Source organism: Magnolia sinica, chromosome 6, assembly GCF_029962835.1.
Source record: "Magnolia sinica isolate HGM2019 chromosome 6, MsV1, whole genome shotgun sequence".
NCBI classification, from domain to species: domain Eukaryota; kingdom Viridiplantae; phylum Streptophyta; class Magnoliopsida; order Magnoliales; family Magnoliaceae; genus Magnolia; species Magnolia sinica.
In genome coordinates this window covers 95,762,699-95,906,877 of record NC_080578.1, presented here as the reverse complement: position 1 = coordinate 95,906,877, position 144,179 = coordinate 95,762,699, and the positions used below count along the sequence as shown (strand labels likewise).

At 40.1% G+C, this 144,179-nt stretch overlaps 5 protein-coding genes across 13 annotated transcripts; 4 read left to right on the top strand and 1 right to left on the bottom strand.

Annotated features, from left to right (window-relative positions):
* The first annotated feature begins 1,636 nt into the window (after positions 1–1,636).
* Positions 1,637–11,603, top strand: LOC131249157 (myosin-binding protein 7-like). Of its 3 annotated transcripts, XM_058249752.1 has the most exons (3): positions 1,642–3,383; positions 11,105–11,151; positions 11,241–11,603. In XM_058249752.1, the coding sequence occupies exons 1-3, from the start codon at positions 2,013–2,015 to the stop codon at positions 11,344–11,346; spliced, it is 1,524 nt and encodes a 507-aa protein (XP_058105735.1). In that variant the 5' UTR covers positions 1,642–2,012; the 3' UTR covers positions 11,347–11,603. The 3 variants fall into 3 exon arrangements, with proteins under 3 accessions (XP_058105734.1, XP_058105733.1, XP_058105735.1); XM_058249751.1 differs by lacking the exons at positions 11,105–11,151; positions 11,241–11,603 and adding an exon at positions 8,788–10,123 and having other exon boundaries at positions 1,637–3,383; XM_058249750.1 differs by lacking the exons at positions 11,105–11,151; positions 11,241–11,603 and adding an exon at positions 8,782–10,123 and having other exon boundaries at positions 1,637–3,383.
* A 15,463-nt stretch (positions 11,604–27,066) lies between these two features.
* LOC131249156 (uncharacterized) lies at positions 27,067–48,980 on the top strand. 2 transcript variants are annotated; one of them, XM_058249749.1, is made up of 2 exons: positions 27,067–27,425; positions 47,928–48,980. In XM_058249749.1, the coding sequence occupies exons 1-2, from the start codon at positions 27,096–27,098 to the stop codon at positions 48,396–48,398; spliced, it is 801 nt and encodes a 266-aa protein (XP_058105732.1). In that variant the 5' UTR covers positions 27,067–27,095; the 3' UTR covers positions 48,399–48,980. The 2 variants fall into 2 exon arrangements, with proteins under 2 accessions (XP_058105732.1, XP_058105731.1); XM_058249748.1 differs by lacking the exon at positions 27,067–27,425 and adding an exon at positions 40,787–41,158.
* Positions 48,981–62,233: 13,253 nt separating this feature from the next.
* On the top strand, positions 62,234–86,472 carry LOC131249155 (steroid 5-alpha-reductase DET2-like). 3 transcript variants are annotated; one of them, XM_058249745.1, is made up of 2 exons: positions 62,234–62,630; positions 85,401–86,472. In XM_058249745.1, the coding sequence occupies exons 1-2, from the start codon at positions 62,292–62,294 to the stop codon at positions 85,869–85,871; spliced, it is 810 nt and encodes a 269-aa protein (XP_058105728.1). In that variant the 5' UTR covers positions 62,234–62,291; the 3' UTR covers positions 85,872–86,472. The 3 variants fall into 3 exon arrangements, with proteins under 3 accessions (XP_058105728.1, XP_058105730.1, XP_058105729.1); XM_058249747.1 differs by lacking the exon at positions 62,234–62,630 and adding an exon at positions 77,370–77,497; XM_058249746.1 differs by lacking the exon at positions 62,234–62,630 and adding an exon at positions 77,393–77,722.
* A 5,064-nt stretch (positions 86,473–91,536) lies between these two features.
* LOC131249154 (protein FAR1-RELATED SEQUENCE 5-like) lies at positions 91,537–108,126 on the top strand. 4 transcript variants are annotated; one of them, XM_058249743.1, is made up of 5 exons: positions 91,537–91,670; positions 101,603–103,972; positions 104,064–104,143; positions 104,224–104,279; positions 107,805–108,126. In XM_058249743.1, the coding sequence occupies exons 2-4, from the start codon at positions 101,642–101,644 to the stop codon at positions 104,240–104,242; spliced, it is 2,430 nt and encodes an 809-aa protein (XP_058105726.1). In that variant the 5' UTR covers positions 91,537–91,670; positions 101,603–101,641; the 3' UTR covers positions 104,243–104,279; positions 107,805–108,126. The 4 variants fall into 4 exon arrangements, with proteins under 4 accessions (XP_058105726.1, XP_058105727.1, XP_058105724.1 ...); XM_058249744.1 differs by having other exon boundaries at positions 107,800–108,126; XM_058249741.1 differs by having other exon boundaries at positions 107,780–108,126.
* A 1,626-nt stretch (positions 108,127–109,752) lies between these two features.
* On the bottom strand, positions 109,753–138,098 carry LOC131249153 (uncharacterized). The gene is made up of 15 exons (XM_058249740.1): positions 137,997–138,098; positions 136,383–136,518; positions 129,730–129,800; positions 129,501–129,645; positions 129,014–129,105; positions 128,738–128,906; positions 128,450–128,652; positions 127,786–128,000; positions 127,589–127,684; positions 117,326–117,447; positions 116,844–116,945; positions 116,661–116,770; positions 116,411–116,498; positions 115,390–115,565; positions 109,753–110,215 (listed from the first exon to the last, which is right to left on the bottom strand). Exons 2-15 carry the CDS (start codon positions 136,497–136,499, stop codon positions 109,999–110,001), a joined length of 1,923 nt encoding a protein of 640 aa, XP_058105723.1. The 5' UTR covers positions 136,500–136,518; positions 137,997–138,098; the 3' UTR covers positions 109,753–109,998.
* Between the last annotated feature and the right edge of the window lie 6,081 nt (positions 138,099–144,179).

The following is a 144,179-nucleotide window of genomic DNA, read 5'->3' as shown; positions in this document are numbered from 1 at the left end:
TATAGAAAAATAGATGAACCACATGGATGAAACACATAAATCATAGTGGGGTCCACAGAGCACCGACCATTGGATGGTGGCAAAGGGAGTAGCCAAACCGTTTCCGTCCCATCGGACGCCGAAGTTCCTGCGCCCGGATCTTAGGTGAGGCCAAAGTGATGTTTGAGAGAAATCCGCCCCCTCTTTCCGTTTTGGAAGCTGATTTTAGGACTCGTAAGTGAGCAAAAATTGTGAGGATTAAACGTACATAGTTAAAATACTAGTGGGGTGAAAGAAGTTTTGCATCGGCATGATATTTGTGTTTTCAGTTAATCCCAACTACCAAGCAGGAATGACGTATGAACAGTATGAATGGCATGTAAACATCACTACATATCTCAAGAAGGTTTCAACAGTATCAATTTACCCACCCGCCTTTTCTTTCCAGCCCACTTCAAAAAACGGGTGGACGGGTGGATTTCTAACAAACATCACGTCGGCCCCACTTAAGTTCCCGGCGCGGGAGCTTCCTGCGAAAGCTTTTCGCAGGAAATCCGCGTTCCATCAGATGAGAAAGCCGAATAATCCACGTCCCATTCAAATGGTACCCGCTCGAGTTAAAGTCGTAACTCGGCAGTCATGTGATCTTCGGCCCATTATACTCGGGTTTGCATTTCGAACAAGGTGGAGCCACGATTCACTGATCCAGACCATTGATTTTCTGACCCCTAACGTTGATGTCTTATAATTGAAAATCTCCTAAAGACCACTTACCTCTGTGGCACAAACAGACGGTTCAAAGGAGAAACACAACAACGGTTCTCATTCAACTGCAAAAGCCCCAAGATTGGTTGTTAGTAACTTCCTGGGTAGCCAAAGCTCTGTGGGGCCCACCGAGATATCCGCGTGACATCCACTCCATCCGTGTTTAGATCGTGTGATATGAAAATGAGGCAGATCCAAAACTGTGAAACGTGGACCATTGAAAACTTTCCGTGGCCCACTGTGGTCTTCATATGTCATCCAACCCGTTCATAAGGTAATTTCATATAAATCTAATCTAATCCTGATCCAAAATTTATGTGGGCCCAACAGAGTTTCAATGGAGATCGTTCAATCCCACTATTTCCTTTGGTGTGGTGCAATTGAGTTTTCTATTTGCTTTATTTTTTTTCTCAAATACTAGAATGATCTTTTGAAACTGATGGATGGATTCGATTTCACGCAGATATCGTGGTGGACCCCACAGAGCTTTGGCTGAGTCAGTGTCACAGGCGTTACACGCAACTCCCGTCCGTCAGAATGAAGCGTGAGCCCCACCCACTAGTGAGAGGAAAGCCGAGGACGCTGTTGAAACACTCGAGCACTACTCACCCGCTGAGCAATTGTTGGAAGTCGCCCTTTATTGTAGCCCGCGGAATATTGAAGAGAATAAAAAAACCGCTAGATGACCCCTACGTGAGAATTTCCACAAAAGATCCAAGCCGTTCAGTATATGAACGAGTAAAATTCATAAAATGATGATGGTTAGGATGATCTTTTCAATAGAATTGGACTGTCCCAAACATGGCAAAGCTGGCGGACACCATCTCGCTTCAGTGGTCACGAGGACTACCAAACCCAGAAAAACCAAAATTTCGGAGAGAGAAAAATCTAGGGTTTGAATCGTCGCTTACTTTTCCCATCTGCTGTCCTCAAACGCCATTCCTGCGAATTCCTCCTCAAAAGCGCGCGCGCGCGAGCGAGAGAGTGGGAACGATCAGGTCTGTCCGTTTGCAGGTCCGCAAATCCCACAATTCCCAAACCGGAAAATTTCAAATCCCTTTCCATTTCGCCAATTTTCCCGCCATTCCGCGCTTAGAAAAACAAAAGAAGAAGAACAGAAAATTCTAGGGTATTGTTTTTTTCCGATCTGTTGTGAGGATTCCTTGAGAATAGAAATCCGATTCCCATCGTTTTCGTCGGAATTCGATCTTTTCGGAGGAGAGATTTCGTCGTTTTAGGGTTCTCTCTTTGATGCTTTCGGCCCTTTCATGGATTCGCAAACATCGTCGCCGTCGCCTCCTTCGGAGGATTCTGTGAGATGCTGTAATTGTAGCTGCTGTAGCCGATCATCGTGGCATCGATCTTTGAAGAGGAAGTTGGATCAGATTGTGAGCGGCCCGGGCATCCCGGCTGTTGGCCAGGATGTGTCCGTGGCCAGGGTCGAGATCGAGAATGAGTGCGCTGTCTTGCGCGAGTCCCTTGGCAGGCAGCAGCAGGTGATACAGGAGCTGTACACGGAGCTGGAGGAGGAGCGGAATGCCTCGTCGTCGGCTGCCAATGAGGCGATGTCGATGATTCTGCGGTTGCAGAGGGAGAAGGCCGAGGTCCAGATGGACGCTCGCCAGTTCAAGCGATTTGTGGAGGAGAAGATGGCTCACGACCAGCAGGAGCTGGTCTCCCTCGAGGACGTCCTATACAGGCGGGATCAGATGATCCAATCGCTCACCTGCCAGGTCCAGGCTTACAAGCACCGCTTGATGAGTTTTGGCTACAATGAGGCCGAGGCTGAGGGCGCTGGCGATGGCGACTATGTTGGGGATCTCAATGAGGGTGAGAACGCCGAAATCCAATTCGAATTCCCCTTTTTTGATTACCCTCCCCTGAAGTGCAACCTAAATGAGGTGTCCGCCACGCCGGCAGGCTCTGGAGACGATGTCACGTTTGATCTTGATAAGTACGCGTTTGGGGAGACCCCACGGGAGCACCTGCAGAATCTTGAATATCGGATCCAGCAGTTGGAGCGCACCCCAAGCAACAAGCGGATGAACGGTGGGGATTACCCGAATACGCAGAGCTTTGTAGAGAAGGTGGCTGTTGGGCAATCTCCAAGTGGACCACGGCACACCCGGAGATGCTCCACCGATAGCACCGATACATTTTCTGGGGTGATTGAGGGAACAAGCGGTCAAGATACATCAGACACTCCCAGGACATTTGTGGTCGAAAGCGTCAAGAAGACGGATGATTTTTTGAATGCGGAGGAAGACCCGAGAAAGGCTGTGGATAATGTGTTGGAAGTTGGAGACGACGTGAGTGACAGGATATACACTGTTGATTCGGTGCAAACCAAAGTGACAGTGGGGGCATGCGAACATTATGCAACCACTCCACGAGAGTCTTACACAGGGGTCAGTGCAGGGGAGACTGATATCAAGAAGCTGTACACAAGGCTTCAGGCACTTGAGGCGGACAGGGAATCGATGAGACAGGCAATCATTTCAATGCGAACTGAAAAGGCACAGCTGGTGTTGCTGAAGGAAATAGCACAGCAGCTATGTAAAGAGATGCCTCTGGAGAAAAGGGTACCCGTGAAGAAGCCATCACTAATTAGACGCTTTTCGCTCATGTCCATGCTGAATGTAAGTCATCTTTGGCTGTCTTTGTTGATGATCAAGTCCTTTTTCTCTTAGGGGTCATTTGGATGCATGTAAAGTGCTGCAGTAGGAGTCTGTTTACAGGTAATCAGATTACAGCGGCTGGTTGGATGGGTATATCTGCCTGTAATCAGATTGCAGGCTGTAATCCGATTACAACTTTTAGCTGTTATCTGAAACATGAGAAAAAAGTCATGTTTCAGATTACAGGTAAAGGGATTTCAGGCAACAACTATAATTTTTGGAAATTTTCAAAGCAGGGAGAGTTGCGGATCATCTTCCAACAGTTACAAGGACTCAAAACGAAAGAAGAAGAAGAAGACAAACCTCTCCCTCTCTATCTCTGTTACTGTTGCTAGGTTTGAAACTTCTCATGCCTTGGGAATTGGGATGTTGTCAAACCTTAGTACTATGTTTGAATTAGCGGGCCCACTTATGTGGCCTACCAATTGATTTGTTTACTATAAAAATTGGCCACAGGGTTTATTGATTTGGGCTTAACCTAATGATATATCTTACATAAAAACTTTATATATCCTTTAATTAATTTTAAAGGATTTACCACTCTAAGCTCTGTTGTGAGTGAATACTTGTAATTAGATTACAAGTGTAAAGTGTTTACATGCAGTTCCGTTTGGCTTTAAGATGTAGTTTGATTATAAGGAAACAATTGTCTATTCTTGGATAACTTGAAATATGTTTATAGCCTATGTTTAGGCATTTGCTCACAACAGAGCTTGAAGTGGTAAATTCTTTAAGAATAATTAAAGGACATATAAAGTTTTTATGTAAGATGGATCATTGGGATAAGCCCAACTCAATAAAGCATGTTGCCGATTTTTATGGTAAACAAATCATTTGGTGGGCCACAGAAGTGGGTCCACTAATTCAAACACAACACTAAGATTTGACAACATCCCAACGTATGAGAAGTTTCAACCCTAGCAACAGTAACACAGAGAGGGAGATGTTTGTTTTCTTTTTCTTCATCTTCTTCTTTCGTTTTCGGTCCTTGTAACCATTGAAAGATTGATGCAGGACACATGATTTAATGCTAGCATGCAACATGGAGATTTTGAAAGAGTTCATAAATTAATTCAATTAACAAAAGATGCTAACCCACCAAGTAATTAAGAGTAAACGATAGGAAAAAAATCTGATTTAATCTAAATCATATGATCGTATGCTAAGAAATCACATAAATCAATTAAAACTAGGCCCGATGGGAGGATAGAACTTCCAATTTAGCATAAGCATGTTCCACACACAAGGGACAAATTTGTAGGTTTTATTATTAGGGTTAGGAAGGGGAAAATCTGAAATTTGGAAAATTAAGGTTCATGGAAATTGAGGATTTTTGAATTAGGTAAAAAAAGGAAAATTGAGATCTTGGGTTTAGGGTAGGGTTATGGATGGGGAATCAAGGAATTTTGATGGGGGAGGCGATGAGAAATCAAAGGATTGAGCGGTTGTTCATACGGTCAACTTAGGGGATCCCATGTGTGGGCTGTTGGATATGGTTTTTGGATCCTCAATTGTTAATTTTGGTTGGGGTTAAAGTTGGATGATGAAAAGTTTTTAAAAAAAAAGATGATTTGGATGGTCTTAGATAGGAAGGGAAGAATAGAAATGGAGTTTTTGGGAAAATGCCTCTTTTGGATAGAAACGAAGAGAGAAGGAAGATGATAGATGTAAGCCTCACATCTTCGTTGAATGAGGAATGGAAACACACCACACCCAAGCTCTAAATCACATGGAGTATTCTTCAAATCACATGAAGAAGAGAAAACATTGTTTTTCTTTTTCTTTTTCAAAATAATGGCATTAGGGCTTCACACACAAATCTCTCTCTTTTATAGTCTCAGAAAAGATATTTTACAAAAAGACACTCTCAGATAAGATTCTCAACATAAAGATGCTTAATAAATTAAAAGTTATTCCTAACTCCTTAATGTCAACACAAAGATAAGTTATGCAAAAAATAATAGAGCATGTAAATAATTTAAACAACTAAATTATTTTGTGGTCCATGAGAGTCTACGATCAAGATGTCTGATGATGATGATCCAATGGTCCGATCATCGTGTCCACCTAATCCAATGGTCCGATGTGTCCATCAAACTCTCTTCCTGGTGTGAGGTCTTCGAAGATGCACAAACATACACGTGAGGTCTTCAACATGACTAGGAATGTGAATTGGGCCAAGTGGGCCCCATGTAATGACCGTCTAGCCATAAGGAGACTGACTCAGCCCTCCTTTGGTATGGTGCTTGGATGTCCTCATAAAAAATGATCCGCACCTCTCCCTGCTTTAAAAATTTTCAAAAATTATTGTTGTTGCCTGAAATCCCTTTGCCTGCAATCTAAAACATGACTTTTTCTCATGTTTCAAATTACAGCTAAAAGCTAGAATCGGATTACAACATGCAATCTAATTACAGGCAGCCATACCCATCCAAACGGTCCATGTAATCTGATTACCTGTAAATAGATTCTTACTTAAGCACTTCACAGGCATCCAAACGACCCCTTATACCTGCTACTGCATTGCTTATCCTGCTTTGTTTCTTTGGTTCATCCATGCATTTTCCTTGCTGGGTAGTCATGGTTTCTTTTCTTGATAACCTTTGTCAAGGTCTTAATTCTTTGCCATTTCTATTTACGTTAGCTTAATCAGTCGTTGAAAGTACAGTTTTCTGATGCAGTATAGAAATCATAAGATGATGAAAACCCAGTCTGAAGCAATTAAGTGATGAGAAACCTAGTTCAAAACACTTCAAACACCCGACTTATCCTTAATCAGGTCTCTGAAGTTGGCCCAAAAATTTATGTTGGATGTGAAAATGTCTTTGGTGGAGGATTATTCCAAGAGAAATTGGACATTGAAGTTTCATAACAATCTGATTATTTACTGAGCCGTCTTAAAAGAAAAAAAAAATGTGGTTGCCACTTCACATTTCCCTCTGTTGGATGAAACTTGGATCCAATGAGTTCTATGACGCAGTTTGTGCAACCAGATGCATAAATTTGGATTTGGATGTTTACATGCATCAGATCTGAACCCACATCTTCATTAAGTAACTGTTGATTGCTTAGAACTTGAATCTCACAAATTCTAGGCCCACAAGTGGCATCACACCACCACAAGATCTTCTCACCCTTGTACAAACTAGTCCCAGGTTTAAATCTTTTAGAACTTTTTTCTTTATTTTATTCATAAAGCTGCTAATACAACCTTGAATTCATTCATCCTCAACCCCTGCCCCAGTTGGTTCTTTATCATCATATATTGGCAGGTCCTTCCATAGCAGTCTTTCAGTCACTAGTTGGTCCATCTTCCACCAAATCGATTCATCAAATCATGAAGTAATATCTCGTTGGATAATAAACAGGGTGCGGGTGTTGGTGCAGCAATATTACCTGATTTAAACCAAACAGTGTATCATCTTTCAAGTACTCTTTTTTTTTATAGGGCTCTTTGAAAGTCTCGTAGTTATTATTGTACATAGTTTGAAAGTTATGTGATTAGTAATTCTGCCTGGTAGCAATTGCACCATGTGGTCTCAACCCAGATAGAAGAAGTGGGTTGATGTTAGGTAGGCAGCTGTTTGTCAAAGTTTGGCAGAACTAGAATGAAGCCGGCCCCAAATGGCTGGGACAAGGCTTTGGTGATGATTTGAAGTGTCATAAATATTATCTTGGCATCATTGGCATCACCAATTTGAGTTTTTCTTGATTGTAAGAAGACTTGGAACCTTCACTTCTGCCAGCTCCTTGTTGTAAATCAGCAAAAGTTCTTTTACAATTCCTTCATTGTCAATCAGCAAAACTATCTCCTTGGAAAGCCAGACACCTATCCCTAGGAGGAAGACTTACTCTCATCAAGGCTGCCCTGTCTAATCTGCCCACGTTTGCTCTCTCTATTCAAATTCCCTAAGGTGATTTTGCATAAGATTGACTCCCAAAGAAGAAATTTTCCATGGCAAGGTGCAGCCTCAAGCCACAATTATCCCCTATTAGATTGGAGGGAAGTGTGTAAGCCTTACTTGGAAGGTGGGGTTGGCATTAAAAATCTAGAACTGATGAAGGGTGCACTTTTAAGCAAATGGATTTGGAGATTAGGTGTTGAGTTCAATAGTTTGTGGATGACGGTTATCGAGTGGAAATATGGAGTTGATGCCTTAGGCTGGCGAACTAAAAGCTCCTCTAATTACAGAGCATCTCATATCTGGAAGAAAGTTGCTCGTTTGGAGAATATGGTGTGGGAGGGGATTTGTTTCTCTTTGGACAAAGGGGATAGAATTCGATTTTTGGGATGACATGTGGTTTGGCAATCAGCGTTTGAGAATAGATTTCCCTAATCTTGCCGCCCTATGCCCCTTCAAGAAACTTGTGGTTGCTGAATACTTCAGTTTTGCTGGTGCCTCTGGTGCTTGGGCACCACCGCACCGCCTTGTAGGCGGGATCATAATGAAACTGAGGAAGGGGAACAAGAGATGAATCCTCTAAATGGATTCCAGTCCCCCAAAAAAGGACACTAAGAATGTTAATGGGCCTGACCTAGGCTAGTTCAAGGTCACCTCGAGCTCGATCATTGTGCCAAGCCCGAGCTTGATTCTGAGCTCCTGTGTGTGCATGTGTGAGGATAGTCCATTTGTTTGTACCACTATTCATGTTTTCAAATATTGGTATTGTATCAGCTGATACAAGTGTATCGGCCTGGTCCGATATGCATTATGGGGCTGAAATGGCCCACCGTAAAAAAATGAGTTGTATTAGCCTGTATTGGTCTATATTGATTGATATGGGGCATATAGACATTGATACATGGCTGATATGGGCCAATACTCCCATAAAGGCCCAAATTTGAAATTTTATTTTCCATAATTTCTCTCATTATCCTCAATCCTTGTCTTTTTTTTCATTTCAACCGTGGAGTGTGGAGGAATCTTAGAAAGGCATTTTGGACTAGAGGGGATCAAAACAAGAGATTTGAGTGAGATTCCACGAATTGAAGCGAAATTAGCCATTATGGGAAAAATCAGGAGGGTGAACCATCTACTTTTTTCCTGTTTTTATCTTCTTTTTCTTTTTAACTCAAATGTAATGGGCACTAATTTGCCAAATCATGATTGATTTGTGTTGAATTAGGCCCATTTGTTGACTTTCAACGGGTCAAACCGCCAAACAACTTTTTTGTAAAAGAATGGTCTGATATACCATTATGTACATGTCCAAAATACAAAAAAAAAATAAAAATGATAAATGCTGCCCCCCCCCCCAAACATTTTTGTTTCCTTTTTCGATATTTTTCCTTATTTAAATCCTGGAATATCTTGTTTTCTTCCCTTTTTTTGATATTTCTCTTAATTCTTTGGCTTAGGTACAGCCCAAGGCTGATATCAATGCGTGGCTTAAAACGTGTGTTCATGCCTTCATGGGGAGTCCAATGTGTTTCAGACGAATTGTACAATCCCCCAACTCAAAAGGCTTTGTGGGGGGTGGGGGGTGGGATACAACCCAACTCACACCCTGTTCTTTTGGTACTGCAATGTCTGTGAGTGATATCAGCATGGATCACCCACCACATACAAGTTTCAGACTATATTTGAAACCTTCGCTAGTACCTTTTATTAATTATCAACCTTTATGTTACATTCTACCATTTATTGACCCTTCCATAAGCAGTCGGGGAAAGATTGTGTGCACCCAGCATTCGCTGAAACTTTGTGTGCTCATATCTCCCTCCATCTATAAATGGTGGATGGGAATCTTAACACGCATTTCCAAGTGGACATTTGACAATGTGAATTGTGTAATTCTGCTAGATTCCTGCTAACCATCTGTAAATGGTGAGAGAAAATGGGTGCCTGACTCTTGGCAAACAATGTGTGCATTGAAGTCATGCCCCAAACAATTTATTCATTCCATACAAAACCACTATTCAAAACCATTCCTTCCACAATAAGCAGTAGCTAAAACCATTCCCAACAGAGAAAACCACTACCTCGAACTTTCGTTGCATGGTTGCACCAGATTCCCCTCCAAAACTATCATACTATAGCCAAAACAACTGCCCAGAACCACCCTCCAACAAAACAACCACTTAGTATGGCTCCCTACACAAAAACTACCTACAAAACCACCTTCCTACAACCCAAACTGCTTCCTCAAAAACTAGCCTCACACCGTCATCCTTACGAAAAGATGTAGAATGTGTCTTCAAGCCCCAATGGTTCATTACTGCATACAAAGAAGCTAACATCCTGTGAAAAAACAATGCTTCTTCTGTGTCATCATCCCATCCTCCCCTTCTCTTTCCTGAGGTTCATGCATGTCTTTGGTTCTGGACTTCTTTTCTTTGGTCATTGGACAAATGAAATGAAGGTTCATGGCAGCATTTCAATGCCTATGGAAGTTAGGAAGTTGTGTGTATGTGTGGATAAGTTGTTGGATGAATGAAAGGCCCCTGGCAGGCAACTTCATGTCACCAAAGGCCCGTTTGGAAGGTGCATCCAAACACACAACGATCAACTGCTGATTGGATCAAAACGCCGTTTAAGCCTCAAATGCCCATTTGGATGGTGTGTCCAAATGGTCCCCAAGACTTGTTTCTTGTTGGGTTCATCAAAAGCATTTAAAGTTGTTTGTGAATAATCAACTGCCATTTAAATCATAACTTAGCTGCCTTTGAGATATCTGATTTTCTACACCATACAAGCTTTTATATATATATATATATATAAGGTTTATATTTAAATTTGGATGGTGGTGATGATGATGATTTAGTGTTTGAATAAGTAAATCTTTATTTCTTAAAGGAAATTCTTTTGGATGGATACTATGTAATGGTTATGTGATTAGATTTTTAAATGCAAACAGAGAAATTTAGAGTCACGCCCCTGGGTGTGGGATCATATTTTTGCATGGGTTCATTTTTGGACTGCATTGAATGTTAGGATTGCCGGATTGTGATTTTTTTTTGCATTGGATGGTTAGGATGGTTGGATTATCATCTTTGCATCAGATGGCTAGAATTGATGGATGATGATTGTTGCATGTAGCCCATGAAGTATGTGATGGACCTAATAATCTAACAGACAATCAAGAGAATATGTGTGTGTGTGTTCTCAAACCTTTTAAATGGTGCATGGGCTGACCTTCACCGATATGAACTATTCATACGACTAGGAGCAGGCTATGGTGCAGGAATCATGCCAATCAGATGATCATAACCCTTCGAATGGGGCCAATTTGTTACAGCCTTTCATTGTGTATGAGTCATGAATCACTTGGTTAGAATCATCAAATCAAAGTTTTACTTTAGAATTATAAGAATACAAAGTGGGATCTATCTAATAGATGTTTTAAGATTATTTTAGACTTATTTTGTTTCTCTGGTCAATCTTGACCATCCATTTTCATGCTATTGTCAGAAGCTTAGGATCACCCGATTGCCATGATTTTTGCATGGTGGCTCGCTCCTAGTTGTATGAATAAATGACTGGTTTTGATCGACAATAGGTCACCCAATTTGCCATTTAAAAGGTTTGGGGACCTTGCTAACGTCCCATGAAGGCGTGGATGTTTACCAAAACACACACACTTGTTACATTTGTGGATTGCTTCACTTACAAATTTACACACACAGTTATTACATTTGTGGATTGCTTCACTTACAAATTTATTCTGGTTGCTTTTCCCAGTGGGTCATGTCAGTTGTTTTGTGGAGAAGAAAAGCACATCGAAGCAAGTAAGCATTAATGCAATTGGTTTCCGTTCATGACGATTATCGGTTTTTTAATTGTATGCATGTCTTAACAACATTAATTCTTACATCAGGTATATGTTCGGGTCATCAGCCAACAATCTGGGGTTACTATTTCTTTTAGACAAGTCCCCTTGCATGAGACAGTGGCGATGTATCACCAGAGTCCCTGTCGCCTGAGCATTAATCTATCTCCGATGCTTCATGCTCATCTATGCAAGTTGTAAAGTTGACATTCGGTCGTGATTTTGCATACAATGCATTCTTTCTTTCTTGTATTTCAATGTCATGCTGGGATTGGTTATTGGCATTCTATTATTGATTTTTTAAATTTTTTTCTTTTTCTTGAGGTTGATCTGTAAATCATCATGGACAAAGTTGCGGATTTGCTTGTTTGATTTGTAGAAATGTAAATTGAGGTATGCGCTTGTGATGCCCTCCGTCTCTCTCCTGTGATGTCCCCTTTGTAATTGAAGTTTTTCTTTAATCTCGTCTGGAAATTTGTCTGCGAATTGATTAACCCTGTGGATTTGGGTGATTTTTTCTTGGGTTATTTTATAACCCAAAAAAAAAAATTTATTTTTTCTTTTTCTTTTCTTTTTCTTGAGGTTGATCAGTAAAGCACAGACAAAGGTGCAGGTTTGCTTGTTTGATTTGTAGAAATGTAAATGTAAATTGAGGAATGGTGAGAATTGAGTTACGTTTTTTTTTTTCCCCTTTCATTTTTCATTATTCTTGAGAATTAATGGCCATAGATTAGATGGATGGGATTGTCTATTAAGAGTGTTATCTGAGACATACAATCCGTGCGTTTGGGCTGACCTTATTTGCACATCACCCAACCACACGTCGTGCGGGGAGATGGTTCCATCCCCCCGCTCCACATGAAGTCAACTTCAATAGGATACTTGGATAAACCAACCAATCAACCAATCTGCACTGTCCAGTAGCTCTAATATTCATTTCATAGAATTGTAGGTAAGATGGCCGTCTTTTCCTTATGGCCCTTCATTCTCAAGCACTAGATTGGATGGTTAGTTAGGATGACCTATTGGAAGGGACCTTTTAAATATGCAAGGTGTCGTTTGGCACCCCCAAAATGTTGGATTATAATTCTTAGATTTTGGGCTGTTGGGAATTGAAATTCAGGATTTGTAAAATTGCGATTGTTTGGCACCCCCCTTTTTTTTTTGTTAGCTTGTTAGTACACCCCACTGTCAGTTCACGCATCACTGTTAGCCACCCCCACTAGGGAATTGATTCCAAGACATCAGTGTTGAAATGAGGTATCTTTCACTCAGTCTAGCACTTGAGCTATATTTCAGTTTGGCACCCCTGATTATCTTATATTTCAATTCCAAGGTGTTCAAATCTAAGGGCTCTTTTGGGAGTGTGGATTTGGAACCCCCTGGATTTGAAATCCTCCTATTGTGTTTGGCACCCTGGATTGGGAATCAACTTTAATCCGAAAGTAGCTATGCATGGTATATTTACAGGGGCTTGAATTTAATGACTAAATCAACATTAATATCACTATTTAGTGAATGTATGTAATGTTTAACACAATGGTTGAAATAGGGCTGCTGAAATATATGCTTTGCCTGAAAATGATGAAATTCCAAGTCTCAGGTGGGCCACAAGCACAAAATCATGTCCGAAGGACTTACCAAAGATTTTTAACCGTTGCTTTACATGGACAATGTTTGGATGGTGTTGATCATGATATTAAAGTAATTATAGTGATGTAATTGATAATCTAATTGTTTCGGGACATCATTAGTGGACCATGTGCCCAATAGAATAATAGTGTGGTGACATACATATTACACATGCAACTCTTGGAAGGATTTTAGATGTAATCCAAGCTCTCACGGTGAATTTCAACCTTCCTCTTAGGGGATTTGAAACCCACGTTTACTTTATGGTGCCAAACAACCATGGGATTTGAAATCCCCCCAAATCCATGGTGTTAAACAACCCCTAAGATTTTGTCTTTTCAACTTCAAGGGAAACCCTTACCTTGCACAATCTACGCTCTGGGAGTCATCTTTAACCGTCTTAACTACTATTTCTCTTAGGGTAGGATGTTTTCACTTGTATTTATGACATGATGATGTGATGCTCCAAAAATCAAGTCCATATGGTCATTATGTGGACTACATCCAAGAGAAAATTTAACAATTATATACACACACACATATGATTTTGTTTTGATTACGAAGTTATTGGGGCCACTTTTGTAGGCTACTAAAAGCTAAGAAATGCCTTATTTTTGGACCAAGGCTGTTTTTCAATGGGATCTCTACTCATGGCAGTGCATTTTGTAGGCCATTACTGGGACAGTTAGATGGCTCTCAATCAATGCGATATTCTCACGGCATCCCATGAAATGCATATTGCATCCAATATACGGTCCAGATTGGTTGATTAAGCTATCAAGTAACCCCACATTAACATTACCATAATGATTAAGTAGCCAAAATCTAGCTGATACATTATTTATAGCTATGTCACATGTGTTCAGGTTATCTGGGAACCCCATCATGATTGGGTGCATATGACAGGTTGGATGATCGATCGGGGCCATCCATCTATTGGGCCCTGATTAGAGACCCATATGTTTCCAAATCAAACCTATGAGATAACCTCATTCATTACCTTTTCTTTTCCAGAATTCACATAGTTAAAAGGGTATTTACAAATACCCACAAAAAAATTTTAATTTTGCAAACAATCACTTCAGTAATTCGTCGTTATTGCAAATACCCCCAGTTAGTTATAAAAATTCTCGTTCAAAATGGTTAGATATTGACAGAAATGCTAATATTTATAAATGACAAAACCCCTTTTGCTTTTGACTGCTGCTCATATAAAATGTGTGGTCCAATAGATTTTGATGGTATAGATGGGCCCCACAAAAAATTTAACCAAATTTGATTGAAAATAGACAAAAGGAAAAGGAAAGAAACCAAGGCCCATCAAGAATGTGGGGACCAACAGATGGACGGTGCCAATCGTGTGAATGGGCTGCACAAAAATTTCCTCAAATCTGATTGGAGAGAGATAAAAAGGCAATCATGGTCCCTCCAGATGGTCTGGATCTTGTGGATGGGCATAAAAGATGGACCATGCATGTTGATTGTGCTGATGGGCCCCACAAAAAAAATTCCCCAATGGAGAGAGAGAGAGAGAGATGGGACGCCCACGCCCACGCACACACCAAATCGTCATCTACCACCTTTCATGTGCTTGTCACATCTAACCCGTCCAAGGGGTTGGGCCCACCATGAGGATCACCTCATGCAAAAATCGCATCTATTTATTGAGTAGCCATCCAGGAGCTTGATATTGTGCACACCATGTATGGCAGAAAATCAAGCTACTGAGTCTTCCTAACCCAAGAACAAGGTTTATGTCCTTTTTCCCCCTCTTCAAATCAAGTGGATATTGTTCATGACCCACTCCCAAAACTGGGTGCTGGTCATTTTTTTACCTCAAACCAAGCTATTGTGATTGCTCATCAACCACTCCAACTTAGCTTACATATCTGTTTGTCTCGTATCCCATCGGCTATTTGTGCACATTCAATTAGCATGGTCTAGATCACTCAGCTCCTGACTGTATGAGTGAGATTTGATACCTGATATCGATGTATTAATGGAGATGTGTCTATTTCTCTTGATATGAGTTGGGTTTGCTTGGACGTTGATCTAATCTTCGGATCTTTAAAATCTTTTCAAATGCTACAACTACTCCGAACATCTTTAGGGAGATCTTTAATTTTAGAAGGATCGAGAATAGCATTAGTCGGATTGTGACAGATTTATTTTCTTAATAGGTTTCTTATAAATATGTTGGGTACATTGCTTCGTTAATAATCACGATAAACATGACCGCATGGCATGTCTTGGTTCATCTTCCTAAAAGTAGGGGTATAAGAGTTTGCCGCTTTTTCTTTTTCTTTTTTTAAAACTAGCCTTTTAGTACACTTCACTGGCAGTTCACACCTCACTGTTAGCCACCTCCACTAGGGAATCCATACTAAGACTTCAGTGTTGAAACGAGGTATCTTTCACCCAGTCTACCTCTTGAGCTAATTTATAACCGAATGTGAACCTAACTTAATGTGAAACGCTGAGAGAAGTTCAAACTACTGCACTCTCTAATGAGAGTAGATTTCACACCAATTGTAGTTGAGATGCCTTTGATTTCTCCACCTAACCGTTTGAAAATGGGCGTAAACAAGTACGTTTTTCATGATGGCGACAAACCCTTGGACGGATTTGATGTCACCCACACATGGAAGGCTTTAAATTTTGAAAACCTGTTGGACGCACCAAAAATCGGCAAAAGTTGAAATTCCTAGTTCTTCAATTTGAAAATCTCAATGGCAACCGATTGAACTATAATCACCATACACCCGTTTGATAACTTCCAATCATTCAACTGCGTACAACATCCACATCCGTCCAATACGTTATCCCTACTATAAGTATCATCTCTTGCAAAAATCAACCATGTTTACATACTAAGTGGGCCACATATGTATTGGATATTTATCACTGACTAGAAATTGTTTCTCTACAGTGTGGATCATCTGAACCGTAGATAGGCTGATGTTTTTTACAATTTGATCCTCATGATAGGGTCAACCTATTGAAAGTGTTGGATCTTACATTCACTTAAAATATTGTAAGTTATTTTCTGGATGGACCATAACTCGTGGTCCAACTGATTGGATTAGTCCTTCTAAAATTATAAAATGGCGCAAAATGAAATATGAAATCCACTCCGAAGAAAGCAGTTGGAACCGATCCTATGCAGGGAGCGGATTGGATACTGAACGCTTCAGTAACCAAAACGCTACCGTGGTGAAATTCAATTGGTTGAATGCCATGAGCGTGTTCCCTCATAAATGCTCTTTCTTTGGAGTTCCGTTAGGCGTTTCTCTCCGTTTACCATGCACGCACTCGACCAAATAAAGAGTAAACATTATGCTCTACTCTTTCTTTTCTTCCCTCCCCCAATGAAGTGACATCACTACTTTCCATGGGCGCTACCATGATGTATGTATTGTACCCATCCATTCCGTAATATCATTTTAGGCATAATGCAAAGACCGAAAAAGATCCAAATTTTAAGTGTACCCCATCATAGAAAACAATAAAAATTGAATGCCTACCATTAAAACTTTCTCAGGCCACAAAAGCTTTCGATCAAGCTAATATTTATGTTTTACCTTATTTCATATCTTTTTTAACTTATAAAAAGGTTGGATCTCAAATAAACATCATGGTCGGCAGCCTAAGAAGGTTTCAATGGTAGCAGTCAGCTCCTACTATTTTCTATGGTGGGGTCCACTTGAACTTTGGATCTGCCTAATTTTTTTGCTCACTCCGTAAAATGAGCTCTCCAAATGGATGGATAGTGTGAATACGACACATACATGATGGTGGGCCCAAAGAACACGGTGACGTGACATCGGTAGCAAGACTAGTTACCGCCTGGTTCAGTGGCCAGCTGGCGTCCCAACTCTATTTAATTTAAAGAATTAAAAGTCCCATCCCCTGCAAATTACGAAAATGCGGTCACATGAGTATTAAAAGTAGTAACATGTGTAAGTGGCACTCACTGTAATGCTTTTGATAAATCAACCCCGGCCATCAGTTTTTCTAGATTATGTTACAACATAGACCTAGCAATGATATTGATCCAAACTTCTAGTGGGCCACACGATAGGAAAAGGTGAGGATTAAGCTTCCGCCATTGAAATATTCAAGTGGCCACAAAAGTTTTGGATTATGTTAATGTTTTTATAATTTCAGTTCATCCCAGTAAGAATGACCTCATGAACCATAGGGATGACATATATAAATAATTCTAGACTCAGGAAACCACAGGAATTCCCTCGCTTATTGTTTCCAAGCCGTACGACCCACATGCGTTTTAGATCTGCCTCATTTTTTAGGCTATATTTATCTGATGTTATGAAAAAAAACTGATGAACAGAGTAGATTTCTCACAAATATCATTGGGTGCCCCACATAGCTTGCCGTCCAAGGAAGTTCATGCAGACGGCTTTGGCCGCAATTGGAAAAGGACTTGAAACGGAAGCGGGTTGGCTTCGAACCAGACGGATGTTACGCCGCTTCTGAACCAGACGGATGTTACATCACCAAGTTCTTTGAGCCCACCAATATGTATGTGTTGTATCCACACCATCCATCCATTTGGAGAGATCATTTCAGGGAGTAAGCAAAAGAATTAAGTAGATTTAAAGTTTAAGTGGACCCCACCACAGAAAACAGTGGGAGGGGACGGCCACCGTCAAAACCTTCCTGGAGCTGACCATGATGTTTATTTGAGATCCAACCTTTTTATAAGTTAAAAAAGACATGGAATAAGGTAAAGCATAAATATTAACTTGATCGAAAGCTTTTGTGGCCCAGGGAGGTTTTAATGATGGGTGTTCAATTCCCATTGCTCTCGACAGTGGGGTGCACTTGAAATTTCGATCTCACTCTTAGGATTATGCCCTAAAATGATATCACGAAATGGATGGACGGTGTCAATACAATACATACATTATGATGGCTCCCATGAAAAGTGGTGACGTCACTTCAACCGGGGAGTAAAGAAAAAATAAAAATGACTTGAAAATAAAGTTTATGGTCGAGTGCATGCACCGGCAAACAGAGATAGACGTCTAACTGAACTCGAAGGAAAAGAGCATTAATGGTAAGGGAATAAGCTATTAGTATTCAACCAATTGTATCACTTCCGTAGCGCTCTGGCTACTGAAGTGTTAAGTATCCAATCCACTCCCTCCGATGCAATGTCCGCGGCTTTTCAAAATGCATGTTTGAAAGTAGAGTATTGCCCTCGCGCGAGTGGGACGGTGAAGGGTCTTACGACACACGTGCCAAAATTGAATACGTGTACTAGATCTAAACGATTTATCATCTTAGGAACTTGGTATACATTCCTAATCCAAAGTTCAGGATGGTTAAGCGATCAGGAACGTGGGCCAACCTAAACGTGCCCTTCTGATTTCTCGAATCCACAGTGAAAAATAAAAAGTAGAAATAATTTTAGAAAATCAAAATAAATTTGTTGAATATTAATGGATGAAATAAATGAGACTACAACCCTTTAAATAAAGATACCAAGATTTTAGGAATTAAACTATAACTAAAACTCGCTAAAATTCACAACTTACTATAAATAGTAAATCTTCTATTGATAGTAAGTGTCCTATGTGTTATTATCCTAATTTTTTAAAATACTTTTCATGTTGGGCGCAACCCCTAAAGCCCAATGAATGAAGAGTTGTAATCAAACTAAAACTTACTATTTATAGTAAAAACGGAATTAAATATGAAATTCTATCGTCAATATGATGGAATCTCGCAAATTTGGTGTGGGCAACCCGGCTATGGCTAAAGTAGCTTGTCCTACCCCAAAATCAAATCTGGTACATCCTGTAACTCATTCCAGTATGCAAGATATGTCTGTTTTAAGGTTCTAACGATCTTAATGACTTTTGGCTCGATTGGGCCTTCTCTGATCCATCTTGGACATGAAAGTGTCTGCGACCCGCTTTACATCAATAATAATAATGATAAATCAGTGGACTACACGGGCAAAATTTGTGGACTACACCACGGGCAATGGATGAAATAGTCTAAATCATGTGGGGTCGACCATAATTTTATATATGACATCCAATGCATTCATTTGATGCCCCTCGCCAAGACGAAGGGACCCCTTAAAATCGGGACACAAACCACTTGAGGGGCAAATAATGTAGGTATGATTTTACACCTATCTTTGTGGCGTGGTCCACCGAGTCTTGGACTATGCTGATTTATAAGGGCCGCGGCTACGGTGAAATCCCAGATCCACTGAGGTGGGTGTGGATCCCTGATTGTGGGGCCCACCGTGATGTATGTGTCTTACATCCATTTGGATAGTTCATTTTAGGGTATGGTCTCAAAAATGAAGCAGAGCCTAATCTTAGATGAACCACACTATAAGAAACAGTGGTAATTAACGATTAAAATTTTTTCGTGGGCCACGGAGATTTTGGATCAAGCTGATATTTGTGTTGTCTCTTATCATGTCTTTGTGACCTTATAAACAAGATGGATGGAAAATAAACATTCAAATAGCCCCCAAATTTTTTTTTTTTAATGGTAGGTATTCAATCACCTATGCTTCCTATGATGTGGTCAAGCTAAGATTTGGATCGGCTTCATTTTTTGAAACTATGCCTTAAAATAAGCTGTAGAAGCATATGAAAAACATAGATGTAAGGCACATACATCACGATAGGCTCCACAGTTAGGGGCCCACCCACTTTAGTGGAGATCCAACGGAGTTGCGCATGTTGTACCTTATTTTCTAGGTTCTTAGGATACTCAATTGGAAAGGACATGTGTTATTTACGAGAAATATATAGAATATTAAAGATATTCGAGAATGCATGTCACGCCCCGAAATTCGGTGCCCGAATTGGCCAGGCCCGAACTCGAATTCCAAGATTGTGAGTTATACTTAAACAAAATATACAACGTAACCCACATTATAATCATGTATTTTCAAGGCAATCAGAGCAACTAAAAGAATAAAAAATTATTATCATTAAATAATGTCCACTAATCAATCCTTGAAAATTTACTTACGTTAATATTTAAAAATAAATAATAACAAAATGTATTGAATTTTAATTAATATTCAAATAAACAAAAGGAAAGGTCTTCGATCTTGCTCAATTGGTTCTTCATATATAAACCCTACAAAAATCTATACGGGTGTGAGCACGATGGCTCGTAGGGTCACATCATTTCCAAAATTTAAACTTCTACATCAGCATGTAACAATGAATATATAATGAAAGGTTGATTCATGGTGCGCAGTATCGCAAGCCGGTAGGGGCCTCGCACAAGGGCCACAACTCACGTTAGTCTCATACCTAACGTGTGAAGTGATTTCAAGATGATAGACTACAAATCCCGAATAGTCTCATACCTATTGGGGATTGTGGCCCACAAATGTGTATATCAATTCTGTATTTACGCATTCACAACCCAAATATAAGAGAACATTAACATTTCAATATATAATAACCACTAAAATTCTGCTAATGAAGTCAAATAAAATAAAATAACTTTTGATTCATTTTTGGACCATCCATTTTAGGGATTAATCCAAGGCAGAGCACCGTGACCATTTTGGACCTCCCAGGGCAGGGCACCATGCGTCTAACATTTTAGGGAGTCCGAGCAAAACACCCACGTATACATTCACTTAATTTTAAATAAAGGAAAATATGACTTTCATCATGGGACACGGGCCATGGATCAAATATTTAGATATGACACATCCTGAAACACGAGGCAGAGATCGAATGTCTACAATTGCTAAAATTTAAAATGCAGTATAAAATTAATATCCTTTTTGGGAATACCGCGGGCAGAGCACCCATAACAAAAAATAACATGCTAATCCTTTTAGGGTAGAGCACCCATAACAAAACAACATAATAATCCTTTCAGGGAAGAGCACTCATAATTTAAATATATTTAAAAGAAGTTAACAATAATCGAATAAATTTATTTCACATATCAAAAATCAAATAAATGCATTCTACATCACGTAAAACTAAAATCAAATAACTCAAATCAGCAATACGAAATAAATAATCAATGAAATCAAAATGTATACCAATGTAGTCTTTTCAATCGGGAAGATCACCTACTTGTTGTGAATAAAAAATGTAATAGGAGGATGATAATCTGATGTAGATCAGACTCTACAGCTATGCTTAGAGCAGTCAACACCTAATCGCAACACAATTAGATATGACTCTACGATGGTTTTTTGGCATGATTGATAAAGTTTCTGATGGACGGAAAATGCGGTTCAAATCAATCCTGAAAATCTGGTCAAATGGTGGAATTAGCGGGTCGTCGGGTCGACTCACTGAGTCAACTCAGTACTCAACTTCTTCCTTCTTCTTCTTTTATGTTTTCCTCTCTTTTTCAGATCTTTCTCCTCTAATTCTTCCTTCCAGCGGTAAATCAGCAAAGGGGTGTGGATAGGCAACTCGAAGCAATGAGTCACTAACTCGCTAATGATTCTCTCTCCCTTTCTCGAATTAATTTCTTCTCTCACTTCCTTTCTTTCTTTTTAGATCTCTCGCACTGGCGTCAATGAGATTTTTTCAAAGTTTATATTCTGGAATCCATCTTGTAAAAAGAGTTTGCAGTTGGCATCTTGCAGCGAATTGAGGAGAAAAAGGAGGAGAGAGAGATTAGTGGAAATGTGGTTTAGATTTCTCAGTTGACGTGCACCAGCACATCATTTTTCTTTCTTTTTTTTGTCTTTTGTTTTTTAGGGTGGGCCCATAAGAATGGTGTGACAAATCCACACCATCCATTGCTTTGGTCCACCTATGTTAGGGCATGGGCAAAGAAATGAGACTGATCCAAAGTTCAAACGGGCCACACTGAAGAAAACAATGGAACTTGGAATACCCACCTTTAAAAAAATTGGGTCGTTAAAATGCATGAAGTGCTTTTTATGGAATCACAGTTGACAGGATAACAAGATATGGAGAAATGAATTCAAAAGTAAACCAAGCAGACAAGAGTCACTTAGTAGGTTGACTGAGCAGCCGAGTAAAATGCGATCGAGTCAGCGAAGAGGCCTACAGCGGTTACTAAGACATGTGGTAAGGAAGTCTCCAAAAGATCATGTAGTGTTGAAACAGTTGCAGCAGCTATCAGAACGTAGAAAGCATAAAGAAGGTTAATTAGTAATCTTGAAATGGTTATAACAACATTAAGAACATGAGAAGTATCTAGATGGTCAGGTTAAGGCTATAAATAACAAATGAAGTCAATAGAAAAAAGTGTCTCATACCAACCAAACCAAACCAAACCAAACTAAATTCATCTTTCAATTATCTTTTTGGTTATCTATCATTTACATTCCTTATTATAACATTTTTTTTGTCAGTCAATTACATTCCGTAGTGTAATCCTTTACTTTTACCTGTTATTTACATTCTTTAATGTAATATGCAGTGTTGATGCTATAATCCAATTGGTCCTACTAAATTGTTGATGCTGTAATCCAGTTGGTCCTACTCTTCCTCCGGTTAGCCCGTCGCGCACCTGCAGAGTAAAGAGACACTACGAACACTGGTTGTAACCGGGGACCCTCCGATGTCTAAGTTAGGGTAGGCACACATTGAGCATTGTTGGGTTAGGGTAGTTGCGCATACCTTTCTCTTCAGTAGAGCTTCTATTTATAAACCATTTGGATCACTTATGTGTTGTAGGGAATCTGCTAAATAAACTTGTATCGTAGAATGGATCTATCCTTGGATGTATCGCGCCTCCCTTAGCATGATTTCGGCTGAGATCTTAGTGGGAAATCTTATTCGCACACGGTGGGGATCCTCCCTGGATACTTTCCACAAAAGCTGTTGGTAAGGTCGGTCTTCGAGGCCGACCTTCGACACCATTGACAGACGTAATATTGAAGGTATGGGTGCGGGCCTTTGGCATATCCACAAGCAAAACGAAAAAGCCCACTCCCTCTCAACCACTGGCATTTCGCTCACTTTCGAAAAAATCATGTTCCTCCGGAGTATAGTGACTATGGGTTGATTGTTTTTCCAACTACCAAGGTGGTAAATAATTCATGTAATTTTATAAAATAGTACTTCATTAATATGTTATTTACATTATGGGTTGACTTAATTAATCAAGTTATAGTCAAAGAGGTACCTTTTGATAAATTTCTCTAACTTCCGTCACATTAAATTGTGATTTTTTTTTTTCTAAAGTGATAAAAATACCTACCACCAATTAATGAGGTTATTTCAAAAGAAGTAAATAAGTAAAAACAATTGTTATAGGGAAAATAGGCCGACCGATGAGAAAATGTCAAGTCGGAACCTTGCGCACTTCGCCAAGTCAGACATGACTGTAGGAGCAGCCTCCCACTCTGAAACTGAGCAAGAAGTGAGGTTGACCTCGGCATCCTAACAGTATCTAGGTCGAAGTCGGCCTCAGAGGCTAACGGTCGAAGTCGTCCTTCGAGGTTGGGAGACGAAGCTGATCTCCAGGGTCAATGGTTAATGCGAGGCCTCAGCTCGACGGCCGAGGTTAGTGCTCGTGGTTGCCACTCCGATCCTTTTGTGGGGAGTCTTCCTACAATCTCTCTATTCTATTTCAAGTGTTAGGTCAATCCAATTTTACCCATAACATGTAGCGTTAATCAAGTACCTGTTAACTTTAGTTATAATTTGAGTTTACGCTCATATGCTGGATTTAGTTCAAGCATCAATCAGAACTCTTTTATCTGTATCAAAAATTACTTTCGTATAAAAGGCAAATGTGTAATCCATTATCAGAGGATGAACCCTACCCTCTGACTATCGTCTGAGTGAATAAATAGGTGACCAATCTTATTCGATCTCGGTCACATACTATTATCTACCTATCTTGGTACTTGGGGTCATAGTTACTCGGTTTGAATTGAGCTACACATTCAATTTTAGCACGCTACATTTATCATGTAATCGAAACTGTAAATCAATTCATAACAGTATGCATCCACCGAAGCCGCACCCATTTATAAGATCTATTGAATGCCGACCATTGAAACTTATCTTGACTAACAATGATTTTTATATATGGTCAAAAAATGTGTGGCTTCTCAAAAGGTTTCAACAATATTAGTATTCAACTTTCACCTAAGAAGTGACCTAATTGAGTTCTAGATATGTGAGTCCATTCGAAGATGAGGCATGGATTAGGTTGTCCATGCATTGATCTGCTGATGTGTTGGCTGCCTTGTGAATAACATATGATATGTGTGTTTTATATATAATTCATTCTTTTTATTTTTCAGCTCATTTTAAAATGGATTAAAAAATAAGCACATCAGGAAAGCTACGTAAATAACATCTAAAATGAATTAAAAAATAAGCACACCTGGAAAGCTACATAAATAACATCTAAAATGAATTAAAATCATGAAAGTACTGTGGGATAACGACAGCAATCATTGAAACCTTTCGGCCATTCATAATATTTATTTGTTATCCACCTTGTTGATACTTAGAGGAAGGGAAAACGCAATTATATCAGCTAATCTAAAACTTGTGTGGCCCAGAAGAAGTTTTTAGTGGGAGCTGTTCAATCACCACCATTTCTTATGGTGTGGTCCACTTGAATTTTATATCTGTTTCATTTTTTAGTTCATGCCTCATCATACAATGATAGGGCAACCATTGATCCAGGTCTTCAAATTGGGCTGACAAAATAGACGGTGGAGATTTAACAAAGACATCATGGTGGGCCCCACAGAGCAACTCGCATCCGTGAGTGATTGAGTCGACGATCGTTTGCTTGTTTATTAAAAATAGATAATATTATAATAACAATGAAACAGGTGGAATGCATGGGATACGAAACAGGCGGGGGCGGATTAGGTTGAGTAGCCAAACTCGCTACTGAAGTGACGTCACCAAGTTCTGTGGGACCCACCATGAAGTATGTGTTGTATCCACACCATCCATCCATTTGGAGATATAATTTTAGGTCAAGAGACAAAGAATGAGTCAGATCCAAATCTGAAGTGGACCCCACCAAAGAAAACAGTGGGAAGAGTGATGCCCACCGTTGAAACCTTCCTAAGGTCTACTATGATGTTTATCTGAGATCCAACGTGTTCATAAGTTAATACAGACATGAAAGAAGGTAAAACACAAATTTCAGCTTGATCCAAAACTTTTGTGGCCCTTAGAAATTTTTAATGGTGGACGGCACTCTCTCCACTTTTTTCTGTTGTGGGTCCACTCGAGCTTTGGATCTAACTCATTATTTGTGTCATACCCTAAATTTATATTACCAAATGGATGGACGGTATGGATACAACACATACATCATGGTGGGTCCCACATAACTTGGTGACGTCACTCCATTAGCGATTCTCGCTAGTTAACCTGTCAGTAGCTAATCCGGGTCCGAAACAGGCTGGGGTAACACGGAGTTAGGTCAGGCACCACCTTTACGTGCTTGTATATCCATGCCGTACATTTGATTTTCTAAATCATTTTAAGCGTTCATTTCATAAATGAAACAGATTCAAATCTCAGGTGGACCACACCACAGGAAAAAGTGGTGTTTGAACACCACAATAAAAAGATTACTATGGCCATGGTAACTTTTATTTGACATCTAACCTATTGATAAGGTCACACAGACCTAAATGAAGGAAAATCACAAATATCAGCTTGATTTATAACTTTTAGGGCCCTCTATAAGCTTTTAATGATAGGCATTTAATCGACACTGTTTCTTGTATTGTGGTCGACTGAAGATTTGGTTCTGCTTCATTTTCAGGTTCAAGCCCTAAAATAAGCTGAAAAAAGAGATGGACGGCGTGGATATATAACACATACATCAAGGTGGGCCCATGGTTATAGGCTGACCGAACACGGTGTTTCCGGGACTCACCAAACCCGCCCTCATACGCGGGACCCACGATCTCAAAATAAGACTTTGGCCGGCCCCCGACCGGAAACGGATTGGCTACTCCCCCTGCCACTAGCCCGGTGGCTGGTGGTCGGTGCTCTGTGGGCCCCACCATGATGTATGTGTTTCATCCATGCTGTTCATACATTTTTACAGATCATTTTAGTGGTTGATCCCAAAAATTAGAGGAAAATAAATCTCAGATGGACCACACTACAGGAAAACAATAGTGATTGGATATCAACCATTAAAATCCTCCTAAGGCCCACTATACTTTTTATTTGACATCCAATCTGTTGATTAGGTCATACAGACCTAGAAGAAGGGAAAAAACAAATATCAGCTTGATCCAAAACTTTTATGGGCCCCAAAAACTTTTTAATGGTCGAAACTCATTCAACACTGTTTCCTATAATGTGGCCCATTTGATAATGGTAAAGACCTCATTTTTCACTAAACGCCTAAAATGATATACAAAAATAGATGGACGGCATGGATGAAATAGATACATCATGGTGGGGGCCACAGATAACCGACCATCAGCCATTGGCTGGTGTAAGGGGGTGTAGCCAATCCGTTTCCCGACCGACCTGGGTGGCGGGTAAGGCGGAAACGGATTGCATGGTCGGCTGGGTGGCGTGTAAGGCGGAAACGGATTGCATGGTCGGCTGGGTGGCGTGTTGACTTCACCAAGCTATGTGGGTCCCACAATGATGTATGTGTTATATCCACACCATCCATCCATTTTGAGATATCATTTCAGATCATGGTCCCAAAAATGAGTCAGATATAAAGCTCAAGTGGACCACACCACAGAAAGTAATGGGACAATGATGCCTACTGTTGAAACCTTCCCAATGCCCACCATGCTGTTTATTTGCCATCCAACCTATTCATAAGATCATACATACGTGGATAAAAGAAAAACACAAATATCAGCTTGATCCAAAACTTCTGTGGTCCCAATATGTTTTCAATGTTAATAATTCAATCCCTACTGTTTTATGTGGTGTGATTCACTTGAGCTTTTAATCAAACTCATTTTTGGGAACATGCTCTAAAATGATCTCGCAAAATGAATGGACGGTGTGGATTTAACACATTTGGGACCCACAGAACTTGGTGACGTCAATACACCACGGTCATACACCACGAGGTAGGTGGCGTGCGGCACACCGCGAAATCCGCTTTTGGGCGACTGTTGGTGTGGGCCATTTTCCTGACGGCTGGAATGCTCCACATCCATTACAGCCTCACCGGCAAGCGTACCCGCGTGTACGGTTTCCAGTGCTTTCTATATATATATATAGATAAATCTCTCCATCTTTCTCTTCTTCTCATCCCAACGAAGAAAAGGAAAGAAGAAGGGCAGACATGTCATTTCTGTCAAACTTTCTCTTCCCGTCACCTCCGTCCGTCTACCTGACGGCAGTGACCGTTATCAGCTTCGCGGTGCTTTCTTACTATAGTCTCGCAGAGGTGTGGGGCAAACACCTTGGGTACTCCAAGTTCTGGAACGCGGCCCAGAAAAAGAAGGCATCGACGGTGATGAAGATGTCCAGCAGGGCGGGCATGCTTCTCTTGTATGCTCCCGCGTTTCTCGCTGGCCTGGCTTCCTTCGGCCTCTCTTTTGGCGATCAACGGATGAGATCGCTCCTACTTCGTTCGGCTCTGACCGTTCATTTCCTGAAGAGGGTTCTCGAGGTGAGTCGTCTCGGTTATTGGTTTTTTCTACCAAGGTTCGGTCAATCTGCTTCTCCCTTCTGGCCCACGGCCATGATGATCAGGACCATTCATCAGTACTGAATTAGGATAATGTTTTCTGGACCGTTGTTTCTTGGGGCGCTTTGTGTGAACGATTAGATCTCTAACGAGGAAAGCTTTTCCATGTGGATAATCTACGTTTGGAAATCTTAGATGAACGGTTCGGATCATCGCTTGGTGGGGCAGGAGGTGTGAGCCGATTGGGCGAGCTTGCTCGCAAACAGACGGTTAGGCGACTCGTGCGAGTCTGTGGATTGAAAAGGCTGCCATTCGTGTCGCACACGCGGCAGACGGCTTGGAATCGCGGGATATGGACCATCCATCCAGTGGGTCCCACCACTAACGAGGTGATGAGGATTGCCTCTGGCCTTAAGATCTGTGGGGCCCACCGTGATGTATGTGTTATATTCACTTTCCATCCTTTTCGCGAGATCCTTTTTGGGATGAGCCAAACATACACGAATCCCACCGTGATGTTGTTGTGTGGTCCACTTGAGTTTTTTATCTGCCTCATTTTTTGCATCATGTCTTAAAATGAGCTGGCAAAACGGATAGATGGAGTGGATTTCTCACAAGCACCACTGTGGCCCCACCTAGCTTCTAACTGCCCAAAGTTTGGGTTGTATTTTAATTACTAAGATGCAGAGATCACTAGACCTAGGTGACGTGGATGACAATTCCAAATGCAACTACATGCATGGGAAGTGTTGTTGTAAGAATTTGGATCACCTTCCACGGCTCCCTGGTCCTGCACAAACTGGTTAACAAAGGAGACCCTGGCTCAACCAGGCGACCCTCTGATGCCAAAGTCAGGCTAGGGAAATTGGGTCTAAGTAGTGTAGAGTAGATGGGAGGTGTAAGATATTGCATACCTGTTGTAATGGGTTCCTCTAGTATTTATACTCATGGGGTGATGAGATTATGACCGTCAATCTCGGCACGATTTGCTCAATCAAGCGGATGTCGCACGTGCGAAGATGCCGATAGCTATCTTTGGATCGTGTGCCGGTTCACTCTCCTGCATGCCTTAACGGGGCGTATCTATGGGCGTGATTTTCGGCCACGTCCATACTGGGGTTAGTTCCGGAACTCAGTCTCCCGAGCCGTTGGTCGGAGTACGTCTCCAGTCTTTGAGATGTGAGTAGGGCTCGGCTCGGCCGATCCAGGGTCATAGTTCTTCGGATGAGGACTCCAGACAAGAGTTCGGCTTGGCCGATTCAGGGCCATAGTTCTTCAGATGAGGGCTCTACACAAGAGCTCGGCTCGGCCGATCCAAAGTCATAGTTCTTCGGATGAGAGCCTCAGATGACAGCTCGGCTCGGATTGCTCCGTCTGTCTCTCCCCAGTAACCCTAGTTTTAGAATCATAGTTCGGAAGTAAGGCCGTACTTGTCGCGATGTTCTCCTTCTAAGGTCCTACTGATCGATTCGGTTTTCTTAAGTCGGTCCTTATCGGGTTTGCTCACATTTTCCCATAACAGGAATGTTTCCATGCACTAAGCCTTCTTGATATATGATAGGTAACGAATGACTTTATGAAACGCCGGGATTGAAAGTAATCAAGTTAAAAGATTTGAGATAGGATAAAAATGACTTAACATGGATTATATAGTTTTTAATGACCATAACTTTACAAGTAGTCACTGAAATTTTCATTATAAAATATATGTTAGAAAATTATTTATGATATCTACGACTTACTGATGGATGAGAATTGACTGATTAACAATATTTTGTGGAAAAAAAGAGAGCCTATTTTGAGGTTTTTAATAATTTGTTATTTCTAATCTTTGTAAGAGTCCAATCTTATTGTAAAGATCCTTGTTTGTGTTATGCAATAGTTTTATTATTTCACTAAGTTTATCATTTTGGGTCAAACTAGGAGTCTATGCTGACATAAGCTATATCAAGTGCATTGTATAAAACAAGCTAATAATTATAATTTTTATTTAAGTTTGGGTGAATTAAAAGCTTGTTGTAGGGAAGAAGATGGTGATCTTTCCCTTTTCTTTTCTCCATGTTCTTGTTATCGAAGCTGGTTCCGGATTGAGGTCTTTCTTAGTTAAATGCTCTGCTATTAGCTTACGAATTGTGCAGAACAATCCTATGGATTATGCTCCAGGGAATTAAGCAATGATCAGGGGCAGCTTTTGAGACCTTTCAATGTGAAAACTAATGATAAATGCAAGAGATGCAAGCAGTGATTGCGTGGTTTAGAGTAGTTACATAATCAGGAGTTCGAGTCAGTATAGATGTCTTTATTATTATTATTATAGGTTGAATTAGGAGTTTAGGCCGTATAAGTCATTTCAAGTGTATTATAAAAAACAATTTCACAATTATTGATTTCTTTTATTATTTTGTCCCGCGGATTCAAGATTTATTTCAAGGAAGAAAGCGATGACTTTCTCCTTGGTTTCAACAATGAATCAAGTAGAATAATCCTATTGACAATTCACCATATAGCTATACAAGACAAGGTTTTGATGCAACCCTTTTGAATTCTTTAATGAGATAGTCAAGTTGGCAATCGAAGTGAAGACACAACTAGAGTAGCCTGTTGTGAAAAAGGCTAGTAGTAGGCCGGGCTGACCTCTCCAACTAAGATTCAGGGAGTAGGTAAGCCAAGCAACAAGGAAGAGATTCGGGGAGTGGGCAAGCCACGGACTAAAATTCAGGGATTGGGCAAGCCAAGCAACAAGGAAGAGAGGCTAATAACAGAATATATCGAGGAGCCCTTATGCTCCACCCAAATTGATCTAGTAATAAAATGATGTGGTTAGCTTGGGATATGATCCAATCAATGTCCCCCAAAGATAGATGGTTGACTAGGCAGTAACTCAAGGGAAATGGATGATGGTAAGCTATTTCCTGAAGAAGAAGAGAGAGATGTAAACCTCCATGATGAGGATGAAGAGGAGTGGATTTGTGAGGATCAAAGAGTCTCTTGATGTAAAGAAGCTAATGTACACTCATACTAGATACAACAAGTAGAGTTGGGCATTGAGTCGAGTTGGACCGAGTTAGGGTTGATTCGACTTGATTTGGTTTTGAAATAGGCCTGACCTAAACTCGATCTGACTCGATACTGAGTCCAGCATGCTTGACTCGATCCGAGTACAATCTGGCCTGGACTGATCCGGACCGAGTCTGATCCGGTCAGAAGTACCGAGTTAGGTCGAGTTGGCACCAGTCGGATTGAGAGATGAGGGAGGGAGAGACCGAGAGAGTGGAGAGGAGGGTGAAGGTGGTGCGTGGTTGTTGGGCTTGAAAGATGAGGAGGATGAGGGAGGGAGAGAGAGAGAGAGGTCAGGCTTGGAAGATGAGGAGGATGAGGGAGGGAGGAAGAGAGAGATTTTGGGATCGGGTCAGGGTAGAGTGCGGCGGTTAGGGTTAGAGAGTTGGGTTTCGGATTGAGTCGGGTTTTGGATCAAGTCAGGTTTGACCAAATCGAGTTTCGGGTCGGGTTACTAGATAACTCGAACTCAACTCGGTTTATGTTTGGATTGGGCGAAGCCTACTCGGTTCGGACCAACTCACCCATTCTGTACAAGTCGAGTCAGACAAGTAGAGTTAGCCAGATAGAGTAGTCTGGTGCCCACCTCTAACAATAAGTACCCATGTCCAAAGCATGTTGAAGATAGTAGCCAAGATTTAGAAAATAATATGAATATTTTGCTCAATGTTCCCTCAACTCGGCTCAACACCTATCCTCAACTCCCTTAGCTAAGACCTAAGGCATCTTCAAATATCATTTTCACACCTGTTATTATCAATTGGCAAAGCCTTAGAGTGAATATTTATTCCCATTAATCTTAGGTATTTTCTTAGCTATTAACATAATCTATCCAAAGTAGGATAAGAATGTAAAGCTAATCAATGTCTTCAATGTCTCATGTGGAATTAACCATAAGGTTTGTGATCTGATCACAGAAGAAAACAGCAGTAAGAATACCATCTTTAATGCCATAAGTGATAGGCTGGTTAAATAAAAATATTTTATTCTAATTAAAGTTTTCATAATTGACCTCGTGGCATGTCCGACCCCTTTCCTAATTCTTAGGCCATCTTCATTTATCATTTTCATTGATTGTTCTCAATTGGCAAAGCTCCATGGCAGATATTTATTTTCATTAATAATTAGGCATTTCCTTAGCTATAATTAGTGATTTAAATGACAGTTTCAAAGCATGTATTATATTCTCGTGATACAAAAACATATTAATATCATATGGAAAATATCCAAAAGTATTGTTATTTTTAGAAAACATTAGAAAATTAGTGGAACTTTTCAATAAAACTTCAGAAAATGTTTTTTTTTTTTTTTTAAAAAAAAGATATTATTTCATATTTAGAAATTTAAAATAAAATTCACGAAAAACAAATATACATAAAAAGTTTTCTTCCTATAAAGTTCTAAACTATGCATCGTCAGTCAAAAGTTATGCAATTATATTCAAAATCAATTTATAACATTTAAAAACAATAAGTAATATTATCTCAAATGTTTTTTAAATAATTTAAAAAATAAATATAAAAACCACTAATATTTTTATTATTCATTTAATTTATTAGCACATTGGATGTATTAATTTGTTGCACTAAATCTCCATGGCCCATTTATTAAAAAAATATATATTCTCAAATGGTTTTAGAACTATTAAAAGTGGGATGATTAGAACCTACTTTCATATGTGCCATCCAATGCGTTCATCTCATGCCCCTCACCAAGATGTAGGGAACCCTTAAAATCAGCGCATCAAAACACTTTTAAGGGGCAAACCACATGAATACGGAAGTTTTAGGCATGATTCTACACCATTCCTTGTGGTGTGCTTCCCAGAGTCTTGGATTGTACTTGATTTATAGGATCTACGATGAAAATGTGGTGGGGCACCTGATGTACGGGGTAGATCTGATGTATGCCTGCCATTAAGGGCTCTGTGATTGCTAGTTAGGCAGTGTGTGACAGCGTTGTAGTAAGGGTAGCGGATCAGATGTTATCTGGATCCATGCCGTCCATCAGATTTCCCAGCTCAATGAAGGAGATCCAAATCTCAACTGGACCACACCATAGGGAACAGTGGTCATGGTCATTGACCATTAAAATCTTCTTGTGGGCCACAAGAGTTTTGGATCAAGCTGATATTCATGTTTTCCCTTCATCTATTCTGTCTTACCTTATCAACAGGTTGGATGGCATATAGAAATTACGGTGGGCCCTAGGACGTTTGAATGGTGGGCGTTCAATGGCTACTGTTTTCTATGGTGTGGTCCACTTGAGATACGGATCTGCTTCAATTTTGGAACAACAGCCCAAAATGAGCTGCGAAAACTGATGGACGGCGTTATCAACAGATTGGATGGCAAATAAACCTAATCGTGGGCCTTATAATTTTATTTTATTTTTTTATGTGGTGGTCGTCCAATCACCACTGTTTGATGTGGTGTGGTCCAGCAGAGATTTGGATCTACTTAATTTTTGGGACCATGTCCTAAAATGGGATGAGAAAATGGATGGACGGCGTGGATATATAACACATCATCAAGGTGGGCCTCGCACTAAGTGTAACTAGGGGTGTACACGAACCAAGCTAGCTCAGTTAGCTCACTCGACTCGACTCGAAGAGGCTCCATTGGACTCGGTTAGAAGCTGAGTTCGAGCCAAATTGAGCTGATTTTTTTAGCTTGAAAATGAGTTTGAGCAGGCCCCAGCTTGACTTGACTAAGATCGAATCCAGCTCGAATCTAGTTTGCATTGAACTTAGATCGAACCAGTTTGGTGAAGGAAGGTTTGGCTAGTGGCAAGGGAGGTTTAGCCTATGGCAAGTAAGGTATGTACATTAAACAAATATCTTTTTTCTCTTTATTTTTTATTTTTTAATTTTATGTTACTTAGAAGGTGTTTGGTAAAACACCTGTAAAATCATTACCTCTGTTTTACAAACAGTGGGATTGCGAAATTGTGTTGTTTGTGGAAATGCCTCAGTGACAAAGTTGGCTCGATCTTGGCTTGAACTTGGTCCAAGCTATTGACCGAATCGAGCCGACCTCGCCAATCAGGCTCGAGGACTGAGTTGTGCCAAGTTCGAGCTAAGGTCAGCCAGTGTTTGAGCCAAGTCAAGCTGAGGCCAACTCAACTCGGTTCGACCTGATGTACACCCCTAGGGGTGTGTTTCTACCCGGATAGAGTTATTTAGTAATACTATCAATTTTTTTACTACGTTTATGCCTGGTATGGCCCTGTGTATGGACGGTTCTGATTTGCACATGACCCTACATGTGTCCTGTGGAGGGATGGCTGTTGTCATATTACGGTACTTCCCCGCTCGACAGTATCATATCCCATCCGTTCCACCCGTTTCAGTTATTATGGATGTGCATTTTAACGAAAGCCCGCGGCTGCGCCCACTCCGCCGACTCAATCATGTGAGCGGATTAGGTGTTACCCGGGTATTACCCTTGGGGCCCAGCTTGATGATATATTGTATATCCACGCCGTCCATACGTTTTTCCAGCCCATTTTAGCAAATCATGCGAAAATTTAAGCAGATCCAGTTTCATGTGTACCACACCACAGGAAAAAGTTGTTATTGAACGTCCACCATTAAACCTCCTAGTGCCCACTGTAAGAAGATCCGTGATGTTTATATTCCATCCATCCCGTTGATAAGGTTAACCAGACCTGTATGAAGGGAAAATACAAATATCATATTGATCTAAAACTTTAGTGGCCTACAAAAATTTATTAATGGTAATTCACCACTTTTTCCAGTGGTGTGGTCCATCGTAGACTTGGATATGATTAAATTAAATAACCCCCTAAGATTATCTGAAAAAACGAATGGACGGCATGGATATACAAAAATTTATCAAGGTGGATCCCACACGGTAAGGAATACACCCACTAAGGTGTTACCCTGGTAACACCTAATCCACTCCCCCTCCTCAATCATGCACGCATGTGACTTGCCTTTGGCTAGCGGCTGTAGGAATCCCCTTTAAACCCCCAGGCTATGTGGGGCCCACCGTGATGCCTTTGTTATATCCACTCCATCTGTTTCGCCAGCCCATCTTAGCATATGATCTCGCAGGTCAAAAAATAAAGTGGGCCACACCACAAGAAGCTGTGGAAAATGAACGCCAACCATCCAAACCTTCTAGCCATAGAGACTGATACTTGTATTCCTTATCCTGATGGGATCATCTCTTGAACGGGTTGGATGTTATATAAAAATCACAGTTGGCCCAGGAAGGTTTCAATGGTTGGCATTCAATCTCCACTGTTTCTTGGCGGGTCCTCACATGGCCCGGCGCAGCTGATGGATGGAGTCGTGTCTACATACACGCAATGCGAGACAATAAAAAGCAAGCATTCCACATCTCATCAGTGCATCAGTGGGACCCACACCCTCAAAATAAGCCTTATCCGCTAATCAGGTGGGCCACACAAGTATGATGTAAATCCTCCATGTTAGATGATAAATTTGAATGGGATCGTCTTTGTGGCAAATCCGGTGTGGCCCACTTGCCTTACTGCTCGGATTCTCTACATGATAGCCTGGCTTACAAGCGGGCACGCGTGTAGAATCTTACTTTCAGCTACATTTCTCCGTATATCTCAGTGGGAATTGAACGTCTACCATTGAAACCCTTTCAGGGTTACAGAAGTTTTGGATCATTATGAAATTTGTTTTTCCTCTTCATCCAGGTTTCTGTGACCTTATGAATAGATTGGATGGAAAATAAATGTTATGGTGGGCCCTACAAAATTTTCAACGGTGAAAATCAGTTTCCCAGCTGCTCTTTGCGGTGTGGTCCAGTTGATCTTGGGATGTGATTTTTTATTTTTTTTTTGGATAATGCTCCGAAATGATCTCGAAATATGGATGAACGTTGTGGATATAATAAATACATAACTGTGGGGCCATGTAACTTTGATCTCTTTTGAACCGTTCGCATAACTCGGAGTTCGAGGAGCGTCCGTTCGTATAACTCGGAGTTCGAGGAGCGTCCGCGCTCGCCGCTCGTCTCCGAGCACCAGCCGATCCGGTTGAAGGAAAAAGCAGGGGCATTTTCGACCTAGAAAAGATGTCCGTACAGCTGGGGCTTATTCTCGTGAGCTAAAGATAAATGTGCTTAAAAAGGGGAATGGGCCATAGATGGGTCGTACAGTGGTAAATTTCTCTATTAACCGTGATAGCGTACCTCACGCTAGTTACCTACTAGGTCTACTTTAGCAGGCCGTGAGCCACGTAGGTGGGACTTTCATGAGATCCAGACCGTAGATTAGGTACACCGTCTAATGTTAACCATTGATCTAAAAAATCATGATAATACAAAATTGTGGTAGGCCACACCATAATAAACATTTGGAATAGAAGGCCCACCCTTAGTTTTGAGTAGGTCCATCGTTGTATTTATATGACATCCAATCCGTTCGTCTGATGTCCTCACCTCAGGATGACAGAATTACTAAAAATTCACCGTATTCCAGAATACGTGGGCCACACCACGTGAATTTTGATGTTTTAGGCATAAATTTCTTGGGTGGCCAACCTGATTGTCGAATCATCCTAATTTTTTTTAATTCCAAGCCAAAGAAGCGTGGTGTTCCTGATGGACGGCGAAGATTTCATGTATGTTATAATCCGATGCGTGAGGGTCCTTACTCTTCCTCCGGTGGCAGACTCTAGGAGTTTCAACATCGGGTCAAGGGTTCGACTACCATACGTGGTGAAATTCCACGGGGAATTCCGATGCGTGAGAAGCGCAAGCGATTTCCCTATCATTTCGGCTTCTCTAAGCGGACGCGGATTTCCTGCGAAAGCCTTTCGCAGGAAGTTCCTGCGCAAGATTTTGTGTGGGGCCCACTACGATGTTTTTGAAAAATCCACTCCGTCCATCCGTTTTTAGACTTCATTTCAAGACATGCGACCAAAAATGAGAGGATCAGATACTCAATTGGACCACACGAGAGGAAACTGTGGGGATTTAGTGACCACTGTTGAAGCATTTATATGGCCACAAAAGTTTTGTATCGGTTTATTTTCTTGGCTTTTTCACTTCATCTCAGTGAAAATGACCTTATAAACGGTTTAGATGGAATATAAACATCAAGGTGGATCCTGGGAAGGTTTCAACGGTAGGAATTCCTTTCCACACTTTTTCATTTAGTATGGCCCACTTGAGTTTTGGATCCTAATAATTTTCGGTCTCATGTCCTAAAATGAGTTCAAAAAACGGATGGACGGGTTGGATTTCTAACAAACTTCACAGTGGGCCCCATCCAGAATCCTTGTGCAGGAACTTCCTGCGAAAGGCTTTCGCAGGAAATCCGCGTCCTCTCTAAGCCTACACGCATTTACCAGACCCAATCACAAGAAGACGCGGGTTAGCTATTGGGGACGCGGACTACGAACTGACAGGTTGGGTAGCGAGTCAGCTACTGAAGTGACGTCGCCAAGTTCGGTGGGCCCCACTATGATGTATGTGTTGTATCCACCCGTTCCATCGGATGATATCATTTTCGGACCAGAGGCAAGTAATGACGCAGATAAAAATCTATCGTGGACCCACTACAGAAATCAGTGGGGAGAGTGATTCCCACCGTTGAAACTATCCTAAGGCCCACCCTAATGCTTATTTGAAATCCAAACTGTTCAAAAGTTTAAAAATACATTAAATAAGGGCTCGTTTGGCCGGGTGGATTAAAGTTATTGAATGGTATTAGGGTAGATGGCATGGATTTCAAGGTAAAGATGGTGTTGTCAATGGATTGTCTTAAGATGCGTAGGATTGCTTATATCCCGGAATTGCTATACCGAGTCTGTTTGGCACGCCCGCTAATCCCGAGACTAAACCTTTCCATCCCTTCCAATCCCTTCCAATACCATCCGGGGATTAGATCACCCGGTTAGTTTAGCATGCGCCAATCCCAAGATTTAACTTCCAGTCCCTTCCAATACCGTCCAATACGCCGGGCCTGTTTGGGCGTGGGATTAGAGGAATTAGGTAGGATGGGATTCAAAAAACATAATTATTACCCATGGCAGGGATTGTCCCATGTTGCCATGGGATAAGATTAATGCCATACTTTGTTGGTAATACGGTGGTACATTGAATGGATATACCCACCATCATTCGAAATTATTGAGAATAACACGCGTGTTATATCTGAATCATTCATTTGTTTTGTAACATCATTTTATGGCATAAGCCTAAAAATGAGGTAGATCCAAAACTTATGTGGCTCCAAAGAAGTTTTTAATGGTAAGTGTTGAATCTCCATTGCTTTCTATGGTGGGTCCACTTGAGCTTTAGATTTACTGATTTTTTGGCCCATGCTTTAAAATAATTTTGAAAATGAGTGGACAGTGTGGATATAGCCCACACATCATGGTGGGACCTACACAGCTTGTTAACATTGAGTGAAATTGGCATGGGACCCAATGCAATTCCATCTAATCTATTTCTAAACTTTTCTATTCTTCCCAAACATGGAGTCGAATTGGCACAATCCCACCGTCCAAGTAGATCCTCAAGGTGTGTCTGGGCGGTGGGATTGGAAGGGATTAGGTGGGATGGGATTAAAAAAAACATAAATATTACCCATGGCAGGGATTGTCCCCTGTTGCCATGGGACAAGATTAATGTCATGCTTTGTTGATAATATGGTGGTACATTGAATGGATATACTCACCATCATTTGAAATTATTGAGAATAACACACATGTTATATCTAAACCATTCATTTGTTTTATAACCTCATTTTATGGCATGGGCCTAAAAATGAGGTAGTTCCAAAATGTATGTAGCCTTAAAGAAGTTTTCAACGGTAAGTATTCAATCCCCGTTGCTTTCTATGGTGGGGTCCACTTGAGCTTTAGATTTACCTGATTTTTTAGCCCATGCTTTAAAATAATCTTGATAAATGGGTGGACGGTGTGGATATAGCCCACACATCATGGTGGGACCTACACATCTTGCTAACATCGGGTGAAATTGGCACGGACCCAATGCAATTCCAATTAATGTAATTCCAAGCTTTTCCATTCCAGGTGAATCCCATCCCACCTAATCCCTTCTAATCCCATGCCCAAACAAGCTCTGACGGAAAATACAAATACTAGCTTGATCCATAACATTTGTGGGCTTTTAAAGTTTTTAATAGTGGGCGTCACTGTCACTGTCCCTACCGTTTTCTTTGCTGGGTTTTAAAGGAGATTTGGTTTTAACTCATTCTTTGGATATTGTCTAAAAAGATTTCTTCGAATAGATGTAAGATGGGGGTACAAAACATACAACATGGTGGGGCGTGGAAAACTTGGTGGAGTCACTACAGTAGAAGTCTGACTACTCAACATGTCGGCAGCTAATCCGCGCCCGTTTAGCAGCCAGACAAGACTAGCTACTGAAGTTACGTCAATAAGTTTTGTGGGTCCTACCAGTATTCACCGTCCATCCATTTAAAGAGATCATCTTAAGGCATGATTCAAAAAACGAGGCAGATCCAAAGCTTTGCGGTATATCGCATCACAGAAAATGGTAGAAAATAGTAAAGAGAGTGGCAACCACAGTTGAAACCTTCCCAAGGTCCACTGTGATGTTTATTTGAGATCCAACTTGTTAATAATTTAAGAGCCTGTTTGGGAGCGTGGATTTGTAATCCCGTGGATTCAGAACCCCCAAGATTAGAAACTTCCTGAATTTGCAATCATCCCGGCGTGTTTGGCACTATGGAGTGTGAATCAACTTTAATATAAGAGTATTTATTGATAATATATTTATAGGGATTTGAATTTAATTACTAATTTAACTTTAATGTCTTTAATTAGTGAGATATGTAATTTTTGATATAATGATGGTGATAAGCCCGAAATATATGCTTTACCCGAAAATGATGAAATTCCAGGTCTCATATGGGCCAGGAGCATAACATCATGTCTGAGTGACTAGTCAATCATTTTTAATCGTTGATTTACATGGGCAATGTTTGGATGGTATTGAACAATGCCTGGATGGTACTAATTTACATGGACAATATTTGGACGGCGCTGATCATCATTAGTGAGTCATGTGCTCAATAAAATGATAATGTATAATGACACATGTTACACACGTAATTATTGAAATGATTTAAAGGGCAATCTAAGATACAAACCGCCTCGAGGATGGGATCGGAAACCCCTGGATTTTAAACCCCTGCAGTTACGTTATGGTGCCAAACAACCGGGAATTGGAAACCCGCTCCAATCCCCTCTAATCCACATTGCAAAACGATCCCCAACGCATGCATTGAAAAAGGGAAAACAGAAATATCAGCTCGATCGAAAACTTTTGTGGCCCTTGAAGTATTCAATGGTGGTCGTTAATCTCTCCACTGATTTGCGGTGAGGTCCACTTAAGATTCGATCCGACTTCTTCTCTTGCTCATGCCCTAAATGGTCTTTTCAAATGGACAGACGTTGTGGATACAAAACATACATCAGGGTGGGACCGACGGAATTTGATGACGTCACTTGAGTAGCGAGTCTCGCTGCTCAACCTGTCAAATAGCTAATCCGCGTCCTGTACGGGGACGACCTTTGGTGGCAAATGACGGGGGTCATTTTCCTGACGGTTGGGATGATCCACATTTATGACAGCCTAGCTGGCAAGTATACCTGCGTGTCCAGTTTCTAGTGGACGAGGATTGTGTGGTGATCCCAACACCACGTAGCTACGTGGTGTTAGGACTCTGTGGAGCCCACTGTGATGTATGTATTTTATCCCACCGTTCATCCGTTTTTCCAGCTCTTTTTAGGGCAATAGCCCAAAATCGAAGCATATCCAAAGCTCAAGTATTTTATCCCACCGTTCATCCGTTTTTCCAGCTCTTTTTAGGGCAATAGCCCAAAATCGAAGCATATCCAAAGCTCAAGTGGACCACACCACAGGAAACAGTGGGGATTGAACGACTACCGTGGAACACTTCTTGGGGCCACTTGGATCGAGCTGATGTTATGTTTTCCCTTCATCCATGTCATTGTGACGTTATGAACAGGTTGGATGGCAAATAAAAATCACTGTGGGGTCCAGGAAGGTTTCAACGGTGGAGGTCATTATCTCCACTCTGTCCTGTGGTGTGGTCCACTTCAGCTTTGGATATTCTTAAATTTTGGTCTCATGCCGTCAAATGAAATACGTATGGACGGCGTGGATAAAAGGATTACATTAAGGTGGGCCCCATAGAGTCCTGTGTTGGATCACCAAGCAATCCGCTTCCGTTTTAGTTATATCTCTGTCCATCTTTCTCTTCACATCCCAAGGAAGGAAAAAAGAAAAGAAAGAAGAAGGGCAGAAATGTCATTTCTGTTAAACTTTCTCTTCCCGCCACCTCCGTCCGTCTACCTGACGGCAATGTCTGTTATCAGCTTCACGTCGTTATCTTACAGTGGTTTCTCAGATGTGAGGGGCACACACCTTCAGTACTCCAAGTTCTGGAACACGGCCCAGAAAAAGAAGGCATCGACGGTGATGAAGCTGTCCAGCAGGACGGGCATGCTTCTCTTGTATACTCCCGCGTTTCTCGCTGGCCTGGCCTCCTTCGGCCTCTCTTTTGTCGACCAACGGCCGAGATCGATCCTGCTTTGTTCGGCTCTGACCGTTCATTTCCTGAAGAGGGTTCTCGAGGTGAGTCGTCTCGGTTGTGGGGTTTTTCTACCAAGGTTCGGTCAATCTGCTGCCCCCTTCTGGCCCACAGCCATGATGATCAGGACCATTCATCCGAAGTGAATTAGGATAAGGTTTTCTGGACCGTTGTTTCTTGGGGCGTTTTGTGTGAGCGATTAGATCTCTGATGAGTAAAGCTTTTCTATGTGGATAATCTACGATTGGAAATCTTAGGTGAACGGTTCGGATCATCGCGTGGTGGGGCAGGAGGTGGGAGTGGATTGGGCGAGCTTGGCTAGCAAACCGACGGTTAAGCGACTTGCGCGAGCGTGTGTATTGAAGAGGCCTCTATTCGCGTCACTCACGCGACAGACGGGATATGGACCATCCATCCAGTGGGTCCCACCATGAGCCTGATGAACTAAGGAGGGGATGTGGATTGCCTGCAGCCCTAAGCTCTGTGGGACCCGCCGTGATGTATTTGTTATATCCCCTCCGTCCATCCGTTTCACCATATCATTTTTGGGGATGAGCCGAAACATGAGGTGAATCCAAAGCTCAATTGGACCACACGACAGGAAACAGTTAGGATAAATACGCCCACCGTTGAAACCTTCCTAGGGCCCACCGTAGTGTTTATACGCCATCGAAACCGTTCGTAACGTGACTCGGCCCTGGCTGATGGGAAAACAGAAATATCAGCTTGATCCAAAACTTCTGTGCTACTCCAAGAAGGTTTCAACGGTGGGCTTTCAATCCCCACTGTTTCTTGTGTTGTGGTTCACTTGAACTTTGGATCTGCCTCGTGTGTTTGGGTCCTTCCTATAATGAGTTGAAGAAATGGATGGACGGAGTAGATAATCCATAAATCATGCTGGGGCCCACCTAGATTTTAACCACAGTAAGTTCTTACTTATGGGTTGATTGGCCATGTACAGTTAGATAAACGTGGTTGGGCCTTTCTTTTTCCTATGTCTCTACACGTGTGACTTACTTGATGAGTTGATTGGCCTGATTTTTTGGATTTTGAAGATTTCCCAAATGGCCCACTGGATGAATGGCCCGGATCACATGCGCGTGCACCAACTGCCGAGCCATATTCTCTCACCAGAAAAGAAACATCTGCAATGGGCTATAAAAAGTATTGTTTTAGGAGGCTTTTTACCCTTGCGACTTTTGTATGATTAATAAGCATATATTACATATCTGTGCGTGGGGCCTAAGGTACAATGCTGCTTTTGGGGAACGCGGATTGCCTGCGACCCCAACAGCAGGAACTTGGGGTTAGGAATCTAGTGCCATCTTGTTGTCTTTTAGAAATCCACTCTGTTCATCTGTTTTGTCAGCTCATGTTAGGATATGATATAAAAAACTAGAAAAATCCGAAACTCAGGTAGACCACACGATAGTAAACAGTAGGAATTGAGTGCCCACTCGAAACATTAGTGGGGCGACAGAAGTTCTGAATCAGGCTCATGTTTTTGTGTTTTCAGTTCACCCCAGTGGGAATGGCTTTATGAACGGTTTGGATGGCATGTAAACATCAAGGTGGACCCCACGAATGTTTCAACAGTGGGTGTTCAATCCCCCGTATTTGTTGTTGTATAGTCCACTTGAATTTTTTATTTGCCTTATTCTCTTTTGTCTCGTGCCCTAAAATGAGCTAGCAAGACGGATGGATTTCTCACAAACATCATGGTAGGCCCCACATAGCTTTTAACCACGGGAAGTTCTTATTGTTTTTTAATATTACTTAGAAGAGTTCACTAGACCCAGCTAATATGGATGACAAGTTCAAATGCAATTCACTTACAAACCAGAATGTTTGAGATAGGACAAAAATGACTTAATACGGAGTATGCGGGGGCATTTTCACACCAGGATCGAGTGGGGTGGCCTATGGGACGCAGGGGCACACTCAGAATGGGCGGCCCTCGGAACTCATAGATTTGGGGCCTATGTGAGGCGGGTGACTCGTGTGAGGCGGAACTCATGGATTTGGAGCCCACCAAGGGGCAAAACCTATGGATTTGTGGCCCACGAGGAGGACCTAACCCGTGGATTTGGGGCCTGTGCTATGAGATAAATGGATTAATTTGCCATGCTATATCAATTCGGGCTTTTAGAGCAAGTGGTTAATTGTCCTACATCAATAACTTTACAACTAGTTATTGGAATTGTCATTATAAGATACCGTTGGAAAAGTATTTATGAGATCTACAACTTACTAGTAAAGGAGAGTTAATTGGCTGCCTAAATTTTGCGAAAAAAATGCTTTTTTGAGGGTCATATTCTAATGTGAAGTCAACCTTTACTATTTTTAGTCATTTGTTCTTTCTAGTCTTTTGAAGAGTCTAGTCCTATCTAAAAGTGACTTGTTTGTGTTATCTAATAGTGGTTAACGAGTTCGAGTTGGTTTTGATGTCTCTATTATTTTAGGAAGTTTACTATTTCAGGTGGAATTACAAGTCTATGCTCATATAAGCCATATCAAGTGCATTGTAGAGAACAAGTTCATAATTATCATTTTTGTTCGAGTTTTTGATATTTTTTTTCCTTGTGAATTTAAGGCTTGTCGTAGGGAATAAGATGGTGATATTTCCCTTTTCTTTTCTACACGTTCTTGCTACTTGAGTTGGTATTAGAGTAAGGTTTTCCTTAGTTTGGTGTCCTACTAACAATAGATTTGGCTGAACAATCCTACGGATTGTGCTTTAGGGAATCAATTTCCTTAGTTTGGTGTCCTACTAACAATAGATTTGGCTGAACAATCCTATGGATTGTGCTTTAGGGAGTCAAGCAATGATAAGGGCAGCTTATGAGACCTTTCAATGAGAAAACTAATGATAAATGCAAGAGATGCAAGGGATGATTGCTTGGTTTAGAGCAGTTGACAAGTTTAAGTCAGTTTGGATGTCTTTAATATTTTTATGAAGTTTATTATTACAGGTTGAATTAGGAGTTGAGGTTATATAAGTCATGTCAGGTGCGTTGTAAAAAACGAGTTCACAATTATCAATTTTATTCAAGTTCATGAGGTTTTTCTTTCTTTCTTTCTTTTTTAAATCTTGTGGATTGAAGACTTATTGCAAGGGAGAAGGCTATGACCTTTCCCTTTCTCCATGCTCCTACTACAGAAGTTGGAGTTAGAGAGGTTTTTCCTTGCTTCGATGGCTTCCAACAACGGATCAAATACAATCCTGTCGATGGTTCATGGTATAGCCATACGAGACCAGGTTTTGATGCAACCCGTTTGGATTCTTTAATGAGACTGTCAAGTTAGTGATCAAAGTGGAGACAACTAGAGAAGCCCTATGTGAAAAGGCAAATAGTAGGGAGGGCCATCACTCTCAAACCATCACAAGCTACGATGCAGGTCAAGGGCAAAGTTTCATCGGGAGATGTTCCTGTCCACCTGCTACCACAAACTGAGATTCAGGGAGTGTGTCTTATCGTAAAGAAGTTGATGTTCACCCCATACTAGATACAACAAATACCCACGTCCGAAGCAGGTTGAAGATGGTAGCTAAGGTTCAAAAGAGAAGATGAGATATTTTATTTTTGGTCGGGGTTCCCTTAACTCACCTTGGCGCCTATCCTCATCCCTTAACTAAGACTTGAGGCATCTTATATATCCTTTTCACCAGATGTTCTCAATTGGTCAAGCCTCAAAGTGGATAAAAACATATCAGTATCACATGGGATATATCGCATGTATCGCGAAAAGTATCACTATTTTTAGGAAACATTGGGAAATTTATTGGATTTGTCAATGAAACTTCAGGGGATGTTAAAAAATACATCATTACACATTTAGAAACCAAAAAATTACAAAAAACAAGTACACATAAGAAGTTTCCTTTGTATAGAGTTCTAAACTATGCGTCGTCTGCCAAAAGTGATGCAATTTTATCCAAAACTAGTTTATATCATTTAAGAACAATAAATAATATCATCTCGAATAGTTTTATAATTTTATAATTATTTTAAATATAAATATTTATATAAAAATGTAAAAATCACTAATATTTCTATAGTTCATTTAATATATTAGCACATTGAATGTATTAATTAGTTGCACTAAATTTGTATGATGCATTTATTTAAAAAAAATATATTCAAAAATAATTTTGGAAACTATTAAAAGTGGGATGATTAGAACCTAATTTAACATTTATATCAAATTTGTTTTCATCAATGAATGAATGATTGAGGGTTATAAATTAGTGATGGAAAACAAGGAAAATATTCGAAGAATACTTTATTAAATTCTAAATATATTGATTGATGCATTCTTGTACTAGTGGGTTGATATATATTAATACTATGCTCATATCTTAATATGTTCATTTTTATGGTACCACCTGATGAATTTCACATGATGCATTCTCAATACGATACGCTTTGATATTTTTTGGTGACTCCTTTTTTATAGGCGTAAGAAATTCAGTTTTCTTTCTCTTGTTATGTAGACTTTGGTTTCTCTATCTTTGGTTTCATTGTCATGTTAATTTCTTTTCATTTTCAGGTTATACATGTATTTGGTTTTCTCCCATTCTTTCATTTTGGGTTGTCATTGATGATAATTGATAATCATCATTTTAGGCATATCCCAGCTATATGGGGCCACATTTCATGGTAGCTTGGCAGAAGTTCAACAATTGGCTGTCCACCAGCTTCAACCCTCCGTTACTCGGGCTGAGAACTGGCTGGTGCAATTGCTAGCTGGTGGAGTTTACAAATGCATTTAAACAAGTCATTGAAGAATTAGGTTGCATTAGTAATTAAAAGGCATTCATGTTTTCCGTCTGACATGTTGCAGTGTTATTTGGCCTATACTTAGTATGTTTCTGCATCTGCATGCATTGATGATCAAAAACATCTTATAAAAATTTGAGAACAGCTTCAATGCACCCAAGGATCATAGAGAGTTTGTGTGGGTATTATCGCCCACCATCTAAAGACAGTGGGAATCCATATGCATTTCAAAAAGTTCACTTTCATTAGTCTCATTTTGAAATGTGTGTTAAGATTCCCACTACAATAGTTGTTTGTGGAAGGTATACGCACGACTCTCTGTGTACGTTGAACATGCCCAATCTATTACCTAAAGGAATATTGTCTTTCTATTGATTTTTTGGATTCAATGGAGTCGTCTTTACTAGAACTCCAATACAACTTACTTTCTACTGCGTACATGGTGTGGTCAACGGATCAGGGCTAGCCATCGTGAATGGCCTATGGTCTGAAAACCACAACAACAGAACAATCCTAGCCGTCTAATTGGTAGCCCTCAAATGGATGGTGAAAGGTGAAATTGGTTGAAAGTTGACATTTCAACTTTAGAATGGTGGGTGTTTGACCATTCAGTTTTTGAACTGTGGGAATCCACCATTTGGGTTAACACAAGGGACGGTCTTAATCCAACGTATCCATTCTTTAACTCTCAAAGATGTTCCAACACCATATCTTGCTTCTCTGCTCAACTCTAAAGGCCTAAATAGCCCTTAAAACTCCCATTCGCCTTAAGATTATGTTAATTTTACATATTTTTCATTTTATTTAAGCAACAATGGAAATGTTTGAAGATCGAGTTTTCAAACACTAGCATTGTAAGGGGAGTACACGACCTTAATGTATTGTGAGGGAGCAATCAAGTCACTATTTCACCAACTCATGAAAAGGGGGATATTATAGACAATTCAGACCTTCAAACAAGGCATTAAAGAAATGATAATCATCAAGATGATTATGAGAAGAAAGTCCGAGACTTGGATAATGTTTGAATTTCATCATATTTGGTGCAACGAAACACACCCATAAGCAAAAGTTCACATTTTAAGCCGATATTTTCCACATAACCAATGAATAAGTTGGGATTACTTGTCTCATTCTCATATCAATCTTTAGTGCCATAATGCAAGATCACAGGATAGATTTTTCTACTTTACTATATATTTCATCGGTTGTGAGTGAGCAGTCAGAAGCTGCCTTTGGTTCTTGACTTACTAAGAGATTGGAAAGTGGTTATTGAGGACGGTGGGAGGAAGACCAAGTAGGTAGTTGTGTGGAAATTCCCTTCACCTGGTATGTTTGAAACTCAATTTCAACAGAAGTTCTATCAGTAACCCGCGTCCTTGTTGGAGACTAATCAGGATCCTACTAAGATGTAGTAAAGTTAGTTTAGGACACCTCTTTCTTGTTAATAGTTGTGTTAGACAACCTCTTAATCTTTCTTGTAAAGTGGTTGTGCTACACACAACCTCTCCTTTCAATGCGTATATTTCTCCTCCTCCCTCAAGGAAATTAAATAATAATAAATTCAAAATTTTCTCCTCCCTTTTTTTCCCATGGCATCTGAGCAGTATCGAAGGTGCTTCGAAATTAGAAAGTAGTTATCAAGATGCACCCTCAAAATGAGAAATTAATTATCAAGATGGTCTTCCTCTAGGCATATTGCGAATATTATTGATTTAAATGAATATGTGTGTGTGTCCACCACCATTTACAAAACAAATGTGTGCGTGCGTGCGTGCGTGTGTGTTTGTGTCCACCACCATTTAAAAAACAAATGGATGGATAAAACAATTATTATTATTATTTTTTAAATTATAGACATCTATTTGTTTTTTACGCTATGGCCCACTTAAGGAATGATACAGCATGGTTTCTAGGCCAGAAGATCTAGACATTGGTCCACCAACGTGTTCCATTTTGGCATGTGCTCAAATCTTGTAATTTATATGACCATTCAATCGTGAATTTACTTCATGTAATTGTGGTTTTGTAGGTCTTGTTTGTTCACAAATACAGTGGAGGGATGGATCTCGATTCAGCCATTGCAATCTCCCTCAGCTATTTCCTCGCAACTGTGAATGCAATCTACGCACAGCATATGACTTTGGGGATGCCTGATCCGCCACTCGACTTGGAGTATGCTGGCGTCGTTCTGTTTTTGGTGGGAATTGCTGGTAACTACTACCACCATCACCTCCTTCAAAAGCTTAGAGGCAAGGATGACAAAGGGTACAAAATCCCCAAGGGGGGCCTCTTTGGCCTTGTGATATGCCCACATTATCTGTTTGAGATTATAGGATTTGTCGGGATTTCATTTATCGCCCAAACGGTGTTTGCATTCGCCTTCACTTTGGGGACTGTTGGGTACTTGACGGGGAGGAGTTATGCCACTAGGAAGTGGTACCTCTCCAAGTTTCCTAACTTCCCTAGAGAGGTGAAAGCTCTCTTTCCTTTTGTTTTCTAAAATGCGGAATTATAGAGTCTTGATGGAAGGTTTGTAATTAGATTTAGAAAACAAAGGTTTGCTAAGCTCAAACGCGTGTGAAATCCAGCCCATCAACATGCAAGCATTACGGGCCAACATGGCACACATGTGAGTAACCTGAGCCTCCCATCAGGCCAGCCACACTCTTTAGATCTTCTATCTCCAAAAAAGAAGGTAGTCCCATTCCTTGGTTGGCGTCTCAACAAGGTACGCTATCGGTTTATCTGACCCCCATACCAGGTGCTCATCATGGTCCTTTGCTATTCTGCATACAGTTTTAGGAACGGATGGCTATAAAAGAAATATGTTACAGCCTTTCGTTTATTACATAGAGTGTGGCAGATATGGGGATGTGTCTGCCTGATTTTGAGCTAGACAATATAATCAGTGTGGCCCACTGATGGAAAGCTTGGATCTCCCACACTTGTGCCATATCGGCGCTTTGTTGGTGTGTGGATGGTCAGGAGCCTATTTTCTTTGCAGCAATTTAGGAAGTAGGGTTCTTTGTAAGTTTAGAAATGCAAATTTTCAATGTAAATTTTGCTTTTGTAATGTGATTAATGCATCTTTCCACGAAATGGTTGAGCATTCTGCCCTAACCAAATGCATTGTGGTTAAAAAGAATTAGTGTACAATGCTTGAATGGTATTGTTTGGGATTCCAGTTTTGTAAAAGTGGGGAACATTCTTCCAATGATCTAAACCATTGATGACCCACCTTGTGAATGGCCTGCGCACCGACAATATCCTAGGTGGAAAATTCCTATACCTTCCAAGCAGGGGATTTTTGGTACATGGAGACCATCCACACGGAGTCCCATCATGGCAACATTATCGGTGAATGATGGGACCAACTTGTACAAATTGGTAGACTAAACATACTGCACAATCTCCCAGCTCGAGCATTGTATAATATTTCATGATTGAAGAGATGAATCAACTGAGAAGTTGGGATAGGATAAGTATGTCATCACCATATAATACCAAGATAAAGTGGCACACACATTGGAGTTCTGATCCAAGGGCAGACTACAATGTCTTGATTAGAAGGTGAGTATTATGCCTCATGTGCTAGTTTGTACCTGTAGGACCTATGTTTTATGGATCTAAACGTTGATTAGAAGTTAACCGAAATTGGTGGATAGTATATGAAATTTCTCTGATCACACGATTATAAAGCCTTCAATTGGAAGCCAAGAAATAAACGGTTGGGGACAGAAACAACAACGTTTGTAAATAAAGCCATTGGTAGTAATGATAGAGCATTATCTAATATGGAAAGTTCTGTGGAGTTCTCCATCCATGGTGTATCCCATCATCTCAACTGTCCAGATTATCTAAACACCGTCACGAATCTAAGGGGTTTTTTGGATTCCTAAAAAGTCATTAAGTCATAATCCAATTAGAGGAGTAAACTATTTGCATGTAGTTCTGCTTGACTTTAAGCTGTAATATAATTATGGGGAAACGTTTGTCTGTGATTTGATGACTTGAAATATGTTTATATCATATAATTAGGTATTCATTTATAACAGAGCTTGGAATGGTAAATCATTTAAAAATAATTAAAACATATAAAGCTTTTATGTAAGATAGATCCTTAAGATAAACCTAACTCAATAAAGCTTGTGACTGATTTTCACAGTAAACAAATCATTTGTTGGACCACAAAAGTGGGCCCACTAATTCAAACACGGCACTAAGGTTTGACAAAATCTCAACATATGAGAAGTTTAAACCTTAACAACAGTAATAGAGAGAGGGGAAGGTGTTTGTCTTCTTTTTCTTCTTCTTCATATTCTTCTTTCATTTTGGATCGTTGTAACAATTGGAAGATGATCCGTGACTCTTATTGCTTTGAAATTTAAAAAAAATTATAGTCATTGCTTGAAAATCATTTTACCTATAATATGAAATATGACTTTTTATCATGTTTTACATCACAACTAAAAGCTATAACTGGATTACAGCCTGCAATATGAGTACAGGCAAATATACCCATCCAAACGACCTCTATATTTTCATTACCTGTAAATAAATTCATACTTAAGCACTTTACAAGCATCCAAACGACCCCTAATAAACAAGTCTATAAATGGTTGGCCTAATCTATCTAGAAAGTGATCGGTATTGACAGTCCAGATCTCCCTAAAGGGTGGCTATGATCCAAATTTATACAAGAAATGCCCAATTCAAACCGTCTAAATCTATCGAAAAAGTGACCAAAATGGTTATCCACATCCATACAACTTGCACCATTATAGTGGGCCCATAACATAGGCATTTTGGACCATTGAACATATGGCGGCACTTACACAGATTAAAGACCAAGATAGGCCATACAATCTTTGGGCTAATTGCTATCTCCATGGATTTTACCTAGGTTGTATTCTCTCAAATTTAACCAAGTCTGTCCTAAAAGTCCTTCGTAAACTTAATTTACATGGTATTCACCTCCTTATAAAAAAGTTATCCCCATATGAGTAGAGGTGTACACGAGTCGAGCGGAGCTTTGCCCAACTCGTGCTCGATTCGAACTGCTCGAGTCTCAACTCATGCTGGGCTCTGCTCGGCCTTCGAGCTCGGAACAGCAGCTCGTGCTCGGCTCGGTTCGGCCTTCGAGCTCAGAACAACAGCTTGTGCTCGGCTCGTTAAGTTCAAGTCGAGTTCGAGCCCGGCTAGTGGTCGCTGGTCGGACGGGTTCCGCTCCTCAGACAGCCAGAAAAAATAGAGAGAGTGGAGGATAGGACTCACTTTCGAAGAGAAGCTCGTTCGGATAGACGCTGGAAGAGGGAATGTCACCGGGCGGAGAGTATTGGGCAGAGCTCGTTCGGATAGATGCTGGAAGAAGGAAATGCTTGTCCAGACAGACGCTGGAAGAAAGAAATGTCGCCGGACAGTCGCTGGAAGAAGAAAATGTAGCCGGACGGATGGTCGATTTGGACAATTTGGGCGAAAGGAAGGGAGAACGGGTAGGGTTGCTGGTTTGGACGTACTTGGTAGGGTCGGGCGACTGGGTAGGGTTTTTAAAAATCATTTATATACTAACTTAAAGTCGAGTCGAGTCAAGCCGAGTCGAGTCGAGCTGCGTCCAGCTCGAACTCGACTCAAAATGTTCCGAGCGCCCAAAATATGGCTCGACTCGGTTCGAAAAGCGTTTCGATCCGAGTTGAGTCGAGCTTTTTCGAACGAGTTGAGCGAGTTATCGAGCTTAGGTTGCTTGTGTACAACTCTACATATGAGTAAAAGGTATTCAATTGCTTACATATTATTGTGTGGTGCCCACCATGTTGTGTGTATACTACAAGAAGCAATGGTCTAAAAACTTGCTAGGGTCCATTGTAATGTTTATTTACCATTCAAACCGTTGATAAAGTCACATAGATTTGGATGAAAGGAAAACACAAATATTAGCTTGAACTATGACTTCTTGAAACTTATGTGGCTCATAAAAAGTTTTTCATACTCAATCACCACTGTTTCTTGTAGTGTGGTCCACTAAGTTTAGGATCTACTTCATTTTTAAGCCCATGCCCTGAAATAAGCTTAAAAAACAGAGAGATGCAATGTAAATATACAATGCATACATCGGGTGGGCCCCATATGGTCAGGGTCCCACCCACATTGCTGAGTTTAAGGTGGCAGCTAAGTCACATGGGGCCGATGTAAAGGTTGTGATATGGCCAAGCAATTTAGTTGGAACCCATATCCGACAATCTTGGTGGGACCTTTGAACATAAGACCCACCTTGATGTATGCATTTTATATTTATGTTGTCCATCCGTTTTGTCAATTTATTTTACGGCATGAGCTAAAGAATTGAAGTAGATATAAATTTCAATTGGAATGCAACACATGAAAAAATGGTTATTGAATGTCTATCATTAAAATGTCCTAAGGCCCACTGCAATATTTATTTGCCATCCAACCTGTTGATAAGGTCACCCAACCTAGGCATGGATGAAGGGAAAATACATGTACACTTAACTCAAAACTTTTTTAGTCCCCCCCACCCCCAAAAAAAAAAAATTTTTTTAAAAAAAATAGTTGTTTATTATTATTATTATTTTATGGTATAGTCCACATGAGGTTTGGATCTACTTCATTTTTGAATGTATGCCATAAAATGATATAACAAAATTAATAAACGGCAAAGATATACAACTCATGCATGACCATGGTCAAGGTTCCACCTGCATCCCTAGATCTAGGGTCACATCTATGTCTTATTCATGATAATTAGGGATGTGTAGACACCCCACCCAGGCTAGTATCTTGAGAAGGCTAGTATCTTGAGAAAGCTAAGACAATATGGAAACCATGATCATATCCTTATCCTATCTCATATCCTAATCCGAACCAAACCCTAATCCCAACCTAACCCTAGCCCAAACCTCAACCTAAATCCTAATTCGAACCTCAAAACATCGTCGAAGCCAAAGCGTACATACAAATCAGTATAAAAACACACTCATTTGAACCCAAAAGCCCGAAAGAAGACTTTTGAACGAACTAGAGTACCAAACAAAGCCCATTGATCAAAGCCCGGATCAACCCAAGCCTAGGCGGTAGTCGGACTACCGTGGGCGGTAATTCGACTGCCGCTCCAGAAACGGACATGTGTCTCCTCTGAGCAACAGCTGTCTCTCGTCTCAAAGTCAACTTTCATATGGATTTACCTTCCCAGCCTACCTTATTTACCATTTTACCAATCCCCAAGAACCAATGAGAGCATGCCACGTGTCATTTCTCTTTCTTCAACTAATCACAAGCTGTCATGTCAGCTTTTATCCCTCATAAGCCCAATAATTACCACATTGCCATTAGAAAAAACTATAAATAGATCTTTCCTCTTCACATTTCACACAACAATTTCAAGAGAAACAATAACAATTTCTCATTTCCAAAATCCAAGTGAGGGAGAGGGAGAGAAAGGAAGAGAGTGAGGGTGAGAAGGAACTCATAAGCCTCCACGATCAGATTTTTCAGCTACCCTTTAGCCTCCTCCCAATCATCTCAACCCCCAAGTCAAACTCAGATTGATCATAGTGCAATTCATGTCTTAGCCCACTCAAAATCAAGCCAAAGATTTTTTCATTTTACATACAAGCATTTATCATGACATCTATTCCCTTCTCAACCCTCCTGCTTCTTTATATCTCTAGTGAACGTATGCTCTGTGACTTGTCGTACATCGGATTTCGTCACATCAGAAATTCTTAGTGATCTAGTCCACTTTTCTTTACCTTTTTGTATAAGCATCATCACATCCATCTTCTAAACACATTGTTGGACATATGCTCTGTGGCTAGTCGAAATCTTAGATCTTGCCGCATTAGAAATCCACGTGTGCCTAGTCCTACTCCGACCATATCATTCATCTCTTGAGATTTTCTCACCACACCAAGTCGAGACCGTACATTTCTACGGGCAGAGAGGGTGTCTAACACATTCCCTCTTTGTAACCGAGGTCCCCTATTCGGAATCCCGAATCGCAGACCAGGAGTCAATCTAAGATAGAAGAATATTCGAATTTTTCCAACCTTACATATTCTGCGGGTTTTAGCCGACTGCAGGATTTTGAAATTAAGCAGTTAGTGGTGACTCCAAACTAATAATCAAAAGTCACACCCCCACCCCAAAACAAAAAAAGACAAAAGAAGATCGCCTAAAGTGCAGGCGCCGATTTCCATTGTTCACGGGGTGTCAATGGGCTAAGCTTGTGTCTAAAAAAAATCAGAATTTTGAACAGGGTTAATCTGATGGCCTAGCCTTAAATAGTTTAAAATTTGGGCCGAGACCTACCTAGGCCTGCCTGTCAGCAGCTCCAATGATAATGATACCACTGTTGAAACCTTCCAAAGGCTTATAATGATGCTTATTTCTCATCTACATGTTCACGAGGTCACTAATCAATTATGGGGAACCACAAATATTAGGTTGATCCAAAACTTCTGTTGCCCCCAGGAAATTTTCAACGGCAGTGTTTAATCCCCACAGGGTGGACAACTTGTGCCTGTGAACTGCCTCATTTTTTGACTTAGACCTTAAAATGATATAGAAAAATAGATGGACGGTCGGGATAAAACCCATATATCACAGTGACTCTTAGAGCCCTGCCCATGCCGAGCTACGGACTACCAGGGTCGCACCTAATCCCCGTACGGATCAGCCTATCTCTCCGGTCAGAGCGTGCTCACGAATGTCCGGACGTGAGCTGCCTGAGCCCCGGCCCCACTAAGTTCCTGTGGTAGGAAGCTATGTGGGGCTTAGAATATGTGTTTAATAAATCTACTCCGTCCATGAGTTTTGAAAGACGACAATAGGATAGGAATTACAAAATCATTAAAATCCAAAACTTAGGTGGGCTACACCACCTCAAATAGTGAGAATGGAAGCGTCCACTGTTGAAACCTTCATGGAGCCGACCATGATGTTTATATGCTATCCTAACCATTCATATGGTTACTACACAGATAAACTGTAGGCATTAATATCTCACGTGCCCCCAAGAACTTTTCAATGGTAGATGTTCAATTTACATTGTTTCCGGTGGTGTGGTACATTAAGCTTTAGACATGCTTCATTTTTTGGGCTAAAGCCCTAAATTTATATAATAAAATGGATGGACGGTGTGGATAAAATGCATGAATGAAGGTGGGCCCATAAAATTTACTCAGTAGGCTGATGAGTTATGCCTCATCGCAGCTAGGCACCCATCATGTTGCTTGTATTAAATCCACTCAGTTCATCCGTTTTGTCCGCTTATGTTAGGACATAATATTATATATATATATAATAAAAATAAAAATGATGCAGATCCAAAACTCAAGTAAACCACCACAGAAACAGTGGGGATTAAGCGCCCACTGTTGAAACATTCGTAGGAACAGAAGTTCTGAGTCAGGCTAGTGTTTTTTTGTGTTTTGAGTTCATCCCATTGGGAATGATGACCTTATGAATGGTACAGGTGGCACGTAAACATCAAGGTGGACCTCACCAATGTTTCAACTGTAGGCATTCAATCTCCACTATTTGCTCATGCTTAGTCTACTTGAGTTTTTGATCTGCCTCATTTTTCATTACGTCTTAAAATGAGCTGGCAAAACAGGTGTATGGAGTAGATTTCCCACAAGCATCATGGTGAGCCCACCTAACTTTTAACCGCGCAAAGTTTGGGTTGTATTTTACTATGACTCAGATGAAGAGTTCACTAGACTAGGGTGATAAGGATGACAAGTCCAAATGCAACTAGATGCATGTGAAGGTTTCCATGCACTAAGCCTATTTGACCTAGAATAGGTAGTCGGATGACTTTTTTTTTTTTTTTAAACACGCATACACACTGCCACACACTCACGCCGTAGTGGGTTTTCACCACGTATGGGTGCTCGAACCCTTCACCAGGTGTTGAAACTCCTAAGAGACTACCATCAGAGCAAGAGCAAGGACCCATTAATAGGTAGCGGATGACTTTATGAAGCTTCCAGATAGAAAGAAATCAAGTTAAAGGCTTTGAGATAGGGTAAGAATGACTTAACATAGATTATATAGTTTTTAATGGCCATAACTTTGCAATTGATTATCGGAATTGTCATTATAAAAAATCCCTTAGAAAGCTATCTATGAAATATACAACTTACTAATGAATGAGAATTGATTGACTAATAACAATATTTTGTGAAAAGAAGAAGAAGCCAGTTTTAAGGTTTTTGGTAATTTGTTCTTTCTAGTCTTTGTAAGAGTCCAGTCTTATCTTAAAGATCCATGTTTGTGTTATCCAATAGTACATACTTAGTGATTTTGAGTTAGTTTAAATATCTTTATTATTTTATTAAGTTTACCATTTTGGGTCAAACTAGCAGTCTATGCTCACATGAGCTATATCAAGTGCATTGTATGGAACAAGCTAATAATTTTCATTTTTATTCGAGTTTGGGTGAATTTAAGGCTTGTTCTAGGGAACAAGACGGTGATCTTTCCCTCTTTTTTTTTTTCCTTCCATCTTCTTGCTATCAAAGTTGGTGCCCGAGTGAGGTCTTTCTTAGTTAAATGCTCTACTATCATCCTATGAATTGTGCTGAACAATCCTACGGATTGTGCTCAAGGGAATCAAGCGATGATTGGGGACACCTTTTGAGGCCTTTCAATTGGAAAGCTATGTGAAAACTAATGATAAATGCAAGAGATACAAGCTGTCATTGCTTGGTTTAAAGTAGTTAAAGAGTTTAAGTCAGTTTAGATGTCTTTATAATTTGTATTAACTTTATCATTATAGGTTGAATTAAAAGTTGAGGTTATATAAGTCATGTCATTTGTTATAAAAAAACAAGTTCACAACACCCAGATCCATAGCTCAACTGGCAGACTGAGTGGAGATACCTCATTTCAACACTTGAGGTCTTGGTATCAATCCCTAGCGGGGGTGGCTAACATGGAGTGTGTACTAACAAGCTAACCCAAAAAATAATAATAATAATAATAATAATAAAGAAGAAGAAGTTTACAATTATTGATTTTATTCAAGTTCATGAGGTTTTTCTTTCTTTTATTATTTTGTCTTGCGGATTCAAGATTTATTGCAAGGAAGAAAGCTATGACCTTTTCCTTTCCTTTTCCCTACGTTTTTACTTGCTTTGATGGCTTTCAACAATGAATCAAGTAGAACACTCCTATCGGCAATTCGTAATATAGCTATACAAGACAAGGTTTTGATGCAACCCTTTTGTATTCTTTAATGAGATTGTCAAGTCGGCGATCGAAGTGAAGACAACTAGAGCAGCCTATTGTGAAAAGCCAAATATAGTTGATAGGGCCGACCACCTCCCGAACTAAGATTCATGGAGTGGGCAAGCCAAGCAACAAAGAAGAGATTTAGGGAGTGGCCAAGCCAAGCAAACTAAAATATAGGGAGTGGGCAAACCAAACAACAAGGAAGAGAGGCTAATACTAGAATCTATCCAGGAGCCCTTTTGCTCCACCCAAACTAATCTAGTAATACAATGTGGTTAGCTTGAGATATGATCCAATCAATGTCCCTCATAGACAGATGGTTGAGTAGGCACTAACTCAGGGGAAATGGATGATGGTCAGCCATTTCCTGAAGAAGAGAGAGATGTAAACCTCCACAATGAGGATGAAGAGGAGTGGATTTATGAAGATCAAAGAGTCTCTTGTTGTGAAGAAGCTAATGTACACTCATACTAGATACAACTAATACCCATGTCCACAGCATGTTGAAGATAGTAGCTAAGATTTAGAACAGAAGATAAAATATTTTATTTTTGCTCCAAGTTTCCTCAACTTGCCTCAACACCTATCCTCAACCCCTCGGGACTTGAGGCATCTTCAAATATCCTTTTCACACCCGTTATTCTCAATCGGCAAAGCCTCATAATGAATATTTATTCATATTAATCCAAGGTATTTCCTTAGCTATTAACATTATCTACCCAAGGTAGGATAAGAACCTAAAGCCAATCAATATCTTCAATGACTCATGTAAGATTAATCAAGAGATTTGTGATTTGATCATGGAAGAAAGCAGCAGTAAGCATATCATCTTTAAGGCCATGAGTGATAGGCAACTGGTTAAATAAAACTATTTTATTCTAATTAAAGTTTTTATAATTGACCTCGTGGCATGTCGACCCCTATGCTAATTCCTAGGCCATCTTCATTTATCCTTTTCATTGATTGTTCAAAGCTCCATTGCGGATATTTATTTTAGTTAATAACTAGGCATTCCCTTAGCTATAATTAGTGATTTAAATGTCAATTTCAAAGCATATATTATATTATCCGGACATATCAATATCATATCATATGGGAAATATCGAAAAGTATTAATATTTTTAGAAAACATTAGAAAATTGGTTGAACTTTTCGAGATGTTAAAAAAAGACACTATTACTTTGTATAAAGTTCTAAACCATGCATTATCTGTCAAAAGTAATGCAATTATATCCAAGATTAAAACAGTTGACATGGTCACGGTTACTGACCATTGAAATCTTTTTGTGAGCCACAGAAGTTTTGGATCAAGCTAATATTCATGTTTTCCCTTCATCCATTCTTTGTGACCTTATCAACAGGTTGGATGAAAAATAGAAATTAAGGTGGGCCCTAGAAACTTTTAATGGTGGGCGTTCAATGGCCATTGTTTCCTGTGGTGTGGTCCACTTGAGATACGGATCTGCTTCATTTTTGGAACCACAGCCTAAAATGAGCTGCAAAAACTGATGAACGGCGTTATCAACACCTAATCCGCTTTCTCTCCACAGGACACGTGGCAGGATAACATGCAAATTAAATCAGTCGACGTAGAGAATATAAAACCAACGAGGCAATCTCGTCCGTTATTTTTTCTACAGTCAACCCGGATAGAGTTATTTAGTAATACTATTAATTTTTTTTAATACGTTTATGCATGCTATGGCCCTGTGTATGGACGGACCTGATTTGCACATGACCCTACACGTGTCCTGTGGAGGGACGGCTGTATCATATTACGGTACTTCCCCGCTTCACAGTATCATATCCCATCCGTTCCGCCCGTTTCAGTTATCATGGATGTGCATTTCAATGAATGCCTGCGCCCAGACCGCCGACTCAATCATGTGAGCGGATTAGGTGTTACCCGGGTATTACCCTTACCGTGGGGCCCACCTTGATGATATTTTGTATATCCAACCCGTCCATCCGTTTTTCCAGCCAATTTTAGATTACTTCTAAAAATATATATATAAGCAGAGCCAAATTTCAGGTGGACCACACCACGGGAAAAAGTTTTTATTGAACGTCCACCATTAGACTTCCCAGGGCCCTCTGTAAGCCAATTCTTAATGTTTATTTTCCATCCACCCCATTGATGAGCTTAAAAAGACCTGGATGATGGGAAAATACAAATATCAAATTGATCTAAAACTTTTGTAGCCTAAAAAAGTTTTTAATGGTAATTCACCGATTTTTCCAGTGGTGTGGTCCATTATAGACTTGGATATGTTTAAAGTTTTGTATAACCTCCAATTATTATTTAAAAAAAACAAGGTGAGGAGTCTCGAACTTGCTTCAAAAGCTCGAACCGTTAGAGAATGACAAATTAATCATTTTATCTCAAATCCCAAGCCCCACGTCTCATGGATTAGGGCCTTAGCTGAATCTCCTTCATGGGTCCCAAGTCACATGGGCCGCCCACCCCAAGTATATCCCCGCATCCAAAAGGTGACCCTACTTAAGCATAGTGTGAAAATACCCCTGCATTACCAGCGCAACTGATGGATGGAGTCATACGTAATGCGAGGCAATAAAAACAAGCATTCAACATGAAGTGGAATGCGTACTGAGTTACTTAATACACTCTCATCGTACTGAGTAAACTTTATTGGGCCTATCTAGTCTATCCACACCGTTCATCCATTTTTCCATCTTATTGTAGGGGTTGAGACCAAAATTTAAGGATACCCAGAGATCAAATGGACTATACCATAAGAAATAAACAGTTGGAATAATGACTTCCACAGTTGAAACCTTTCTAGGGCCCATAGTAATTTATTTTTATTTTTTTCTCATCCAACCTGTTCATAAGATTACACAGGCATAGATGAAGGGAAAACAAAAATACAAACTTGATCCAAAGCTTCTATGGCCCCCAAGAAATTTTCAACAGCAGATGTTCAATTCACACTGTTCCCTATGGTGTGATCCACTTAAGTTTAGATATACTTCATTTTTAGGCTAAAGCCCTAAAATTATCTGGTAAGATGGATGGACAGAGTGGATTAAATACATAAATCACGGTGGACCCCACAGAGTTTACGCACAGCGTACTGAGTTACTCATTACGCAATCCGCTTCCATTCAACATCTCATCTGTTGGGGGGACCCACATCCTCAAAATAAGCCTTATCCGCTCATCAGGCGGGCCACACAAGTATGATGTAAATCATCCATGTTAAATGGTAAATTTGACTGGGATTGTCTTTGTGGCAAAACCGGTGTGGCCCACTTGCCTCACGGCTCCGATTCTCCACATCCATGATAGCCTGGCTTACAAGCGTGCACGCGTGTAGAGTCTTTACGTTCAGCTACATTTCGCTACTTACCTACTAGGGCTAATTTTGCAGGCCGAGAGCCATGGTGGTGGGACTTTCATGAGATCCAGACCGTAGATCAGGTACACTGTCTAATGTTAACCATCGATCTAAAAAATCATGATAATACAAAATTGTGGTAGGCCACACCATAATAAACATTTGGAATAGAACGCCCACCCTTAGTTTTGAGTAGGACCCACCGTTGTATTTATATGACATCCAATCCAATCCGTTCGTCTGATGTCCTCCTCAGGATGAAAGAATTACCGAAAATTCACCGTATTTCAGAACATGTGGTCCACACCACTTGAATTTTGATGTTTTAGGTAGAAATTTCATGGATGGCCCACCTAATTGTCGAATCATCCTAATTTTTTTAATTCCAAGCCAAACAAGGGTAGTCTTCGTTATGGACGGCGAAGATTTCATGTATGCTATAATCCGATGCGTGAGAAGCGCAAGCGTCTTCCTCGTCATATAGGCTTTCAAAGCCTACACGCATTTACCAGACCCATTCACACACGCAAAACAGGGCATTAAGGATTAGCTAGTGATAGGTTGAGTAGCGAGACTCGCTAATGAAGTGACGTCATCAAGTTCTCTGGGTCCCACGATTATGTATGTGTTGTATCAACACCGTCCATCCATTTGTATATATCATTTTAGGGCATGATCCACATAATGAGGCAGATAGACCCACCACAGAAAACAGTAGAGAGAGTGACGACCACAATTGAAACCTTCCTGAGGTTCACCACTATGTTTATTTGAGATCCAAGCTGTTCATAAGTTAACCCAGACATTAAATAATGGAAAACACAAATATAAGCTTGATAAAAAACTTGAGGCATTTAAAAGTTTTTAATGGTGGGCGTCAACCTCTCATTAGTTTTCTGTGGTGAGGTCCACTCTAGATCTGGATCTTACTTCTCTTGGATGCGGATTTCCTGGAAAGCCTTTCGCATCAAGTTCCTGAGCCGTGAACTTAGGTGGGGCCTCCTGTGATGTTTGTCAGGAATCCACTCCGTCCATCCGTTTTGTGAGCTAATATTAGGATATTAAACCAAAATCGAATAGGATCCGAGACTAAACGGGCCGTACTAAAGGAAAAAGGTGATTAGGGAAATTGCTACCGTTGAAACTTCCCTGGGTTCGACAGTGAAGTTTACATGCCATCCATACCGTTAATAACGTCATTCCTACTGGAATGAAATGAAAACATAAATATTAGCATATTCAAAACTTCTGTGGCCCCACGAATATTTCAACTGTGGACGTTCAATTATCACGTTTTCGGCCCACTTGAGAATTTTATACGGTTCATTTTTGGCTTATGTCCTAAAATGAACTCACAAAACGTATAGACGGTGAGGATTTATCACAAGAATTCCAGTGGGCCCCACCTGCGTTCCCAGTGGAGGAACTTCCTCCGAAAGGCTTTCGCAGTATATCCGCGTCCCTTCTTCTCTGGCTCATGTCATAAAATGGTGGTGGGACTACCGAACTTGGTGACGTCAATTCAGCAGCGAGTCTCGCTACTCAACCTGTCGGTTCTAATCCGCGTAGGGACGACCTTGGTGGCAAGTGTCGGGGTTGTGATTTCTTGACGGTTGGGATAATCGACACTTACGACAGCCTAGCTGGCAAGGGTACCCACGTGTCCAGTTTCTATTGGACGAGGATTGTGTAGTGACCCCAACACCATGTAGCTTTCGTTTTAGTCATATCTCTGTCCATCCTACTCTTCACGTTCCAAGGAAGAAAGAAAAGAAAGAAGAATGGCAGAAATGTCATTTCTGTTAAACTTTCTCTTCCCGCCACCTCCGTCCGTCTACCTGACGACAATGTCTGTTATCAGCTTCACGTCGTTATCTTACAGTGGTTTCTCAGAGGTGAGGGGCACACACGTTCAGTACTCCAAGTTCTGGAACGCGGCCGAGAAAACGAAGGCATCAACGGTGATGAAGCTGTCCAGCAGGACGGGCATGCTTCTCTTGTATACTCCCTCGTTTCTCGCTGGCCTGGCCTCCTTGGGCCTCTCTTTTGTCGACCAACGGCCGAGATCGATCCTGCTTTGTTCGGCTCTAACCGTTCATTTCCTGAAGAGGGTTCTCGAGGTGAGTCGTCTCGGGATTTTCTACCAAGGCTTGGTAAATCTACTGCCCCATTTCTGGCCCACGGCCATGATGATCAGGACCATTCATCTGAAGTGAATTAGGATAAGGCTTTCTGGACCGTTGTTTCTTGGGGCGCTTTTCGTGGACGACTAGATCTCTGATGAGCGAAAGGTTTTCCACGTGGGTAATCTACGGTTGGAAATCTTAGGTGAACGGTTTGGATCATCGCGTGGTGGGGCAGGAGGTGGGAGTCGATTGGGCGAGCTTGGCTAGCAAACCGACGGTTAAGAGGCCGCTATTCGCGTTACTCACGTGGCAGATGGATTGATATCGCGGGATATGGACCATCCATCCAGTGGGTCCCACCATGAGCCTGAGAAACTAAGGAGGGGATGCGGATTGACTGCAGCCCTAAGCTCTGTGGGATCCACCGTGATGTATTTGTTATATCCCCTCCGTCCATCCGTTTCACCGGATCATTTTTGGGGATGAGCCCAAACAGGAGGTGAATCCAAAGCTCAATTGGACCACACGACAGGAAACAGTCAGGATAAAGACGCCCACCGTTGAAACCTTCCTAGGGCCCACCGTAGTGTTTATACGCCATCGAAACCGTTCGTAACGTGACTCGGCCCTGGCTGATGGGAAAACACAAATATCAGCTTGATCCAAAACTTCTGTGCTACTCCGAGAAGGTTTCAATGGTGGGCGTTCAATCCCCACTGTTTCTTCTGTTGTGGTTCACTTGAACTTTGGATTTGCCTCGTGTGTTTGGGTCCTTCCTATAATGAGTTGAAGGAACGGATGGACGGAGTGGATAATCCATAAATCATGCTGGGGCCCACCTAGATTTTAACGACAGTAAGTTCTGACTTACATATGGTTGATTGGCCATGAACAGTTAGATAAACGTGGTTGGGCCTTTCTTTTTCCTATGTCTCTACACGTGTGACTTACTTGATGAGTTGATTGGCCTGAGTTTTTGGGCTTCGAAGATTTCCCAAATGGCCCACTGGATGAATGGTCCATATCACATGCACGTGCACCAACTGCCGTGGCCATATTCCGTCGCTAGAATAGAATCATTTGGAATGGGCTATAAAAAGTATTGTTTTAGGAGGCTTTTTACCCTTGCGACGTTTGTATAATTAATAAGCATATATTACATATCGGTGCGTGGGGCCCACCGTACAATGCTGCTTTTGGGGAACGCGGATTGCCTGCGACCCCAGGAACTTATTGGGGTTAGGAATGTAGGGCCATCATGTTGTTTTTTAGAAATCCACTCCGTTCATCTGTTTTGTCAGCTCATGTTAGGATATGATATAAAAAACTAGAAAAACCCAAAACTCAGGTAGACCACACGACAGTAAACAGTAGGAATTGAGTGCCCACTTGAAACATTAGTGGGGCTACAGAAGTTCTGAATCAGGCTCATGTTTTTTGGTTTTCAGTTCACTCCAGTGGGAATGGCTTTATGAACGGTTTGGATGGCATGTTAACATCAAGGTGGACCCCACGAATGTTTCAACGGTGGGTGTTCAATCCCCACTATTTCTTGTTTTATAGTCCACTTGAATTTTTTTTTAATTTGGTTCATTCTTTCTTGTCTTGTGCCCTAAAATGAGCTAGCAAGACGGATGGATGTATTTCTCACAAACATCAGTATGGCCCCACCTAGCTTTAAACCTCAGGAAGTTCTTATTGTTCAGAAGAGTTCACTAGGACCCAGCTAATATGGATGATGATACCCAGATCCATAGCTCAACTGGTAGTGACCTAGCAAATATGGATGATGACACCCAGATCCATAGCTCAACTGGTAGACTGAGTTGAGATACTTCGTTTCAACACTTAGGTCTTGGTATTGATCCCTAGTGGGAGTGGCTAACAGTGGAGTGTGTGTACTGACATGGGTGTATACTATTTGTAAAACAACCCCCCCAAAAAAAAATGCACTTACAAACTAGAATGTTTGAGATAGGACAAAAATGACTTAATACAGAGTATAACTTTTACTGGCCATAACTAATGCGGCGGCATTTTTACACCGGGCTCGAGTGGGGTGGCCTGTGGGATGCAGGGGCACGCTTGAGGTAAGCGGCTCCCTGGAACTCATGGATTTTGGGCCCGTGTAAGGCAGGTGGCTCGTGTGAAGCGAAACCCATGGATTTAGGGCCCACGGCTGGGGGGGGGGGGGCAAAACTCATAGATTTATGACCCACGAGGAGGGATCGGTTGAGAACCTAATCCATGGATTTGGGACCTGGGCTATGAGATGAAGAGATTAATTCGCCATGCTCTATCAGTTCGGGCTTTTAGAGCAAGTCGTTAATTGTCCTGCATCAATAACTTTGTGATTGGTTATTAGAATTGTCATTATAAGATACCGTTGGAAAGCTATTTATGAAACTTACAACTTGCTAATAAATGAGACTTAACTGGCTGCATACAATTTGCGAAGAAAAAAAAAAAGTATTTTGAGGGTCATATTCTAATGTGAAATCAAACTTTACTATTTTTAGTAATTAATTCTCTCTAGTCTTTCAAAGAGTCTAGTCCCATCTAAAAATCACTTGTTTGTGTTATCTAATAGTGGTTAACGAGTTTGAGTTAGTTTAGATGTCTCTATTATTTTAGTAAGTTTACCTTTTCAGGTGGAATTAGGAGTCTATGCTCATATAATTCATAACAAGTGCATTGTAGAGAACAAGTTCATAATTATCATTTTTGTTCAAGTTTTAGAGAATTTTTTTTTCCTTGTGAATTTAAGGCTTGTCGTAGGGAAGAAGATGGTGATATTTCCCTTTTCTTTTCTACACGTTCTTGCTACGTGAGTTGGTGTTAGAGTAAGGTTTTCCTTAGTTCAGTGTCCTACTAATAATAGATTTGGCTGAACAATCCTACGGATTGTGCTTTAGGGAATCAAGCAATGATAAGGGCGGCTTTTGAGACCTTTCAATGAGAAAACTAATGATAAATGCAAGAGATGCAAGTGATGATTGCTCGGTTTATTACGGTTGACAAGTTTTAAGTCAGTTTGGACATCTTTAATATTTTTATGAAGTTTATTATTACAGGTTGAATTAGGAGTTGAGGTTATATAAGTCATGTCAGGTGAGTTGTAAAAACCAAGTTCACAATTACCAATTTTTTTCAAGTTCATGAGGTTTTTCTTTCTTTCTTTCTTTCTTTCTTTCTTTAAAATATAAAATAAAAAAATCTTGTGGATTGAAGACTTATTGCAAGGGAGAAGGCTATGACCTTTCCTTTTCTCCATGCTCCCACTACAGAAGTTGGAGTTAGAGAGGTTTTTCCGTGCTTCGTTGGCTTCCAACAACAGATCAAATACAATCCTATCGATAGTTCATGGTATAGCTATACGAGACCAGGTTTTGATGCAATCCGTTTGGATTCTTTAATGAGACTGTCGAGTTGGTGATCAAAGTGGAGACAACTAGAGCAGCCTGTTGTGAAAAGGCGAGTAGTAGGGAGGGCCATCACTCCCAAACCATCACAGGCTACGATGCAGGTCAGGCCAAGCAACAAGGAAGAGAGACCAATACAAGAATTCATCCAGGAAGCCGTATGCTCTACCCAAACTGTTCAGTAATACCATATGGTTAGCCTGAGTATTAATCCAATCAATGTCTCCCAAAGATAGATGGTTGACTGGGTACTAACTTGGGGGAAGTGGATGATGATCAGCCAGTTCCCAAAGAAGAGAGATGGAAATCTCCATGATAGGGGTGAAGAGGAGTGGATTTGCGAAGATCAAGGAGTGTGTCTTGTCCTAAAGAAGATGATGTTCACCCCATACTAGATACAACAAAAACCTATGTCCGAAGCAGGTTGAAGATGGTAGCTAAGGTTCAAAAGAGAAGATGAGATATTTTATTTTTGGTCGGGGTTCCCTTAACTCACCTCGGAGCCTATCCTCAACCCCTTAACTAGGACTTGAGGCATCTTATATATCCTTTTCACTGGATGTTCTCAATTGGCAAAGCCTCAAAGTGGATATTTATTCTTGTTAATCCTAGAAATTTCCTTAGCTATTAACATAATCTATCCAAAGCAGGACAAGAACCTAAAGCCACACAATATCTTTAGTGCCCCATGCAAGGTTAACTAGAAGATTTGTGATGTGATCATATAAGAGGCAGAAGTAAGAATATCATCTTTGAGGCCTTGAGTGATAAGTTGTAGTTAAACACTTGAGGTCTTGGTATTGATCCTTAGCGGGGGTGGCTAACATGGAGTGTGTGTACTGACATGGGTGTGTACTAACAAGCTAACCCAAAAAAAAAAAGAGTTGTAGTTAAAGATATATATTTTATTCTAGTCGGAGTTCCCTTAATTGACCTTGTGGAATGTCCTCCGGCCCCTCGGCTAATTCTTAGGGCATCTTCGAATATCCTTTACATTGATTGTTCTCAATTGGCAAAGCTCCGTGGTGGATATTTATTGTCATTAATCTTAGGCATTTCCTTAGCTATAACCAATGATTTAAATATCATTATCGAAGCATGTATCACACCCAAATCTTCAAGGGGGAAAAAAGCATGTATCACACCCTTGGGATACAAAACATATTGATATCACATGGGAAATATTGCATGTATCGTGAAAAGTATCGCTAATTTTAGGAAGCATTGGGAAATTGATTTAATTTTTCAATGAAACTTCAGGGAATGTTAAAAAAGACATTATTACTTATTTAGAAACCAAAAATTACAAGGAAAAAAAAAAAAACAAGTACGCGTAAGAAGTTTGCTTTGCATAGAGTTCTAAACTATGCATTGTCTGCCAAAAGTGATGCAATTTTATCGAAAATTAATTTATATCATTTAAGAACAATAAATAATATCATCTTGAATTTTTTTTTCATAATTTTTAAATTATTTTAAATATAAATATTTATATAAAAATGTAAAAATCACTAATATTTCTATAATTTGTTTGATTTATTAGCACATTGAATGTATTAATTAGTTGCACTAAATTTATATGGTGCATTTATTTTAAAAATATATTCTAAAATAATTTTGGAAACTATTAAAAGTGGGATGATTAGAACCTAATTTAACATTTATATCAAATTTATTTTCATCAATGAATGAATGATTGAGGGTTATAAATTAGTGATGGAAAACAAGGAAAATATTCAAAGAATACTATATTAAATTCGAAATATATTGATTGATGCGTTCTTGTACTAGTAGGTTGATATGTTTCAATACTATGCCCATATCTTATTATACACATTTTTATGGTATCACCTGATGAATTTCACATGATGCATTCTCAATACGATACGCTTTGATATTTTTTGGTGACTCCTTTTTTTATAGCTGCAACAAAATCGGTTTTCATTCTCTCGTTATGTAGACTTTGGTTTCATTGTCATGTTAATTTCTTTTCATTTTCAGGTTATACATGTATTTGGTTTTCTGGTGCTCTTTCATTTTGGGTTGTCATTGATGATAATCATCATCTTAGGCATATCCCAGTTATGTGAGGTTGCATTTCATGGTAGCTTGGTAGAAGTTCGACAATTGGCTGTCCACCGGCTTCTACACAATTGGCTGACTGGCTGGTGCAATTGCTAGCCGGTGGAGTTTACAAATGCATTTAAACAAGTTATTGAAGAATTAGTTGCATTAGTAATTAAAAGACATTTTCGTGTTTTCCAGCTTACATGTTGCAGGGTTATTTGGCATATACTTAGTATGTTTCTGCATCTGCATGCATTGATGATCAAAAAACATCTTATAAAAAATTGAGAACAGCTGCAATGCACCCAAGGATCATAGAGAGTTTGCGTGCGTATTCTCACCCACCATCTAAAGACGGTGGGAATCCATATGCATTTCAAAAAGTTGACTTTCATTAGTCTCATTTTGAAATGTGTGTTAAGATTCCCACTACAATAGTTGTTTGTGGGAGGAATTTGCACGACTCTCTGCGTACATTGAACATGCCCAATCTATTACCTAAAGGAATATTGTCTTTCTATTGATTTGTTGGATTCAATGAAAATGATTCAATGGAGTCATCTTTACTAGAACTCCAATACAACTTACTTTCTGCCGCGTGCATGGCATGGTCAACAGATCAGGGCTAGCCATCGTGGATGGCCTATGGTCTGAAAACCACAACAACAGAACAATCCTAGCCATCTAATTGGTAGCCTTCAAATGGACGGTGAATGGTGAAATTGGTTGAAAGTTGACATTTCAACTTTAGAATGGTGGGTGTTTGACCATTCAGTTTTTGAACTGTGGGAATCCACCATTTGGGTTAACACAAGGGACGGTCTTAATCCATCGTATTCATTCTTTAACTCTCAAAGATGTTCCAACACCATATCTTGCTTCTCTGGTCAACTCTAAAAGCCTAGCCCTTAAAACCTCCCATTTGCCTTAAGATGATGTTAATTTTACATATTTTTCATTTTATTTAAGCAACAATGGAAATGTTCAAAGATCGAATTTTCAAACAGTAGCATTGTAAGTGGAGTATGCGACCTTATTGTATTGTGAGGGTGCAATCAAGTCACTATTTCACCAACTCATGAAAGGGGAGATATTATAGACAATTCAGACCTTCAAACAAGGAATTAAAGAAATGATAATCATCAAGATGAGTATGAGAAGAAAGTCGGAGACTTGGATAATGTTTGAATTTTATAATATTTGGTGCAAAGAAACACACCCATAAGCAAAAGTTTACATTTTAAGCCATTTTTTTTTTCCACATAACCAAAGAATAAGTAGGGATTGCTTGTCTCATTCTCATATCAATCTTTAGTGCCATAATGCAAGATCACAGGATAGATTTTTCTACTTTATATTTCATTGGTTGTGAGTGAAGCAGTCAGAAGCTGTCTTTGGTTATTGAGATTGGAAAGTGGTTATTGAGGACGGTGGGAGGAAGACCAAGTACGTAGTTGTGTGGAAATTCCCTTCACCTGGTATGTTCAAAACTCAATTTCAACAGAAGTTCTATCAGTAACCCACGTCCTTGTTGGAGACTAATCAGGTTCCTACTAAGATGTAGTAAAGTTAGTTTAGGACTCTTTTCTCTTGTTAATAATTGTGTTAGACAACCTCTTAATCTTTCTTGTAAAGTGGTTGTGCTACACACAACCTCTCCTTTCAATGCACATATATCTCCTCCTCCCTCAAGGAAATTAAATAATAATAAATTGAGCAAGACAACCTAGGAATTGAGTGAGGAAACCTAGGAATTGAGCGAGGGAAGCTAAAAATTCAGCAAAGCAAGCTAAAAATTGAGCGAGGGAACTTAGGAATTGAGCGAGAGAAGCTAAAATTTGAGCGAGGCAACCTAGGAATTGAGCAAGGAAAGCTACAAATTCAGTGAGGCAAGCTAAAAATTGATCGAGAGAACCTAGGAATTAAGTAAGGGAAGTTAGAAATTCAGCGAGGGACGCTAGAAATTGAATGAACGAGGGAACATAGGATTTAAGTGAGGCAACCTACAAATTGAACGAGGCAACCTACGAATTGAGCGAGGGAAGCTAGAAATTGAGCGAGGGAAGTTAGAAATTGAGTGAAGCAACATAGAAATTCAGCGACGAAACTTAGGAATTGATCGAGGGAAGTTAGAAATTGAGCGAGGCAACCTAGAAATTGAGCAAGGGAAGCTAGAAATTCAGCGAGGCAACCTAAGAATTGAGCGAGGGAAGCTAGAAATTGAGCGAGGAAACCTAGGATTTGAGCGAGGCAACCTATGAACTGAGCGAGGGAAATTAGAAATTAAGAGAGGGAAGCTAGAATTTGAGCAAGAGAACCTAAAAATTCAGTGAGGCAACCTATAAATTGAGCGAGGCAACATAGAAATTCAGCGAGGAAACCTAGGAATTGAGCGAGGGAAGCTAGAAATTGAGTGAGGGAACCTAGAAATTAAGCAAGGGAACCTGGGATTTGAGCGAGGCAACCTAAGAATTGAGCGAGGCAACTTAGGAATTAAGTGAGGCAACGTAGAAATTCAGCGAGGAAACCTCGGAATTGAGCGAGTGAAGCTAGAAATTGAGAGAGGGAACCTAGAAATTAAGTGAGGCAACCTAGGATTTAAGCAAGGCAACCTAAGAATTGAGCGAGGCAACTTTGAGCGAGGGAACCTAGAAATTCAGCTAGGTAATGTAGAAATTCAGCGATGGAACCTAGGAATTGCCCGAGGCAACATAGAAATTGAGTGAGGCAACCTAGAAATTGAGTGAACGAATATAGAAATTGAGCAAGACAACTTAGAAATTGCACGACGAAACCTAAAAATTGAGCGAGGCAACCTAAAAATTGCGTGATGCAACGTAGAAATTGAGCAAGGCAACCTATAGAAATTCAGTGAAGCAACCTAGAAATTCAGTGAGGTAACCTAGAATTTGAGCAAGGCAACCTAGAAATTCAGCGAAGCAACCTAGAAATTACGCGAGGTAACGTAGAAATTGAATGAGGCAACCTCGAAATTGAGCGACGGAACCTAGAAATTCAGCGAGGCAATATAAAATTTAAGCGAGGCAATCTAGAATTTGAGTGAGTGAAACTAGAAATTTAGCGAGGCAACCTAGCAATTCAGTGAGACAACTTAAACATTGAGCGAGGGAACCTAAGAATTCAGCGAGGTGACCTAGAAATTCAGCGAGGCGACCTAGCAATTAAGCGAGGCAAACTAAAAATTAAGCAAAGCAAATAAGAAATTAGGCGAGGCAAGGTGAAAATTGACCAAGGCAAGATAAAAATTGAGCAAGTCAAGTTGGAAATTGAGCGAGGCAACCTAAAAATTGAGCAAAGGAAACATGAATTTGAGCAAGGCAAGCTTGAAATTGGGTGAGGCTAACTTGAAATTCAACGAGGCGAACATGAAATTCAACGAGGCTAACATGAATTGGAATGAACTTTAAATGTAATTTAACTAGCCTAACAATTTGCTCTTTGGTGAATTTGACCGAGTAATTAATGAAATTGAACGAGCTTTACATGAAATTCTCTTTGGTGAATTTGACCGAGCAATTAATGAAATTGACCAAGCGGTTCATAAAATTTTCCGTTACATTACATGAATCCATGGAAGTTCCCCATCATATTTTTATGATATCTCTGTCAAATTTATGAATTGCTCGGGAAATTTCACCAATCATGAACCTAGAAGTAGGTTAAATGGACCAAAACCTCTCGCAAATTGGATTTACAGTTTGCTTAGTACGCTCTTATAGTACTGAGTTAATTGAGTTGGGCCCACCTTGAATGTATGTGGACTATCCACGACGTTCATCCGTTTTTCCATCTAAAGTAAGGGTTTCAGCCCAAAATGGTGGCATATCGAAATATCAAGTGGATCATACCATAGGAAACAATGTTTCCATCGTAAAAACCTTGTTATGCCCCCATAATGATGTTTTATTTGTAATCCATAATGTTCATAGGATGATTTTTACATGGATGAACCGAAAACCAAGATGCGAGCTTCATCCAGCAGTTTAATGGCCCACAAAAAATTTACCGAGATGGACTTTGCCCTCAATTTATAGGTTGCCTCACTCAATTTCTAGCTTCCCTCGCTCAATTTTTAGCATGCCTCATTCAATTCCTAGGTTGTCTCGCTCAACTTCTAGCTTCCCTCGCTCAATTTCTAGCTTCACTCGCTCAATTCCTAGGTTGCCTCGCTTAATTTGTATGTTGCCTCACTCAATTCCTAGCTTTCCTCGCTCAATTCCTAGGTTGTCGTGCTCAAATCCTATGTTCCCTCGCTTAATTTTTAGCTTCCCTCACTTAATTTCTAGCTTCCCTCACTCAATTCCTAGGTTGCCTCGCTTAATTCTTAGGTTCTCTTGCTCAATTTTTAGCTTGCCTCGCTGAATTTCTAGCTTCCCTCGCTCAATTCTTAGGTTGCCTATCTCAATTCATAGGTTCCCTCGCTCAAATTCTAGCTTCTCTCGCTCAATTCCTAGGTTGCCTCGCTCAATTTCTAGGTTCCCTCGCTCAATTTTTAACTTGCTTCGTTGAATTTCTAGCTTCCCTCTCTCAATTCCTAGGTTCCCTCGCTCAATTCCTAGGTTGCCTTACTCAATTCCTACGTTGTCTCGCTCAATTGTGAGGTTCCCTCGCTTAATTTTTAGCTTGCTTCATTTAATTCCTAAGTTGCCTCACTCATTTCCTAGGAGTGTGTGGTCCTGATTTTGGATAAGATTTTAGATGCACCTTTGGCTGGGGTATGACCCTTTTGGATTGTTCTAAGCTTTAAAATAATAGTCAATATGCCACATGGCTTAGTCCAATTCGTAGTATGCTTGGAATACTTTTATTTTAGTAATTTTTTAAGTCTATTGCAAACTAATCGAATAGGTTAAGTTGTTGTGCCAATTTGAACTTAACATTTTGTTAGAAGGCTGCTTTCACCGTACTGGTTTTGGTTGCACTGACTTTTAGCTGGTTATATTGGAATCTGAGTTATCTCACAGGTGGATGGTTGCTTATGCCCAACTACTGGCTGTTCTAACTTTAGGCAAAGACATAGTTTATAACTACCACTAATTAAAAAGCATACTTTAACTAGTACTAAAATATATACTTTGCGTGTTGTTGCTCTCATTATTAGTAAATCTTATGTTTTCTTATCTTTCATTTATACAATTTGTATCCGTGATCAGCTGGGTTTTCTTATTCTATTTGTTTAGTTGAATGAGTATGCCTGGCTTGCCATCAATTCCTTTCTTTGGTGTCTCACATGGTTAGTTGGTTTCGCTGAAGTGCCTTAGGAGTTGTTTGAATGTGTGGAACTCCTCACTTAAGTTCAATGGAATCTGAGTTTTTAAAATGAGAGTGTCATGGATAGAGAAGTCTCTTCTTCTTCTTCTTCTTCTTCATATTCTTTTTCGATTCCTAGTATTGGCCATGCCATGAGAATTTAGTGGTTTCTGACGTTCTGTATACTTTTAAACAGGGCGATTGTTGAATCAGTTGATTTTTGGATCAAGGCCAAATAAGGAATGGTTTACATGAGGGATGGGATGGATTTCATGCATGTTAAATCATTTAAACATCATATGAGAATGTTGGATCATTTTTCATTTTCTTCTCTAAGAAATTGATCACTTCTTGTTCTTTGCCTCTCTAATTGATTTCTCTTACATGAATGATTGTTCAATATGTGTTTAGATTCATAGGTGATTCGGTAAATGATGCATGTGAAATTTGCCTTATTGTATTTGATGCCCAAATGCAAGAAGAATGCATCATGATGCATGATTTTGAAAGAAAAGATTTACAAATTCATGTTGTTTTCATCTTGCATTAGAAAAATGCTATTCAAATTGCAACCACCACTTTTCATATTGCAGTAGAAAAATGCTACTTGAATTAACTTAATGTGGATGGAGCATGGCTCAAAAAGCCACATCCTACAACCGGGTCCACCCGGTCGACCCTGAGTCACTGTCCCAATGTCTTGTCCCAATATCAGGGTCGGCTGTCAGATCGCTACGGTGACTATGGCTACGGTTATAATTCGTAGCCATAGAGTGATAAAATCCCTACCTATACGCCAACTAACTTAAATAGCAAGGGTACTTTCATCCTCAAATTTGCTGTCTACACGTGCTAGTCTAAGTTGGTCACTTATGTTTGTATTTCTTCATAAAAACCGTTGGATAAAAGGTTTTGTCTACGGTGGTAAATTTCTCAATCCGCTTCCATTCAACATCTCATCTGTGGGGGGACCCACATCCTCAAAATAAGCCTTATCCGCTCATCAGGCCGGCCACACTAGTATGATGTAAATCATCCATGTTAAATGGCAAATTTGACTGGGATTGTCTTTGTGGCAAAACCGGTGTGGCCCACTTGCCTCACTGCTCGGATTCTCCACATCCATGATAGCCTGGCTTACAAGCGAGCACGCGTGTAGAGTCTTTACGTTCAGCTACATTTCGCTAGTTACCTACTAGGGCTACTTTTGCAGGCCGAGAGCCACGTATGTGGGACTTTCATGAGATCCAGACCGTAGATCAGGTACACTGTCTAATCTTAACCATCGATCTAAAAAATCATGATAATGGCCACACCATGATAAACATTTGGAATAGAACGCCTACCCTTAGTTTTGAGTAGGACCCACCGTTGTATTTATATGACATCCAATCCGTTCGTCTGATGTCCTCCTCAGGATGAAAGAATTACCGAAAATTCACCGTATTCCAGAACATGTGGGCCACACCACGTGAATTTTGATGTTTTAGGTAGAATTTTCATGGATGGCCCACCTAATTGTCGAATCATCCTAATTTTTCTAATTCCAAGCCAAACAAGGGTGCTCTTCGTTATGGACGGCGAAGATTTCATGTATGCTATAATCCGATGCGTGAGAAGCGCAAGCGTTTTCCTCGTCATATAGGCTTTCAAAGCCTACACGCATTTTCCAGACCCAATCACACACGCAAAACGTGGCAATAAAAGAAGACGGATTAGCCACTGACTGGTTGAGTAGCGAGACTCGCCACTGAAGTGACGTCACCAAGTTCTGTGGGTCCCACAATGATGTAGGTGTTGTATCCACACCGTCCATCCATTTGTATAGATCATTTCAGGGCATTATCTAAAGAATGAGGTAGATCCAAAGCTGTGTAGTAGACCCACCACAGAAAAAAGTAGAGAGAGTGACAACCACCGTTGAAACCTTCCTAAAGTCCACTGCGATGTTTATTTGAGATCCACCCTGTTCTAAGTAACCCAGACATTAAAAAAGGTAAAACACAAATATCAGCTTGATGATAAACTTGGGCGTCAATCTCTCATGCTTCTTGGACGCCGATTTCCTCGAAAGCCTTTCGCATGAAGATCTTACCTTGTGAACTTAGGTGGGGCCTGCTGTGATGTTTGTTAGGAATCCACTTCATTCATCCGTTTTGTGAGCTAATATTATGATATTTGACCAAAATTGAACAGGATCCAGTACTCAAGTGAGCCATGCTAAAGGAAAAGGTAGTTAGGGAATTCCTACCGTTGAAACTTTCTTGGGTTCGACAGCAATGTTTACATGCCATCCATACCGTTGATAACATCATTCCTACTGGATGAACTGAAAACATAAATATTAGCATGATTCAAAATTTCTGTAGCCCCACTAATATTTCAACTGTGGACGTACAAATATCACGTTTTCGGCCCACGTGAGAATTGTATAGGGTTCATTTTTATCCTTATGTCCTAAATTGAACTCACAAAATGTATGGACGGTGAGGATTTATCACAAACATTCCAGTGGGCCCCACCTGCGTTCCCAGGGCAGGAACTTCCTCCGAAAGGCTTTAGCCAGAAATCCGCGTCCCTTCTTCTTTGGTTCATGTCATAAAATGGTCTCTCATGGTGTGGATACGAAACATAGATCATGGTGGGCCTTATCGAACTTGATGACGTCACTTCAGCAGCGAGTCTCGCTACTCAACCCGTTAGTTGCTAATATCCGCGTAAGGACAACCTTGGTGGCAAATGTCGCGGTTGTGATTTCTTGACGGTTGGGATAATCGACACTACGAGGGAATGGATTGGTTACTCCCCCTGACACCAGCCAATGGCTGGTGGTTGGTGCTATGTGGGCCACACCATGATGTATATTTTTCATCCATACCATCCATCTGTTTTTACAGATCATTTTACAGTATAAGTCCAAAAATGAGCTATATCCAAATCTCAAGTGGACCACATTACAGGAAACAGTGTTGAATGAGGGTCGACTATTAAAAACATTTAGGGGGCATAAAAGTTTTGGATCAAGCTGATATTTGTTTTTTCTCTTCATCTGGCCTGTATGACCTAATCAATAGATTGGATGTCAAATAAACAGTATAGTGGGCCATAGGAGGATTTTAATGGTTGATATTCAATCACTATTGTTTTCATGTTGTGTGGTTCAAATGAGATTTATATCCCTCTCATTTTTGGGATCAAGCAATAAAATGATCTTTAAAAATGGATGAACAGAATGGATGAAACACATACATCATAGTGGGGCCCACAGATCACTAAACACCAGCCATGGAGCTGGTGTGAGGGGGAGTAGCCAATCCCCCTCACACCATCCAATGGCTGGTGGTTGGTGCAATGTGGGCCACACCATGATGTATGTTTTTCATCCATGCCATACATCTGTTTTTACATATCATTTTACGGTATAAGTCCAAAAATGAGCTATATCCAAATCTCAAGTGGACCACATTACAGGAAACAGTGTTGAATGAGGGTCGACCATTAAAAACATTTTGGGGGCCATAAAAGTTTTGGATCAAGCTGATATTTGTTTTTTCTCTTCATCTGGGCCTGTATGACCTAATCAATAGATTGGATGTCAAATAAACAGTATGGTGGGCCATAGGAGGATTTTAATGGTTGATATCCAATCACTACTGTTTTCATGTGGTGTGGTTCAAATGAGATTTATATCCCTCTCATTTTTGGGATCAAGCAATAAAATGATCTTTAAAAATGGATGAAACACATACATCATGGTGGGGCCCACAGATCACCGAACACCAGCCACGGTGCTGGTGTCAGGGGGAGTAGCCAATCCGTTTCCCACTTATGACAGCCTAGGTGGCAAGGGTACCCGCGTGTCCAGTTTCTAGTGGACGAGGATTGTGTAGTGACCCCAACACCACGTAGCTTTGGTTTTAGTCATATCTCTGTCCATCCTTCTCTTCACATCCCAAGGAAGGAAGAAAAGAAAGAAAAGAAAGAAGAATGGCAGAAATGTCATTTCTATTAAATTTTCTCTTCCCGCCACCTCCGTCCGTCTACCTGACGGCAATGTCTGTTATCAGCTTCACGTCGTTGTCTTACAGTGGTTTCTCAGAGGTGAGGGGCACACACGTTCAGTACTCCAAGTTCTGGAACACGGCCCAGAAAAAGAATGCATCGACGGTGATGAAGCTGTCCAGCAGGACGGGCATGCTTCTCTTGTATACTCCCGCGTTTCTCGCTGGCCTGGCCTCCTTGGGCCTCTCCTTTGTCGACCAACGGCCGAGATCGATCCTGCTTTGTTCGGCTCTAACCGTTCATTTCCTGAAGAGGGTTCTCGAGGTGAGTCGACTCGGTTGTGGGGATTTTCTACTAAGGCGTGGTAAATCTACTGCCCCATTTCTGGCCCACGGCCATGATGATCAGGACCATTCATCTGAAGTGAATTAGGATAAGGCTTTCTGGACCGTTGTTTCTTGGGGCGCTTTTCGTGGACGACTAGATCTCTGATGAGCGAAAGGTTTTCCACGTGGGTAATCTACGGTTGGAAATCTTAGGTGAACGGTTTGGATCATCGCGTGGTGGGGCAGGAGGTGGGAGTGGATTGGGCGAGCTTGGCTAGCAAACCGACGGTTAAGAGGCTGCTATTCGCGTCACTCACGTGGCAGATGGATTGATATCGCGGGATATGGACCATCCATCCAGTAGGACCCACCATGAGCCTGATGAACTAAGGAGGGGATGCTGATTGACTGCAGCCCTAAGCTCTGTGGGACCCACCGTTATCTATTTGTTATATCCCCTCCGTCCATCCGTTTCACCGGATCATTTTTGGGGATAAACCGAAACATGAGGTGAATCCAAAGCTCAATTGGACCACACGACAGGAAACAGTTACGATAACGACGCCCACCGTTGAAACCTTCCTAGGGCCCACCGTAGTGTTTATACGCCATCGAAACCGTTCGTAACGTGACTCGGCCCTGGCTGATGGGAAAACACAAATATCAGCTTGATCCAAAACTTCTGTGCTACTCCAAGAAGGTTTCAACGGTGGGCGTTCAATCCCCACTGTTTCTTGTGTTGTGGTTCACTTGAACTTTGCATCTGCCTCGTGTGTTTGGGTCCTTCCTATAATGAGTTGAAGAAACCGATGGACGGAGTGGATTATCCATAAATCATGCTGGGCCCCACCAAGATTTTAACCACAGTAAGTTCTGACTAACTTAGATAAACGTGGTTGGGCCTTTCTTTTTCCTATGTCTCTACACGTGTGACTTACTTGATGAGTTGATTGGCCTGAGTTTTTGGGCTTCGAAGATTTCCCAAATGGCCCACTGGATGAATGGCCCTTATCACATGCACGTGCACCAACTGCCGTGGCCATATTCCGTCGCTAGAATAGAATCATTTGGAATGGGCTATAAAAAGTATTGTTTTAGGAGGCTTTTTACCCTTGCGACGTTTGTATAATTAATAAGCATATATTACATATCGGTGCGTGGGGCCCACCGTACAATGCTGCTTTTGGGGAACGCGGATTGCCTGCGACCCCAACAGCAGGAACTTCTTGGGGTTAGGAATGTAGGGCCATCATGTTGTTTTTTAGAAATCCACTCCGTTCATCTGTTTTGTCAGCTCATGTTAGGATATGATATAAAAAACTAGAAAAATCCAAAACTCAGGTAGACCACACGACAGTAAACAGTAGGAATTGAGTGCCCACTTGAAACATTAGTGGGGCTACAGAAGTTCTGAATCAGGCTCATGTTTTTGTGTTTTCAGTTCACCCCAGTGGGAATGGCTTTATGAACGGTTTGGATGGCACCTAAACATCAAGGTGGACCCGAGGAATGTTTCAACAGTGGGTGTTCAATCCCCACTATTTCTTGTTGTATAGTCCACTTGAATTTTTTTTAGTTGCTTCATTCTTTCTTGTCTTGTGCCCTAAAATGAGCTAGCAAGACGGATGGATGTATTTCTCACAAACATCATTATGGCCCCACCTAGCTTTAAACCACAGGAAGTTCTTATGTTTTTTAATATTACTCAGAAGAAGAGTTCACTAGGACCCAGCTAATATGGATGATGACACCCAGATCCATAGCTCAACTGGTAGACTGAGTTGAGATACCTCGCACTGACATGGGTGTATACTATTTGTAAAACAAAGCTAACCCCCATCCCCCCCCCCCCCCCCAAAAAAAAAAAAAAAACTAATATGGAAGACAAGTCCAAATGCAATGCACTTACAAACTAGAATGTTTGAGATAGGACAAAAATGACTTAATACGGAGTATAGCTTTTAATGGCCATAACTAATGCGGGGGCATTTTTACACCGGGCTCTAGTGGGGTGGCCTGTGGGATGCAGGGGCACGCTCGGGGTAGGCGGCTCCCTGGAACTCATGGATTTGGGGCCCGTGTAAGGCAGGTGGCTCGTGTGAAGCGGAACCCATGGATTTAGGGCCCACGGCCGGGGGAGGGGGGGGCGGGGGGGCCAAAACTCATAGATTTATGGCCCACGAGGAGGGATCGGTTGAGAACCTAATCCATGGATTTGGGGCCTGGGCTATGAGATAAAGGGATTAATTCGCCGTGCTCTATCAGTTCGAGCTTTTAGAGCAAGTCGTTAATTGTCCTGCATTAATAACTTTGTGATTGGTTATTAGAATTGTCATTATAAGATACCGTTGGAAAGCTATTTATGAAATTTACAACTTGCTAATAAATGAGACTTAACTGGCTGCATAGAATTTGCGAAGAAAAAAAAAAGTATTTTGAGGGTCATATTCTAATGTGAAATCAAACTTTACTATTTTTAGTAATTCATTCTCTCTAGTCTTTCAAAGAGTCTAGTCCCATCTAAAAATTACTTGTTTGTGTTATCTAATAGTGGTTAACGAGTTTGAGTTAGTTTAGATGTCTCTATTATTTTAGTAAGTTTACCTTTTCAAGTGGAATTAGGAGTCTATGCTCATATAATTCATAACAAGTGCATTGTAGAGAACAAGTTCATAATTATCATTTTTGTTCAAGTTTTAGAGAATTTTTTTTTCCTCGTGAATTTAAGGCTTGTCGTAGGGAAGAAGATGGTGATATTTCCCTTTTCTTTTCTACACGTTCTTGCTACGTGAGTTGGTGTTAGAGTAAGGTTTTCCTTAGTTCAGTGTCCTACTAATAATAGATTTGGCTGAACAATCCTACGGATTGTGCTTTAGGGAATCAAGCAATGATAAGGGCGGCTTTTGAGACCTTTCAATGAGAAAACTAATGATAAATGCAAGAGATGCAAGTGATGATTGCTCGGTTTATTGCGGTTGACAAGTTTTAAGTCAGTTTGGACATCTTTAATATTTTTATGAAGTTTATTATTACAGGTTGAATTAGGAGTTGAGGTTATATAAGTCATGTCAGGTGAGTTGTTAAAACCAAGTTCACAATTACCAATTTTTTTCAAGTTCATGAGGTTTTTCTTTCTCTCTCTCTTTCTTTCTTTCTTTAAAATATAAAATAAAAAAATCTTGGGGATTGAAGACTTATTGCAAGGGAGAAGGCTATGACCTTTCCTTTTCTCCATGCTCCTACTACAGAAGTTGGAGTTAGAGAGGTTTTTCCTTGCTTCGTTGGCTTCCAACAACAGATCAAATACAATCCTATCGATAGTTCATGGTATAGCTATACGAGACCAGGTTTTGATGCAATCCGTTTGGATTCTTTAATGAGACTGTCGAGTTGGTGATCAAAGTGGAGACAACTAGAGCAGCCTGTTGTGAAAAGGCGAGTAGTATGGAGGGCCATCACTCCCAAACCATCACAGGCTACGATGCAGGTCAGGCCAAGCAACAAGGAAGAGAGACCAATACTAGAATTCATCCAGGAAGCCGTATGCTCTACCCAAACTGTTCAGTAATACCATATGGTTAGCCTGAGTATTGATCCAATCAATGTCTCCCAAAGATAGATGGTTGACTGGGTACTAACTTGGGGGAAGTGGATGATGATCAGCCAGTTCCCAAAGAAGAGAGATGGAAATCTCCATGATAGGGGTGAAGAGGAGTGGATTTGCGAAGATCAAGGAGTGTGTCTTGTCCTAAAGAAGTTGATGTTCACCCCATACTAGATACAACAAAAACCTATGTCCGAAGCAGGTTGAAGATGGTAGCTAAGGTTCAAAAGAGAAGATGAGATATTTTATTTTTGGTCGGGGTTCCCTTAACTCACCTCGGAGCCTATCCTCAACCCCTTAACTAGGACTTGAGGCATCTTATATATCCTTTTCACTGGATGTTCTCAATTGGCAAAGCCTCAAAGTGGATATTTATTCTTGTTAATCCTAGGAATTTCCTTAGCTATTAACGTAATCTATCCAAAGCAGGACAAGAACCTAAAGCCACACAATATCTTTAGTGCCCCATGCAAGGTTAACCAGAAGATTTGTGATGTGATCATATAAGAGGCAGAAGTAAGAATATCATCTTTGAGGCCATGAGTGATAAGTTGTAGTTAAACACTTGAGGACTTGGTATCGATCCTTAGCGGGGGTGGCTAACATGGAGTGTGTGTACTGACATGGGTGTGTACTAACAAGGTAACCCCCCCCCCCCCCCCCAAAAAAAAAAAAAGAGTTGTAGTGAAAGATATATATTTTATTCTAGTCGGAGTTCCCTTAATTGACCTTGTGGAATGTCCTCCGGCCCCTCGGCTAATTCTTAGGGCATCTTCGAATATCCTTTACATTGATTGTTCTCAATTGGCAAAGCTCCGTGGTGGATATTTATTGTCATTAATCTTAGCCATTTCCTTAGCTATAACCAATGATTTAAATATCATTATCGAAGCATGTATCACACCCAAATCTTCAAGGGGTAAAAAAGCATGTATCACACCCTTGGGATACAAAACATATCAATATCACATGTATCGCAAAAAGTATCGCTAATTTTAGGAAGCATTGGGAAATTGATTTAATTTTTCAATGAAACTTTAGGGAATGTTAAAAAAGACATTATTACTTATTTAGAAACTAAAAATTACGAGAAAAAAAAAAAAACAAGTACGCGTAAGAAGTTTGCTTTGCATAGAGTTCTAAACTATGCATTGTCTGCCAAAAGTGATGCAATTTTTTCGAAAATTAATTTATATCATTTAAGAACAATAAATAATATCATCTTGAATTTTTATTTTTTCATAATTTTTAAATTATTTTAAATATAAATATTTATATAAAAATGTAAAAATCACTAATATTTCTATAATTTGTTTAATTTATTAGCACATTGAATGTATTAATTAGTTGCACTGGTGCATTTATTTTAAAAATATATTCTAAAATAATTTTGGAAACTATTAAAAGTGGGATGATTAGAACCTAATTTAACATTTATATCAAATTTATTTTAATCAATGAATGAATGATTGAGGGTTATAAATTAGTGATGGAAAACAAGGAAAATATTCAAAGAATACTATATTAAATTCGAAATATATTGATTGATGCGTTCTTGTACTAGTGGGTTGATATGTTTCAATACTATGCCCATATCTTATTATAGACATTTTTATGGTATCACCTGATGAATTTCACATGATGCATTCTCAATACGATACGCTTTGATATTTTTTGGTGACTCCTTTTTTTATAGCTGCAAGAAAATCTGTTTTCAATCGCTCGTTATGTAGACTTTGGTTTCATTGTCATGTTAATTTCTTTTCATTTTCAGGTTATACATGTATTTGGTTTTCTGGTGCTCTTTCATTTTGGGTTGTCATTGATGATAATCATCATCTTAGGCATATCCCAGTTATGTGGGGTTGCATTTCATAGTAGCTTGGCAGAAGTTCGACAATTGGCTGTCCACCAGCTTCTACACAATTGGCTGACTGGCTGGTGCAATTGCTAGCTGGTGGAGTTTACAAATGCATTTAAACAAGTTATTGAAGAATTAGTTGCATTAGTTATTAAAAGACATTTTCGTGTTTTCCAGCTTACATGTTGCAGGGTTATTTGGCATATACTTAGTATGTTTCTGCATCTGCATGCATTGATGATCAAAAAACATCTTATAAAAAAATGAGAACAGCTGCAATGCACCCAAGGATCATAGAGAGTTTGCGTGCGTATTCTCGCCCACCATCTAAAGACGGTGGGAATCCATATGCATTTCAAAAAGTTGACTTTCATTAGTCTCGTTTTGAAATGTGTGTTAAGATTCCCACTACGATAGTTGTTTGTGGGAGGTATTTGCACGACTCTCTGCGTACATTGAACATGCCCAATCTATTACCTAAAGGAATATTGTCTTTCTATTGATTTGTTGGATTCAATGAAAATGATTCAATGGAGTCATCTTTACTAGAACTCCAATACAACTTACTTTCTGCCGCGTGCATGGCATGGTCAACAGATCAGGGCTAGCCATCGTGGATGGCCTATGGTCTGAAAACCACAACAACAGAACAATCCTAGCCATCTAATTGGTAGCCTTCAAATGGACGGTGAATGGTGAAATTGGTTGAAAGTTGACATTTCAACTTTAGAATGGTGGGTGTTTTACCATTCAGTTTCTGAACTGTGGGAATCCACCATTTGGGTTAACACAAGGGACGGTCTTAATCCATCGTATCCATTCTTTAACTCTCAAATATGTTCCAACACCATATATTGCTTTTCTGCTCAACTCTAAAAGCCTAAATAGCCCTTAAAACTCCCATTCGCCTTAAGATTATGTTAATTTTACATATTTTTCATTTAATTGAAGTGACAATGGAAATGTTTGAAGATCGAGTTTTCAAACACTAGCATTGTAAGGGGAGTATGCGACCTTAATGTATTGTGAGGGTGCAATCAAGTCACTATTTCACCAACTCATGAAAGGGGAGATATTATAGACAATTCAGACCTTCAAACAAGGTATTAAAGAAATGATAATCATCAAGATGAGTATGACAAGAAAGTCGGAGACTTGGATAATGTTTGAATTTCATGATATTTGGTGCAACGAAACACACCCATAAGCAAAAGTTCACATTTTAAGCCATTTTTTTTCCACATAACCAAAGAATAAGTAGGGATTGCTTGTCTCATTCTCATATCAATCTTTAGTGCCATAATACAAGATCACAGGATAGATTTTTCTACTTCACTATATATTTCATTGGTTGTGAGTGAAGCAGTCAGAAGCTGTCTTTGGTTATTGACTTACTAAGAGATTGGAAAGTGGTTATTGAGGACGGTGGCAGGAAGACCAAGTAGGTAGTTGTGTGGAAATTCCCTTCACCTGGTATGTTCAAAACTCAATTTCAACAGAAGTTCTATCAGCAACCCACGTCCTTGTTGGAGACTAATCAGGTTCCTACTAAGATGTAGTAAAGTTAGTTTAGGACTCCTCTCTCTTGTTAATAGTTGTGTTAGACAACCTCTTACACTTTCTTGTAAAGTGGTTGTGCTACACACAACCTCTCCTTTCAATGCACATATATCTCCTCCTCCCTCAAGGAAATTAAATAATAATAAATTCAAAAATTTCTCCTCCCTTTTTTCACATGGTATCAGAGCAGTATCGAGGGTGCTTCGAAATTACAAAGTAGTTATCAAGATGCACCCTTGAAATGAAAAATTAGTTATCAAGATGGTCTTCCTCTAGGTATATTGTGAATATTATTGATTTACATGAATATATATTAAAAGTTGAGAGTTGTTTTATAACATGAAAGCCCACAACATGTAGCTGGGATCCAGATTGGCTATCAACTTTCAACCCCACATTAACCTACTACCCCCACCACCATTAACAAAATAAAATGGATGGCTAAAACAATTTTATTTATTTATTCTAGACATCTATTTGTTTTTTACACTGTGGCCACTTAAGGAATAATACAGCATGGTTTCTAGGCCAGAAGATCTAGACATTTGTCCACTAATGGGTTCCATTTTGGCATGTGCTCATATATTCGAATCTTGTAATTTATATGACCATTCAATCGTGAATTTACTTCGTGTAATTGTGGTTTTGTAGGTCTTGTTTGTTCACAAATACAGTGGAGGGATGGATCTCGATTCAGCCATTGTAATCTCCCTCAGCTATTTCCTTGCAACTGTGAATGCAATCTACGCGCAGCATATGACTTTGGGGATGCCCGATCCACCACTCGACTTGGAGTATGCTGGCGTTGTTCTGTTTTTGGTGGGAATTGCTGGTAACTACTACCACCATCTCCTCCTTCAAAAGCTTAGAGGCAGGGATGACAAAGGGTACAAAATCCCCAAGGGGGGCCTCTTTGGCCTAGTGATATGCCCACATTATCTGTTTGAGATTATGGGATTTGTCGGGATTTCATTTATCGCCCAAACGGTGTTTGCATTCGCCTTCACTTTGGGGACTGTTGGGTACTTGACGGGGAGGAGTTATGCCACTAGGAAGTGGTACCTCTCCAAGTTTCCTAACTTCCCTAGAGAGGTGAAAGCTCTCTTTCCTTTTGTTTTCTAAAATGAGGAGTTATAGAGTCTTGATGGAAGGTTTGTAATTAGATTTAGAAAACAAAGGTTTGCTAAGCTCAAACGCGTGTGAAATCCTGCCCATCAACATGCAAGCATTACAGGCCAACATGGTACACATGTGAGTAACCTGAGCCTCCCATCAGGCCAGCCACACTCTTTAGATCTTCTATCTCCAAAAAAGAAGATCTTGGTTGGCGTCTCAACAAGGTACGCTGTCTGGTTTATCTGATCCCCATACCAGATGTGCACAGCATGGTCCTTTGCTATTCCGTATACAGTTTACGAACGGATGGCTAGAAAAGAAATATGTTATAGCCTTTCGCTTATTACATAGTGTGGCAGATCTGAGGAGTGTGTCTGCCTGATTTTGAGCCAGACGATATAATCAGTGTGGCCCACTGATGGAAAGCTTGGATCTCCCACACTTTTGCCATATTGGCACTTTTGTTGGTGTGTGGATGGGCAGGAGCCTATTTTCTTTGCAGCAATTTAGGAAGTAGGGTTCTTTGTAAGTTTAGAAATGCAAATGTTCAATGTAAATTTTGCTTTTGTAATGTGATTAATGCATCTTTCCATGAAATGGTTTAGCATTCTGCCCTAACCAAATGCATTGTGGTTAAATGGTTGGCCTAATCTGTCTAGAAGGTGGCTACGGTCTAAATTTATACAAGAAATTCCCAATTCAAATAGTCTAAATCTATCCAAAAAGTGACCAAAATGGCTATCAACATCCGTAAAACTTGCACCATCATAGTGGGCCCATAACATAAGGATTTTGGACCATTGAACATATGGTGGCACTTATACAAATTAAAGACCAAGATAAGCCATACAATCTCTGGGCTAATTGCTATCTCCATGGATTTTCCTAGGTTGTATTCTTTCAAATTTAACCAAGTCCATGTCCTTTAAAAGTCCTTTCATAAGCTTAATTTACATGGTATTCACCTCCTTATAAAAAGTTATCCCCCTATGAGTAAAGGTATTCAACTACCTACATATTATTGTGTGGTGCCCACCATGTTGTGCTTATGCCATGAAACTTATTAAGTGCTAACATACTAATAAAATGCCTCAAAAATCAAGCTTGCCCATGCCCATCGTGACGAAAATCACTAAGATTATAAAAGTATCTCAATATTATCATGAATTTTTTATTAAATGAGATTGCTACAATAATACGATTAGACCATCATTCACTGTGACCCGATTAAAACCTAACTCGATCCATTAGGGCCTATTTAGAACATTGAGTTAGATGGTATTGAGTTGCAATAGGTGAAATTAACACTATTATTATACAATGATTATATGCCTCAAAAATATCATGAAATTTTGACCATACAATCCAACGGTTGGGATCAAATTCTTCTTTTAGGGAAAACATTACATCGAGTGAAATCAGCGTTTTTATGGACCTGATTTCACAACTAATGTTGGTCACATATGTGCATATACAACTCAACTATCACATGTAAAGGGCGCGTATGAATGGACAACGTAGATGAAACACATGCATTCATGTGGGTCCACAAATGTAGTGGATTTTGGGTTTCCACTGAAAATCCTGTTGTATCTTCTGTTGGGATTGGATGATATGATACAAGGATTAATCTAATAATTTTTATTAATTTTAAACATTCGATGAAATTTACACTTGACCAAATACAATTCCATGGCACCTAATCCCATGTCCTAAATAGGCCCTTACCTACCCTAATTAGAAATGGTGAGTTGCATCACACGTGTTAGTGTGGCGTACATGTAGAGGTTTGATTCAAGAGTGAACTACAAAATCCTGATTAGGAGGTAAGTACATACCTTGGTTTGTCAGTTTGTACCTATAGGGCCCATGTTTTGCAGATCCAAACCGTTGATCAGAAGTAAACCGCAATTGGTGGATGGTGTTGGAAATGTTTATGATTAACGATTCTTAGACCATTCTATCGGAAGCCAAAGTATAAATGGGAAGAACAAAAAAAATAAAAAAAATAAAAAAACAATACTCCAAAATAAAAGCCATGGATAGTAATGATAGAGGATCATATAATTTGGATTTAAAAAAAAAAAAAAAAAATTTAAATTTTTTTTTTTTTTTTTTTTTGAGTTCTCCCTCCATGGGGTGTCCCATCATGTCAACGGTTTGGATTACCCAAACATGATCACAAATTTAAAACACTCATCAATACACTACACGCATTGATGCATCCGGACCTAGTACGTAATTCTTCATTATTCAATCATGACCTGTAAAGCACCCACGTCTCCGACCGGTTAGTTAAGCTGTTAGAGACCAGGCAGCGTGGGTGCTGTATCCAACGTTCTATCCCAGGTTCTCTTATTACGTAATCTTTTATATATATATTGTTATGGGAAGATCCGAGCCTGCTATAGTTCTGAGGACTTGCGTCGTTGTAGTCCGATTGGGCGAAAGATCACCCGAAATAATGAACACTGATGAAGAGAGCAACATCGAAGCACTTGAGCCGAGGGAACAACCTCCGAGCCCAGGGCTCATACTCACGCGAAGAAGGACATCCGTGACGGGAGATCGTCCTTGTCCTCATCTTCATCGTCATCCGGAGAAGAATGTCCCGAGCCAAGACCAGGGAGGAACATCCCAGATGCTAAACTAAGAAACTGCCTTAAGTGGATGTGCCCGCCAACTTCGCCCATTGATACGCTACACGATCCCTGGATTACGCATGATATCTCCACGATCCGAAAATCCTCCTGATTGAGTGAATCGTGCCGAGATTAACAGACTCAGACCATCCGACAATCAGGTATAAATACATCAAGGCCCCATTGCTACAGGGACGCAAGAACTCACACCCTAAACCCCAGCTACACTTCTTAGACCCAGATTCCTAGTCTGACTTTGGCATCGGAGGGTCCCCTGCTCTAGCCAGGGTCTCCTTCAAGGCCAGGCTTAAATGCTCGGAGCTCGACGAAGGGTGAAACAAATTTTTGCATCAACACACACACACACACATATAAAACAAGCATGTGTCCCACATGATGAGTGGATCAATTTTGTCAATTTATTTTAGGGCATGAATAAAAAAATGAAGCAGATTCAAATCTTAGGTAAATCATACCACAAGAAACAATGGTCATTAAATGCCCATGTTAAAAATTTGCTAGGGTCCATTGTAATGTTTACTTACCATCCAAATTGTTGATAAAGTCACGAAGATTTGGATGAAGGGAAAACACAAATATTAGCTTGATCCAGGGGTTCTTGAAACTTATGTGGCTTATAAAGTTTTTAATGCTCAATCACTACTGTTTCTTGTGGTATGGTCCACTGAGTTTAGGATCTACTTCATTTTTAGGCCATGCCCTGAAATAAGCTGAATGAAGAGAGAGAGACAACGTAGATATACAATGCATACATCGGGTGAGCCCCATGGTCAAGGTCCCACTCACATCGCTAGGTCTAAGGTGGCAGCTAAGTCACTCAGGGTGAATCTAAATGTTGTGATATGCCTGCGCAATTTAGTTGCAGTCCATATCCCACAATCTTGGTGGGACTCTTAAACATGGAGCCCACCTTAATGTATGCATTCTATGCTGTCCATCCATTTTGCTGACTTATTTCATGGCATGAGGTAAAAAATGAAATAAATATAAATAACAATTGGAATACAACAAATGGAACAATGGTTATTGAATGCCTACCATTCAAACTTAAAGTTTATTGTAATGTTATTCGCAATCCAACCTATTGATAATGTCAGCTGGGCCTGAACCTGGGTGAAGGGAAAACACATGTCAACTTGATTCAAAACATCAAATGTCTGCAGAATGTTTTTAACTGTCATTCAATATTTTTTCTTGTAGTATGGTCTACCTGAGATTTAGATCTACTTCATTTTTGGATCTATGCCATAAACTGATATGATAAAATGGATAAACGGCTAAGATGTACAAGGCATGCATTGAGATGGGAGCCATGGTCAAGATTCCACCTGCATTGCTGGATCTCAGCCCTGTTCAGGATGACTAGGGGTATCAATGGGCCAGGCCCAGGTCTGAAAAATCAGAATTCAAAACAGTTTAAAATCCAGGTCGAGACATACCCAAGGCCTGCCTGCTGACAGCCCTAATGATTAGGGCTATACACGGGCTAAACCAAGTCACCCTGGCACGACCAACAAGCTACCTTAGCTTGAACTCGGTTCAGCTAAATCTTCGAGCCTGACGGGCGAGCTTGACTCAGCACGATCAGTGGCTCAGGCCAATTCAAGTTGAGTTTGAGCGAGTTTGAGATTGAGTCAATGAGCTGAGTTCGAGTTTAGGTTTTAGAATTTTTTAATATATATAATATAATTGATTTAAATATATAAGTATTTACAAAACGTTTATATTAAGTGAAATCGACCTGAGTTGAATCGATTTGAACTTACTCAACTTCAAGTCAAGTTCTAAGCCGAGTTGAGTTGAGCTTAGTCTATCTTTGCTCAAAAATTTTTTGAGCTAAAAAAATCAGCTAGTTTTGAGATGAGTCAAGTCAAGCTTTTTTGAGTCAAGTCGGGCAAGGGTTTTTTTTTTAATTTTTTGGGTTAGCTTGTTAGTACACAGTGCACACACTCCATGTTAGCCACCCCGCTAATGATTGATACCAAGGCCTCAAGTGTTGGAACGAGGTATCTCCACTCAGTCTGCCAGTTGAGCTATGGATCTGGGTGTGAGTCGAGCAAGTTAATCGAACTAACTCAATCATGTACAGCTCTACTAATGATAATGACATGTACTGTTGAAACCTTCTTACAGCCTATAGCAATGTTTATTTGTCATCCACAAATATCAGCTTGATCAAAAATTAGTATTTCCCTCGAGAAATTTTCAACGGCAGGTGTTTAATCCCCACAGTGGGGTCAACGTGAGCCTAGGATCTGCCTCACTTTTGGGTTTACACATTAAAAAGATACGAGAAAATAGATGGACGGTCCGGATAAAATCCATGTATAACGGTGGCCCTTAGAGCCCAGCCCGTGCCGAGCTACGGACTGGCCGGTGTAGCACATAATCCCCGTATGGATCAGCCCATCTTTCTGGTCAGAGCGTGCTCACGAAGGTCCGGGACGTTAGCCGCCTGAGCCCCGGCCCCACTAAGTTCCTGTGGTCGGAAGCTACGTCGGACTTTAAAATATGTCTGTGATAAATCTACTCCGTCCATCAGTTTTTAAAGACGACAATAGTTCATGAATCCAAAAATCAGAAATATCCAAAACTCAGGTGGACCACACCACCTCAAATAGTGAGAATGGAAGCGTTCAACGTTGAAACCTTCATGGAGCTGACCATGATGTTTATATGCTATCCTAACCGTTCATAGGGTTACTACCACTCAGATAAGATGTAACCATAAATATCATCCTGATATAAAAAAAAAAAAAACTTCTCTGGCCCCACAAGTTTTCCAGTGGTAGGCGTCCAATCTCTACTGTGTCGTTTGATGTGGCCCATGTGAGTGTTGTAAAGCCTTATTTTAGCGGTTCTCTCCTATTATGGTCTTGCAAAGCTGATGGACGGTGTTGATTTGTTACAGTCATCTCAGTGGGCCCCACATAACTTCCGAGCACGGAAACGTGATGGGGGCCGAGGCACAGGCAATTCGCGTCCGGTATGTCGGCCCCGAGTCAAACACACGTGCATATTCGACACGTGTGCCGGCATTCACCAGTGCCATCTCTCATCGTCCGCTACGCTTTTAGCTAAGTATCTCTCTCTGAGTCCGATCGCGGAAGAAAGCAGGGTCGTATCTCATCCCCTGGCGCAGGTTAGCAAGCTTCTGCTCTCTCTCTTAGGGTTTTTCTTTTTTCGTCCCCTTCGTTTCTGTGAACCTCTCTAGGGTTTTGTTTTTAGCTCTTCGTTTCCGTTTTCTCATATTTCTAAAGCTGGAACCCATCTCGAATCTCAGCATCCTATGCTTCGTTGATTTACTGCCGGCGAGTCATTTTTCGTTTTTCGATTTTTTTTTTTTTTTTTTGGTCGATGGAGTTCTGATCTTATTTGCAAGTTGAAATTTTTTTTTTTGTTAAATTTGTGTTTTTTTTTTTTTCCGTCTTAATTTCTGTAAATTCCTGTGATTTTTCGTAGAATGGGTAGAGGACGTACTTGTTATTGGGTTTAAGCTTTTGATTACGGCACTGAGCTTGTAATGGGGTGAAAAACCTTCAATTACTGCTGCAATGGAGTTTTATGATGTTATAATGGTGCATAATCGGTTGTAGGCCGTTTTAGCGTCCGTTGTTGCCTGAAGATTCTTTTTCTTTCAGGGAATTAGTATTTCCACCCTTTGAAATTGTTAGTTCTGCTGCTGCGAGGGTAACTTGCTAAAAGAAATAGTGGAAGCAACTTATTATATGACTATGATTGGGATGGTAAATTCTCTATTGTTCGTTTCCAAGATCCATTTTGGGTCGTAGCCAATTGGCTCACAAAAAAATTGTGGGTGATTCTTCCTCAATGGAATTTGATAAGTGAGATTTTGAGCAAGTGTTTTATTATGATTCAGGAGCAATACCAAAGTGTTTCAAAGAACAGTTACCTTGATGTAGGGTTGGGGAGAATTCATCTGTGAAAGTTTGGAAGTCCCATGTCCTACTTCTGAGTGCAAGCGGTCGCAATGGGTTGCTATGTTGAATAAAATTTGTGTGGTTGATAATCTTAAAAGGGGGCAAATAATGGTACCCAATGTGCGGATTTTGTGCGAAAAGGATGAGAAGATAATGGATCTCCATTGTGATCTAGCTAGATCAATTTGGGACTATAACCTCGTCCTTCTTAGGCTAAGTTGGGTGCAAAAAGAATATCTTAAAGAGGTCATCGGGGAATAGCATGGGGGGTCCCTTCAGCAGAAGAACTGAAGTGATTTGGTAGATGGTGCATTTCGTTATTTTGTGGGGGCTTATGAAGGAGCGACAGAATTGCATCTTTGACAACATCGTTGCTTGAGACGACATGATAAAACAAAGAATTATGTACATGTTTTTTGTTAATTAATAATATTGAATTTCATAACATTGCCTCTGTGGGAGTTTTGTGCTCTCATTGCCGGTCCTCAGATTGGATAAAGGATAAGGGTTGTGGCAGGTTGTAAGCTGGCGTTAAACTTATGCCATAACCTCTCATCATGAATAGGAATATTGAGTTTCATCACTTGCCATCCTATGAAAATTACTTACCATAAACTCTGAAATATCTTTCTTTTCTAGCAAGTTTCTATCACCATCTCTAATGGGTGAAATCCAGTTGCTTTTACAACTAGTATTGGCGATCTTGTGAATGTGATATGCTGTTATATCCTTCTTGCATCCATTTTGCCCCTAGTTTATCTGTTGCTGATATCATTTTTCCTCGGTATGAATTGCATTCTCTCATGGTTGACTGCTCCATCTTCTTTTGCCCCATCCAACTCAGCAATCTTGTCCGGAAGCACCTCCTTAGAAGTGATCATGTTTTCAAAAAATTCCGCGTTCCATGCTGGTAGCTTGATGTCGAGACTCCTCAGCTTCCAACAGAATTTCTCACAGGCTCTACCTTCCGTTGTGAAATTATGCCACCTTAGCTTGCATAATAGGTTGAAATCTGGATGCTCCAACTACATCTTGGTAAAAAAAAACACGCTGGACCACATGACTCTATCTTAGCTAAGAGACACAGTGGCTTATGGTCCAAGATGTCGGCTGGATAACCTCTGAGAAAGCCTCCACCCACCTCAGATTTAATTAAAAAGCAATCTAATCAGCTCATAGTGTGGGAGGGGCTGGGGTCTGGACTGTTAGACCAGGAAAATTTAGCCCCTTGCAATGGAAAATCAATCAACTCCATTATATCATACAAGTCAGCAAACACTTTCACGCTTGTGGTGGTGCGTCCACCTCCTAGTGTATTATGGAGGAACTTGAAGTCATTGAAGTCCCCTCCTATCCAACAAGGACCAGCCCACTGATTTGGAAGAGAGTCCAACTTTACCTACATATGCTGCCTTTGAGCTGGAGAGTGGGGCTGTAAACTCTAGTCAAACACCATGTCAACCCCATGAATTTTGATTTGAATGGCACCGATTACCAAGAAGGTACCAATGAAAGTGTAGATATCCTTCAGACAGGCGCAACTTGAGCAGTTTGGGTTGAGTTGAGGGTCAACCCAAGCCCAACACAGCACACACTGCAAATGCAATGTCTAGTTTGGTAATGGTGAGGTATGTTAGTCTACTCACCAACTGACGCTACATACGCTTATCCTACTTTTATTCCCAATATATGCCCTCAGCTTCAGATTTGCTTCTATCGGCGAAGCAATTGGTTTGCAGTTCATCATCCCGAACTTGTTTAACAAGTCCGATGCATATCTTATTTGACACAAGATCCCCTTTTTACAATTTTCCACTTCCAAGCCAAGGAAGTGCTTCAGCTCAGTGAAAGGAATGTGCTTGGGTACTTCTCGTCCATACTTTTTTCCGTGCTTATTTTACATGCGTTTCGTGCTCCATTGGCACTTTGCTTTCCTCTTATTCTTCATTGGATGGTTGGGATGGATTTTGCTGCTCTTTCCCAACTAAAATAGAAAGGGCTATATATTATCACATCAAGGTGTCGATTCGTTTTCCACCCCCATTGAGATGGGAAATCAATAACCTCTTTACTAAGGTTTACGGCTTAGTGAAGTCCCAACAAAGTCCTCGACGTTTAGAGGTTAGAGGGCGTAGCACCTTGAGAGGTATTGGGGATGTTTGGTTCCTTCCAGGGGGGATATAAAGAAATAGCAAGGATTGTTTTATTCTTTCATTGAAAGTGTAGAAAAATGGAGGAAGGGTAGAGAGCCGGAAGCTAGCCCAATTATAATAAATTCCCCCAAAACAACCAGCCACAATGCACTAAGATAAAGGAAAAGAGTCCCCAAAGCGCCATTTGCTCAATAGAATTCCAAGTGATGTTGTTCTCTTCTATCTAAAGGAATTTGGTCTTGATGTCTCTATGACTATATATCACCTTTTGGCCTCACCTAAAATACTATTCATCATCAATTTATTTCTCATTGATTCCTCCATACGTTCAGATCCATCCTATCTTTGTTGATGGATGGGAAGGATAGAACTATCTCACAATGTATGCTATACAAACCCCCCTCAACACTTCTATTATCAACTTTGCACCTCCCAAAGGATGAATAATGAAGCTGCGAAAGAAATTCATAAATGCACTGGACCTTACTAGCTCAACTTACTAGATAGGGTGGTGATAGGATCTCCTGTGATTTTGCGAGGTACCTCTCTCTCTCTCTCTCTCTCTCTCTCTCTCTCTCTAGATGGACTTTACAATGTTGTGAAAGAGATGATGGCTTTTTGCAAAGTCCCGTGATGCTTCCTTTTTTTTTCAGAAAAATCTAGAGGGTCGGTTGCCTGAGAGCCTAGAGTTCTGTGGCTGAAATTGAGACCAATGGTCTTTTATCTGACCATATCCTCCATAGCATGCGCTCGTGTTTGCTGCTCTAGCTATTGGATGAAGAAAGACATGTATGTAATATAATACACAATCCAAGGATTTCACATGTGTCACTATATAATATAAGAACCCCCCCTACTTTGTTTTTGCCCCACTTGTGCATGGCACTCCTTGCGTGTGGAGCGGCATACTAGAAAAGGTAGGGTTCAGAAGTAACACCAATAGCTGAGAGTGTTCCAACTAACTTTGGAAGCGCTCGATTCAGTGAAAAAGTGGTTTCCATAATACAATAAAACCAATCTATACAATCAATTTACCAAATTTGAGAAACAATCCAGTAACCCAAACTGAGGTGACTATTTCTCAATATGGTTGCTAAGCATTGTCAATCATCAAAATTCCAACTTCATAGCTTCAATTTAGAATGATCAGGGATCTTGCAAACAAGATGAGATTAAGAAGGAGAAAGAGGTGAGGTAATGACCTTCTTTCTTTTTGGCTAAAAATGTTGAAACGTCGAAGAAGAGGTGATAGAATAGCGAGCCAAGAAAGGATGATGGAAAATAGAATCTTCTCAACCTTTGTCAGAAAGAGGCGAATACCACTTAGCACTTCACTCATGTTTGAGAAAGAAACCATGAATACCAACTGAAATCACCTAATCGATGTGAGAGTGGGTAGGCTCACTCGGATGGGCATATGGTTTCACAAAGTGGTTGCTACTCCCACTTGGTTCACGTCCTTTCCTGGGTACTTCTCCCATCTCTTTTGTACCTTACATATATGGCTGGTTGGTTTAGCTTGGGTTGTGTCGGGTTGGGTCTAGTCAGATCAAGGTCTAGTTAACACCTACTAGTGCTCTAAGATGTAAAACTGAAACATCTAAACATCAAATAACATAATGAAAGTAACACATGGAACCACCAAAATAATACAATGTATACCATCACCACTCATCAATAAATAAAATTAAAGAAATGACTGGAGTGGATGTCATACATATGACATGGTGGCCCACTGAGCTTGGGTGTTGTGTGGGTTGTGTAAAATAGGTTGTAGACAATTTTGGCCTTTCTAATAGAGTCATGACTCGCGAGTCATGAATATTCAATGAAAAGCCAAATGTGAGGGTTGGAAATATGTGTGGTAGATCTTGAAGGACAACACAGCGTCATCCATCAAATAATGTGCCAAAGAAGCCTTGGGAAATTGAGTAGGTGTTGATCTACTGACCTTTTAAGGATCTCCATCTGGCACCCGCACATTCGACGCTACCAAAGAAGCCCTGGGCTCTATCCATAACTAGGAGCGAGAAGAAGCCACGACTGATAAACTGCCATTTGAGGCAATCAATTCCACTACCAAAGAGGAAGTGGAAGTCAATGACTAAAATGTGGAGATCACGAAAACGAAAGAAAAGGTGGCGCGATCTACAGCACCATCCAAGCAACCGCCAAGTCAACATGTGGGTCTTCACCATCAATTATCATCGAAGCCAAAGGAGACGTGATACAAAAGGGGATCTTTGTAGAAGTTTGATGCCACGGAGTTTTAACTCAGGAACTAGTTCTTTTCTAAGTTGGGTAGAGTTGATGCGACAAGATTGCCGATCAAAGATTTGGACGATCCAACCGTTTAGATTATCTCGATTGATGATTTGGACCAAATCTATGGCCTGATGATAAATATGACAAGATCACCGTTCATACTAGATTGTTGGCGCATGGTCCTCAAATTCATGGGATATATTTGTCTCGATTAGTTTTTAGGGTTTGATTGGGTTATGTTTTATTTAATAAGTTCCTTTTTTAGATTTTCATCACGCTTTTGGTAGGCCACTTCTTGGGCATCAAATGATGTGAGAATGTCATGAATTTAGTCCGGTTTGAAAGCCTATTGAGTTGGCTTTTAGACAAGCCTAAGATCATGCAATTCCAATGCTGTTTGAACAAGTTATTCCTAATTTACAAAAAGTCCATAGGATTGTGGCAAGATTCAAGGGTATTTCAGTCATTTCCATTATGATAGGGTTTTCTCTTATCAAGGTCTTTATAAAGACCCCCTTGTGACAGCCCATTGTGATATTTTGAATTTAAAAAAATAAAAATAAAAATAAAAAATCAGATTTGGATTTTTTAATTTTTTATTATTATTATTATTATTATTATTATTTGTTCCATTCGATAGAACTGCAGAAGAGAGGATGATTGTGATCACTAGCATTTGGCTAGCGGATTGTTGGGGTTTTCCCACAATCTTTATTTCTTCAACGTTTGATCCACCTTGCATCTTTTGCTACATTTGAAGAGTCTGATTAGTGAGTGCCTAGGCAGCCTTCATTTTGGATGCATGCCACCCAAACTACAAATTGGAGCACTCCTGCAGAATGAAAGCCTTTGTTTTGTTTTGTTTTTCAGGTGGACTGGTGTTGTTTTTTTTGTATGGTTCATGGACTATTTTGCTTCAAAGATGTTGTAGTTGGTCAATGAAAATAGTATTTATGAGGGTACAATGTATGGTGATGCTTTTGGCATGCAGTTGGATTCTGATTATCGAATGTGATATTGTATCTATTGTATTGTAAAAAACATCTTGTTTTCAAATTTCATTTATTGCAGTGTTTTAAACTTTTAGCCAGTGTTTACCATCAGACATTGGCAAACCTCGACCTTGTGTTCGATAATAATACTGGTTTTCATGTGAAGTTCTTTTGTTCGCAATGACTACAATCTACATATGCCACACCTAGAATCTGGCACCTGAATTCTCTTGACTTAAATCCCACACCCGAGGGCATGACTCATATATTATACATTCATAAGCCATAATCCACAATACCAATCCATAAACATACACTTCATTAAAATTAAACAAATATTTCATAACTGAAAGTAAATAAAATACCCTAATCATCATCACCATAGTCCAAAGTCTTATGAAATATTCTACTATAAATCCTTCGACAATAAATCTGAAACCTAAAAGGAAACTAAACCTAAATATTAATAAAATAAAGATAGCTAGTCATTCTTCCTTCATGCATGTCCTTGAAATCCTGATCTTGAAATTTAAAATTCCAAAAGGGTAAGCTATGAAGCCCACTGAGTAAATCTCAACACAAGTTTTAAAAAAAATACATCCGATCCGAATAAAACATTTTTATCAAATCACTGCAAATTAAAGACTGAATGAACGAATATTTCAATGCAATTCCATTGAAATAAATCATGCATCAGTAGATGTAAACTATGCAAGAGTATTCACATACTTGTTTTAAAATCCAATAACAGTGAAATCGAATGTATTTCATATACGACCAAGGTATTCAAAATCGGTTACGTAATGGTAACGGTCATAACCGTTACGCGTTACGGGGTCAAAATGGCCGTTACAGAAAAATGGGCTGTAACGGCCCCGTAACGGTCCAGGAAGAATATTTTTCAAAAAATAAAAAATGGCCGTAACGGCCGATACGAGGGCTGTAACAGCCACCGTTACCATTCCAGAACACCTTGTATACGATGAAATCATGGATGAATGAATATTTATGTAGGAAGTAACTATAATAATTAGTATGGTTTACCCCTTTGAAAACCAAGGCCATTTCATATCAATCAGCCAACACTCTCCTCCAAACCCCATCCAACACCTATCAATGGGAACCTGTTACAATCCTGACACCCGGCGTAGACAATAGGTAACCGATTTGTATTCCGTAGGCTCGTCAAACCAAGGTATTCCATATCGGTAACGGTGGTCGTAATGGTCACCACCATTACCGATTCGGGTATTGGCCATACCCGCCGATACGGGGGCGTAACGACCATTATGACCCCTGTAACGGTTGAAAAAAAATTTTTGCCCCAAAAAATTCTGAAAAAATATCTAGAAAATCAAGAATAATGTAAATATTTCAAATGTGTATTTATTTTTTATTTTAAACATGTTTATGGTAGGGTAACGGTCCACTCTTTGGTGAGAGTGTTATATCGGGCTGTCTAGTGAATTGTTTAATATGATTATGTCTCTGATGTTTACACATCACAATCAAGCATTAAAACTAGAAATCAGAAAAAAGGCATAAATATTACTTTTTCAATTTTTTTTAAAAAGGGCCCTCGGAGATTCTATTCACTCAAATCACTTCAATCCACAATTTTAATCTTAAAAGCTATAATAAGAGTGGTCGAAATCTGTTGTAAAATGATATAGGAGAGTTTTTTAAATGAGAAAAGTGAAAAAGATGAGAAAATTGAATTTAAATAGAAAAAAGGTGATCGTTTTTCGACCGTTACAGGAGTAACGGTCGTTATGCCCCGTAACGGCCTTTACGGCCACCATAATGGCTGATTCAGTCTCAAAAAACTAATTACCTCTTTTCAGCCCCGTATCACGTAACGGTTATGGTCATTACCTACATGTATCAGCCTTTACGGGCGTATCGTAACGGATACGGAACACATTGCGTCAAACCTGTATTCCATCTGGCACCTATCAATAGGAACATGTTGCCATCCTGACATGCTCACCCACTTGGCCTAGACAATGGAGTTTTCAACTGGTACCGATGGGGCTCATGAGACTTTCAATCCAAGGGTCTCGATCGCCCCACCTATGTACGATTTAGGGACTTTTAACCCAGGGGACTCAATCGCCCCACTTATTTTCTGGTGTTCCACATCTAATGCAAATGAATGCCATGATATATGATTTTATTGAAACCAAAAACAAGTCAAACAATTGATATGATGCATGATTTTCTTTTCAAAATTTAATATTTTTTAAAATATCACAAACAAGCATGGGTCCATAAACCCTTCCCTACATGATTTCAAGTATCACAAATCCATTTCCATCATTAAAAGATTCCAAAAAGAACATGAATGTGCAATACAAAGAGTTAAATATGGAAATCTGGAAAATTGCATATGAAACCCTAGAATTATAGAAAGTTGCAAAACATTGCAAAAAATCCTGAAATTGTAAAATCTGAACAGAAAAAACTCCTACAGAATCTGAACAAAATTTTACAATAGTGTTGGAATTTTGAAAAATGTGTGGGTTAGTGTTGTAATTCTAGAAAATTACACTAGAAACTTGAAATCTTCAAGAGGTTATTATGAGTGTAGAAATTCTATAAAAATTGCATAAAAACTCCTAGGATCTCATCTAAAATCTTGATTTTCAAGAAAATAAGAGAACAAAAAAGTATGGGGTATAAAGATCTAACCCTAGTTTTCTTACAGATGCTTGACTAAATAAAAGCCAAGAGAGGTATTTAAGAAAGAAAATTCTTGTGGAAGACTACCCACTTTGATTAGAACCTGAAACCCATTTGGATGGGCCCCACAAAAAAAAATAATAATAAAATAAATAAATAAAATAAAATCTCACACCCCTTTTTATAACAAAACTCTCAACCACCACTGCTTCCAACTCATGTGCACATGCGCATGTGTGACAAAATTCAATGGGTAAAATTGGGCTGATTTGGTACATAGATCAATGATCAAAGGTGGACAAGTTTAACACAAAATCAACAGTTGAAATTGGACAATTTGATGAATGGTTGGTTATATTTGTGTGTGTGCAATGAATGTTGTGTATGGTGGTTGTGTGCGTAATGTGTACACACACACACACACACACACACACACACACACACACACATAATTATATAATTATTGAGATTAATTATTATAACTCAAAATAAATGTTTTAAATAGCGATAGCGTGTTGTGTAGCGTTCAACCCTCTGTAGCATAAGTAGCGTAAGCTACACGACGATACTTCTATTTTTTAATTAAAAAATAGGAAATATATAATAAATAATAAAAAATAAAAATAAAAATGCCTAAAAGATGTTTTATTTTGTCAAGTATAAGCATGTTCAAACAAGTTATTAATTATTATTTATCAAAAGCCAATCCAAATGTATAAACCAAATCAAATCATTATCACATCAACAACTTTCTAAGCAAACCACTTTAATTAATAATGTTTAATTGAAAACACAAGTATGAAAAGAAATTAAGATCCCAAAGGTTGAGAGTATTATGCAAAAAATACAAAATACAAATATCTTTTATTAAAAAAATGTAGCATTCGCTGCATACATTATATATGGTATGCGCACACGACATACGCTACATACACTACGTGTACACTATGACCCCTGTAACCATTTTTCTTGTTATGAGTCACATGCTAACAGGTTTCAAAGATACGTCTTTCGTGGATAACTTAATATACTCATTTACAGGTTCTAGAGATGAAGATGTTGAATTTTGCATGACGGTAGATGATGCATGACATGTGCGCAGAGATGACGTCATGGAGGGCCCCACCAAATCAAGGTAATGAGTTGGAAGGATTCTATATGGGTTCAGAAGATGAGAGTGCGGAATGTGGTACGGCATTGGATGTTGAGCCTCGGATGGGTGAGGATGGCACTATAATGGAAAGCCCTGCTTCAAAGGAGTCAGTTGAACCATCTGTGGGTATGGAATTTGTTTCTGAAGAAGAGGCAAAGGTTTTCTATAACGATTACGCTCGGCGCAAGGGCTTCATCATTCGCATTAGTAGTTTCTATTGTTCAAAGTTGAATGGAGAAAAAATCTCTCGGGAATTTGTATGTTCTAAACAAGGATTTATGAAGAGTACGGATGGAAGTAACAACGATGCAAGTAATGGAGGCAAGAAGAGGCGAAAGCGACTGACCAAAAGGACAGGATGCATGGCAATGATGACAGTAAGGAAACAAGATCCAAGTGGCAAATGGGTTGTTGTTAAATTTCGCAAGGATCACAACCATCCTTTGATGAGCCCAAATGATGCGTGGCGCATGCGGTCAGGTAGGAATGCATCTGATCCTAAGAGAAATTGGATTGACCATCATCAAGAGAAAAGAATGAAAGCCCGTAAGGCAATGTCTATGTCCAAAGCAGACAGTGGTGGACTCAGTAATGTGGATTTCAGTGACAGAGAATGTCTCAATCATATCATCAAAAAGCGATGGAGGAGCTTTGGGAAGGATGCTCAGAATATATTGGAGTATTTGAAGCGTAAGCAAGCTGAAAACCCCACGTTCTTTTATGCAGCTGAAGTTGATGAGAAGCAGTGTGTGACAAAAGTTTTCTGGGTTGACGGAAGGTCCAGGATGGCATATGACTACTTTGGAGACGTGATCACGTTTGACACGTCATATAGGTCCAAACGGTTTCGACTTCCATTTACCTCTTTCATAGGAGTGAACAACCACAAGCAATCTGTTTTGTTTGGTTGTGCATTAATTGCAGATGAAACGATATCTACATTTGTATGGCTGTTTAAAACATGGCTAGCAGCAATGAATGGGCGTCATCCGGTCTCAATAATCACTGACCACGACAAAGCGATTAGAGCAGCAGTGGCAACTGTTTTCCCAGAATCCCATCACCGGTTTTGCCTGCGGCACATTAGCAGAAAACAAAATAAGAAGCTGCCACATGTAATTTTTGAGCATCCACATTTTCAAGGGGAATTTCTCAAATGTGTCCGTCAGACTGAGACAATTGATGAGTTCGAATCAAGTTGGGAGATGCTCCTTGACAAATATGTGCTTAGAGAGAGTGACTGGATTAAATCATTGTATGAAGATCGTCGACAATGGGTCCCAGTGTATTTGCGGGGGAAGTTCTTTGCGGATATGTCTACAACAAAACAAATTGATATCATGGACTCATTTTTCGATGGGTATGTGGATGCACAAACTACTCAACAAGTTTTTGTTGCACAATATGAGAAAGCACTTAATGATCATTATGAAAAGGAAGATGAAGAATATTTAGCAATTGACACCTTACCTACTATGTGCACAAGATCAGCTATGGAAAAACAAGCAGCAAGCACTTATACGAGGAAAGTATTCGAAATATTTCAGGAGGAGTTGCTTGAAATCTGCAACTTCTCTGTAAACAAGATTGATGATGATGGAGCGACCAATGTGTATAGGGTAGCAAGACTTCATCAAGAGCGTAACGCACACACTGTTGCGTTTAATGCTTCTGAGATGAGAGTAAATTGCAGCTGCAAGAAATTTGAATTTTCAGGTATCTTATGTAGACATGTGTTATCAGTCTTCAGAGTTGCAAACATTTTTACGATTCCACCTCATTATATCTTGAAGCGCTGGACAAAAAATGCCAAGAGTGAGGTTGTGTTGGATCAGTATGGTGATGAAATGCAAGCTAATTGTCATGAAAGGACAACGTTACGATACAACATCCTATGTCGTGAAGCCCTCAAATTCATAGAAGAGGCGGCACTATCTACAGATGTTTTCAATGTGGCAATGGGTGCCATACGAGATGCTGCAAAAAAAGTCGCTGCAGCAAAAGAAAGTGCTGCAAGGGCTGAGAAGATGGGAACTATGGTCAATGGAAGCACCTATGATGAAAATATCAATGTAGTAGGTGATATGACCAATCATGTCGCGTTTCTTGAACCTGATCAGTCTAGAACAAGAGGGAAAGCGCCTACTCCAAGATTGAAACCTCCAGGGTCATCATGTAGGACACCAACGTGCAGTTTCTGCAAAGGACCAAAGCACAATATCCGTTCCTGCCCACTGGCAGCGAATGTTTCGACAGTGGTATGTTTGTATGAACTGTCAATTCTGAAATTTAAAATGTGTGTTTTTCCTTCTTCTTTTTTTAAACCCTTGGGTTATTTTGTTGTTATAGGAACAGCTAAATGAGGGAAATCCCAATATCTCTGGCCAATGTGGCACGCAGAACACTATTCTGAATTTATTTTCCCCGAGGTTTGTCCTTTAATACGTTCCGACTTGTTGCTTTTGTAACTTCCAACTTAAAGATGCTGTATCTATGATTTATTTTGTAGCGGTTGGGATGGAGTCTAGGAGCATCATTCGTCACAGGCTCACAGCCATTGCGACGGTATGATTTTGCAATTTTTTTTTTCTGTTTTTTATCATGATCTATTTTGCTCAATTTTTTTTAATGTTTATTTTGGTTGAATTTGTTTAAACAATAAATAAAAACTGTGGTCATGTACCCCATTGTGAAATCAGCCTTTTCTTGTTCTTATCTTTTTCTTTTGCTTGGATATTTTTTCTATTGTGAGTTTGAGATATTTTGACATGCCTCGTTTTGTATTACTTGGTGTATACTTGCAGCACATGCTATCACAGGGAAAGCTTATGTCTTTACTTTGTATCCTTTAGCGTGGAGATTAGACTCGTCTTTGTCCAAATGTGCACTTGTACTCTTCACTTTTAGAAACCTATAGACGCAATCATGACCCACTTATCACAGGGACAATGTGGGCCCCACATGATCACATGTTGAGGCTCACATGACCACATTCGTGGAGGACTGGATGTGAAGTCAACGGTTATTTCAACGGTTATTGCATGAGTGTCTTTTATGTCTTTTTAATTTAATTGATGAATACATGCTTAGGTGAATTAAGCCATATGCAAGGGCATTTTTGCTATTACCTCTTAGATTAGGGTTTCTTTCTTTTGTAAAGGGGCAGACTCCTATTATAGCTTAGCACCATTTTAAAAATGGTGGTGACCCTTCAACTGTATGCATGCCATGGTTGTAAAGCAATCCAGACCATCCCAATCTTTGACCAAATTTGTGGATGGAATATGGACATTTCATTTCATCAAAAGAAAATGTCAGTTGAGCACAGCCCAACATTTGCACTGGAAAGATGATAATAATGATTTTCTCTGCCCTTGGAATTTGGAACATGCGCATTTACTTTTCAGTATCCATTTCATAGCCATCAATTAGTTGGATGGTGAGGATTGCTTTATCAGTGTGATTTTAGATAGATTCTCTATCCACAATTTGCCCCACAATTTGGACAGTTTGGATAGCTGTACATGAATGCCCCATGAGAGGAGGATAAGTCACCACAATTTTCAAAATGGTGGTGAACTATCACAGCAGTCTAGCCATGATGTAAAAGCCTATATAGAGGCTTGTTGGGAATGCTGCTCTTATTATTATGATACTTTGTTTGGCATTTGTAGTAACCCACTAGTTTAGACTTTAAGAGTACTAGGTGGTTAGAATCACTCCCACAATCTCGACATTCCCTTTCTTCTCCTGTATGAGTATCTCCACAGCACTTCCGTCTACAAAAATCATGACCCAAATTGGCCCATCAATTATCTGCCGCATCATCAAAGCAAGTTCTGATCCAACTCTGTTCCTTTTTCATTTTTATTTTTTTTTCCTTTACACCCTAAACCCTAGATGTCTGCCCATTCCCCGTGTCTAACCTGTAGATCAACCCAAAATACGCATACCACTTTCAGATTTGAGCCGTACAACCTAGAAATCCATTCAACACTTGGTTGCTACCCCTTTTGGTCATAAAACCTAGCTACTACCTCTTTTGTGCAAGAAACCCTAGCTTCATCCTTGTTCAAACCCTATTTCTAAAATTGAGCCAAAGGGCCTTAGATCTCTTCCAAATCCTAGTAGTACATATTACACAACTTTAGATCTACACTGTAGAGCCACATCAGTCCTCTACAAACCTAGGCGTCCCAACCGTACACATAAAAGTCATAGATCCACGTCAACAGCGACCAAACCGGCTGCTAGAACCACACAAAATCACAATAGTAAAAGCCTTAAACCCAGATCTATATCCCTGCACTCAAATCAGTCCTTTATATCCCAACCTTACTGCCACTAACGCTGGATCTACAGGCCAAAATCAGACCCACTTCCCAACCGGACAACTACAAAACCTTAGATCGATGTTCAAAAAAATCAAATCAGCACTTCAAAAACAAAATGAAGTTTTTAGCTTTGGCCACATTTGATAAAACATCTCTCCGAGGCTGATCGACGTGCCCATTATATACAGCCACATTTGCCCTGGAAATTTCTTTTACCTATTTCTGTAGGTTATCTATTTTTGAGAACTCCTTCCCAACTTTCACTGTAGCAGAATACAGTATTCTGGATTCAAGAATGGTCATCATGTCATTTCTTTTATCTTGTATCCTTCTGAGGATGATTATCATGTTGCTTTAAATCTTTGTTTGGATTCTCCCCAGTTTTTTAGTTTTATTCTAGCCCCCAAATCTTTGTTGGGATCCTCAATCTGACCAATTTTGGATACTTGAAGTGATCCAGTTCAGCAACATGGACAGTTAAGGTATCCATGTATTTAGTATGGACAGTCAGATATATTTTTGGCTTAGGACTGTTGGATGGACTTGATCTGGTCAGATGTTGAGTATGATGGCCGGAGCTTGAATCAACCACCTTGTGTGGCCATCTAGGCTAAATGTTGACGGATGACCCAAATGCATCGTGAAAGTTGTTCAACACCCTCTACGCCATCATATATTGGATGTTCCAACTCGGCTTCTTGGCTCTTCTTACTCTTCATCTGCAACGTTCTCTTCACAGAAGCTGAGATGGACAAATAGCTGCAAGGTGACATTAATCTCTGCACGTGTAACAAGAGAAAAATGTTGCAATCTCTCCATGACATCTCTCCTACCTCTTTTTTCACTGGAGACTTTTTTTTTCTCTGGCTATGTAATAGACTATTACATACCACCTATGGGAGTTTTGTGCTCTCATTGCCAGTCCCAAGCTTGGATAAAGGAGGGGGGTTGTGTCAGGTTGGCAGCTGGTGTGAAACTTTTCTCATAACTTTTATCATGAATCCCGATTATATGGCATTCCGAACTGATGCGAGGGCATTTTATGGCCTTTGATAGTGGAATGGCGAAACATGATTTATGTAGCTGACCCCAATTATTTGGGATAATGCTTAGACGATAATGATGTTGGTTCGCTGTCTATCGTTGCTGATTATTCTCATGGCTTGGCACAAAGTTGCGAGGTGTGGAGCTATTTGATATTGATTTGGATGCTGCATGACTTCCTAGACCAGAGAGGGGTCGTGTGAACAGTGAGTGTGCTGTGCATAGTGTCTGGTTGAGATCTTAGAATTCCTCTTTCTGCTAGAGCTCCTGTATTTACTAAAATTCTATTTATCTTTTCTTTATTTATTATTCCTTGTTTCTTTGGTACCATAAAATCCTTAAATTCTGTGTTCTCGAGTAACAATACAGTAACTGTAAACAAGCTACCATGGTGACATTTAGCAGACATTCAACGAATCTGGAGAACTCATCCAGTGGGCTGCTGCACACTGTGTGGGCCATTCCTCACAAGTCATGCTAGTTGAACAATCCTAAGCACTTGAGGAAACAATGACCTCACCTATTTTCAGGCCCCATTCAGATCAAACAGTTAGGAATGTCTGATGAGCCTGATTTTATGCCATACCCATACATGGTGTCCACCCCTGGATGTAGCCAGGGTCCCATGGTAACTTGTGTGCAATTAGTCCTTGTTTCTCATTAATGGGGCCATTATCTGATCAGCAGGCAGGTGTTTGGATGTGAAGCACAGGATCATATATAAAGCTATCCAGGAGGCAGGAGGCCTGGCTTTCCTGGCCTCCCATGGGGATCACCAGGGCCTTGAAGCTGCAGCCTGGATCCTCATTGAGGTCATCAGAAAAACATCGTCAACGGCTTGACTTGTTTGTACTTATAAGCTTTGCAGCTGATACCGACTAACACCGTAGTTTTTTGTTTTCATTAGTTTCAATGTAGAATGGCACAACTCATAATGTTATCTAGCTGAAGGTTGATTGTTGTTACGGACTGTAATTATTTACATTTTCCAGATTATTTTTTTATGCCTGTTATAAAAACTATTAGTCCACAAAGTGGGGTTGGGTTTGGGTGTTTACAGTAGCAGCTGATTTGAAATGCTTGAGGTTCATGTCCTTTATGGACTGTTTAATACAAAGGATAAAAACCGTAGGTGTATGTTGACCTTGGCCCATGCCAATTCTCACTCATCTGAGCGGTGCAAAAGGTGAGCCCTTTGATGGAGATCAGCTGGCTTGAAAATCAGGATCAGTCAACACTGTCTATGGTTTTCAAGCCAGGTCATTTCCATTATGGGCCCCACCTCTTTCGCACCTGGTGTAATTTATGTTAACTATATTCCTGCAATTGCACTTAAGATGGGTATGCTTGCAAGTTCTCTGATATCCAGAGCTTTCTGTACAAAAATGGGGAGAATTCACCTTTTTTTAAGCCACCTTTTAGAGAGAGAGAGAGAGAGAGAGAGGAACAGCAAGTTACCATAAGCTACTTATACCTCAAGCAGCTAGCTTTATCTTGGTTTCTGCTGAATTTTCTACTTATTTAGTAGAAAAAGTGCATTTGGTAAACAACATTTATCATCCAAAATGTAAAAATGTACGTAAGGTCCGCCCTTAATATCCACCATCAACCATGTGAACCAACCTTTGATGCGGACTATTCATTATGTAGGGCCCACCTTGACCGTCTTTAATGTGAACCATCTATTGTGTGGGGCCAACCTTCAATGTAGACCATCCACCTTGGAAGACCCACCTTGGATGTGGCCAGCCCATGTTAGGTAGTAGATGTGGGCTGGACTGTCTATCATGCAAGCCAACTTCAAAGTGGGCCGTCCACATGTAGAGCCCATTTTGGATGTGGGCCATCCATACAGGGCCCACCTAATGTGGACTGTCTATAATGCAAGCCAACTTCAAAGCGGGCCGTCCATCATGTGAAGCCCATTTTGGATGTGGGCATTATCATTAGGGGCCAACCTTAGATGTGAATTGTCCTCATGTGAGACGTCCATTATGCAGGCCCTAAAGTGGGTCATCCATTATACCATGCCCATTTTCAATGTGGGCCATTTATCATCAGAAGCCAACATTTGATGTGGACCATCGATTATGCGGGCCCTCATTAATGTATCATACATCATGTGAGGTCCACCTTTGATGTGGACCATCCATTCAATGTGGATCATCAACCATGTGTGGCCTCCTTCGATATGGATCATCCATCCTGTGGAGAGAAGTAGAAAATTCAAAAAGCAAAAATAAAAAACTTGTAACTTGCTTGACCCAAGTTACTTTTGCAATGGCGCTTACATATAAGTTAAAAGGGTTACTCATTAGTTTAGGGTAGACATTAAAGATATTAGAAATGAGAAAATTTATTTTGATTATATTCAGAGAGAGAGATGTCCCAAGATGAAATGTCTGGTATCGATGGTTGGAATTCATGCTTTGCCCATGGCTCATTCATGGAGCTGACTCATCTCGTGAACGACCAGCAGACTGAGCTAAGCGTACCACCTTGTGGACTACAACAATGAAAGCATCATTTGATGAAAGAAAAACACGAATCTCACACCAAAATCAACCTCAAATCTCACACCAAAATCAACATCAAATAAGATCAGAAACCAGAATCATTGAACATCCTTGCTGATATCATCACATTGAAGAACACCACAATGCAGACCAAAAAAGGACAGCACATTTCCAGGAACTTACATTCTTGCTGCAGATCGAAGGATCCCTGCAGCATTCTCATGGACCAGCCCTTTTGAAGGACCCAACATTACATGACATTTTTGTCATCAATGGATCAACTGAACCATACAAGACAGCATGTCAAGAAAAAAAAAAGAGATAAATCTTGAAAAGAAAAACCCTCAAAAGATTAATCCTTTTCAAACGTTTTGTTTAAACAAAAAACAGTTATACAGGTGAGAGAGACGCTACATAAGAACCATCGGAGTACTTCAGACTTCTCAGAGAAGAAGACCGCAGAAAGGGGGTGATGGCGGCCTCTGGAATACCAAAGGCATTGCAGCTTTCCATTGAGCCTTTATTGGACTCTGGACGAGGATCTGATTTCAAAGAAACAGCATCCAGGGCAATGTTCAAGCCACTTGAAATGGGCTCCGTCACAAAGCTGAAACACCATAAAAATAGATGTATATATAACCAATCATACATGTGACTAAGCAGAGCAAAAGTCATGTTGTCAAAAGACATGACATTGCACATTGGATAGTTCAACAGATCATATGAATATAGAGATAAGGAGGTTTGGGCGAATATATCCCAACGTATTGCAGTCTGGTTGGATTTGGGCTTTTTTCCAATGACCCAGACTGTTTAGTTGATAGGGCTACTCTTGGATAGGGGATGCCCAAAACGGCTCTCGGATTGAATATTTCATCAACCCTTTGATTATACAAAAGGTTATGGTGACAGTTGATTGTTAAAGCAAAAGAGTCAAAATATCAAAGGGTTGAAATAATCCAGTTGAGAGCTTTTATTTGTCAATGTCCCCCATACAAAGTGAGACTCGATATATAAACAGTTTGGATCATTAGAAGAAGACCAAGATTCAGAGGCTAAAGCCTCAATGTATCCTATTGCAGTTTTTTGGGATGTATTCGAGCAAACCTCATAAATAATAGCTAAGATGATCAAGATATAAATTACAATGATCCAAACAACACATAACCTAAGATCCAAACATAGACTTTAGCACTCACTACCCTGAAAGGTCTTTAGAAATGTTTAGAAACTCTAGTTTCTCCAGCATCCATTTTAACATTCTAGATCCTTGCTCATTTGTCGGCAGACCTGATAACATGGCAAGCACGGCAGTGTACTTGCATGTCACATGTGTGATGTAGGCCCAGCATAAAGATAGCCTGGAACAAAAAGCAGTAAAATCTGCTCATCAGGTGTATCCCACCGCATAAACAGCCTGGCCCGAAAATCAGGACAAACAACTCATCAGGCAGGTCACGTGTGCACAAAAGAACAAACAATTAAGAAAAATTGACGAGCTATCCACATGGTATGGCCCACCAGAGGAGTGGTGGGCCAGGGATCTGCAAGGCGCTGCTTCCCAGATGAGCACATGGATCTCACATGTGCCATGATTTTAGCATGTGGCCACAAATGCACTACATTGATTTTTATTCATATTTCTTTTGTTTTCACAATCTGCTGTGTTTGCAAGGGCCTGTTTGGGATCAGATACTCGCTCAAGTCGATTTAGAAAATCCATATTTGTTGGCAGCCAATAGGGATTGGCCAAATCCACAGAGAACATATACACTATAAAAATTCAAACTTTGGGAGTGCTACAAATAATTCCTCACATATAGTAGTTTAAAGAGCGGTTCTAATTCCACGTGTATAATTTTGCCCACCTACATGCCAGCACACATGCACAGTGTGTAAAATCTGAGCATTCAATTTATATCTTTCATGCCAACAACCAGCTTTGATTACTTGCCAAGAAAGCCATAGAATAAGACACAAATCAACTGCTAGACAAGACTTGAGCAGGACTGACACTTGAATGCTGGGTCTGCCATGCGACACATTGACCCACCTGACACATTGACCTACTTAATTTTTGGTACAGAAAATCTAAACATCGTGGCACACCTTTTAGTGGATTCAAAATGCTGGGTCTGCCATGCCATCTCTTCATTTGTCACATTATCCCCATGAGCAGGTCTGACACTTGAATACTTCACCATCAGCTTCACGGCTGCTTGTACTTCTTGGATGCCGCTCTACTAGCAGCTAGCATGGGGATTTCATCGTCTTCAGAGGCTGCCACTCCATCGCTGTCTCTGTCAGACTCCACAACCATAGGTGCCTAATCTTCGGGGACTGCAAGGGTCGCCAGTTCTTATAGCCCCTCAACAGTCTGTGTCTGCTCTCTAACTTCTACAGAGGCCGACACATGTTCTTCCGCATCCACTGGTCTGTGCTACTGTCTCTGTCGCCTCAGTCAGCCTTAGTGTAGACACCTCCTTGGTGTCGTCTGCTTCGTCTGTGCATACTACCTAGGCTCTGTGCCATCCTCTCCAGTGAGTCTGCTATGTCTGTGCAGCTATGCACCACTTCACTTTCTCTTGCTGCGTGTATGGGCCTGGTTAAGCAGTGCTGGTTTTCGCACCAGCAGCTCCAACCTTGGACTTCTGCACCTCGGCGCAGGAGGAAGGCTTAGCCTCCAGAGATTCCTGAAGACTCAAGCACAATGAGAACATGGTCAGGAGCAGGCCTCACAAGCACCGACCATACCGCCCCATCCAAGTGCCTTTCCCAACACTATATATGAACATCAAGCTCCTGATTAGACCATTACCCCCACATGAAGGCAGAGTAATCGGAATCCGTTTCAACAACCCACAGATTTTCTCATCTCCCCCCAATTTCTCATGCACAAATTTGATTATGTTAAAACCACCAACTACAAACCACAGGAGATTGCATTTAGCATAAACACTCAACAACTCTAATCAGAAGAGAGACTGCATGCTTGTATTATTAGGGCCATAAACTGTTGCTGAAGACCAGTTCACATTTTCCCCTAGATCAGCACAGACAATCAAGAGAAAAGAAAAAACCAATCATTCATCTTTGACCGCATCCCGTCACTGATTCACATCATATTAATTCCCGATGCAGAGCTGATGGAAGCAAAAATGTAAAACCCCTATTGATGTAGCCCCACAATTCATCAATCACACTACTATTAACACAAACCCGTTTTGATTCCTAAAACAAAACGATATTGATTTTTCCTTCTTCTAAGCATTTCTTTAACGACAAGCCAATGATCAAGGTTCACCTGCTCCCTCACATTTCATGAAACAACACTTGTTGCAAACTTGCTTTACTCCTTTCCTTCACTCTTTCTTCTCCTTGATTACAAACGCACTAGATCAGTAGATCTATTTAATAACTGAACTTAATCTGCCACTTCTTGCCTGCCTTTCTTGTTGACCACTGAATCTCTGCCCAGCCTCCCTGCTGACCCTTGTGTTCCTCCAAAGATGAAAATATAGCTTTTCAGATCCCTTCTATCCCCATCAAATGATAATTCATTTGAGCTAGTATGATGCAGGACAACTCACCACTTGTGTGCCCCTGCATCTCACAGGCCACCTCACTCAAACCCGCTGTGAAAATGCCCCTGCATTAATCACTCTCGGTGAGGAGTCTCGAATACGAGACTTCCCACCTAATACCACTTTGATGCAGGACAACTAATCACTTGCTCTAAAAACTCGAACTGATAGAGCGTGGAGAATCAATCCCTTTACCTCATAGCCCAAGGCCCCACATCCCATGGGTGAGATCCTCGGCCGAACCCCCCTCACGGGCCCCACGTCACATGGCTTCCGCCTCACACAAGGCACCCACCTCACATGGGTGGGGCCCGCCACGAGTGTGCCCCTGCATCTAGAGTTGTACACAAACCGAGTTAGCTTGGTTAACTCGCTCGACTCAAAAAAGCTCAATTCGAAACTCAATTCAAGCTAAGTCGAGCTAATTTTTGGAGCTCGAAAAAATTTCAAGCCAAGTTCGAGCTTGTCCGAGCTAGAATCGAACTCAGATCGAATCAGTTCAGTGACTCGGTTATTTTGATCTTGGCGTTGCTAACCAAGTGGTCAATGAAATGACTCAACGAAGTGTTGTTTCGAGTGCATACATTCTCTGCACGATCAACTGGTGGCGAGGAAGGAATGGATACGAAACAAATCACTACAAAAAAAAAAAAAAAAAACTTTACATGATGAAACTACCCTCGTATTTTGATTTTGATGTTGCCTATCAAGTGTTTGATGAAATACCTATAAACTAATGCTCCTGTTTTGCATACTGTGAGAAATTGAAGGTGCACTCTATGTGTTTGAGAAAATGTGCATGGGCTCGAACTGGCCCGAGCTGCTGACCAAACCGAGTCGAGCTGGCCAGTCAGGCTCAAGGACCGAGACGAGCCAAGTCCGAGCTGGGGTCAGCTATTGGTCAGGCCGAGTCAAGCTACGCCAAGCTCGACTTGTGTACAGCTCTACATGCATCCTACAAACCACCCCACTCGAGCCTGGTGTGAAAATGTCCCTGCATTATAGTAATTTCCACCACTGATCTCTTACTGCTATTCTCCATCATCACATTAGTATCATCAAATTTCTAAGGTTCAGCTAACTCTTCATGATGACCTTCTTTGAAACTTTTAATGACATTTGTTTTTCAACCTATGTCACCTTTAGCTTTCCTAGACCACAAAATCACTAAAATGGCCAAATAGTGCATTGAGATGATCCAAAGGGTGAAGACCATGAACACCAGTTGTGTATCTGCCTATGCTTACGCGATTCAGGGCCATAAGGCCTGATTCAGAAAAAAAAAAAAAAAAAAAAGCCTGCAAAGGGCCTGTAACAGCCGTTAGGGGCTGATCAGGGTCATACTGGACCAATACGGACCTGTAATGGACTGATACATTTTTTGCCTTTAAAATATATTTCTGACCAATCCATGGCCATTGCGGCCTATATCATAATGGCCAATAAGGCCAGTGTTGTCGCTACAGTTACCGTTATTGGATACCTTGGGCATATTAGACCCTTGGCAACACTAGAATATAGAAGACCCAACCAAAACAGAATAGTATGAAATTTTCTGATGGGGTAGTGGCAGTATGTTGGCTAGACAAGACACCAACATCCATAAAGCTTCCAAATACTTTCCTCATTGATGCTGAACACTTACAAAGGACATTAGATTAGTATGTTATGCATCATATATTTGTCACCTGTTGTAGAGATTAGTCTACTTGGGTTTTCCCTTTTAAATAAGAGTTTTTTCCCAAAAAAAAAAAAAGTAATTAAAGGCTTGTGCTATCTCACAGCTTGGATTGTAATTGTTCCCAGAATTAATAGAAGCCTTCTGAAAATGCATATTTTTTTTTTGTGCAAATATTGGCTCGTTCATATCAAACAAAAGTCGAAATTGCAGAACTTTTGTAGATAAAATTGGCACTCAAAGCTGTGGGCCGTCAATTTAGATGGTTAGGATTATCCAATCAGAATGTTTTTGGACTATGGTTTATCCATAATAGGGCCTACCAGTGTGAACTTCTAATAGCCTGACCTGTTGAAATACACCAACCATAACTAGTGTCGTCTTATGTTAGCTATACTTGCAATCCAGAGCTAATCTCATAATATTTCCCATAAGATAAAACATGTATTGTTAACTTTAAAAAATAATGTGACTTAGTTATCATCACAATTTGCACCATCATAGAGAGAAATCACATACCTAGCTTCAAAGCTCCTCCCCTCAGAACCCATGGCTGCACAAACACCACAAATGGTCCATGGTGGTAGAATCGCATCCTTGATCTCAACACTATAGCAGACACCAGTTGATTCCATATGAGATGCTCCCAAAGGATGAAGAACTGCATTGGCTCTCTTCACCTCCTTGCATCTCACCTATGATGAGGATGACCCGTGAGTCCCCAAGGAGGCATTTGATATGAAATCAGCAAGAAAAAGCAAAATAATATACAAAGTTTTCTTGGTTAAGACATTTTGGATCTTTAAAAAGGCACCTAAGATATTTAAAAGAAATGTGCCTATGCAAACAGCAAACTATTGGCCTTCTTGTAACTATGTCCACAATTGAAGTAAAGGTTTGAAAGCTTGGAACTAGATCAAGTTTGAAAAACTTCTGATATAATATGCTAGCTTGAGCTTTTGACTTCTTGACGGAATGTTTCAAGACTTGATCAAGCTTGTCAAGAACCTCATGGAGAATTTCAAGTGCTCAAACCAGTTTGTCAAGTAAGATGGGAAGTGAGTTGCCTATACCACCTTAACCAGAATCTTGATTGAGTAGAGCCAATTCAATGAAGTTTTTTTAGTAAAACATTAGTTGAGCAATAAAAACTATGATTTGTAAAACCAGATAACTCTAAATTTCTGATTGCTAGGTTCGAGCATTTGGATGGGGAATCAAGAATATACTTAGGACACTTGTAGGCCCCCAGCAGAACATGTCAAACTTCGGTCAGACACTTTTTGTGAGCTTCCTGCAAATTTTGAGAAATAGGAAAACAGCTCTCAGCCAATTTCACATTTCTCACACTTCTTAGAAAGTCTCACACAAACAGACACGCAGCATGCTAATGCCAGTTATCTACCACTTCCCAGGAGTAAATATAGTTTGGTTCTCCATGAAATACAACCTTATCAAAGAATTAATTCTCCTTTTCAACCAAATATATAACAAATCTCTGCGAAATCAGTGATGGTAACATGTAAATAGTAATACCCACCTCCGGAACATGAAGAGATGCATTTTCGAACGGCACAGGTGAACATAGTGCAGGGACATCAATGCTGGTCAAGGAACTCAAGAAAGACCTAATAACACCAATCATGAAAAGAAAATTGAGATCCAATCAGAGGTCTGAACATTTATATCCAAAACATAAAGTTTGAAGAAGCCTAACTATAATGTATGGTGTCTTCGAGACGTTTTAAGATTCCAAACTAGATTTTACTATTGATTATTATTATTATTACCTATAATTTAACAAAAAATCAAACAATCCATGGACATTCTCATTTCCAATGAATGCTAGCAAAGACTGAGATCTATTGTCAACATCGGACATGGAATCCAGGTGACGCGTCTGCATAAAAGCAGCAGAAATAATCAGAAAATAGCACAAGTATTAACAAAAGAAGATGAGCACAAATACAAACCTGGCCCAGATTGTGCTTCTCAATCTCAGAGAGTTCAACCAGATCTTCTTCAGTATCTTCTTCAGCTTCAGAATGGCAAAGAGGCATGGAAAAATGGATTCCCTATGATTGGAAAACAACACAATAAAATAAAAATGAAAACATAAGTGTGTGCAATGCAAGAGATGAAAAGCATCATTTCCTTGCAAGATGCAACAAATCCAGACCTTCCAAGCAAAAACACAAAGGACACCACTTAAACCCCTGTCATGGTTCAAAAAACCACCAGCCTCAAGTCCTGGCCCCTGGGAAGGCATCAGTATTTGGATAAAAGTACTGATATGGCAAGGAGACAGGAATGGGAATATTACTCTCCAGTTCTCAGAATCCAATCATACTTGAAAATTTTGGTCAAACACACGCACGCACGCGCGTGCGCACACACACACCACACACACACACACACACACACACACACACAGCATAAAAGTGTGATAGCTTACATGCTCCCTTAGCAAGGATCGTAAACCTCTACTTGACTGAGACAAATAAGCATTACACGAGCGCTTCACCTTTCCCGAAAGATCACCACCAACAAACATCACCACAAATTGTGAAGTACAAACTACGAAATTTCCAATGAAAAATAAATCAGCAAATGATTAGCAATGTAGAAGAAGCAAATCCAAATTAGAACCACATCACAAATAGGAAAATTATAAGAAATTCCAACCAAAGAATCCATCAAGTTGCAAATACAATGCATTTTAACCATATCATGTTGCTGTTGAATTTAATTAGTACCTAAATAAATGATTCTTGTGGCTTTTCAATCAACATGCGCCCCATGAGAGTGACTCATGCAAGCCCCTTTATTGGTAGCTATTGCCGCTGACTAAATGCAAAGATCACATTTTGCATCTTCATCTGCTAAAGCTTCCAATAATAAGGTCCATGTTCTATCTCATAAAGGGGGTTTGGTCTGAAGTCGAAATCACCTTCAACCCTCTCCTTGTAAGGTCAACCAATGCAACGATTCATGATTTTCTCATGGAGAAACTAGGGGCCAAATGAGGGGCCCGTTTGGCACGCATCATATTCCTATTCGCATAGAAATAGCAATATCAACATAGATAATTATACATTTGGTGCACTAATGGACTATGCTGATAGCATCGTAGCAATGATACCAAGATACCGCTATTTCTGCATCGTCTTCTGCTTGCCTTAAATGAAGCATTATTGGCATTGCTGGTTTCCCCCCCCCCCCCCAAAAAAAAAAAAACACAACACTATTTCGATAACAAAAAATGGCATGCCCTCTTATGACAAGGGTTCGACTTATCTTCCCACCTCTCAGCTCACCAAGTATCACGTGTTTGGGCAGCAATGATTGTGTGCCATCCAACCCATCCATTAGATGTGTGCACTCATGTTAGGCCTGAAAATCCAGCCTGAAAATCTGGTTATTGGACATTTGAAATGGAAAAAATAAAATAAAATTCCAATGGTCATATTTTGTCAAGGAAGTGTTCACAAATCAAAGGTTAGAATCACTCAAACGTTCTGATTTTGGGACTCTGACTTCGCTAAAATGAAATCCAAATTTTAGTTGATTTAATTTAGTTAGTTTGATTGATGTGTACAATTTCTGAGTACCTGTGCATCGTATCAATTACTCTCTTCGTCTTTTTTGAAAGGGACATATCAGTGTGCTTTTTCAGAACAAATCGCATATAGCCTATAGCAAGGGTAAGGGTACCATAACTTGTGGTACCGTGCCATCCTTTTCCACCAACATGCTTGTTGTTCAAGGCACCAGTATCATGAATCGCAAAGGCCGCATCATGAAAATCACATCGAAAATAAAGATGATCCATGCACAAAGTGGCCAACACCTGTATCTTGAGACAAACCAGCGGTTATCCATTGATTCTAACATTGGCCAACCTGTTTAGAGGAAACACCTCATTTTTGTGCCCAGCGACCTACAGAATGCAACCTATAGTAATCATGGTATTCACCTCCTACATGAGTGGCAAGTTGGCATTAAAATGGCACATGTAACAAGCCCATAAAGACCATAATGTAACGATAACGATGGGACCTATTAAGCGACACAGGGCTGCAACGTCCGCTCTTAAAGAGAATGGCAGGTAATGGTCGTTATGGCCCCATAACAAGCTAATACGAGGCCGACACATTTTCTTCCTTTAAAAGATTTCTAACCATTACAAGGTTGCAATGGCCATTACAGGGTTGCAACGGCCGTCACGACCAACATCATAACTGCCATAAGGTTGGCCATTACAACCACCATTACTGTTATTGAATACCTTGGTCGTTAGCCTTCTATCAACATTACTAGAAGACCTCACATGATGGTGCAATGGAGGTTTTCGACGAATATTCCAACAATGCCACCATCAACCGAGACAGAAGTGCTTCTTTTAATGCATATGCCCTGAAGAAGATGGACACAACAAAGGAGTGTGACCAATGTTGTCAAATCATCTTTATAGTTTGTTAAATTATAGGATTATATTTCCATCTAAATGAGATTATTAAACCATCTATAACAATCAACAAGTTAACTAACAACTTATTAAAAACTACCAACATATAAATTTTATTGATGACTTGATGTGAATACATTGTACAAACTACAAACTACAACAGTAAAAAAACTATACTTATGTTAAACAGCTACATTATGCTAATCTTGAGGGCCTACAAGAAGCTACACTGAGAAGAAGAAGAAAGATGGAAGAAAGAAACAATGAGAGAGAGAGAGAGAGGAGAGAGATAGCAAGAACATGAGATGCTTAGGGTTTATTGAAACCCCAACCCTCTACTCTTATTTATACTAGTAAAAATGTAAATGGGACCTATGGGCCAAAATGGGGCTTATTCAACCATCAACCTTTCAACAATCCCTCAAGAGTCAAGTCGGAGCATCCTGATGAAGCCCAATTTGGAACAAGGGCTAACATAATCAAACATAAGAAAGAAATTCTTCTCTAACATAATCAAGCCTAAGAAAGAAAGAAATTCTTTTCCAACAGGAACTTCTACAACTATAGTAATGTGAGCCGTTGAAACAACCATCTGGCACAAATGAACCTGGATCAACTATCCAACTCAACCAAGGTTAGGTCAACTTCCAACACAATTAACCATCCGGATCAAATAAGAATGGGCCAACTGTCCAATATAGACAACAAGTAGGGATCAACTATCCAGCTCAACCAAGACTGGGCCAACTACCCAACACAATCATAAGTCCGGACAAATATCTAGAAAAAATAAGAATGGAGCAACTTTTCAAGATAAACAACTAGAATGAGCCAACTATTCACAATAAACAAAGTAAGTACAGATGAATAGTGCCAATAATGCATATCCCTAAACGTTTAATATCATCCCCCCAAGTAATTATAAGAAAAGGCTTGAAATTAATTTCAGATGAATAGTGCCACCGATTTGGAGAACCACTCGAATGCTCCCAAAACGAGGCTCCAAGTACATTCAGTCCATGGAACTCATCCCACAAATATATCTCTAAGATTTGACATCATTTCCCCAAGTAATTATAAGAAGAAAAAATTGAAAATGAAAACAGGCACTATTCCTTCCAAAGAATAGCTGAAATTAATGATTTGCAAAACAAATCAGATGAAAAACAATAATTTATTACATGAATGTGTAGATTTAAAGAGTATACAAGAATTCCAATAGTCCACACTCCATTAAAAATCAAATTTTGTTGATAATCTCGTCTACGGTTTGTGCATCACACCATTTCGTTTTGTGAAGCCAAGGAGTCTAGTGTGACCAATTTGAGAGCTTTGATCTACTGGTTTGAGTTGGTTTCTTGGCTGAAAATCAATTTATCCAAGTCCAACATCCTTGGAATTCACACATCTTGGGAAGAGCTTTCCTCTCTTGCGAAGATTTTCAATTGTGTATCGAGGGCCTTTACTTTCTCTTACCTCAGTCTTCTGTTTTTTTTTTTTTTTTTTTTTTTTCCAGTAAACCAACGAGTCATCTTCGGGATAAAGTTGTGAAGAGAATGGAGTGAAAGCTTAGCCCGTGGAAGAGTGGGTTGCTCTCTCTATTTCATGTCCTTATTTAGATGCCCCAAGGCAGTGCTTGAGCGAATTGATAGACTCTCAAAAGGGATCTTCTCTAGCAAGGTGGAACCCTTATCTATAAATATCACCTCCGAAATTGGAAAGAAGCTTGCCGTCCTTTCAAGAGGGGAGTTGGGATCAAGAGGCTATACCTTGTTAATTTTCTTCTTTTGAGTAAATGGGTTCGAAGATTAGGTGTTGAGGAGTCGAGTTTGTAGCATAGTATCAGCGCTACTAAATACGGGCCGACACCTATGGGGTGGTGGATTAAAGACTCCTTTCACAGTGTCTCCTTTATTTGGAAAGCAATCTCTAAGATTGCCCCTAAGGTGCTAAATGGGGTCAGGTTTGTTGTTGGGGACAGTTCCAACATCAGGCTCTGGGAGGATATTTGATGCAAGGAGACCCCACTTTTTTTAGATTATCCAAACCTGACAGCCCTCTGCCCATCAACTAACATCACTATTGTTGATTGCTTTTATCTCGAGATTGGTTCTGGTGCCTAATTTGGAGGACCACTCGAATGCCCCCAAAACAACCCTAAATTCATGTAATTCACATCACTCATCCCAATCATGCATATCCTTAAACGTTTAATATCATCCCCCTAAGTTTTTGAATTTTAAAAAAAAAAAAAAAAAAAAAAAAAAAAAAAAAAAAAACCTTGAAATTAATTTCAGTTGAATAGTACCACCAATTTGGAGAACCACTCGAATGCTCTTAAAACGAGGCTCCAAGTTCACGTAGTCTATGGAACTCATACTCATCCCACTAATGCATATCCCAAGATTTGACATTATTTCCCCAAATAATTATAAGAAAAAAATTGAAAATCAAAACATGCACTATTCATTCCAAAGAATAACCAAAATTAATAAATCAGCAAAAAAAAATTAAAAATTCAAATGAAAAACATTTATTTACATGCATGTGTAGATCTAACGAGTATACATGAATTCCAATAATCCACTCCCCAAAAAATTAAATTTTGTTGATAATCTCGTCTGCAGTTTACGCATGACACTATTCTGTTTTATGAAGCCAAGGACTCTATTATTGCCAATTTGAGAGCCTCAGTCCGCTAGTTTGAGTTGGTTTCTTGGTTAAAAATCAATTTTATCCAAGTTTGAAAACCTCAGAATTCACACCTCTTAGGAAGAGCTTTCCTCTCTTACGAAGATTTTCGGTTGTGTGTCAATCTTCTGCTTCTCTTGTTTTCTTTCTCTTTGACAAACCTACAAGTCATCTTTGGGATAATGTTGTGGAGAGAATGGAGCAAAAGCTTAGCTCGTGGAAGAGTGGGTTGCTCTCTATTTCATGTCCTCATTTAGATGCCACAAGGCATTGCTTGAGCACATTGATAGACTCAAAAGGGATTTTCCCTAGCAAGGTGGAACCATTATCGATAAATATCACCTCCTAAATTGAAAAGAAGTTTGTATATCGATGGTTGGAAAATCATCTCTTGCAAAGTTTGTCGTCCTTTCAATGAATTGGCCGCCGGGGGGGGGTGGGGGGGGGGGACTGGGATAAAGAGGCTATAACTTATTAACTCTGCACTTATGGGTAAACGGGTTTGGATATTTGGTGTTAAGTCGAGTATTTTTTTTTAATTTTATTTTTACACACGCACACGCACCCCACGCACTCACGCTGGTGGAATTTCACTACCTATGGGTACTCGAACCCTTGACCGGGAGTGGAAACTCCTGATAGTTTACCACCTGAGCAAGAGCAAGGACCCTGAGGAGTCGAGTTTGTGATGTAGTATCAGCGCTACCAAATATGGGTGGATTAACAACTCCTTTTATTGTGCCTCCTTTATTTAGAAAGCAATCTATCAAATTGCCCCTAAGGTGCTAAATGGGGTCAAGTTTGTGGCTGGAGATAGTTCCAAGGTCAAGTTCTAGGAGGATATTTGATGAGAGGAGACCCCACTCTATTTGGATCTGGCTCGATAACGACGTCCAAGAAGGGCCTACTAGTTAGAAGACGGAGTTTTGGTTCATTAGAGTGGGCCCAATAATCAAGAAAAGCCCATCATGGGATCTCATGATCGGGGCCCACTAGTCGGATTGATTTCATATTTTAGGTTTTGATTATTTATGTTATTTAGAATATCATGAACGTTTTAGATTTCTTTGATTAGTTTTTATTTTGGTTTACTTCATCGCCAAGTAATAGGTTGCGCACATGGCGCGAGTTCTAGGATAGCCAAAAAAATAGTGTTAGAATGGGCTGTAAATGATAAGGATATTAGTAGTGTTGATTTTTCTTTCCTAGGTGGCTAGGAATCTCCTGCTCTCTAAGCAGTTCAGCTCCCTCTTTTTCCTTTTTGTTTTTCTTTTCTTCCTTTAATGATATTCTCACCGTTGCTTTTAATAAAAAATAAAAAATAAAAATTCTTGCAAGTTTTTTCTACTCTCTGAGTTTCTGAGTTGTGGAAATTTTGAAATGGGTGCGAAGCCCTCCCTTTTCGAAGAGTTAACCATCATGATGCAAAGCCACATCTATCCCCATCCGCCCCTACCCTCTTCCATCCATATATCTCACCTTTTACAGCCATCCTCGACTCGAATCCATCAGTTTTGCAGCAGATCTTCTCCCTACAGCCAATTTCCAAAACCGGGCCCTACAGGAGGGCTGGAACTTCAATGGAGCACCGCGCACAGCCCGTAGCTCGGATTACCCTAAAACTTTGGGAGTTTGGAGCCCACCCCTGGCCGACCAGGGCCAAGGAATCAGTTTCCGGGTGTGGGACCCGCTCGCACGTGCGTCAGGCCCTAGCCCACTGTCTGCTCACAGGAATTGTCTCCCGGTTCAGGTTTTCTCTTATTTTCCCCTTTTTATACCTATTTTCATAAACCATAACCTTAGATTACATGACCCTTAATTTATTTGCCCTTTTTTTCACCCCTAGGGTTCCTTGAGTTGAAATTAGTGAATCCCTTGGATTAAGGGCTGATTACTGTGCATGTGTGAATGATTATTTCTTATCTTTAAGTATCATTTGGTTCATAATTTTTATTGATCCAGCCCTAACATGTGTAGGCTTGGACCCGTATAGATTCCCCTTAATTGAATGGTTTGGACTTTCATGTGGGATATGAAATTTGTGTAATTGTTTCTGAACTAACGTGATCTTAAGCCTGAAATCTCGCACATCATATTTGAATTTCATGTCCTGCATCGGAGGAGGGGGAGGACTGGGATGAAGAGGCTATAACTTATTAATTCTGCTCTTTTGGGTAAATGGGTTTGGATATTTGGTGTTGAAGAGTCGAGTTTGTGGTGTAGTATCAGCGCTACCAAATATAGGTTGACCCCTATGGGATTGTGGATTAACGACTCCTTTTATTGTGCCTCCTTTATTTAGAAAGCAATCTATCAAATTGCCCTTAAGGTGCTAAATGGGGTCAAGTTTGCTCTTGAGATAGTTCCAAGGTCAAGTTCTGGGAGGATATTTGATGAGGGGAGACCCCACTCTATTTGGATTTTCCGAACTTGACGGCCCTCTGCCTATCAACTAACATCATTGTCGTTGATTGCTTTTCTCTCGATATTGGTTCTGGTACTTGCCCATTAAAGACTCCTTTTACCATGCCTCCTTTATTTGGAAAGCAATCTATTATATTCCAAAATTCAACCCCTAAAGTTTTGATCCTTCCAAAACAATTAGATTTCATGTTTTAATCACCTTAGATTGCACAACAATGGTCAAAATCACCTTAGAGTCACTCCCAAAAACGGAGAAAAAAAAATTTAATGAAGAGAAAAAGTTGTTAAAAACCCCCAACAATGTAGAAAACCTTAAATTGATTGTTCAAGTGCCATAACGGTTGTTATGCCCCTCGTAACGATCCGTTACGATCCAAAAAATAAAAAAATCAAAATCAGGCGTTATGCCCCCATATAGCGTAATGGGTATGTGTTGAGGGTCAAATATTGCATATTAGACCCCAGTTATTACCTGAATTTACGTGCATGACAATGTTTAAACGGTTTGTTTTAATCGTGTTTATGTTGCAAGGTGTATTTAGGAGCCTGAATTGAAAAAGGATACTAAAAGCGTGGATTTGACGCTCTGAAGTCACCAAGGCAAGGGACGAACTCCAGGGGACCGAGATCGAAGAATTTACACGCCTGAGATTCAAGAAAATCTAGTATTTCACGCTAAAGAGGGCCGAAATTCGTCCAGAATGCAAGATCACAGGGTTCCCACCATCTGTTCGGCTCGAAAGTTTATATATGGCTTGAGGACCATAAATTAACCGTCCACGTCAAATTTCAGCTCTTGGATCCTGTGGAAGTGGCCCAACAGACAAATCAGCCCATAAACTATCGATTTTGGGCCCGCCTAATATCTGGATATGCTTCAAATTCAGTCTTAACCCCTTAAACAGGGTGATAGAATGAATGGACGGAACAGATTTCTCACAAACATCATGAGTGACCCCACACGTGCACTACATTTACATAGGGTACATGTGCAATAGACGCACACCGGATCATTGCTCTCGGTCAAAGGGCCTTTGACCGATGCTTTCTTTAAGAAACCGGATTCTCCAGTGTCTTGACGCACGCCGTCCATTTTTGAGTAGTGGGGCCCACGCATCATCCAAATGGAAGATCTGAACCGTCCAATGTGACCAGGGGGTGGGCTTAACCCTCACCTGTGTCCTTTTGGCCGCATACACACATATACACGTGGATCGTCGAAAAACGCAGAATGGATGGCGAATTGATTTTATATAGTGGACCGCACCAAAACTCGATAAAAACCACCCTTTCCCGACTGAAATCTCATCAGGAATCCAATGAACGAATCGGATTTCATCAAAAACATCACTATGGGGCCCACCGATCATCGCAGCGTCAGTTCTTCGCAGGCCGTGCGTCTGAAAAATCCGGATGTTCCGGGCCGTTCCGCGATCATGTCAATGATCTGATTCACCATCTGAACTGTCCAGAGGCGAGATAGGGTAGCCATAACCCCGTCCAAGAAGTCATTTTTGAGGGATATGGACAGTCAGCCTTTCAAAATTCGGTTCAAACATAGATATTTGTGCGTTTCTCGCTGCGAAAAACAGAGGTCGGTTCTGCTAGCCAGCCGACTCTCCTTGCTTTATAAAAGGGCGAGAGAAAGAGAGAGGCTGGGGAGAGTGCAGCCGTGGAGGCATTCAAGGGATCTATCTTGGCCGTGGAGAAAATGTGCGCACGAGAGGAAGAAAGAAAGAAGGACAGCGGCTGGTCATTCTTTTGGCCGGACAACAGGATTTCTTCCTCCCTTTTTCTTTGATGTTTTGTTTTTATTAAGGGATTTTTAGTTAATCGTATCATGATTAGCTAAACCTCTTAGCTAGGGCTAAGAGGTGAAGCTTGTAACGTGATTGGGATGATGACTTTGTTTTGATTCCTGTCTGGTTGAACCTTATGAATTCTAGTTTGATTATTGAGGAATATTTTTTAGTTTTAATGGTTTGTTGTGATTCAAATTACAATAGATCTGCGATAACTTGAGATATTCTCTTTTCATGTATAAAAATTGTGAAATTAGGCAATCCCGTTGTTCACCATTGTCTCATGAGCATGGTAGGGTGACGGAATCATTCCTAACCTTCACAATTCTCTTATGATTGGCTGTGAGATTGGTAAATAGTTGTTGTTTGCCATTGTCTCCTGGGCATGGTTAGGTGACGGGATCACTTCCAAACCTTCACCAATCTTTTTGCTGATGATTAGATCCATGAGATGTTCAGAGATCTGACAAATCTTTTCTTACCAATTGGATAAGATGAGACTCCGATTCCAGTTGTGTTCTTGAATCAATGTAAGGTAGCTTCCCAATTGCTACAAGTGGATCCTTGGCACCCTAGTTCCCTCCCTACCTTTGAATTTCATGAGTTTTAGTTAAATAAATTCACAATTATATCCTTCCTTTTACCTGATTTAGATTCCATCTTATCCTAGTTCTTGTTCAAGTTATTTTCAGATTACGTACAAGGTTCAGTCCCTGTGGATTCGACCTCGATCTTACCGAGTTTATTACTACATCACAACCCTATACTTGGGGTGTGAAAAGTAGGCAACCCTTCTATTAGTTTGTAAGTCACCAAAATTTATTGGTTGGATGTTATTATTGTACCTTACTATCTAATCATTCTACACCATCACAAGTTTTGAATGGAAAATTCCCTTCTCTATACTATTGTCCGCTATGTCTTTCAAATTTGTGTTTCTCAAGTTTTGAGGTCTAGTGCATTTGTTCATGCATAAAAGAAAACTTTAAGCCCATTGTAATCGAAATTCAAAGTGGTAAGAACCCATAAATATAGCTAAATGTCGTATATGAGTTGTTGTGTAAAGATTAGCATCATTCATGCTCAAGGAGGACATTCAAATAGTAGCGTAAATCTTAATAGAAGTGTCTATATGAACTGCATATTGTGACATCATACAAGACCATGCCACCTATTAGCATACATTAGCTAAGCAATAGCATGACACCTAATTGTTTACCTCCAAAGAGGAATGATATCAACCCCTAAAAAATAGAAAACTATGGTAATTACAATTTGAGTGTTCATGCTTATTATCCAAAAGAAATAATATGGCATAAGGGGAGATAATTACAGTAAAAGATGTCACACATGTTCTTTCTGAGCAAGTAGTAAAGACTTCGAAAAGAATCCTCCCAAGCAAGTTGTCTTTTCAACAAGAAGTCCGTTTCTACAAAATGCAAACACTTGTTAGTGTCTCAGGATCATTTCCAGTAATAAAAGATTTGATCAGATATAAGTTATGGTACTCATGATGTTTAGAAGATGAACCTCCACGTGCAGCAGATAATGTCAGTGCCGATATTACAGAAGCCGGGAGAGAAGATTGTGGGTATGTCCATGAATGTAAAGCTTTGGAATACAAGACTTCAGATGTAGTAATGGGCCCTAATAAGTTGCCAACGTGTTGATCGCGCGACCCACCAAATTGAGATGTAAACAGGGTCATGGACATAAAAGCACTATTCGTGTTTGACCTGTGGCACCTAGAAATTGGAAAAAAAAAGGGAAAGAAAGGGTTAAAAGAGCTCCATGATCTCGATACCAATCCACCAACATGAAAACCAACATACGAAAAACAAGCAGACAATTTCATGTCCATAAGTTAAAGCAGCACCTTTAGAAAATCTTTCAACCAACACTTGGACTAGCAACCTAGGAGAGTAACAATTTTTCACATATATCACTGTTGGGCTATTGAGGAAGACAGAAGGATAAAAGGCACCTCATTATACATCAAAATAAGCTCTACTTCAACCAAAACTTGGCAGAATGTGACTATATTGCAATTATAAAAGTATTTTAAAGAATTATTATAAGCTTAGAGCTACTTTAGACCATTAAAGCCAAGCATGAAAACAGGTTATAGCATGCATGACATGTAAAACAAATAAAACACAACATGACATGTACCAATGTTCACACATACACTCACCAGCTCACTGAGGAAGAGGAGACCAATCGCAGTGTAGTTTTCAATGTAAAATCCAGAGGAACTTTGTGACCAGGAATATGGACTTCGGAACAGAAATTGCCCGAAGAGAGAGATGGAAAATCACCAATTTTTTCAGAAGTATCAGCAGGCGATCGCGAGAGAGCAGGGAGCTCACGAGCAACCATTCCTTTTAGTGCTTTATCCTACAACAAATTCTAAAACATTACTGCTCACGGAGAAATTCACTAAATAACTAAACTATAGAAGGAAACTACTAATAAATATTACCATATCAATTATGGCAGGACCAGATAGCATTTCTTTACCCAGAGAAAGCTCAGCAACACTGCGAAAGGTGTTTTGACTACATTTCTCAAACTTCAAAGAACTTTGCTCTGGATCATCTTTGTAAGAAGTAGTTGAAGTATCGGAGATGTTAGAAGCCCCATTGTTTACACTGAATATCAAAATGGTAAACAACATGTAAAGGACTCCATAGCATAAGAAGAGTCAAGTTCATCAATCGTCAGTAATATACACCACTAGATATTACGAAAAGAGTACCATGGAAGCTGGGATTGACTTTCGGCAGCTACACTACGAACAACAGAGGGGCTCTCCTTATAGTTAGCTTGTTCACTAGAAGGAAAAGCATCCTGCTTAACATAAAAATAAGATACGATAAGATAAAAACCATACCATGCATCTGCAAATGGGCAAAGTTGATTGATGACTGCTGATGCTAAAGTTGAAGTTTGAAATCAATACTTGCATATAATATCAGTGAATGAGAACTCAGTTTCAGAGTGAGAATTGCCTAGGGATCGAAACTAGTACACCTTGTTCCCACTTGGACAGAATAGTTCTGACATTATTAGAAGCGTGCATGTTTCTCACGGATAACTAATTTTGGTCTCCACCGAATCCAAATCCACTTGGACAAGTCGACTCAGTATAATCCACACAATTTTTTAATCCATGTATAATATAAACTAGAACTAAAAGAATGAAGATTGATATGTGCATTCACTTTGGACTGAAGTATTCTCACCCTGGACTTTTCTTTTCCATACAAGATTCTAAACATGTCACTGGATTTTTTGACAGGATATACTTCATCCACACGGGTGTCTATGTACTTTGGAGTCTTTGATGACTCAAGTTTCTTGACTCCACGAATCTTTCCTCCAGTAGTCCTGGAAAGCAGGTAGAAGTGCACTCAATAAAAATAAATAAATTAAAAACAAATCAAAGCATAAAAGGCAAGGGACAAAGTCTACCCATTGGAACACAGTGGAGGATCCATAGATTCATCAGGCCTTCCATAATTCTTCCGCTTCAACTGCTCTCCCTGCCACACAACACACACAATGTCATGAGGGAGATCTGAACTTAAAAGATGAGGTATTATGATCGGCACAGTGGTGCCTCCGAGCAATCTCATTGTTTATAATTCCCACTAAGCAGAATGTGACATGCATGTCAAACATACAACACCAAATTAACCATGCCAAGGTTGTCAAGACAGAGAATAACCAATAAGTGGGAGCAAGAGCATTTGGAAAGTAGTAGCGTTAATGTGACAGACAGATCATTGGGCTTTTGATGCCGAACCCACTTAGAGTTTGATTTTGCCTGACATGGCACTCCAGGGAATGGGCCCAAGCATCTAGTCACAAGAACAACAAATAAAGGAGATGACAACGCCTTAGTTCCCCATTGCAAGAGTGCAATGCAAATATAGAACTGGGAATGGAATGCAGTGGCTTTCAAATACTTACGAAGAAAGAGAAAGTATACAAGAAATACAAAAATAATATGTAGATATTTTTTGTATTTAAATATATACTAAATTAGAAATAAAAATACAAAATGCAACATCCAATAAAGTTACATTTCTTGGCAAGGCATAAGTTGAATGTAGGACAATATGTGAATGGAAAAGGTAGACTAGATGGAGTCTTGGAAATCATGAAGTTGGTGAGTGCAAAAAAGCTTACAGCTTTCAAAGGTGGAGTTTAAGGAAATGGTTGGTCCAGAATGAAAGCAGCACCTTGGGTAGGTGATTCCAACTGCACAATGCTTGTCTACAAGTATCGAGTGATTCCGTAACAATGTGTCATATGATAGATAACACTATGTATGTTCAACTGTTCAGGTTTTAGTATCTTGAAACTAGAGTTTGAAGTGAAAATGTCCAAATCCAAGTTAGGTGAACAAACCTATGATTTAATTCTAGTCACAAGCACATGGCAACACAATAGTACTTGGACAATTCCCCACAAGGAAGTGACAGATCGTTTTGATATGATTAACAATAATGTTAATTCTCACTGTTGTACTAGCATTCCATATGAACAGGTTGAGTTGTCTCGTCACTGAGAAACTTTGATTTTAAAAAGTTATATAAACCTATTTGCCACTACCCCATTTTGTGCCAATGACGACATATCCTAGAATATTGTTTGCTTCTTTGCCCATTTGGTACAAGTGCTTATAGAGAATCTTACAACACCTTGTATCATTTGGGTGCTCCCATCAATTGGCACTCATTCAAGATGATTCTTAAGCCAACAAGAACGTTCCATAGCCACAAGCCTGGTGTCACTGAAATCTCCAATGACAGCTTTTGTTATTTTTGGAAAGATGATGACTCTATTGGACTAAGGCCAAAAAGAGAAAACAACAAGGAAACAGACTAAACAAAGCACAAAATTGGGACAATGGATTTTCAGATTTTCGGTTAAAGTTGAAGGACTTGGGGTTTGCAGAATTGGGAATGTGGGTTTCAGATTGTGGGAATTGGATATTTATGATTTGGACAATGGATTTTAAGATTTTGGGAATTTAGGTTTGGAAAAATTGGGAATTTTGGAATTTGGATATCTAGTTTTGATATTTTAGGATTTCAAAATTTCAAGTTTGTGGATTAAGGTTTTGGATTCTAGAATCTAAGTTGGGGTTTTGATAATTTAGGATTTTGAAAATTCAGGTTTGTGGATTAAGATTTGGGATTAAGGTCTCGCCACTGAAGTTTTGCCTCTGTGATCCACGTATTGTTTGACTTTCATCTACCCTTCCACTTGACAAGGTACTCCCGGTAACCTCCATGTCGTATGGAAACCACTGGCTCATCAGTCATCCCAGATATCATTTATCTTCTCTCTTGGTAGGTGTGTATGGCAAAAGAGGTAGATGCTGGGAAGAATAGTCAGGTATAGGCCAACGGTCATGGGACAAGTCGAGAAGGATATCATTAGGATCAAGGTGATGGTTTGAATAAAAGCTAGTGGGTGTAGATGTTGGACCCTTAAAAGACACAAAATCTTCCACATTGAATATAGATTTAATACCCATGTCAGGTGGATGCAACATACGCATCGTGTCTCAAATTATTCAGTATGTTATAAGGTTATGCACTACGCGCTTGTAGTTTCTTAACGGTCCCTTGCGGAAACCATTTAGGCCTTATGTGAACCATTACAGTCACCTATCTAAAACTTTCTGAACCTGTGATGAGAGTCGGCAACTATCTTGTAAGTTTCATTGCTCCTGCTAATCCATTTTCTAATTTCAACATGCATGTGAATCATAGATATGACATGTAAATGCATATGCGGACTCTGATGACCTATGTGAGACTAACGCAAAAATAAGATCTATGAGCTTCCTAGGCTCATCTACTTGCCTATCCAGATCCACTTCCTCCATGGGACTCATTTGATCGTGAGGAATGTTTGGTAGAGTTAACCGAGGAAAAGATCCAAGGCATGTTGAATGTTCCGCATGGGTGTAAGTTCATCCGGTATGTCCTCTGGGATAACATCACCAGACCCCTCCAATACCAGACTCACCTCAGGTGGTAGCTCTACACTACCCTTGAATGTAACCACAGGTGGCATCTCCATACTAACCTTAGGTGTGTCCTCACTTGCCACGTGGACATACACCATCAAATCAGCTTTAATCTCCCTTTCAAACTCTTTGACATTTATTATATGGAGAGACTCAAGCTAGAATTTCCTCACATCTTTAGGATCACGTTTCTTTATATCCTTTTCTGGAGTGTTTTTGGGCAGGAGATGATTCAAATTTATCTTCTTACCCTCATGCATAAATGAACATGTATTTGAGTGATTGAATAGTGTCACATCATGATCATACAACCAGGTCTACTCAAAATAATGTGGCCTACATCCAAGGCAAAACATCACACCACAGCGTGTTTGTATAGGAACCAAACTAGATAGGAATGATACAACACTAGAGCTGGGCAGAATCCGACCCGATCTGACGGATCCGACCCGATCCGACAGATCCGACCCGATCCAATCCAAACTGAAGGCCAGGATCGGGTCAGTTCGAGTAGGCCCACTCAGATCCGAACGTACATCAAGTCGAGTTCGGATCAGTGGCCAATCCGGACCGATCCGATCCAATCCAATCCAATTCGGTTAGGTACTATATAAATAATATTTAATTTTTTATTTTCACTTTTTCACTAGCCGCCTCACCCGAACAAAACCCTAATCTCTCCCTTCTCTTTCTCTACCCGAACGAGGCGCCACATCCACCCATCTCTCCTCCTTTCTCTCCTTCTTTCTCTCCTCCTTTCTCTCCCGATTTCCCACATCTCCTCCTTTCTCTCCCTCTCTCTCCCGATCTTAATTCAGCCCAGTCTGAAACGACTGGACAGACTCAACTCGATCCGACTTAATTCGGTTTCCCAGATCGAGTCGGACTCGGTTCGGGTCAAGCTAGCAAGAATTTGGATCGGATCGAGTCAACCCTGCTAGACTCGGTCCCGGATCGGATCGAGTTCGAGTCGGGTTCTTGAAAAATCGAATTGAGTCGAATTGGACCCGATCCGACTCGACTCGATGCCCACCTCTAGACAACACTGAGAAACCAGAATCAAAGACACATCAACCCATGAGAATCGATAGGGCTAAGGGTGAGGAACGACTATCAAACCTAAACGATCTATGGTGCTAGCAAGGACCACATTGGTGCAACTACTACTATCAATGATCACCTTGCAATTTTTGTCACCACACTTGGCATAAGTGTGAAAATTGAATTCCTACACCAATCATCATTTTCTATAGTCTAGCCAAAGGAGCATTTAACAACTACAAGTGGCGCAGTCTCAACTCTTTCGTCTTCTTCATCACTAGCACCAAGCCAATCACAGTTCCACTCCCAATTATCTTGGCCCACCAAAGAAACCGTGCAACTTCTCCAAGAGACCCGTGAATTTAATACACTCCTAAATGGTTAAGTTTCATCTTAAGTAAGCACCTAGATGAACGTGGTCTCCCGCCTCCAAGGCGTAATGAGAAATAAGAACTTCTCGATTGACATGACCAAAGAGTCTAGGAAAGTGACATAAAGGATTGTCCTCACACAACCTATCCAACCAAATCGGACCTTAGAGCCAACTCTTGATGAGAAAGAAATCTCCCCACAAGAAAGAGGGGCCACTTCGAGAACCTTTTTTAGAGATATGCTCCCAGGAGACGACGACCCATGGTAAGGTATTCAAAAACAATTACATAACAACTGTTATGGCCGTTACATAAATGGGAATTGCTATGCTTTATGGGGTTGTAACGGTTGTTATAGAAAAAAATGGCATGTAACGACTATTACGAGGCCGACACAGTTTTTTGCCACCATACCAAGAAAGGAAGAAGTCCCCAACTAAACACAGCATAGACCATTCCACTCCAAATAGCTTGAATAAATTCCACCAAAACTCCAATGCAAATAAACAACTCATGGATAGACAATCCATTTATGACATCCCTTAGGCATAAGTTGCATCCATTTAAAAGGAGAGAAAACAATGTTATTCATAAATAAATTGAAGGAAAAAAGGAAAGTAGAATGTCAAGGAAGGAGTAAATGTTGTGGAAACGATGATGTACAAAAAGCTATAAATGAGAAACAATCATGTTTCAAAGCCTAGTAAGGGACTAGAAACAATAAAAAAAATTTGAACAATATATAACTACCTAAGAGATAATAGAAAGAAAAGAAAAGAAAGAGAGAAAGAGAGAAGGAGAAAGGGTGAAGAAGGAGAGAAAGAAAGAGTTAGAGAGAGAGAGAGAGATTAGGGCAAGATATTTGTGTTAGCCCAAAGACTAACACATACCATATATATGAGATAATTTAAGGAGTGTGATACTCCTCAAGAATACAAGATACCATACGAATGCATACATAAACAAAATATATGCCTCTACAATATCTCTCCACACTCCCCCCTCAAGTTTTTTTTTTTCTTTTTTTTTTTTTGAAAAGCTACACTCCCCCTCAAGTTGGAGCATGAATGTTTATCATGCCCAAATTGCATTGTAGCACAGGCAACTCAAGTGATGACAGTCGGTACCTTTGGTCAAAAAATCAACAAGTTGATCTTCAAATTTTTTATATGAGAAGTGAATTTCCTTCGAAACCACTTTGTCACAAATAAAATTGCAATCAACTTCAATGTGCTTGGTGCATTTCTAGTAGACTAGATTCAAGGTTATGTGAATAGCAGCCATGTTATCGTAGTGAATAGTTGTGGGAGAGGAGGCATGAAGCCTAAGTGCAAACAACAAGGTGCATAACCAAAGCAGTTAACATACACCATGAGCCATAGCCCAATATTCTACCTCAACACTGGAAAAGAAGTAAAACAAATTGTTAATCGCTTATCCAATGAGGTTTCCACCAACCAAGGTGCAGTAAATAGAAGTGGACCAAGGATCAAAAGGTGATTCAGCTCGAGCTACATCCGTATAGACCTCAATCCATAAATGATGTTTGGAATAAAGAATGCCTCGACCAGGAGAGCCCTTCAGAAACTTCAAGATACGATAAACAAACCAAGATAACAAGTGCGAGGAGCATCCATAAACTTGCTCAACACACAACATAGGTGATATCTACACAGTGATGATAAGATTAATGAGTTCGCTAACGACACGCCAATAAATGTGAACATCAAGAAGAGGCTCTCCATTGTCCAGCTTGAGGCGATGATTTTGCTCAATGGGGGTCTCCACGGGCCGGGAGCTTGGAAGGCCAATATCACAGAGGAGATTAAGAGTATATTTCTGTTGAGGCACATACAACTCAAATTGAAAGGAAATTTTTATAGGATAACTATAAGACTAACCATGCTTTTATGGGACAGAATGTTGGGCAGTTAAGGAACAATATGTTCATAAGATGAATGTAGCTACAATGAAGATGTTGATATGGATAAATACAAGACAAGGAAGGAACAAAGGATAGAATTATTAATGGGATCAATTTAAGGGAACTTAGGAGTAGCACCAATAGGTAATAAGATGGAGGTAAGTAGACTTGGATGGTTTGGTCATGTGCAACAGAGACCAAAAACTGCACCGGTAAGAAAGAGTGACTTGGTATGAGTTGAAGGCTCTGAAAGGGCAAGGGGAAGGCCTAAAAGGACGTGGGTGAACGTAGTAAGAAAAGACATGATGACCTACGGTTTAACTGATGGTTTGGCCCTTGATACAGTGAAATTGCGGAATAGATTTCATGTAGCTGACCCCAATTAATTGGGAAAGTTTTAGAGGATGAGAGAAAAATGGGCAAGTATAAGTGATATCAAGGCTGCATCTAGGTGCACTATTGAATTTAGTTGCAACCATGAGCTCAACGTAATGGAAATTACTTGGAAGTACCTTCCTCAATATCATTAGTGAGGGAGTGCCACTCAAATTGCCATTGCTTCCTTTCATATCCAACTTGAGAGTAATGTAATTTTGGAACTTGATCCCAGTACAAATACCAAGGAAAGCATTCGCACTTTACCATTGTCACTTTGTTGACCAAATTATTGCAATCGAATTCATAGCACATGCAAATGCAGTGCGAAGAATGTAGTAAATGGATGCAATTGGAAAATACTTACTCTCAATTCCGAGGGTGTCTTCCTTTTCATGGTTGCATCAACTTGCACCTTTGAAGCACCTCTCCCGAATGGAAAAGAATTAGATGATGATGGATCCGGAATAGCAACTTTTGCCATAATCCTCCAACCTTTACAACTGCATTATTCCCAATAAGCAATTCCCTTCCTGCAAATATTACAAACATTTGATAGAAAGGAAACCATTGAACCCAACCACCAAAAATACAGAGAGGAGAAGAGATGCTACATATGCAGCCCATGCCCTAGAAGTCTTCCTCCTCGCGGAACATGTGGGAAAAGATATGTGGTGGCCAGGACCGGTGATCTGGTGGCCACTTCATGGATAAGCCGGCATCTATTCAACTAGTGGCCTAAAAAGGGAAAAGTAAGCTATATAAACAATGCAACGCTCCGCATTCAATCAGACAACCATGAAAACAAGACAGTCAAGAGTTGTCCAATAACTGTTTTTTGACCTATGCTCATCCACACGATGACCTGCCAGCTCAACAGTACTGATCAAGCCACATATTTTCCACATGAATCGTGATGAGGGATCTACTTACTACTACCACATGAGTGCATACGCAAAACTATCAGCATAATAAAAGCAACATATACTGTGAAATGTTATGCATATCTGGCACTTGGGAAAAAGCAACAGAATCAAATGCCAATTGGTCCGCCTAAGCAAGCAACCCACCATACTAAGGAATTGGGATGTTTTGGCCAATCCCAAACCCATTCTGGCTTAGGGGGACCAACCAGAAAGCTTTCATCTGTGCTTAGTGCTCTTCTTCTACTCTATTGATGGGAAATCATTGCATTCTTGATCCAAAACAGTACTGGCACAAGTGGATGAGATATAATCTTCCAGACCATTCATCAGGAAGTCCTTACAATGGAGGGTCAAGATCCCAAACAACAATCAGACAATCCCATCCCTACAACTACTGACCAACAAATGGATATGAGAGGACAAAAAACGAAGAAACAGTCCCCATTCTACAAGAAACGGCCCACTGTTTAAATAGCTAGGATCACAAACTGATCTTCGAGCTATGGTACTCACAAACAGTAGACCCACCAAATGAACAGTCTGGATCTCACCCATACGTCTCAGGCATTGGATCGAATGCATTGATTTTTCTGTGTCTGTAAAAGACAAAAATCTATCCCCTCTTTTGGAATTGGAGTCATTGGAGCCAATGCCTCCGCTACAGTTCGCTGAGTCATGCGGGACCCATGATTAAATGATCTAGACCGTTGATCTGATAGGCCACACCGTGGATAGGAAAAGCCTTAAAAATCTCCAGGATTGAATATTCTAACCCTTTGATTGCCAACCAACAACACATAAACAGTCCACAATCAACAGAAAAAGGGCCAAAATATCGAAGGTTCATGATCATCCAATCTGCCAATCGTTAGCGGCAACCCCTATCCACAGCACGACCCATCAGATCAATGGCCTGGATCACCGAAATTCGGCCCCACGTTCCCTGAACCAATCAACGCCTGAGCAAAACCATAACACTGGCCGAGGCTCACGACCCGATAATTCAAGAAAACCCTAGAAATTCAAGAAGCAAAAGGAAAGAAGAGAATCGATACTTCGAGAGATGGAGAGCTTTCTGGAATCCGACAGATGAAGAAGATAGCCTGATCTCTCTGTAACCCTTGAAAGAGGATTTCTAGGGCAAGGGCTGGAGAAGACCTGGAGAAGACCGAGAGAGAGAGAGAGGAAAGGTTGGATTTTGAATAGAGGAGTGATATGATACTCAGGCCGCGTATGACACTTCATACGCAGGCACTCATAAATTGTACACGTGGCCTATACTAACTCAAATAAACCGTCTAGATTGTGCAGATCATTGTATCCAACTCAAAATCCCAAGATTATTTTAAATAAATAATTCTAAGCTCTGATTCGTGAACAATTGTTTGCAGAAATAGAACCGTTGGATTATTTTCATTTTTTAGCGTCCATTAAATGTCGACCGATCCGATAGTCAGCTTAACAAATAAGCTTTAATTTTATTTAATGAAACCTTTACACTGGGTCCCATAATTTGGACAGTTTAATTTGGATAATTATATTTCACGTATGCAATTTCTAAGTAAATTCTATGTGCCTGCATATCATCTATCAAAGTCTGCCAGAGTATCAATGTTTGTTTTCTTTTGAAAAAGAGGGGGGAAATGAATGCGGCAAATGGGGATTTTACACAGTATTACACGGTTTTCAATCTGATGATTGATGGACGTTTTCCTTTAATCTAGACCGTTGATTGTTGTTTCCAAGGATATACAACTATAAATAAAGATTTTATAGATAAAAATAAGTTAATTTTTATCTTATACTTATGGATGGATGATTAAGAAGCGAAGTACGTAAACGGTCCAAATTGAATTAAAAATGGTCCAGATATATAATCTTTCATTTTGGGAATCAACAAACCAATGGTCTAGATTAACTAAAAATCTGACCCACTATCCACACGATTGACACGCGCAAATGCGAGCCAAGTAGTAATTCCTCTTTGGATCTGTGTGCAGTAAACAACGGTTTCTTTTTTGGAAATTGGGGCCCATATTTCAGTAATCCAGACCATTGGTTTGTTTATTTCCATTGGATGGATCATGAATCTAAAATATATCAATTTGAAAGATTGAAATAGCCACTATTTAATTATACTTTTATTTATGACCGTCTATTCCTAGGCCACAAACTGAATGGTTGAGATGATTCTATCGTGAATAGTTTTGAGGGATCGACAATCCATGGTGCGTCTCAACAGAATAATATTCTATGTTATCGAAAACATGGGCCCACTTATCAAATTCAGAAACGCGTGTGTACCATGCAAAGATGTGGGCCCATGTATTAAATAATTCTGCTTATTTTGAAAAGATCTGTTTCCCACCCCTTCGCGCTACCAATCTGACGCCGTCAGTCACCAACGGCAATGGCCCCTGACTCAGGCGACAGGAGAGCCAAAGCGGCATACGTGTGTTGGATCAGGACCGCTCTTCTGGTGGGGACACAGGTAAAACGTTCCTGGCCTAGAAAAAGCTGACAGGCGTGATCATTGGATTGGTTATAGATGTATGATGAAAATGGATGGCTGATTTGACCCACACATGTGGCCCACCTGATTAGAGGACTAGCGGCCTGTTCATGGTAAGCTCCTTATGATGAGTGGTGTGAACCTCTCACGTGTGGAACCGTGCGGTCAGGTCCGCTAGGTGGAAGCGGATTGGCTGGTGTACCACACACCAGCTATACAGCTGTTGTACGTGTCCAGTCGTAGGGAAGCGGATTGGCTAGTGTACCTCACAAGTCACACCAGGTACGTGTCCCGCGAAGACGAGCACTAACGCTCCTCGAGCTCTGTGTTGTACGAACGGTCCCAAGGAGATCAAAGTTACCTGGCCCTACAGTGATGTATTTATTATATTCACACCGTTCAGCTATTTTCAGAGATCATTGTAGAGGATTATCCTAAAAATGAATCGCAAGTACCACTAGAGATAATGATTTTCACTGCGGAAATATTTGTAAGGCCGACCATAACGGCTATTTTTCATCCAATCTACCCGTATGGTCACAAAGACCTGAATGAAGGGAAAAAAAAAAAATTTCATGTTGGTCCAAAACTTTTGTGACCTCAACAAGGGTTTCAATGGTAGAAGTTCAATCCCCCACTGCTTTTTGTAGTATGGTTTACTTAATAATTATGTCTATCTTATTTTTTGTCTCAAGCCTTAAGACTAGCTTGTCAAATAGATGAACGGTTTAGATACAGCACATACCTCATCATTAGACCCACTAAACCTGTTGACATCAAATCAGTGGCTATACGGCTGGTGTGAGGCAGCCAATTAGCTTCCCACGCTCTTCGAGCTCCGAGTTGCACGAACGGATTAAAGGAGAACAAAGTCTTATGGGCTCCACGTTTATGTATTTATTATATGAGAGATCATTTTACAGTATTCTATAAGAAAAGAACCGTATCCAAACATTATCTGGACCACACCATAAATATTAGTGGGGATAATAATTTTCATCCTAAAAAATCTATAGGGCCCATTCTAACATTTATTTTCCATCCAACTTGGCCTTGAGGTCATGAAACCTGAATGAAAAGGAGAAACAAATTTCATATTGATTAAAAACTTATGTGACCTCAAAAAAGGTTTCAATGGTAGACATTCACTCCCCACTACTTTTTGCCGTGAGGTCCACTTGATAATTAGATATGTCTTAATTTTCATCTCAAGCCCTAAGAAGAGGTCTCCAAATGAATGGACGGTTTGGATATATCACATAAAAACTGAACTTACTGGCGTCAGTAAAGCAGCCATATAGCCGGTGTGAGGTACACCAGCCCTCGCTAGGTTCCTTCATCGCCTCATTCTTGTCGGGTCACATCCTGTTTCCGGGAGAAATCCAGCCAACCAGTACACGTGTGCAATGTACGGATCTGTTCATTAGAGACGCGGATTGCATGGAGATCCGGTATGTGGGCCCACCGTGATCTATGTGCTTTATCTACTCCGTACATCCGTTCTTACAATCACTTTAGGACATGGCCCACCGTGATATATGTGTTTTATCTACTCCGTGCATCCGTTTTTACATATCACTTTAGGTCAAGATCCAAAAAATGAGGAAACAAAGGGAGGGGAAAATTTTTTGGAGGTCACGTAATTTTTGGATCAAGCTGATATTTGTGTTTTTTATTTATTTATATGTTTATTTTATTTATTTTTTTGTTAGCTTGTTAACACACGACACTGTCAATTCACACTTCACTGTTAGCCACCCCTAGCAGGGATGGATACCAACACCTCAGTGTTGAAACGACGTATCTTTCCCTCAATCTGCCACTTGAGCTATGGATTCGGGTGTGTTTGTCCTTCATTTATGTCTACATGACCTTATCAACATTTTGGATGGCAAATAAACATCTTAGTAGGCCTTAGCAAGTGTTAAATGGTGGGTGTCATTATCGGCACAGTTTCCCGTGGTGTGGTCCACTTAAGCTTCGGATCTTTCTATTCTTTTCGGTCACGTTCCAATATGATCTGATAAAAAAAATGAACGGCGCAGATAAAACACATACATGGAGGTGGGCCTTGCAGAGTCGGGTCACCAGGTCTCGACTCAATAGGATTCTTGTGGAGGCCGACCGACAAAAATCCATGCCGATGTGTGATTCTCGCAGGTGAGAGGCCTGGCCTGATTTTTTTTAAGCAATGAACCTGCGTGACGGAGACGGAAGTGGATTGGCTGTGTAGTACTGCCGTATTGACGTCAGCAAGTCCCGTGGGTATGATTATGATGTATGTGTTAATCCAAACCGTTCATCCATTTTACGAGCTCGTATTAAGGCTTGAGACGAAAAATAAGACAGATCTAACTATCACCTGGGCCACACTATAAAAAGCTGTGGAGGATTGAACTTCTACCATTGAAACCCTTTTTGGGGTCACAGAAGTTTTGGATCAATATGAAATTTGTTTTTCCTCTTCATTCAGGTCTTTTTGACCTTATGAACAGTTTGGATGGAAAATAAACGTTATAGTGGGCCTTACGAATTGTTTAAGGATGAAAATCATTATCTCCGCTACTCTTTGTGGTGTGGTCGACATGATCTTCGGATATGATTCATTTTTAATGGTGCTTTAAAATGATATCTAAAAATAGATGAACGGTGTAGATATAATAAATACATTACTGTGGGGTCCGTGTAACTTTGATCTCCTCTGGACCGTTCGTAGCGTGCTCACATCATTGTGCATCCGACGGAGACTGCCCGGCATCTCTACGCATGACCGTACCCCACTGTTGAACGGTGGATGCCACTGGCCTACTTTGTGGAGTCGTGGTGGGTGGGCCAGATTACTCCCTTAACAAGGCTGCCCTAGAGAGTCATGCATGCACTTTGACAAGCAATTTCTTGTCTCTTGGCCAAGTATATGTGAGACTTTCTTTATTTGATAGGCCACCGATCGAGGATGGACGGCTGGTTTTAATTAACGGATGAGATGATCTTTTAGATTTGAAGTGGATGATCACATTGTAAGTATGATTGTGTTAGATTAAGCGACTCAAGTGGTAGTAAAATCTTAACAACAAACAAAATGAAGATTTTTTCTACGACTTTGGTAGACAATATAATTTCAGAATCCGGTAGTCTTGAAAAATAAGCTCAGCTAACTACATCAAAGACACATGTGTCGTATATCTTATGCATGTGTAAAGCCAGCTAATCACTATGGTGGCTTCATGACTAAAGTTGGATTTTGACACGAGAGATTCTTGAAATCAAGGTGGATGAATCCTCTGTTACTAATGTTATTCTCATTTCTTTGCCTTAAATGTTTAAGTCATTCATAACTAACTAATATGAATAAGATTTCTTATTCATAAATTGAATGTTTTATTTTCGTTAATGGTTTTTATGGCTAGCGAATGTCCACTTGGCAGAAAAATCTTCTACCACCAAATCATAACATAACTAATGCAAGAGAAGTGATTTCAAGAAGTAAATCCCACAATGCAAACCACAGGGTGGGATGGAAGAAAGGGGAAGAGGTGCTTGAGATTCAGCCACTCCAAAGTGGTCATTGGGCCTATTGTTACAACCCAATCTGAGGGCAATCTCCAAATGAGAGTCGTATCCAGCCGCTTCTTGAGAGCTCGGGTGTCTTCTTGAATGGATTTTTTTCTCAATGTGGTTTTTGATGGACCTTTTTTTTGTATAAACTTTTGATGATAAGTTCTATGTATTATATAACAATAGACCATTAGTTGTAGAAAGTTATATAAATGGACCCTAAATCTATTGAAATACAATCACTATCTATAGCTACCATCGTGCATTAAAATCATATTTATTAAAGTGTCATAAGTTGAGCATGGTAGTATGAAACACTATGCCTGAGTTGTCGACCTATAAATGATGATCCCTTTAGTGACTTTTGAACTTCCTTCAAATGGTTGTTTATAAATTAAATTAATTATTATTATGCTAATCATACATTTATATATTTAAACAAAAAATATCATTGTGAAATTAATTAATGTAATGTATGCTTGTCTTATGAAATCTATTTTATTACTATGATGGTCATTGTGAATTGTTTATTGTAGACACTTCCTAACAAACTAAGCGTAACTATTGTATTGTTCTAATAAATATTGGAGGGTATACCTCACTCGGATAGTAATTGACGCTATCAAACCATATTCAATTGGTGTAAGAAAAAGATGATGTATGAATTAGCACTCGAAAGGAAACTTAGACTCGCGTTCCATAACTGCAACGTTTTATCTTTCTCTTACAATGGATCTGTGGTCCCTGTATCCAAATTTTATTTTGATCATTATGAAGCATGCCCTAGATTTGTCTAGTCTCTAATGAGCATGCTCTAGTGCTAGTCAACGATATTTAAGTATGAGATCCGCAAGTGCTAATATTAGCCTGTATGGAAGAATAGGGCTTATTGTTCTATTGGGCCAAAAAGAGTTGAGCTGAGCCCAATTTACAATTCTCTACTTTTTTGGGCCCACTAGGCCTTAAGTGCGATATTTAAGCGTAGGAATTTAAATTAGGCCCTACTTGCTTTTTTGGGCCAGCTAGCTATCAAGGTGGTTGTAGCACAATTTTAGAGTCCAAGAAATTATGAGGTAGCACCAATGTCACACTTCCATCATATGGTTCGAAAGGTCCCAAAATACTCCATTTTCACAGGGTTAGGGAGTTGTTCTATCGTTGCAATTTCCAC

What these genes read in the sequence shown, in the direction of transcription:
- LOC131249157 (XM_058249750.1), top strand. Translation starts at nt 2,013, where the DNA reads ATGGATTCGCAAACATCGTCGCCGTCGCCTCCTTCGGAGGATTCTGTG. An exon ending in CGCTCATGTCCATGCTGAAT is followed by an intron (nt 3,384 to 8,781) that starts GTAAGTCATCTT and finishes TCTTTGGCTTAG; the next exon opens with GTACAGCCCAAGGCTGATAT.
- LOC131249156 (XM_058249749.1), top strand. Translation starts at nt 27,096, where the DNA reads ATGTCATTTCTGTCAAACTTTCTCTTCCCGTCACCTCCGTCCGTCTAC. An exon ending in TCCTGAAGAGGGTTCTCGAG is followed by an intron (nt 27,426 to 47,927) that starts GTGAGTCGTCTC and finishes GTGGTTTTGTAG; the next exon opens with GTCTTGTTTGTTCACAAATA.
- LOC131249155 (XM_058249745.1), top strand. Translation starts at nt 62,292, where the DNA reads ATGGCAGAAATGTCATTTCTGTTAAACTTTCTCTTCCCGCCACCTCCG. An exon ending in TCCTGAAGAGGGTTCTCGAG is followed by an intron (nt 62,631 to 85,400) that starts GTGAGTCGTCTC and finishes GTGGTTTTGTAG; the next exon opens with GTCTTGTTTGTTCACAAATA.
- LOC131249154 (XM_058249743.1), top strand. Translation starts at nt 101,642, where the DNA reads ATGATGCATGACATGTGCGCAGAGATGACGTCATGGAGGGCCCCACCA. An exon ending in CAGCGAATGTTTCGACAGTG is followed by an intron (nt 103,973 to 104,063) that starts GTATGTTTGTAT and finishes TTGTTGTTATAG; the next exon opens with GAACAGCTAAATGAGGGAAA.
- LOC131249153 (XM_058249740.1), bottom strand. Translation starts at nt 136,499, where the DNA reads ATGGCAAAAGTTGCTATTCCGGATCCATCATCATCTAATTCTTTTCCA. An exon ending in AGTCAATCCCAGCTTCCATG is followed by an intron (nt 128,907 to 129,013) that starts GTACTCTTTTCG and finishes TTTGATATTCAG; the next exon opens with TGTAAACAATGGGGCTTCTA. An exon ending in CATCTCTTCATGTTCCGGAG is followed by an intron (nt 115,566 to 116,410) that starts GTGGGTATTACT and finishes TCCTCATCATAG; the next exon opens with GTGAGATGCAAGGAGGTGAA.